Source organism: Dichotomopilus funicola (assembly GCF_033296635.1).
Source record: "Dichotomopilus funicola strain CBS 141.50 unplaced genomic scaffold C8A04scaffold_47, whole genome shotgun sequence".
NCBI classification, from domain to species: Eukaryota; Fungi; Ascomycota; class Sordariomycetes; order Sordariales; family Chaetomiaceae; genus Dichotomopilus; species Dichotomopilus funicola.
In genome coordinates this window covers 1-129,209 of record NW_026944068.1, presented here as the reverse complement: position 1 = coordinate 129,209, position 129,209 = coordinate 1, and the positions used below count along the sequence as shown (strand labels likewise).

Below are 129,209 nucleotides of genomic sequence, written 5' to 3'. Positions count from 1 at the left end.
TCGAAACTCGCTGTCCGTGCGTCGTCGTTGTGAGCTGGAGAGCCTCGGGACTCGACCTTGTCAAGCGAGTGGCTGAAGAAATCAAAGTTGTTTTGTGCTAGCACCAAGCTAGGCATCTCTTGCTTTCCTGGAAGTTCCTGCTCACATCTTGCTGTTGCGGTGTTGAAGAACCCGAGAAGTGCTCGGGTCGAAGCGTGTGTGCAATCCCGCCGGACTGGACACCGCGGCACGGCTTTTCGGTTGGTGTCAAGCGAACGGTTCGGCTGCCACCCACCCTTCTCGAGTTCCGAGTTCCGAGTTCTCTGCAGTCTTTCTGTCTTGGAAGTCTCCAAATTGCACTGAGGAGACGGATGTTCGTGATAATGGGTTTCCATCTTCTTTCTTTCTTTTTCTGTTCTTTTTTTGTCTTGCCCTTGATCAGATCATATCCACGATCCACCCAAGACCCCCAGCGTCAATCCCCTCGATCGATCAGGTCTCCAGATTCTGTCAGTGTCGATCTGTGCGCGTCACTTGGAACCTTGTCAAAGTCAGACAAGGCCTGGCACGGAGAACACTCCGGACAAACAAAGGCTCTTCCTCACGACCTTCTTCAACCTCTTCAACGATCGCTTTCCTTTTTCTTCCTCCTTTTCTTCTCTCCCCGCACTCGTTCATGGTTGATAGTCAGTCCATACGACTGCGCTTTGACAAAATGCCACAGTCAGTCGCATGAATTCCGCCGGCGCTAGCCTCAATCGACGCGCTATTCGTAAAGCGGGCCTGACCTCGGCCGCCGGTGAAGAAGGTAGACCGGCGAGGAAAAGCCCCCTCTCGGGAAAGACAATGCCGCTGGTATTCGGCTTCTCACCTTGGGCACCCCGGCTGCTTGGGAACTGTCGACACCGGCTTCCCGACCTGTGGATGGTGCGGATGGCCGAGGAGGAAGAATTCCTCGCATTGGGAAGTGATCAGCATTTTGGGTGCAACGGAAGACATCTGCTCTAGGCCTAAGGGGGATAAGTTGCGAGAGACTTCACTGGCTGAACTCTTCCGTCAACATTTCCTGAACCAGCTTCTCCACAAGGAAAAATCCTACACGCCAAGGCGCTCCCACCAAACAGGCCACCACCTCGTCTCACGGACGCTCCGTCCTGGACTCTTGGGTGAGAAAAAGCCCAATTCTTTGAGCCCGGCTTTGACTCCGACTTCCTTCTGTCAAAGCGCAATGCTCCCCTGGGGCAAATGCACGTCGGTTTCGGGGGCTTGGCCTTTCCTTTCAGGGGTTCTGGAAGGGAACTTTGCCTCTGTCATGTTGAAATATTACGAACAAGCTGGTCTCTCAATGAGACCCAAGACCATCTAGGCATGTGTTCCTGTGCTGCGTCTTGCAGATGGGCAAGGGGACAAGCAATGCAGGGTGAAGAATGGACCAGGCTCCTGGGATAGGGTTTGTACAGAGTCGTAGTTGAGATTAACTGTGGTCATCCGTGGCCGTGTAACCGGTCTCGGTGGGTTTTTAGATCAGACATCTCCCACTTCGTTGTCAGGGGATAGTTCATTGTGTTGTTGCTGTTTGTCGATCGGTTTCTCCTTTTCTTTCTTGGCCTGGCCTTGTTGTTCCACAGGCTCTCTGCCCCCTAGTTCGCGCTCACTCTCTCGTCGGCCTTCCTCGCAGCGAAGAACGACCCGAGATCTTGGTTCCGCCATGCTGTGATCTTCTCACAGCCCCTGCCTGAGGATTCTTCCTTGGCCAATGTCGATCGATCGATCTCGTGGGCCAGCCATAAAACCCAGTCAAACCCCCCAGTGTCTCAAGATCTAAGGCCCACCCAGTGCGTGTCTCAAAGGGCGGGTGGAGGTCAAACACAAGAAGGTGAACAGAGAACGACACCAACGAAAACGACAAGGAGCGGGGAGAAATGCTCAAGATGGCGATTCTTCCTCGCCGCCCGGAACACCAGAGTGTTCTCGACATTCCGACGCCGCCATTGCAGCAGGCCGCCGTCTTCGTCATTTTCTTCTTCACGGCACTTGCGTTTGTTACCTACATTCTACGGGCAATCACCCGCATCCGGACGCGAACATGGGGCATCGACGACTATCTCATTACGGGAGCCATGATCTTTTCGCTCATGATGATCGGGCCGTTTTACATGTGTAAGTTGGTGGTGTTGACGGTACTGTTGATTGGATTTGTGATATCTGACATATGGCCATGCGTCAAACAGATATCAAGCTGGAATACTTTGGCTGGCACACATGGGATGTGCCAAAGTTTGACCCGGCACCGGGGATGTGGTGGTTCTATCTAGCCCAGCTCTTCTACAACCCGATCCTCGCCCTCGTCAAAGCCTCGGTGCTTTGCTTCCTACTACGCCTCGGCGGCCAGAAACCCGGTGTGAGGAACGCCATCTACTTCCTCAACACGTTCAATGCGCTGCAGGCCATTGCCATCTTCCTCGTCGCTACCCTACAGTGTCTACCCATCGAGGCCAACTGGGACGCGGCCGTCAAGGCTGATCCAAACACTAAGTGCATCGACAACTCGTTCCACGTCACGATCTCGAGTATCACGATTTTGACCGACATCGCGGTGATTGCGTTGCCGTTCTGGATTTTCCTGGGGTTGAAGATGCCCCGGGCTGCCAAGGTGGCCGTGCTCGGTATCTTTACCATGGGTCTTGCGTACGTTTTAACATTTCCTTCACAATTCTGCTACTCTCCCTTCCCGGGCCAAGCAGCAGTCAAATCTAACTTTTCCAGCGTCACCATCATCGGCATCGTCCGTCTCCACGGCGTCATCGCCCTCTTCTACCTCAAATCCAATGCCACAGATCCCCTCTACAACATCACCGTCACCCTCTCGGTCGTCGAATCCAATCTCGCCATCGCCTCCGCCTGCGCCCCGGCCCTCCGTCCTCTCTTCCGCTCCGTCCTCCCCGGCCTCTTCGGCGGCAGCAGCGCCAACAACAAATACAACCCCAACAACAACTACCCCCATCCCAGCAGCCGCAGCACCCCCTATGCACTTTCCGGCAACCGGGGCACCAAGAACGGCACCGGCATCGAGAACACCCTGTCGTCTCACCACGGCCGCACCGAATCCGCCTCCGCCGTTACCCGCCACAGCAGTATCCGTCTTAAGAACCTGCGCGGCGGTGGGCATCCCGTTATGGGCTTGACCGAGTGTCGGAGCGTGAGCCCGAGTGGTTCGGAGGAGGAGATCATGACGTATAATGGGATTATGCGCACGACGGATGTGCAGGTGCATTATGATGATCGTCGGCTTGATCGTCACCATCACGGTGGTGGTGGTAATGGGAATAGGTCTGGGGTGAGGACGGACGAGTCGCCGTCGAGTCGGGGGTCCAGTGATTTGAAGGGGGTTGCGCGCTGATAGGAGGAGCTGAAAAAAGGAGGCATGGAGTTTCTCGAGGAAGGGGTTTGGCTTTCTGTGTATGATACCACGATACATGATACCTAGGCACGGCAAGCCTGTTTTCTTCTTTCCCTAGTGAATAACGTGTGAAAGCTCTAAGGCTCGAGGATTCTTCATGGTTCTTGCTCATGGTCCCAGTGCTGCTCACGGTTGAACACTTGTCGCAAGTGGGGACACTACATGGTTCGGGAATCAAGGATACTTGCTGGGTTAACTCGTCCTTCACCTCATGCTAATACCCGCAAAATAAATAGATCTACAACTAGGTAGCTTGTGAAACCCCAACAACAATAACCACCAACAAGCCTATGGAGACAACACAGAGATTGAACCGAGCATGGAAGGCGCGCTTCGCATGCTATTCATGCCATTACCGCCGTTTCTCAAACCCCCACTTCCCGTCGCGCTTCTTGACCCAAACTCCGTCTACATCAACAGAGAATGAGATTTCGCTCTCGGCAGGAACCGCCTCGTCTGCCTCCGGTGCGGTGGGGTCGTCTATTGTTTTCGGGAAACACTCTGGCTCCTGTTCCAAAGCTGCCATAGCTCTCTTCTTTTTATTTGACTTCTTTGTCCCATATCCAAAATCAAACGGCTCCGGTTCTGGGACCGGCATGGGCTCGTCTTGGGCCACCTTTTTCTCGGCCCCCGGTATCCTGAGCCACGTATGAAACGCCCAGGGTACTAAGCTCGGTATAAGGCCTTCTTGGGTCACTGATTGGGATTCATGAGCTGGCGGTCGGTGAACAACGGTAGCAGAAACTGAATCCGGCTCTGATCCCGCCGGCGTGTAAACCACGGTAGTGTTATCGTCGGCCCTCGTTGCTTCAGAGGTGTCTCCCGATTCGGAAGATGCTTCCTGTGGTAGACGACGTCAAAAAGTATCCTGGTAAGAATTTCATGACCTGAGCTAATCCGTATTCTGTGGGTAGAAAGTGGGTTAAACACCTACCTTCTTCCCGTCCCTAGTCAACGAGCCCAATTCACTGACAACGGTCTCAGTCAGACAGCCAACGATGAACTTCAATGCCCCAATCTCATCACTCAGATCCTGCGATCGGGCCAGTTGTACGAGCTTCTCCGGCCGTCGAAGGTCGTTCTTGATCAGCGATTTGATCCAGGGGTGAAACCACATGTCATCGCCGATAGGGACGGGGTACGTCTCTCTGACGATGTCCATCACGGTGAACATGTCGAATTTTGTCGCGTACTCCTCGATGTCCTTCTTGACAAGATCCTCTAGGCCTTTGAGGTTAACAGTTCGAGTAAGAGCGTAGGTCTCGAGACGCAACCTTAGTTCCTGTGCCTCCCGAGAGTCCAGAATAGTAAAAGACTTAGGGGGTCCTTTCCACTTTAGCGGTCGGTATTTCTTGATGTATAGATAGTTGACCAAGGCGTGGCCCGCTGTCACTGAGAATTGTGACAAATCTAGCTTCCCGGCTGCCACCCGGGCGCTCAATTCCGGCCATTTTTCCAGAATTGCTTTGTGTATGGTAAGGCTCTGGGAATTGGCGAATCGGATCCCCAGGAGAGTTCCGTTGGTGAACGGGCTAGATGTTAAGCATCATGTTAACTCCTAACCTGATACACGGACCCTGAGCGGAATCTGAAATGGCACCTACGATGCCTCCCAGCTCCCGGGGCTCACCACTGGGCCGGGACGCTGATTGTCGGTCTCACTATGGGTGATCATGGCCGCATCCGTGGGCATTATTAAAGTGAAGTTTTCTTGAGTTCAGCAGGAGAAATACACAACCCAACCGACGGCGACCTGGATACTTATCTTTGGGGTTCTCCCAGGCTGCAAAGCATTCCCCGCTCCGCGCCCGATTGAAAAGGCAGACAGGTTTCCATCCGTCCTTGAAGCAGCCAATTGTCTTTACAGAGTCCCAAGCGTTAAAGCAAACTGCAGCGGCAAGACGCAAGAAGCCGAATGTCCAGGCCTCCCACGCCAATGAAACATCAGACTCGCACTCCCTCACTCGGGCCTCAGGTATGTACTGAGGCCAACCTCGACGAATGAGGACACTAAGAAACCAATCACGAGAAACCTCACGTTTGGAAGCCCCAAGAAACGAATGCTTTCGTTTTCTTTCGCACAATGCTTGTCAGCTGCTAGGTAGCCTGGGCTGGATTCTTGATGCACTGCGCTATACTCCGTACAAGCGAAGAGAATTCTGATGGGATGAATCCTGGAATACACATAAGGGTGGTCTCGATTTCCACGTAAGGAGTTAATGGATTACCTTACGGTTTATACCGCTCAAAGCCGAAAATTCCTCTTGGTAGTCTCGCTACATCCAGCCACGCAAAATCGCCAGCAAACCCTGACAAATGATGAAGGAGAAAATACAATCAAGCGAATAACACAGGGACCGCGACACAAACCAACAAGCGACAGCTTTATAGCCATCCTGTCTACCAACCCCAAGCTCATCCACAGCGCTCAGCCCTCCTCCTCAGCCATTCCTTTCTTCCATCGGCCTCTGGCCTACTCCCGAGGCCATTATCTGGCGATTCGCACCGGTCAGATATCGTCATAGACCGGTTGAGGCTCGGGTGTAAGCGTCTGGTTAATCTGTCAAGTGATTAAACAAGTTTAGTGTTAGTAAAGTGAAACCCAACTAGCATGTGACCGTTGCTTGAGAGTACATACCTTGCTCTTTTTACCTTTTTTGACTTTTTTACTCTTTTTGTACGACGGGTCCAGCTCCATTCCCAGCTGCACACCCGCTTCCAGCTTATTGTTCTCTGCCTCAAGTTCCGGTTCCGGAGCAAAAGGCGCCTGTTGTGTGTCGTAGAACTCCCGCCTGAGGCGGTGTTCGTGATCGGACGCCGGCGGTGAATTGAGACCCAGGGACTCGGTGGGAGTGTTAACCACCTCAAAGGGTTCCGTGGTGCTTGTCTCCCGATCATCATCGGTTCGACCATCATGTGAACTGACCGGGGGCATCATGTCGAAGCCCGTGATGCCATCGGCGGGGTCCGATCCCGCATTCTCATTCTTCGCATTGGCCAGCGCCTCCATCATATCAGCATATGTCTCCAGCATGCAACCGAGAATGACCTTCGCCACACCCATGTCGTCGTCCGGGTTCTGAGGTTGTGCCAGTTCTACTAGCTTTTTCGGCTGCGCAAATGCCGTTTTGATGTGTCTCTTCACCCAATCGTGGAACCACGGGTCTTTGCGGATCGGAACGGGATAGCCCCCCTTGACGGCCTCCATGATCGCGAACATGTCGAGCTTCTCGGCAAATGCTTCGATGTCCTCCCGTACCAAAGTTTCCAGCGTATCTAGTCTCACCTTCCGTGCCAGGCCGTATGTCCGAAACTTTACCTTGAGCTGCTGGATCGAACTCTCAGCGTCGGGGGGGCCTGCCCACAGCGGCGGGTCGTATTGTCCAGTGTACAGGTAGTGGAACAACGAATGTCCAGCTATGACGGGGAATTTCTCCAGGTAATACGTTATCCCGAACAACGACTGCAGACCGTCCAGTGCTGGGCATCGTTCCAAGACCGCTTGGTGAATGTTGAGCTTTTGATCTTCCGCAAATTGGAAGGTGATTGTCGTGCTGCTGAACGGACTAAGGATTAGGATATGAGGTTAGCTGAGAGCTGAAGCGCAGCGTAAAGAATGGAAACGGTCTGAGGAATTTGGTGAAGCCATACGATACCGGCCAGAACCCACTGCTAGGACCGGGGTTCTTAGCCTGCGCACCTTTAGTACCGCCGCCAGACATGATTATGGGTGTGTTTTATCGTAGAATGAGACGAATGTTGGGGAAAGGAGGTGAGAACTACCCGAGTGTTTCAAGTGCCCTCTGCTGTGATTTTAAATCATCGCTCGACGTTGTCCTCAAGAACCAACGGGCCTTCGGGTCAAGTCCAACTGATTCGATGACTTCTGCACCAGTCCCCAACAAATGACTTTGAACTGCGAAAGCCCCCCTTCTGCCTCGGGCCAGCCAGTCGCAGTTGTTACCACAGTCACTTATCTGCAAAGGTGCAGAAAAGGTAAGGCAAACCGAAGCGATGAAGAGCAGGAAGCCGAGTCCACATACCAATGAAAGGGGCAGCACCCCCTCCATCAAAGAGATGCACGTCTGTATGTATGTAGTGAGGCCAACCCCAACCAATAACAGAGCCTTTGGCTGTTTGTTGCTGTTTGCTTCTCCCCCAGACGCGTCGATTTGCCGGGCAGCCTGGACGGGACTTTCCACTGCCTTTCATCATGGCGACCAATTAGCTAAACACCGACGGGAGGTTGAATGCAGATGGAACACCGAGGAAGGATTTCGATAGATTTGGGGTTATTATTTCCATCACTGGATTTACCGAAGGGGCGCGAGACCTAGTACTCATGCGTACATCGTATCAGTCAGAAGAAATGCCCCAGCAACAACAGCCAGATTGCGAGTGACAAGATTCAACCCACAGTCGATTTGCTCAGGAACTTTTCTCAATACCCAACTTCGCAACAGACTAGCATGATAATCACCAATGACCCGAAACTGAAACACACATCCCTCCTAAGCCTGTAATTCTCATTAATTAGCCACGGTGAACCCAACCACCACCTTCCAAACACAAAACACCCCCATCAATTCGCATCCTGGAAGACGCCACAAATTACGACAAGTCCCGCGGTGTCTAGCGGCAGTTGTCCAGCAAGCATCGCGCTTGAAATAAACGTGGAAAGTACGATTGTCAATGTCAATGTCAATGTCAATGTCAATGCCATAGACAATACAGTTCATATAAGTGGGTGTCGTGAATTGCTCCTCACCCAGCCCTTCTCGTTACCTCACTCCCCCGGACCGTCGCCATGCAAGTTCACCATACACACGCCATGGAAACACAAAAGCCAGCAGACCAACAGGCACCCAGCCGCCGTCCGCAGTATCTCCCCACTCACCGAGGCACCGGACAAACGCAAACGAACAAACCCTAACCCCCACCCTAATGACCCCAGAGAAGGAACACAAGATCTCGTGCTCCCTCTCCCACCCCTTTCCTCTCCCCGTTCACATGTCACCAACCAGATGAGGTCAGACACGTTTGTGACATACACAAACACAAACACAATGATATCGCGCTTTGTCACACCTGATATATCGATTCACGCCTCCTTAGGCCCCCCATAACCATTCAGCTCACATCTCACATACACAGGGGTATGTTCACTGTTGATGACACATCATACTGGATGGGGGGTAGATTGAAGGAATCTTCCTCAAGACAGACTTGAGACTTGAGTTGGGAAACGAGTATATTGACTTTCTGTGGTTACGAAACGGAGAAACCATGGCAGGTGTGCTGTTTGCCACCAAGTATTGTGAAGATCCCAAGGCAGTAATAATAATATGGGTATTAAAAAGTTCTAAGTCTCGATGACAACCAGTCCAATAACAAAGCAAACACAATGCACTCCGATTTTCCAAGCGATAGAAAGAGAAAAACAAACATATCGCCTCCAGAAAACTCCCCGAGCTAAAGCAAATGTCATCCAGTCATCATATGAAGATGTCCCAAAACATAAGGATATTAGAGATACAGCGTATTGAGGACTAAGTCCTCGACAAAACGAGAGGAGAAGAACACCAAGATTATTAGTAGATATGTCAGGCAGCTAATGGTCCAAATGAAGAAACGCCGATGATGACAGCGATAGTTAAGAATGATGCAGCCGTTCCCAGGGAGGAAAAAAAAGGAATAGTCAAAATGAATGAGCAAAGCAAGTAAGCCATGGGGTATACCGTGATATCCGTGTCCGATAAACAGCCGTCATGCCCTCGCACATCCCCAAACCAAAAAAGGTTGTTTTGCAGTGACCGTGATTGAAAACCGTTTGCTTCAGAGAGCAAACAAGAGAAAATAGAGAGGGAAAGAAGGTAGTGATGGCCGTGTTAGGTGCACCTTCGGCTAGGCGGTGTGGTGACCAAAGAAAGCGGGACGATGAAACCATGTTGGAGCTCTGCGGCCGTCCTGGCCTTGGCTAGGCGCGGTGGTTTGGGGCCGGGGCAAAGTCAGGTAGACAGCCAGTAGCGATGTGTGGTAGTAATGAATACAACAAGGTCGAGGCGAAGAGGAATTTGCCGCTTTGTGGAGGTCCGTTGAAATAAAGTAGGGTCGGACAGTGTCATGGTGTAGCCACAATCGGTCGGCAACATCGCTAGCGTCGAGAATGCCTAATCTTCTTGATGCTCATCTGATACCGCGCGGCATGCGGCACGAGGGGCGAGGTCGTGTCGGTTTATGCGAGGGCACCTGGGATGGCAGGCACTTGGCAGCGATGTCATGGGTAAAAGAAACTTGACGATGCTAGACGTTTAATGGAACGGCCGGGTAAAGCCGGTGATCGGTGGACATCGATCCTGAGCTTGGGAAGTGGGGGTAAGTCCGGAAGAGTTCAGTGCCACGGGAGGCCTGCGAACGGAAGGTGTGATCAACGGTAAACGACGTGTTGTGGGGGTAAGTAACTCTAATACCCGATGAAGAGGGTCATCGAGGAAGTTGGGGCGGGTGTTTGAGTATGGGCAAGTCATGACCACTCTGCAGAACGAAGAGATATGCTGAGGTGATTGCACGCTGCAACAAAATCGAAGTCGTGAAAGAGTGACCACTAGGAGAAGAGTCCGGAGGATCGCGCAGAGGACCGGGGGCGATGGGCTCCCACTCGTTCCCCAGTGCAGATGTGGATTTCCTGCAGGGAAAGGAAGGAGATGGCGTTTCCCGGTGCGCGCTGGCTGCATCGATGCTGTAATGCAACCCATGCCGATCCTGATCCTGTTAACTCCGTCGTCAACGGTCCTGAAATCCTGGGTGCCTGGGTAGGTACCGGACCATTGGCCTCCTCCGTAACGGAGTCGTTGACCAAGGAGTGGGCAGGCGGCAGGCGGGGGAAACTGAGCTCAACCGTCACGAAGAAAGATGCAGACACTCCCTTGGGGTGTGATGAAGGATTTCGACGACCTCATGCTGCAACACCAAGACGGCATTTGCACCAAGAAGGGTGACATCGGCGTCCAAGGTTTTGGTGCGCGAGCCAGTCTCGTTTGGACGATGCGATAAACAAAGCCGCGAAGATCTGCTACACGTCGCGGGTCGGAGACTTTGACATGTTGCATTGTGGTGGTGTTGAGTGGTGTTGAAGCGCTGCTGGGGCACGCTGGGGTCGTGTTGGGGTGGTCTCGGGATGTGCCTAGTGGTCGAGATGGAGGTCTCGGGTTGCCCCTGATTGGCTGGGACAACAACCAGCTGATCACTCCCTCCAACGGTCCCCACGCGGGACCACACCACCAAGGGCCGCTTGGGTTGTGAGCGGGCAACTTCTCCGTTGAAACAAAACCGAATTGTTTGTTGCACTGCCGCGAGTCGTGCGCGTTCTTGTTTCTCGGCCGGGGGTTTGGCCCTGGGGCTTGCCCACCACGCTCTGACCGTCTGAGAAATCAAGGACCCAAGCGAATAAATGTTTCGGCTGCCAAATGATCGCCACTTCTTCCCATCTCAGCGGCCCAGTCCACCTCCCAGCTGGTATCTCGCCGGCTCCTCCCGCCATATGCCGTAATAGGATGTGGTGTCGTCGTTCCTTATGAGGGTAGTTGATGAATTCCAGTTCAGGTGAGCACTAAGTGGTCAACCGCGGTCTGTCTGGCGCGACATTCCGCCACTTCCGTTAACCGCTTCACCTTCTTCACGCCCGTCCCCCCTCCCCCCCAAAAGACCGCCCCGCTTACCGTGAGTCACGGCAAAGTTATTCTGCTACCACCCTGAAACAGATGATAGATCCATGTGTTGTCGTAAATACCGTCCACCTCCGGACATACACAGCTTCCCGTCATGATTCATCCTTTCTTGCTGGAAACGGGATGTCCAACCCCCACAGAACACCCCACCACCCCCAGCGCGGTGTTACCCGTCGAGTTCATCCTTTCCCGCTGCCGCTGCCGGAAGGATGCCCCCCACACCCCCTATTTCCTCCTCCCCTCGCCCTTGTCCTAGCGATGTGGAAAGGGAGGGTCATGCGCTCAAACGCGCGATGCCCCGTCCCCGTAACCTCCACCGCCATACACCTGGCCATGGCTTGGACCGCTGCCGGCCTGCCCGGAATAACCGTCTGCGACGGAGTAGTTATCCCAGTTACGAGACTGGGGCTGCTGCGACACGGCAACACCTGACTGTTGCCCGTAAGCTCCGCTGCCCGGCTGCCCATGGTGAGCATGTGTACTTTGTGGTTGGTGTGAAGCTGGGTTAGAGAGCCCATATGGCGAGGTCAGGCTCTGGGATGATCCACGGCGATCGTAGACGACAGGGAGGGTGGTCGACAGCCGTAGATTCGACCCAGCAGCCGGTGAACTGGACTTGAGTGCCGGCGATAGTGCCTTGGCGCTGGGCCCGTAGCTACCGCCCCAGGACGAATGGCCTGCCGACAGTGTCCGAGGACTCATGAGAGAGTCAGCGTGGTGGTGTCCTGGGCCACCGACATAGCTTGTGGTACCCGCAGTCTCGGGCGCAGCGCTGGACGTGGTTGAAACCGGTGTCGGGGGCAATGCCGGGTAGCCTCCGCCAAGGCCGAGTGTCGAGGCAACATGTGGCGAAGTGGTCGGGGTCATGACGGTGGTGGTCGAAGCGCTGTACTTGGAAATAATCTTGTACAGCGCGCCCGACAGGTCTTTCCAGTGGAAAACTTTGACATCCTTCTCAATGTTGCGCGGCTTCGGGTTCCCGAACCCCATGATGACTTTGAAGAACTCCTCGCTTTCGTGTCGTGACTTGCTGACCGTCGCGGGGCGGAATCCTTCCAGGTTGCGGCGGATGCGGTTCTTCTCATCGACTCCGAACCGGCTGGGCGCGGCGAGAAGCTGCTCGAGAAGGTGGATGGTGTCGACAGACGTGACATAGCACGCCTGCTTCTCTTCCCACCAGATGCAGCTGATGCAGATACTGTGGGGTGGTCGCTCTGCGGCGCTGACCGGCTTGAAGCTGACGGTGAGGACGCTCCCCGTCTGTTGTTTCCGGAACAAGACCAGTCTTCGCTTGTTCTCCCATTCCTCATGGGTCCAGCCCTCGGCCATGGCACTAAGATCCCCAACCATCTTCAGGCTCGCCTTCTCTTGGTAAACGCCATACCCAGGGTAGCCACTGGCCGGCTGAGCAAGAGTGCTGGTCCGGATAAGTTGCGGTGCAGCAGATGCAGAGTGTGGGAGACCACTGAAGCTGGACCGGGAAACCGGTCCATGGGGCAGGGACGAAGTCGACGCCCTCAGTGGGTCAAGCGGGCTCCCAAACATCCACCCGGCGCTGTGTGGCGATCGGAGCATCGATTGTTGCCGTGGTGGGTAGTGGTCCGAGAAGGAACTGCTGCGGTAGGAGGACAACATGTTGCTGTTACCCGGGTTGTAGGCTCCCGTTGCCCCCGAAGTGAAGTCCGTATGGGTTGGAGTTTGGCTCTGCATCTGTTGGGATGGAGCACCAGCGGCCGAGACGGCGGTTGAGAATCCGTACGTATTTGTAGATGTGTCATCGCCCAGACCCTGGTGTGTGGTTGACTCGTCCGACTTTCGTCGTGGTTGGGAGGCCTGATGTGGTGGGCTGCCTCGGTGGACAGGTGATCGGGTCTTGGGAGACCCAAGGTCGGGCGGGCTACTGTCATCCGGTACTGCAACTCCCGCAGCACCACTTCCCGCGCCGCCTTGCGCATCATGGTAGGAAAACACACCAACATTTCCTATCCGGGCCAGTTCTTCTCCGTTTGCGTTTTCCACGAGCAGTGCTATGGGAACATTGCTCAGAGACGGGCAACCTGTCGTCAAAAATTGAGGAGCCGCTGCGGTAAGTGTGTACGTGTAAACACCATTTGCATCTCGAGAATCCCGAGAGACGTGAGCCGAACACCGCTGCGATCCGAAAACAAGGGACACAAATGGTGCGGGTGATGCCACGCCGTTGCCCAGGAGGTTGTACTGGCTAGTTGCTTTCACGGTAACTTTGGTGTCCGTCGATCCGTCGCTGGGATGACACGACAGAACATCGATGTTGATGCCAGACGGTACTTGTGATGTCAGATATTGTCCTGCGGCCGCGTTGTTGGCGGCAAAGGCCATCTGACTGAGCTGTGACGGGGCATTTTCTGTTTGTTGGTTTTGAAAGGATGACGACGGGTACTGTTGGTAAGTCGAATCTGCATAACCTACGGAACGATCAGATGAGCCCGTCAAAACGATACACCTCCCTTCGGGATCAAGTCAGCGCCGTTGGTTCCGTCCCATCCAACTTACCGTGCAGTTGAGCCGGCTGGGGCTTATACGCAGACATGGGGATCGGTAGGAGGCCAGGGCCACATCCCCCGTTGAGGTCTCCGCCGTTTCGGGCCGCCTCTTCCTCCAGCCGAATGGTCAGCGTCTCAGGAGACTCGATCTGCTCGTCCAAGATGATCGGCCGGTGTGAGTGATACCCAGGCTGTCGAGATATGGTTAGTTGTCCGTGTCAACTGTGACAACTCTACTGGTTCTCAGGATTACCCACCTCATACACCTTGTAAACAGGTTGTTGAATCTTGGTGGCCGACATTCAAGCGGATTTTGTGTACACCTTGCGAGGGCCGAAGCTATTTCGTCGTCCCAATAACGGGGGTTCGAACCGAGCGTGTGAAGTACGAATATGGCGTGAGGTTTCCTTTTGCGAATCTGACTGTGTTGGCTTCGGTTTCTGCGATGTGGAACTGTGTCGTCCTTACCCTTCCAACTATTGCCAGTTTCGGGATGAGGCAGTTGTACGGGTAATGATGATGAAGAAAAGATGGCTTGAAGATAAAACAGGCTTGACTGGGCCAAGGCGTGACGTCCTATCTTTCAATGTTGGAAACAGTCTTTTCTGTGGGCCTGATTAGAGAGGGGAGCTGCCGAGATTGATAATTATCCGTTAGTCCCAATTTCGGGAAGAGCCACAGAGATCGATCCCTGGTCGAAGGGAGGGCATCGCTCCTAAGTAGCCATCTCATGGCGTCTAGATCGACTGGGATCTTCCGCGATCTGGAGCGGGACCTTGAAGCCGTACCGTGATGCAAGAACAGGGGCAGAAGGTTGGACTTACTCGGCTGCTGATTGGCACAAGGGTCCGTTTGTCCCCAAGTCTCAGGAGTGCTTCTCGGAACCAGGATGGTGGGTATTAGGGTTGATTGTATGCAGCTACCCTGAACCTGTTCGCATGATGAGATGTCAGTACGTTTGCAGTCGTCCGCGGCGGGTATCCGTGAATAGTTCGTCCGGTGTGCTGGAGCCCGAGGGGTGGAGCCGTGGGAGAAAAAGTGAGAATACAGAGGCATGGAAACATGCGAACAGACGGCCAAAGAGAGGCGGGTGAATCTTGTTTAAGGTAAAGGGGGTGAAGAACGCGCTACGTCTCCAAAGGCCGGGGGGGAGGGTGTGTCGGAAGACAAATGAGTCCGAAGAGGCGATACCCAGTACAAGCGGGAGGATGGGGAACGCTTGTGTCGACTCGACCCCAGGAGCAACTTGCATATCTGGGAAGGGTTGGGGTGTCAGTCTGGCGGGTTTCCAGCAAGCCCCGTAATGCGGGCTTGGGAAAGCTTGGGATAGAGCAAAAGCGCGTCAACCGGCAACTTTCCCGCTTCGCCCCTCCAGTCCCGACAGAGCAGCCCAGCAGTGTCGTCGGATGCCCCGCGGAGCAAAGCGCCAAGTCTGATGTACACAACCCACGCTCATTCGCTCCAGGGCCCCTCGTCTGCCTTGTTAGGTCTCGCTCTCTCTTGCTCTCTCTCTCTTCTGTCAATAGTCCTGCTGGACACTCCTTGAGAACAGGTCCTGATCACGACCGCAGCAGGTGACAAGAATGATCAAACAGGACGGGCGACTCCTTGCTAGTGAGCAAGGGTGGGAAGCGACCCAGCCGTTGAATGCAGGATTTCATGGTCTCCGGGACAGAGATGTGGATCATGCAAGGGTTATTGGAGGGTGGGGAAGAAACCGGTGCTGGAGTGCGTACTTGCCATGGAGTGACCGTGTGTCTCTCTGGGAAATGTCTGTGTGTGCGTGTGTAGAAAGGCAGGCGAGGTGCAAAGGCCCCCAAACGATGATGCTAAAACAAAATCAAAAGGAGAAGGAGGACAATGTCTCCCGCAAGGCCGGAGACGAAACGATGACCGCGAAGACATGCTTAAGGAGAAGCCAGAAAGGCAGATCGAGACAAATATGGACATGGACACGACAGCGGTGGAGGCGTCGGAAAGAAGCGCAGCGCAGCCAAAGGCAAAAGCAAAGGCTGGACGGGATGACGAAGGCAGGGGGTGATGCCGGTGGGGAGAAAAGGTACCTGTACTCTCGCACTCCTGGAGAGAGACGTCGGCGATATCGCGACGCCCGGGGCGTGCCGCGTGATATGCCGGCGAAGTGGCAGGGGGTTGTGGCGTTGCTCCAAATGGGGGTTAGGGGGACGGCGGAGGAAATGGCCAGGCCCACCTGCAAGGCTGGTCAGCAGCGCTCACTCTTGGATGGGTGTGGAGCAAGACCTGGGAGGCTGCAAGCACAGGGGGAAAGAGATCGGCCTGTTTCGCGGATCTGGGACCCCAGATCAGCTGCGCGGCAATCCTCTGATCCCTGTGATCGAAAATACGACCCAGCGTCCTGCGTTGCGAGGTACCTCCACCGCGGTCGATGCAGTGTTGCGAGGAAACTTTGGGAGGAGATCGGCCAAAGACAAAGCTGGATCTTGTGCGTACACGGGCGCGCAGAACGGACCAAGTGGTTGACAGCGCCAGGAAGCTTGCGCCCGCCTCCGTCAAGCGGAAAGACCGGAGGGTTCGGACGGGACCCGAACCGCAGATCGGCGGTGCAGCCCGGTCGGCGCTCACAATGGAATCCCGTGCAGCACTGACTCCTGCAAGCCAGGAGAAGAGGTTCGGGGGCAGGCAGTTTGGCAGTGGCCTAGATGCTTATTGGTTAGCAGAGACTCTGCCGCTCCAAGCGTCGGCGGTGGATCGACGTGGGGGGAGGGGGCCTCAATCCCCAGAACGCTCGCGATCCCACTCCGCAAGGTTACATGAGAGTTCGAGGATCTGCTCGTCACGGTGACGGTCCCGTCCACGCATTTATGGTTGCGGAAACTCCGGCCCAGGCCGCCGCTCACCTAGCCGAAGGCTTCGGTAAGAAATAACAATGGCTCGCAATGGAACGGAGACGACACCGGCTGAGAATTGAAGCCCAAGCTTGCAACGGCGGCATCCAGCAGCCAATCACTGGCTACCAAGCTGATCGGCCAGCTTTCAGGCGCCGAGCTCGAGGCACAGAACGCAATGGCAGCACAAGGTGAACAACGGAAGCTGAAAAAGGGTGGTAATGGAGGGCTTGGCGCAACATACCAACAAAATCGGTCTAGGCTGCTTGAGTGCAGGTCTTCCTGGTTGAGTTATAACTCCCACCTGATTCGTGACCGGTCTATATCCAGAAGCGTGAGTTTTGAGGACTGTGTTTCTTGTTGCTGCGACACTGGGCCGAGTTGTGGGACGTTTTGGGCCCTCGGGTGGTAATAGAGGCTGTCGAGACTAGCACGAGATAATTGGGTGATGAACGCGAGCTGGGGACAAGTGTGTACCCAGCGATCGGTAGGACGAAGTCGAAGAACAGGCAGATATTGAGAAGGGGTGAGAGGTGCCTTGAGAGGGGAGAGGGTCCCACGTATATAAGCGGTGATAGTTGAGAACGGCAAATCGGGGGTTGCTCATGATACTGCAGTGGCGGATAACACGACACCGATGTTGACTTTGCAGGCAGGGCAGCTGACGTTGGTCAACAGGCCATGTTGTTGCGACCACAACAGCATTCATGGCCGCAGATAAACTGCTGCAGCAGCGACTATCCCGGCGGGTTTCTGCCGATTGCGGTTGGAGGCCGAGGCATCGCCGGTTGTGCTGCCACGCGCTGCACCGATGGCAAAGCTGTGGACTGGGCACTCTCTCTGCGTCGTCCAGGGTTGAAGCATGCGCAGGAAGACGGGTTAGCAGGATGTAAAAGCTGTCTCGACCTGCGTGGATGCGGTTGAACAGAAATATTGCCTTGTGGCGAATACGGGCGTAGTGCATAATTACCTGTCAACCTAGTGATGATGGGCAGACGTTGCAACATCGAGTGGAGTATGAAAGCAACCACCGGCGGCCGAATCTACGATGTCTGGCCGGCGCAAGCTAGGAACCGCCGAAGACATTCGCTGAAAGCGACTGTCTCTTCACACTGTGGTTCCGTGTGGAAGCTGGACGTGGCTGTGCGTCGTGAAACCCTATAAGAGGGGGGACTGCGCTAAGAGCTTAGGACGCAAGTGTCAGCCCCCAGTCCAGCTCGCCATGAACTTACCTCCAGCAAAGTTATTCGCCCATTCGTCTCCGTTAGTCCGGGGTTCCTGGGGTATCACGTCTTCCTTTACTGTGTCTTCTCCCTGAGGAAACCGATTTAGAATACCATTTGTTGACCAAGCGTTTGCCTTTACTATCCGCTTGCTGCTTGTATAGGAGGGAAAAGGGTGGAGATTGAATAATTATCATGGGTGTCCCGACTGCCCATAATTAAGTGATTAGCATCAAAATGCGAGGATATTGGCGGTAGAAAACAAGGAAAGGACTGGTGGTATCATTGTCCCCGGACAATGCAAGAAAGGCAATGGGATTTTCTGCTTTCTCCTCAAGCTGTGGGGAAATAGCGGTGGTGGGTATGGTCGTGACTGCCGTTCGACGTCCGAAAATTGAACATTTGAGGAAGGCACAAATGATGATTATCCGTCGAACACATGATAATGTGACATTCGTTCTTTCCCCAGGACTTGAGGTCCCCGCCAACATGGCCATGACTCGGAAACCGGTGAATTCCTCTTCCTTCAAACCGCCCACCGCAAATGCCAACGGTGCATTTCATTTCCTACGTGCCAGAAAATTTGATTTTTCTTCGCTCGGACTGAGGGCGCTAAACGGTTGATCTTCTTAGATATCAAGGAATGAAAGCACACACCACGAATTGACAGCATTCTGAATGGCATGCAGGGACCGCCACGACAACCTTCACCTTACACGTATGCAATATGGTTAAGTGCGCGTAGGGGCTGACTTTGATCCAGACCGTTTCATGGGCTTCATCCCGGCTGTAACTGCATAGTTAATTATTGGTCTACAGCATCAGCGCAGCCGCATCCCGCCCATGAGCACGATCTACGGCCGTACAAACGTTCTCAGATTCGACGGCCTCCCGCGCGCACCCAGTTTTCGGTGAAACGACCACACCGATCGAACCCATCGATACGGCACCGGGAAGGTGCGGGTATCCGCGCAATGGATAGGTGCTGGGCCTAGCGTGTCACAACGCGCGAATGTGCACCATCTCCTTTGATCCTCGATCCCGAGGCTCTAACATCGCACAAAGCAAGTGCGGAATCTAGATCAATTTATATTGATTGTCTCTGCACTGGCCAGGATCTCAGTAGTTTACTTGCGCTGTGGTTCAGATTGTCGCAGATTCAGGCCATGCCCAGAGTTTATCCTCTGAGTTTTGGGGGAGATCGCAGGTTAACTATTGTAGTGTACGTGTCGTGTAATCGTCATTAGACTGAAGTCATTCGGTGAAGTTAACTGGTGCTAGGATCAGGTGCGGACCCGCTCCCAGTCCGCCGGTCCCATTTGACCAAGGTGCCGAGATGGAAGGTCGTGCAGGCAAGGTAGCATCCTGGCCACAAGACATGATCTCGCGAAGCTTAGATACCTGGAAATGGGGCTATAATGGCTCAGCAAAAGTCTTGTCGAGGTGGGTATGTCACCTCCTGGAAATTTTGGTCGATGTTCCCAATGGCGTCACATCAGAAACCGACAAGAAAGTGGATGAGGCCGTCAACAATGGGGTAAATCGCTTGCGGTCTTGGCGACCGTCGAGACTGGTGTAGACGACGGAACTAAAACCGAGTCTTTCTTCAGATAATTACTGTGTACACTCCGTGGTTGCGTCATCGAGAAATTCACACGACGGTAAGCGGACGGATCTGTTTTAGTGGGCGGAAAATGCCTCAATCAGCAAGGAGCCAAGTCTGGAGATTCTTGGTCCCTCCTGACCTCCTCAGCAGGATGAAGCCGCTTTGGGGCCGTACTTGCGCCAATACGGGAGTGGCATCATGCCCCGATCTACAGGTTCAACCAGGGCCTTGCCCAGTCCCAGGGACCATGAATACTATCGCGATTTCTCGGAAACTCAACATTCCTTACCCTAAGGAAAAGGAAAAAGAACGTCGGTTCCCAAAGCCGCCGGCACCCGTCGAATCCTCAGGCGACGCATATTCATGGCCCAGGATAATTAGGCGCTCGATCCTGCAGCCGTGGAGAAACAAGAGGTGATCCAGCACTGCACAATGTGTACCGTTGCGTCCGTAACCATCATCCCCATCGACCGCTAGCCGGTTGTGCGTCGAAACATGGGGATCCTCTGGGCGCTGTTGCGACTCGGGCGAGTCAAAATAGTATTACTTGTGGTTTGCGGGTCACTGGGGCATTTGCCGGTCAGGACTGCCACCCAAGCTTTGCTCCTCAAGGGGCTGAAAGCCAGACAGGCCGGCAATTACCACCGAGCTCCAGCCTCAGACTGCCGCCTGGAACAAGGAGCAGTGAGACCTGGTGCTTACCTCGAACCGAAGCGGTGCCAGATCTCAGACAGGAGGAAGTGGGTCACAAAACAATGTGGGGGATTCAACCACATGTTCAACATCACGAACGCACAGGGACCAGGAGCTCTTGCCAAAGATCGTGGTCTCACTCACTGATGGAGCCATGAGCCACGTGCGGAATCCCGGCCACCAAGAACATGCCTCCTGCGTAGTTGGCCGCTTCAGTGCGTACAATTTCTGACTAGTTATTTGCGCTCGGCGTCCTCCTCACATCATCGAAAACAAATTCCCGCAGCCAAGTGAACCCGGCATTCTTCGTTTCCGCCAACATTGTCCTCCACAGGACGAACCTTAAACTGTGGGAATCTAGTAGGCCTGGATTTCCAACACAGTTTCCGCTCAGCAGCAAGCAACCCTTCCCAGTGGATCCCCGCGTCCTACATTACTCGTTGCCATGGGAGCTGAAGATGAACGTCGGGCCCAGTGTCTGCCATGCGGCCATGGATTGCTCCGTCGGTAACTACCAGAAATCGGGACCGCTTCACCAACGCGATCATGATGATGCGGAAGCCCGCGACACGCTGCCGATACCCGTCGTGCGACCCACCGACGACCAACAGCAAGTCCAGGCAACACGGCGAAGTACAGGGTGCCTGATGCAAACACCCACACCGTTTGGCGGTTACGTGAACAAAGAGAAGGGGATGGCCCAATCCATCGTTCCCGACCCGCCTGGCACGTCCACGGACCCGAAGAAAAGAGATATCCGGCTTTCGTGATTCAATCGCGATCACCATCTGTCCCCAGCAACTCGGACGGGGGGGCTAGAGGGTCCCGTGGGGGGCAGTCACGGAGAAGGGAGAGTGGCCCCCGAGTTGCTCAACGGCGGACTGCGGAACTATCAGCGGAATATGCCGGCGGCGTCTTCTCTTGTGACAGACAAAGCGGGTTCCTGGCCGGCGAACGACACCAAACGAGACTCGGAATTCTTGACTGCGGAGAGCAAGTTGGTTGTTCCGCACAGCCTCGCCGTTTTTTTCCCACGGCCATGGATTTTCCTCTGCAATGATGATACCACGCCATTGATACCGATCGACCTACGTTATTCCGAGTTCCGTCCATCGTCGGCTCATTGAGCGCCGGTGGATAGACGAACACTGGTTTCTACACTAACCAAGGCATTGACATTAGTGTAGTTAGCCCTCATCAAGCCATTTCGTGCAGGGGCTCATCCCGTTCACCACGAGTCTTTCTTTTTGAAGGGTTCCCTGGTCCCCGTCTCCACGATCCTCATCCTCAACCCCGGGACCAATGGTCGCTGGACATCACACGCCAGTGGTGTGGGTCTAGTATCACCCGCTTGGAGGCGGCTGCAGTGATCGCCGACGAGGATGGACGGACCAGTCCCCATGCAGACGAGCCCTTGCTGTTCCGATCCAAGCGTCTTCGATCTTTCCTAACATTTCCTCCCGCATCGCCAGGGCTCTTCCTTTTCCACACGCTTTCCCACCATTTGTCTTCCCCGAAACGTTCTCAATCCTCGCCGAACGAGCACGAAGAGGATGTTTCGCTATTTCCTGTCTCCCATCATCACACCCGGCACACGACACGTGTACCGGGTACCTGGTCTCCCAGTCTCTGCCCAGCGGAGTCCAGCGGATTATCGGGCTGGGCACAGGGTTACTTGTGCATTGGCGCGTCGACCGCTGCCGATCGCGTTTTCACAAGTGGCCTGACCGCCTGAGACGATCTCAACGGCCCGCAGTCAGACATTTTTTTCCCTCACACTTCCCATCTCGATTCCCTGACCGTCGACTGTGAATGGCGGCGGGTTAGGCGCATCACCGTCAACGCACGCACACACCCCCGAGCGCCAAGCTTTCTCCCGTCGCTTTGAAATTTCCGACGTTTAACTCTTTATTCCCAGCAAAAGTGTTATCACCGTTGTCCAGCTTGAAAATGGGATATGCGTGGTCATTATAGGCGCCTGGAGCGTTCATTGAAAATGAAGCATGTCAAGCACCAAAGGACTCGAGTGGTTTCCCAGCTAGCCGGCATCCCCCCCGACCAACCCGAACAGCTCAACATCCGCCCTGGCTTCCGTGCCCTGGCAGAGGCCGCTGTGCTGTGGCTTCCTCGCGCTAGCCGCCGCTGCTGGGCGTCGAGAGGCGCGCGGTCTACGGATACCCAGGACCCGACAGGAACCCGGAGGTCGCTTAGTAGCCGCGCTCCGTCCGATTGCATTGCGCATATTCACCCCCCTTCAACGTTACCTGCTGCAGGATGAGAGAGTTCCCTTGGCCCTTCCCCTCCCTGTCTCTCGTTCCCGCCCTCTCATCGCCCCGCTCGCTTGTCACTCAGTACCCACTCTGCACAACGGCACGACTGCACGACGACTGCACAACTGACTGCCTGTTTGCCCACGATGGCAGCAAATGGCTGGGCGCGGGGGAAAGGGCACAACCTTTAATGCAGATAGCCCAACAGGGAATGAGCAGCAGGAAAAAAAGTGTGACGGCATTTCCTGTGAAATACCAACGGCGATTCTCGCCGCCGTCCGGCCGGTGACGGACTGACAACGAAGAAAAAAGGGAATGAAAAGAAAAGAAAGTAAAAAAAAAGGGCCGGGTGCGGGCCATTCTCGGGCAGGTCGGGCTGCTGATCGCTCTTGGCAACATGTCCCAAACCGGCCCCCCGGTCAGTGATCTGCCGGAGGATTCGCGTTCCCTTTCTCTGGGACCTCCCTCTTTGGGACCCGTTGACTCTCCTACCCCCGGACGCTGGGTGGGCTCGAGGCTTGAGAGGGGCTCATCTTCCTCCATTGTTGACCACTCGGTGACATCCAGCCTTGCCAAGCTTGGGTTCGCCTCCTCACTGCTCGCGAGGGGAGGATTTGAAATACTTACTCATGACTGCGCCTGCTTGTCACATCGTCACCGGTGGTCGAGCCCTTTCGCAGGCTGCTGGTGGTGTTGATCGGTGAGACCCAATGACTTGGTTTGCCAAGCCACTCCCAGATTGTTGATTTTGACGGGGGTCGGTCAACGTTACCGTCGGTCGTCCCAGGCCCAGCGCATTCACGAGTAAAAGTTGACATTAATGTTAACGTTAGGTTCCGGAGGGCCGTCCGCGAGTGAAGTGACATTGCGACAGCCTCCTTTCCTTCCCGGTGCGTGAGTGTCCGGGGGGCTTGTTCTGTTGGCAGAGCGCAAGCGAGTCCAGGCACGTTAGCTCGTTAATCCGGACAGGATCTCCACAGAACAAGAACGGACATCGGTTCATTCAATAGCCCTTTTCGGGGCATCAATGGCCAGATGAAGACGGACCGACGGTGATGCACGACCCGCCATTTCCAAGTTGGTCGAGCCGCTCCCCCAGGTCGTCTCTTTTTGGGTGTCCCAAGAGTCGTTTGCTGCCGTCCGATTCTGACTCTGATTCTGACACTGGCTCTGACACTGGCTCAGGCTCGAACTGCGCCCTCTTACCTCGCTTCCGCCCGCATTCGCATCCGCATCTGCTGCTTGCGCTGGGATCTGATCTGTGATGACTTCCCCCCATTCCTTCTCTCACCATGTCCCTAAGCCTATCCCACGGAGTTTCCCGTTCGTTTCCACGCCCTGCCCTTGTTCTACCCTGCCCTGCCCGGCAAGTGCGTGCGTGTGTGCGTGCTTCCGCCTCGCTACCTGACAACGTCAAAGTCTGGGTTCTGGGTTCTCCCGCAAAAACAAGACGAGGGTCGAGGGGGAGAGGGGAAGGTTAGTGGGTAGTGGGGGGGAAGGGGGGCGTGTCCCGGAAACCTCCATTCTCCCCGTCGTTTCGTTCCGGGCCCAATCCGATCATGCCGGGTCAGATCTTGGTACCGGTACCTTGTGTGTGTCAAAGTCAACTTGGCTGCCCTTTTGGGAATCACGAATCACGAATCAATTAAATCACTCTTTTTTTCACCTTCTTGTCGCGGCTAGGCGGAGGCAGCAAGCCAGGCAAGGAGAATCAGAGAGGGTGAAAGGAGGTGACAAGGGAAAAGAAAGTGTGGCGTGGGCGGCGGGGGACGATCACTGCATCACTGCACTGGGGTTGGTTTGTTCGTTCGTTCCTCTTGGGAGTGAAATTACTCGGGAGTGTGAAATGATTGATGAGACTTTGAGAGCCATTGCGGGACTCTGGACTGTGCTTGATTTGGCCCGGGGAAGACCACGATTGATGCCGACGAACGAAGAAATGGAGCAAGATTCAAGAAAAACGAGACAATAGCACGTCCAGCTCGCCACAAGCTCTGCGATGGTGGAGTAGACCATGTTGGAGGACAAGACAAAGTCCGTATGTAGCCTTGAAGTGCGAGAAACCTGTTCCATCTGTTGTCATCGACATTGTATTGCAGTGTATGTACGGTGTCTTTGAGACACTAGGCCCCCCTCGACTCAGACCGGTTTGCTGGGTGGGTGTGTGATGTCTGCACAAGCGAAACGCGTGGGTTGTGGATAGGGCGGGCTCGGGGCTCGGGAAGGATGGATTGGCATGATGATAGCCCTGTGCCATGGAGTCGGATCGCTGAGCGAGGCAAGGCAAGGCCGGTGAGAAAAAAAAGTGAGCAGCGACGATCCCTCAACTCTCGGGCCGAAGAAGGGAACGAACAAAAAAGAAAAAAGACAAAGTGACCGACACGAACAAAAGTGGGCGTCAGATGGCTTGACCGACGAGTCCGAGGAACGACGACAATCCAGATTAACTAGTTCACGTTTACCAACCCAGTTGGCGTTAATGTTATGGAGTCGACACGAGGAAGAAAATCTCCGGATCTCCAGATCTACAGATCAGAGTCAGGTGGATCCAGCCGCCGAGCTCTGTGGTTCCTATCTCTTTTTTTTCTCCCTTTCTTTATCATCTCTTCTCCGTCTCACTGTATATTTGTCTTTGATGTCGTCGGAGTGTTCGAGATGGTGAGATGGTGAGTCCAAGACTCTGTTCTTCCTCGGGTTCCTGTTTCTCCTGCAAATCATGCTAGACAAAGGATCGAAATCCGTAAGCTTGACTTTTTTTTCTGCCCCCATCTCGTTTCTCTCACTCATCCTTCGTTTCTCCCCGCCTTGTCTTAGTGTTGCAAATTGCCCGACTGGAGCGCTAGTTAAGCACACGCGGCTCCCCCCAAGCCATGCCCAAGCCATTCCCCAAGCCATCCCCCACAACGCGGTGAGATTCCAAGGGGGAACAAGATGTGTCTTGGAAAGTTGATGTCCTGATTGGTTATGATGCGAGGTCCAAATGGGGGGCTTTGAGAAGTTGGGATTCCAGTTTGGGGAAGGCGAAGGACTGAGAAGATAAGCTCTGACTGTGTCTTGCTTGAGATGCTGTCTTCCCTGAATAAGCTGCATTCATCGTTCATTCAATCATATTATCATTCATAATACGGAGCTGCCAACTGAATTATCAAATCCACGGTTGATTCCAAACACATGCGAAGCGCACGTGTATTCCGGTTTATGCAGCTCGGTTTTCGGTGCCGATAATCAAAACCAGACTCCCTGATTCCGGAGAAAGCACCTTAGCACCGGCAGCCTCCAAGGGATGGAAGAAGTTGTGGAACACTAAAACAAAACCCCATCACCGATGGATAGATATCACATCTCCTCCTGCCTGTCAAGTGATGTTTGCCACGGTTACTCGGTTACAGCAACCGGTGACCGAATCCCATCTCCTGCATAAACCCACGGGGCTAGCAGCATTGTGACAAAGGAATCGCAAAAAAAGAGGATCGATGTTAGCGTGTGTGTGTGTGTGCGACGTTGTTGGTTCCAGAATCCATGCCGAAAATGTTGACATGGCGAGCCAACAAACAAGGAACTTGCCGGTTCGGCGTTTCTTTTTGTCAATGCCGCCCATTTTTGAAAATCCAGACCGGATGTCCGTCGGCGTCCCAACCAACTCGGAGAAAGGGGAGCCCACCACCTGCCAAACCGGCTTGTGTGGACACAAAGAAAAATAAAATGCGACGTCGAACCAACGGCCGACACTGTCGGGGCTGTTGCCCGAAAAGGGGAGTGCCGCGCACAAATACATTTTATTTAACAACATTCCTTCTCCCTTTTATCAATCAATCAACTACGGGTACGGGTGCGGATACGGCCCGACGCCACCACCATCGGACGAAACGCTGTGGCTGGGAGTGAATGATGATATCGAACCATGTTCTCGTGAGAGGCGTTATTTGTGGCTTGAAGTGGTAAAGCCTGTGGTATGTGACAAACAAGGAAACAAGCTCCAGCGAAGGGACCAGACCGCGAGCTGCATGAATTAGACCGTAGATTAGGTTATACCTCCGCTAGCTCGACGGCCACCACGGTGCTCTAAGGGAAAAGATCCGCTTCGGCGTCGGTAGTGCTTCCTTGAACTCCGAGGATATAGGTGCCTTGGTGTTGAAGTTCCCGGCCGGAACAGTAGCTACCCGATGATAGTTGCATCCACACCCGCTGATTATAGGGAAAATCACTGATCGAATGCCTTCATCTTGAGATCGAGTATCGGTACATGAGATACGTGAGATACACCCATCGGAAGACGTCCGGGCCTTTCGGCCGGTACTACCGGCCAGCCTCGATTCATTGGGAAGCGTACCCGAGGATGGGGTCATCTATGGAATCCCGCATCCAGCGAGCACCTTCGGCGATGAATGGGAACTCGGGTTCGGATCGGGTACGGCACCATCGCCGGATCGCCAGAGCATGACATATCCTAGAGCTGGTATTGTAATGAATGAGTAATGAATGTGGCCGACGGAACGCTTCCCATTTGTTTATCGTTGGCATCATCGTTTTCGTCTCAGCCAACGACTCGAAAATAGCAAGGTTCCCTGGTCTCAGTCGTCCGCGTGGGTTGTCTCAACACTTAGCTGTGGGAGTCCCGTTGAGGCCGAACATATCCGAGATCCTACCAAGAGGGTGTGGTGTGTTGGATTGCTACCAGCGTTCTATCCCAGTTTGTTAAGAGGAATGGCCAAAAACTCTAGTTCCCGGTAAACACAACGAGATAACCGACCATCTATCTCATCATAGTCACATGGATTCTCCGATCAGATCAGATCTTCAGCCCCTCTAACAACCCCACCAACCTCTCCCACCCTTCACTCCCTTCCCAGTTCTCCTTGGCCTTGCCCATGACACTCCGCACCGCACTCCTCGCCTTGCCCTTCCACTTCGTCCCAATCTCGGGGACCAACTCCCCATAGTTCTCCAGCATCGAAACCAGATCATCCGTCCTTTCCACCACCACGCTCCACCCCTCCTGTTCCTCCAGCCAGTTGCCCGTACCACCACCACTCTCACCAGCACCAGCAGCCGCAGAATCCCGGAGGCCTCCCCCCAACGAAGAGCCAGAACCACCCTGCACCCCGCCGACGGCCGCACGCCACGCCTTTTCCGATGCGTCCACCGCACCTGCGTAATCAGCCCTCCACACCCGCGCCCGCGTAACCAACTCCCACAGCTCCGACCGCTTCGTCACCAGCGGCGCGACGGTCTTTTCTAGGAATTCGCACACAGCTCGCTGCGGTGTTCCGCGAGGGGGCTCGTATGGGACCCCCTCTTTCGGGTTTTCTTTTTCCTTGGAGAGTACCCCCTCGTTGAGGAGGAGTCGGAGCACGTCGATATCCAGGGCGTCTTCAGTGTGACGGATTCGCACGATGTTGTGGAGGGCGAGAAGTAGGTCTGATACTGGGACTGGACGCAGACGGGCCGCGAGGGTGATGACGTTGTCCCAGATGCGCCAGTTATCGTGGGAGATGTTGGCGCCGCGTTTGTAGGCTGCGAGGGATTGCGCAAGGAGGGTGGACGGGTCGCGGTTGGCAGGAGTAGTAGACTTGTCTGTGATATCGTCGTTTTCTTCATCGTCGTCGTGGGTTGTTGTGGGGACAGGGGCTTCGTCGGTCGTGTCTGTGTCGGATTCCTTTTGTTGTTTCAATTCCTTTAGACGCTCCAAGTAAAGACTGTAGAATGCGCTGCCTAGATTGCTCCATGTGCGGGCATCCTCACCACCCCCGATGCTGTCGGACGATGTGATGGCCCGGTTGTAGGCATTGGCCGCAGCGGAAAAGTCACCAAGCCGCAGGTTGATGTCGCCGAATCGATTCCACAGCTCCGAGCTGAGCCGGTTGACAGAGACGGCCTTTTCGTAGGCATCCTTCGCCTTGATAATATCCTTTTTTTGGAGATAGTACTCGCCAAGTGATTTCTGTGCGCGCGCAAACCGGTGCTTTGAAATTTCCCACGCCCGCTCGTAATGACTCGGGTCGTCTTCAAGATCTCCAAGGATACACCACAAGCGCGGGGCATTGGGTGGCGTTGATTTGCGTTCCGGGCCATGATAATCCGCTTCTCTTAGCTCGTCCACATCGACGTTGTCATCTGGTTCATCACCCCCGACCTCATCCACGAGCGTTCCTGTCTTATTGAACAAACGCCATCGGACGATGGCTTTGGCTTTTGCCTCACCGCCACTCCCACGCCCATCTTCATCCTCTTTTGCCGCATTGCTGGCGTGGCAGAGAGCAACTTCAGCCCACAGACGAAGACGCTTGAAGATCTCGAGCGCGGACACCAGCGACCCGACGCTGGCCCACGAGTAGGCCAACTCTGATTCCAGATGCCATCTCGGCGGCGAGCTCAACGCATGGATATGCTTCAGGCGAACCTGTGCCGGGGCTGACTCGGTAGGCTTTGCAGCGGGGAAGAATGACGTTGGTTTGTTGGCGGGCTTGGAAGTTTCCTCTCTATCTGTTGTCACAGTGATCTCCGGGACACCATCATCCCGATCACTGCTAGCCGTCTCAGCCGGCTCTTCCATAGGTTGTGTTGTGTCAACGATAACTTGGTCCACGACCGCCTGCATCTGCAAAACACCTCTCTCCAGGGTCCTGCTGCGATGCAGTTCAATCCTCGACCGAACGAGGAGCGCATGCGTGTAAACCTGCCAGTTTGTTTTCTTGTCCGCGATGACCCGCACAGCAAAAGGAAGCACTTCTTCCGCAGTAAGCGTATCGGCCGGAGAGAAAGCGTCCTTCAAGGTGGCCTCGGCGAGGAGGATGATTTCATCCAGAGGGGATAATTGCGGTTGTTCGTCGGGCGAAAGGTCTCGTAACGCCGGTGGCAGGTCTGATTTCTGGTCGCTTTCCACGTTCTCTTTGGTAAACTCGAGATCCTCCAACAGCGTGTCGTCGTTGAGCGCGAGTGCCTCCGGTTTCGCCTCGTTTGTCGCTTTCGACTCTCCCCCACTCTCCCGGCTCTTTGCCAACACCACAAGCTGGCTGGTACTCTTCTCCTGAAATCTTGTCCTCTTCCCCAGCGCCCCGGACAGCGCATACATAAACCCGCTCAACTCCGTCGCCTTGGCCAGGGCTGCCTTGGCCTTGCCGTCTAGCCCAAGCAGGATGTAAACATTGGCGCTCTCCACCAGAAACTGCACCTTGTCCTCATCACTCCAACGCCCTCCTTTTCCTGCTTCATCACCTACAATCTCCCCCTCCACCTCCACCAACCCCTTCTCCACGGTATCCTGCAAACTCGGCACATCGCACCACTGCCCAGCCTTGTTGAACACCGCTCCCGGCCCCAAACTCGGCTGCATCAGCAACTTGTAATGCCATACATGTGCCCTTAACGCAAGCCACTTCGCTGACTTTGCCGCAGCTCCCCCATCCAGCAGCAGCCCATCACCCTCGGTGGTAGTCTCGCTCACGCGGCCGACCAAAATCCACCTCGCCAAAGAAAACACCTCTATCATCGGTACATGCTCATACACCGAGACACCGTCCACCTCCAAGGACTGCAGACATGCCCTTCTTAGCAGCCTTTTCTTCTCCTCTTCCTCGTCCTTCAAAGACGCATTGCCACCGGCTTCCGTCCACCCCTTAACAAACAACCCCTCTACCGCCCGCAGCTTACTCTCCTCCAGCACGGGACCTGTAACAGTCCCTTGCAAGAAGGCGTTGAGCGCCGCTAAGCCGACGAGTAACCGGTCCTGGGGTGATTCTGGTTGTTCATTACTGCTGAGTGCCGAGGGGGGTGAAGAGGAATGGAGGGAAGCGACAAATATGTTGATGAGGTTCTTCGCGGGGTCGCTGAGGAGGATGTCGAGGTACTGCCCCGCGTTGAGGAACGAGGGCAGGGTGGAGGTCATGATTTCGTTTTTTTTCGTATCTCTTGTTGGTTTCTGAAGTGACAAAGACAGAATGGAAAAGGGGGTAGAAATAATTGGTTAATTTCAAGACCAAACTCTCATCTTCCTTTTCGAGTTTTGATGTCCTCAATGCTGTGCTGCAGTGAAGGGCGATTCATGGAGGGGCAATCCAAATTTCTGCAGCACATGAAAAATAAAGTGGGCCCCATGTTGGCGGGGTTGTTCGCGATTATGTAAGGCACAGTGAAGTCACGCACGCGATCACCGCTTGCATTGCATGTATTCAGGAGAATGACCAAATATCATAGCGCTAAGAGTACAATAGAACAACAATCTGGATTTTGACTCCACATCTTCGCTTCAGTACAGTACCTACACAAGCCTGCTACAGCAACACAGCGCTAAAGGTACATGATCTCTTATCAGATGCTCGCTGGGGCAGACCTAATCATCGCCCACCACGCATAACCTCATTTTTCCCGTCTGAAGGGGTATTTTCTTTTTCTCTCCGGGTTCGGCCGGTCCGACTCTTCCGAGCTGCTCTTATTGTCATCGTTATACTCTACCCAATCATCGGGCAAATCGGACAAGTCAGTCTATTTCTTGCCCTTATTCTTCTTGCTCGGCACCATGCGGAAGCCAGGGATATCCTCCTTGGGCGCGGCGGCACCACTGCTGGTAACAACCGCACCAGCGCTGCCGCCCTTCTTGGCAACCTCACTCCAGCCGCCGTTGCCGCCCTTAGAATCGGACGCCGCGCTGGTGGGCTCCCTCTCCACGACACCCTTGTCGGCGAGCTTCTTGCGGCGAACAAACTCGTCCGCAAAGTGACGTCCATCCATGGTCGTGCTGTATCCATACACAGCCTCGGCGAGGAGCGAGGGATCCAGAGGCAGATCGAGAAGAATCACGGCGAATTGCTCAACTGGAAGTATGTTAGTGCTGCAGCTGGTAAAAAAAAGAGAGAGACGGAAAGAAAGAGCGGTAACTCACTATCAGCAACCCCAATAAGGCCGCGGGCCAACTCGCGGTTCAGCCACTTCTTGAACTCATCCATAGCAACACTCTTGGCGTCCTTGAGCGACGTCGGAGCGGGTCTGACCGCAGATTTGGTAACGGCGGGGGACGGCGTGCTCCTCACGTTTCCAATGCTAGAGGAACGACTCTGGACCGCAGGGCCAGTCGGGATCGGAGCCTTGACCTTGCCGCCTGCACCGACGGTGGCCCAGCCACCAGCACCCTGAGCCGGTTGTGCAGCCACGGCAGAAGCAGCCGGTCCGGGAGAGGCGGACGTCTTGCTTGCGAGATCGGCGTACCGTTTGCCCATCGAGGAAACGGGGGTCGTGCTGGCTTGGACTGCTGCGGCAACCTCCTTGGCCTTTTGCTTCCTGAGCTCCTCCTCACGCTGGATATCAGCGAGCGTCTTCTTAGAACCGCCGTTGCCACCAGAGCCTGCAGAAGCGACTGCAGTCTTGAGGGTGGTGGGCTGTTTCCACGGGCTCCCAGTAGAAGTGGGGACGTTCACTGGCGAACCGGTACCCCAAGTGCTGCTAGCAGGGAGGCCGGAGTTGAGAGCCGCTGCGGCAGCCTTCTCACGTTCACGAAGGGCCGCGGCTTCCTGCTCCAAAGCAGCGCGTCGAGCGGCCGCTGCAGCCTCTTCTCTCTTGGCGGCCTTCTTAGCCTCGGCCTCCTGAATTTCCTTAAGACTCGGACCCTTCTGCTGGCCGGCACCCGGTTGCGGGGCCCAGGGTGCAGCGGGAGGCGCGGCCAGAGCGGCGCCTTCGGAGGTGGTATCAGGAGAGCCAGACCCCGACCGATCGCCATAGGTAGTGGGCAAGTTAGAAGCCGGGCGCTGGGCGGTAGGGGCAGCTAGGGCCACGCCCTGTGTCGGCGGCGGGAACGGCATGGGGAGGTCCGAGATAGAGGCCGGCTGCGAAGACATGGCATGATCGGCTTGCGTCTTGCGCACCTGTTCGGTCAACGTGAGCTCGCCCTGAGGCTGGGTGACGGTGGTCGTCGTCTCTGTAGTCTGGGTGACCGAGGTAACGATCTCCTGGGTTGAATCGTCGACAATCTGCGCGACCACCTGCTCCTCCAGCTGTGTCTGCACGGCGTCATCGTCCTTCGCTTCGGCCGGAGTGCCGGATGAGCCACTAGCCGCGGCCTGCTCCGCATCGAACTGGGCACGCAGCTCGCGGAACTCTTCTAGCCTCTCGCTAAAGCCCTCGGCATCCTTCTGAAGCTGGTCGATGTTCGGGAGTTGGCTCTGCAACGCGCTCACTTCGCTCGCAGCCTGATGAGTTCCAGCAAACGCGCTAGGAGCGTTTCCCGTAGAATGCATGGCAGCAAGCATCTGGCGCTCACTGAAATTCAGGTCGGGGGAGAAGACATCGCCGCCGGGGCCGATGGGCTGCTGAGCAGGGCCTGATGTTAGGCCAGCGGCAGAGTCAAAGAAACCTCCCGTTGGGGCAATGGGACCCAGCGGGTGCTGAGGAGTCATGCCGATCGGCGAGGTAATGCTGCCGAAGCTGGGCTGGCTCTGCAGGCTGTGTGCGCTGGAGTTATGGTGAAGAGCTCCTGGCTGGATGGGGGGCAGTCGGCCAAACGGATGATGATGTTGGGCCATTTCCCGCTGGCGGGCGTGGAACATCTGCTCTTCCTGCTTGCGGCGTTCCAAATCATTCTGCTGCTGAGCAGTCAAGGTCCTACCAAAGGATGGGAATGCGCTCTGTAGGGGCGGAACAGCCTCCGAGGTAGGGCCCCCAAAGGGTCCGCCCGAAGGCGGAGGGCCATGCGCAATGCCCATTTGAGGGACAAGGAAAGGCTCCCGGGAGTTGCCGATGCGGCGAATGAGTTGGCCAAGGGGCTCAAAGTCGGCATCCTCGAGACGCTTGACGCGAAGATCCGGCGTAAAGAAGTTGGCCTTGTACCAGTCGTTCATCTCAAGACCGCTGAAGGGCCCTTGCATCACCCCCTGAGGATCCAAGTACACCCAGCGCATCCTATCCGGCATCACCATGGTCTTAACAGCAGCGGGGTCGGCGGGCTGGGTGCTTGGAAAGGAGGATCCACCAGAGGTGCTGGAAAAGGGCTGAGCTTGGGCCGTCGAAGTGAGGGCAGATTGACCTTGCTCGGCAGTTGAGAACGGCGACCGGGCCGAGTCAGAAGTCGGGAAGAGATCGTCGAACCCACCGCCACGGGCGGATCGGACTGGGCTCTCCGTGTCTCGCTGGAGACCGATGGTGCCGCGGCCAATCGCTCCAAGCGGGTTTCCCTGACGAAGATCAGGCACCGAATCACCCAACCCATCCTGGTCATGCGTGTGCATTTGGGCCTGCATGGCCGGTGGGAAGAGGGATTCAAGCTTGCCACGGCCTAATCGAGAGGTGTTGGAGGAGCCAAACACACCGCCTAGACCGCCAAGGCCAGGAGACGGGACGTCGGTGAAGGAGCTGAGAAAGCCGCCCCCGAATGCATGCGGGAATCCGGCCCGTTCACGGTCAGGGGTGCCGGAGGAAGGCCCTGAAGGCCATCCGGATAGAGGGTTGACACTAGCAAAGCCCTTGGCCCCGACACTTGAGGTCTGGCTTCGGTCGCTACCATCAAAGGCGCCAGCACCGCCAAAGGACCGAGGGAAAGAGTTGAAGTTGGATTGCTGGTCGGTACCGGGCCCTTGGTGAGTGAGCCGGTCAACGTCATGTCCAGCCTGACCCTCATCACCGCGCCCCGTCACCGGGCTGCGAAAAGGATTGGTTCCGGAGGGACTAGCTGGACCGTTCCCATCCCCTTGGCTGCCCAAGTTCAAGTCAGCCATGCCGAAGTCACCAGCGTTCCCCTTGACAGGGGTATCGAAAACACCGCCCCGATGCTGGGCGCCTGCACTCGAAGGGCTATTGTCATGACCTCCACCGAGCACGGAGCTGCTCGGAGGGCCGTCATCACCAGCGAAAGGGTCAGTGTCGGTGCGTTGTCGAGGTCGCCAGTTGGGGGCATCGCTAGGCTTCTGGCCAGCGTTGTCCGCCGAGTCCTTCGGAATCAAGTGAGCCAAACGACTGCTTCCAGCACCGAAACGTTTGTCGGCCAACCCTGGCGTGGGCATAGCAAAGTTTCCGAAGGCTCCCCCACCACCGCTCGCCGGCGCAGCCGATGGACCCCAAAGTGAACCTTGGCCACCACCGAAGGCCGCATTTCCCGTCGTGTTGCTGCGGGGTAAGCCAAAGGGCTGCGTCCTGCCCGCGGCTGCATCACGAGCACCCACGTCCTCCCCCGGTTCGTCGGATATGGCTTCCTTGAGGTCGGTGCCGCGACGGGGTAGCCACGAGTCTTCGCGAGCAGCCCTGTTCGATGTCGGGGAAGCCACCGCTCCAGTCGGGAAAGGGTTCGTATCCGTGGTTTCGCGTCGGCGGGTACCAGGTCGAGAGGCGGTAGAAGGTGAAGATGTCTGAAAGTTGGCAGGATTCCCAACACTAACGGAAGTCTTGCGCCCATTCGCACCTCCAGTCCCTGGGTGTCCCCCTTCCTTGTTCTGCTGGGGCGGCTTCAGGGTTGAATTCACGTCGTTTGCGAACATATCACGCTCCTCTGCAGACATGCTTTCAAAACCGATCGGCTTCACCGTCCCGTTGGCGTCCCAACAAACACTCGGGTCCTGCGGCACGTGAGATGACTCGGAAGACTTCCCCCAGGGACGAGTCTGGCTCCCATTCATTTGTGCCGGGTTCCAGTTAGACATGAGGAGGTTGGTGGTGTCCATCTGCGAGGGGTCGAAGCTGTTTTTGTAAATGTCGAGCAGCTCCTCTTTACTATAGCGAAGCAGGCCGGACGAAGTAAACGCGGTCGGGTGAGAACTTGCAGGATGAGGGGGTAGCTCGCTTGCAGGGTGTTGTGGGACGTCTGCCAGATTCGTGGCGGAAGAAGGGTTAAAAGGGGTGGTCGAGGCTCGGCGGAAGGTCCTAGTACCATTCGAGCGCGGCCTGTTCAAAGGGTTAGCACTGGCCAAATACAGGATGAGTTGAAGAGGTCTCTGCCCAGTCCGGCGAGTCTAGACCCGATCCCCGTGCACGGTTTGTTGACAGCCCGCGCCGAATACAGGTGGTGGTCGGTGCGTGTTTGTGCTTTGAGTCCCACCACCATTTCAAGGTCCATCGAAACAGAAGCGGTCGGCAAGTCGGTCGGCAGGAGGAAGGGGAGGATATTCATCGCCAGAAAAGGAGGACAGGCGGCGGAAGGGTGGGCTCACCATTCACCACTTCCAGCTCCACGGGAGGAATCGCTACGTCCAGCCGCTCTCGGGTCTCTGTTCTGGCCTGCAGCGGCGGAGGCGAAGCTCGATGTTAACTGAGGCATGGCGGAGGCTTGCTGAGGAAAAAGCTAAATAGTTTGCGATTGCCACGAAATAAAAACGGGCTATGTAAGTGATAAAATCCAGATGGTAAACGCTTAGGATATTGCTAGTTCGCGGTCGTAAGAGGCGAGGTTTTCGTGACGGAACGGACTGTGAAGAGATCAAGCTTCCCTATTTTGCAAAGTTTCGACGAGGCAGTGGCCGGGTCGATGCCAAGCACAATCCACCCACTTGGGGCCACAACGTGACTTTCCTCGTGACCTGCACCCGGAATTTCGTCGTGGCACAGTGTGGATCCCTGAGGTTGCGCCCTAACGCTCCTTCCACAGCACTGTGCGCGTTTGGGATCCACCCATCGCACAACACGCGGGCCTTCGACGGTGACGTTGTTTCCTTTTTTTTGCACGTTCCCCTTTCTGTTCTTGCTTCCTCGGTTCAACTTTCGTTCACATTCAACTGCTAAGATAGCAAGCTTCGGACGATTAATCTAAATCGGTACAGGCGATGACTTGTATTCCGTGACCAATTTGTAAACAGCATATCTCGACATCATCAAGTTGCAAGCAGCTGCAGCTGGTGTTTAAGTCCTGCCATCTGGCAATCGGACTGCATGTCCTCGAGAACCTTCTTGGATTACCCGTCATGGTGTTTTACTCCGAGATAGGGGACTCTCTGACAGCAAATCCAATCATTTCGTTTGAAGCCAAAGCGTTCTCATCGATCAGCTTCCTTGCCGTTTCCACGCCCGCTACCGGAACGCGATACTCGGCCCCCTTGCCCTGACCTAGCTCAACCCCCCCTGGGAGTGCATAAGGAAAGGGCAAATACTCCGGGAGCAGCCCGAGCTGGCGAAGCACCGTACCCTGATCCCAGGCAATGTGCTCGTGGAAGAGTCGGTCGCCGCGGATGTTGACAATGGCTGTGAACGGGATGCTCAACGGTTTGAAGGTTGGTGGGATTCCGGGAACCCTGTGAACAAGCCAATGCGTCAAATTTGTCAGCCCTCAACCCTCAACTTGTGTGATTACTGGGCGAATGCCATACAACCAGTCAATGACCCGATCGTGGGTGCAATTGAACAGAAACTCGTCCACGATTCGGTCGACGCCGACGGTTCGGCTGATCAGCTCCAGGCCCGTATCCTCGGGGTTACTAAAGACAAAATGATTGCGATAAAATTCCGTTAACTTTGCCCTTCCGATCCCACCTGTGAGGGTCGGTACGTGGTTGACATAAGGCTCGTCGACCATGGTAGCCATGGTCTCTTCCACGCTGCGGTCTGCAAATTCGTAGCGGGTGTGCTCCTCCCAGATTGCCTCCAAGTCGAAATACGGCCCTCCCATCAGGGGCTTCAGGAAGGTCAGCGAGCGGGTATGTGCGACACCGGCAGCGCTTCCGTGGTAGTCCTCTTGCGTTGGGATGATGAAGAACCGTGCTGCTCCAGGGTAGGTGTAAACTTTGAGTCCTTCGTTGGAACCCTTGCGTTCCACGTTGGCGGGGAGGTGGGCGAGAACGGGAATGGGGAATGTGATGTCAGGATGAGCACCATAGAACACCACGCCCACAATGTTCTGGTTAGCCCTGACACCTTCCAAGAGTGTGTGACCGGATGTGCCCCGGCCAGGGATGACTTCAATGTATAATTACCTGTCAGCAGCACTTCCTTATGGTATGCTTCAACGCTGGAAACGAAGATCTGGGACTGATTTAATTACCAACTAAACCAAACCTGTCACCCTCACGCTCCGGCAAACACTTTAACTCAGCAATCGCGGTGCCCAGTCGCTCCGTAATACTCCCCGTTTCCTCATCAACCAGTATTTGGACAACAGCAAACCCCTCCTCCGCCCATTTCTGTCGTGGCGGAGGATCGAGGATCTCGTCGTTGCGGTCCAAGTTGAGCTCTTTCGGGACCAGCAACACCAGGCCCGGGCCGGTTCCCCGCCGAGAGAGCGGGGGCTGGATCGAGATTTCCGGTGTCACCTGCACACAGGGTGCTGAGGGACGTTGCGCTGCGGGCATCCTGGTGATCACGTTTGCTGGCTTCGATTCGTGGTTTCCCAGGCTTGCGGAACGATGGATTCGAGTAGATTTGTGTTGCGTTTGAGAAGCGGTGGTTGACGAGGGATCTTGTGAGATGGGAGTGAAGCTGTAACCCGACTCCCGAGGTCACCCCACAATAGTTACCAAGTGCGGGTAGGTCAATGACATCAAATTTATTTTGGCCGTTGGGCGGTCTTGTTGCTTGCCCCTATTTATTCGTCAATTACTGGCTGTGTGTTTTTTTTTTTTTTTTTGTTGTTGTTTTTCTCTTTCATTTAGATGATATTCCCGGGCCATGTTTTCCGTTTTGTTTTCTCGTTGAGATGTTCTTTTTAATTCCGGCAATTAATAAATGTCAGAGTTAAATAATTCATTAAATTTTTGCTTAATTATTTCGTAAACTGCTGTCAACTCGCTACAAAGTAATGATTCCAAGCCCCAGTACTTTTCCATCCACAACCAAAGAAAAAGGGGTATTTATTTGTACTGCTGCCTTCTCACATCGCCAATCCCGGGGTATCAGGCGGCAGCGATTGCGGTGTTAATTCAAAGGCGCTGATATCAGACGACCCGTTGGACCCGTTTTCGATATCAACATATTCCGGCGGATAATGGTATCGGTCCCTTACCCACTCCATCTCCTTCACCTTTGCCCCCTCATTCGGGATCCTCTCAACTTCATCCGCCTTCACCAAAGTAGATTCCATCAGACTACTCCCTCCCGACATCCTCGCGGTCGGAGTAGTACGGTATGTATTGTGAGTCCCCGGCCCGGTGAAATCCGTAACCGGCTTCATTTTCCCTCTTCGCCAAAAGTTAAAGAACGACTTGAGCCACGGTGCGCAGCCGCAGATGATGCCGAGGTGGATCTCCACGGCTGTCCACATCCAGAGGTGAAACCCATACCAGGTCACGTCGTATGTTTCTTCTACGACGTAGTGAATCCAGTAGGTGCGAAGACAGGCGGCGGCCACGGCAACGAAGCCGAAGCCGAAAAGCGTGATGAGGCCGGTCTTCTTTTTCCACGGTAGCTTCGTGTGGAAAAGGGAAGGCAAGGGTAACATCCAAATGCCAAAGTCGGTAACGGCCGCGAGAACCCCCTGGGCCATCAGGGTCTGTCCTTCGTCGAGGCAGTCCCGTTCGTAGTACATGAGATTCCAGTAGCTCGAGGTGGGTCTTAGAAAGGGGAGCGTCAGTGACCTTGCTTCGTCTGGGGATTTCACTGTTCTAAATCAGGTCATGGGAGGTCTTACATGCACTGCGTAAATAGGATGATGAAGAATGAGATGGTAAAGACAATCACAAAAACAATCATGCCGTCTAGAGTCAAATTAGCATTTCCCCGTTCACTCTCGCTGTAAGATTAAAAACAAAAGCAAAAGGCAAGATAGACTAACATGTACACTTGCGAAATGTGCTATTCTTCGGTGCTATGCGAAGAAAGCCGACCAATATCGACAACCTAGTGAGGCAGCTGGACGGAACAAACGCCGCCTGGGTAGCAAATGATATTTTGCGGCCAGCGATGATGTTGTAGGGGGTGAGGTCCCAGACATGCATGTCCCAGCCGAACCGTTGGAACGCGATGACCACAGTGACGGTGAGAGCCGTGTCGCAGAGCTATGTCACCCGGAGGGGTCACAACACCTAATTAGCCTCTCCGGCCCTATACGCCATGTGCAAGCGAGCCGTGATTAGGAAGGAAGGGGTACATACAGCTCCGCCCACCATGAGCCAATCGTCTAGCCCAGTTCTTCCCGTATACCGTATCCGGCCGTAGATGCGCAAGATGAGACATATCAATGCGATGGAAAGCATCGTAAGCTCGACAATTGGTAGGACTTTTCCTCGCGTCTCAGGGTCGATGAGGTTCGGATGTGGCCAAGACGCCAGCACTTCTGGTGGTGGTAGCCGCATGATGAAAGGGGAAGTGTGGTGCTGCGATCTATCAAAGGTGTGTATTAATCGATTGTCAACGTCGAGCTTCGAAATGAAGGTTGTGATGGGCGCAAAGTCGCCATGCGGCAAATACACGGCGACCGAGCCGTAATAATCAGAGCATACCACACCGAGAATGGAGGTTATCGAAAGGAGGGACTTCCCTCACCCTTATACGACAGTAGGATTTCCGCGCGATGCCCATTATCGCCAGCGGAAGCTGTAGATCGTCCAGCTCAACGTCAGTCAAGTGGCGTCTTGACGTTGACCAACCCCCCCCCCCAAATGATGGAAACGTCCAAACAGGCTAGCCATCTTGGCTCGCTTTCCCCGGCTTTGGGAGTACCCGACTCCCGTCTGATCATAACGTTTACGCACGGGTGTACTGGCCCAGCCAGTCGGTGTTTGACCCACCCTACCATCCTAGCTTGAGGCCCTCTAGACTCTTGCCGACAAGCAGATATCTCTACTATGTAACTGGTAAGGCCTCCAAAGTGGCATGGTACAAGTCTACGACAGGCTCAGGGGGCATGCCCTCACGCTTGGCACCTTCCCCCGCCTCTAGTTTGACTCGTGTTGACCGATCGACCGGTCCGTTTCTTTCGTGGGGATGACCATCGCGTTCTCCATCGACCACGTTCCCTCCTCGGGCAGGGATCAAACGTACCAGAACTACGGTGCCATGGCCGTGGCTTGCGTGAGTTGAGGGGTTGTGCCAGTTGTGGCTATCGTGATACAGATAATGTGGCATTGTGGCTGGGATTCGACATTATGCTTGACTCGGCCGGAGAAGGATCCGGAGATATCACGGCCATTGTATCCCAGAATTCCTCTTTTCTTGCGTGGGATCTTGCCTGCGGATGTTGCTTTGACCCTTTGGTGGTGTGTGTCCGGAGCTGGGCTCCGGGAGATCCCAGTCTGCCACTCTCGAACAAACTGACCGGCAGGCAATTCACAAGAGGGCACGGGCAGCAAACAGCTACATAAGTTGCACAGTATCCAGTTACTCGCGGGGTTGATCCATGGCCTAAGAAGTCCATAAGCTTCTAGCTCGAAATAATCTGGGGACGGTGGGGTTCTTTGAGCGGGAAGTTCCAGAGAAGTCAGCTGTCAAGAACAAGACTTCACTTGATCGACACTTGTTTATGGCAAAACGGAAAACCCCGTGAAGGTTAGTTTCACATGAGTCGGGTTAGCTGGCTGATAAACCTCGAATTCTCGTTATCTATCACCAGACTCCATTGATGACTCGAAACAATCGAAGCAAGAATGGGAAGCTTGGCCTCGAACGCGGGGGAAAAAGCCCGCTCTATCAAACCTATCATGGTCTTGCAAATGGATAATTATGCTAGTCATCTGTGAGGAGACACGGGTTTCTCCGCGGTCTTCTAACCAAAACTCACATGCCATATCAACCGATCGAAGTGATCGAGATGATATAGACTTGTCCCGACGCATGTGCAAGTCCCCTGACTCGAACGAGCCGTTATCCGCTCTCACCCGCGGTCACCATCCGAATCCTCCCTTCCACACGAGGCGCAATAGCCCTTGTCCACGACGCCCCGCCCAAGTCGCCCTCGACCACGTCGTCCGTGCCCCCCGCAGCATCTCCGCGAACTCCAGCCACTCGGCACCACTTGCGGAATACACGGCGCATGATAGCCAACTCGCGGTCGACGCTGCGGACGCTTTCGCGTGCGTGCTCTACGTCCTCGCCGGACTCGGTGTCGCTGTCGTCTTCGTTGGGGGGCGGGACGTGGGAGCGGGTCTGTCGAAGACGGGCTGGGGTCCATTGTGCCCAACCATTCTTCTTGGGAGTGGCGCTTTCATCGCTGTTGGTCTTGCTTTCCGGGCTGTCTGATGTGGCGGAGGTGGGTGATTTCCCGACGATGGGATGGCTCTTCTCCACGCTGTCTGCTACTTTGGACCTAATTATTCGATCCGTCAGTTCTGTGCCGTGATTGTTTTCCCGGACTGAGCCGAAAGAAAGCGAAGGAGCAAAAGGGGGGTACGTACCAATGACTATCCATCGACGGACACCAACCACTCCACTTGGCCAACACAGTCAAGGACATGAAGTACTGCCGCAAAATCGCCGAGATGAGCATCCCGTTCTCCTCGGAGACCACTTCCTCGCACTCGCCACCTTCCGGCTCTACCAGCAGGCTGCGGTACCCATCTTTGCCGCGTCCCATGTACCCACGCGTGGCGAGGACGTAAACGCGCTCATTGTCGAGCGTCTTCCCATCAACTTCGGCCGCGAGGATCCGCGATCCGACGGGTCGAGAGGGGTCAAAGCTGAAGCGGATGTTGGAAACCTGAGGGAAGCGCCCTGTTCCGGCCGGCAAACAGTATTGGTTAGTTGATAACGTTGGTTTCGCAGCGCGAGTCAGACAGGTTGAAACACACCTTCTAGCGCGGGATAAAGCGAAACACCGTTCTCTAGCGCATCCCAGAGCGCCTTTCCTTTCACCTTGATCACAACCACGGGATCTTCAAATGGAAAACAGTCCGTTATCTCCTTGACACGTATCGGCCCCGGCGCATATACCTGATCACCTCTGATCGTGCCGGCCGCCATCAGTGCGCAATCAGCGCCATAATGGTGCCGCATGATATCGCACACAAAGTTGCCCAGGTTGCTCTCCTTTAACCTCACCGTGGTGAACCTCGAGTCTAGAGGTGTGGCAGTCCACCCGATCGGCTTCTCAAGGCTCTTTTTTAGCTTGGCCGTGAGACTGTCCACTAAAGTCGCGGCCTCTTTGTCCTCCGCAATGGACCGGACGATGTCTCGCCGCCAGATATCGACGTCCCATCGCCGGCCGCTGGCACTGGGATCGGTGACCCGGCGGATCTCGATGTAGCTGAGCTGCTTGAAGTCGGAGCCGGACCGCAGGACGTGAGTTCCGTTGATGAGACTGTGGGCGTAAAAGTGGTCGTGTCCGCCGAGGATCAGGTCAATATTCTCGCCGCCGAGCTGCGTGGCAAGCTTGTTGTCGTTGGGTTCGCGCTGGTGTGTGACGGCTATGATGATCTCTGCGCCCTCAGCACGCAGCTGGGGCACCAATTCCCGGGCGACCTCGCTGGCCGAGCGGTAGATGATGTTTGGTGGGAGGGCATTGATCGTCTCGAGCCACTCTCGCTCGCCGAGACCAAGCAGGCCGATTTTGATGCCATTGGAAGCCGTGATCATGTGCGTCTTTTTGGCATTGCCAAGGGGAACCCCATCCCCGAGGGCCGGGTCCAGGACGTTGGCTAGCAGCCAGGGAAAGTTGCACTTGGAGGCGAGGTTGCGGAACTGCCGGTCCCCGAAATCGAGATCGTGGTTCTATCAAAGTGTTAGTTGGCCACAAAATACAAGACTAGACCAGCAGCACGGTGCTGAGTCCGGGCTTCGCGGCAACATACCCCGACACAAGCGCAGTCAGTACCGATGAGGTTGAGCAGGGGGACCATGTGGCGGCCTGTTGTGTGTGTGTCAGCCGACTGAAATCTGAAACGGGGGTGGGGCTGATATGGGAAGGAATTGGCTGACCTTTTGTGATGGAGCTCTCAAGACTCGGGTTGAAGACATCGCCGGAGAAAAGAGTGACCAAGTTGGGCTGCCCTTTGAACCGATCTGCTTCCCGGTACTCCTTACAGACCGTTATGAACCTGGCAACACCACCGGCCGGTTCAGACGAGGAGGGGTCGAGGTGGTAGACATCGTTGTAATGGAGCAGCCGGATATCTGGAGGGGAGTTGTTGACATCTCGGCCAGAGCTGAAAGTGACGGTTGGCTCGGCGGATGTAGGAATGGAAGGCGCCCCCATTGTGTCTCGTTGGAGTAGAGGATACCAATATGTCAACGATAGCGCGGGGGAACAGGTGAAGCTTGACGATGAGAGGGGCAGAAACAACTGGTTATCCTGGGAGTCGGAAGGGGAAAGATGTGCTTTGAAGCTTGAACCGGGTTCCTGGAAATCACGGGACGCACCGGTTGATCAGGGGCGGGCCAGGTGGAAGTCTTTAAAAAGAAACTTCGAAGTTATGTGCCACTTGCGTTGTGGCTGGCGGTCCCTTTCCCGGAAGTGCTGGAGATTGGTGGGGTTGTTTTCCGATCGGCAGTGCTACCCAACTCCAGGTCCCAAACTATCAACCACTGTGCCGTTGCAGGCGCCGAGGGGCCCAACTTTCTGCATCTTGCCGTGCCGGTGTCGTGCCAGCCTGCCTAATTTGTAAAAGCGGGCCTCTGATTCGGTCCCCATCGTAGCTGAACCCCTACCGTTTTCTTGTTGTCGTATCAGTGGGTTTTGAATTCGTTTTTTTAACTGCCGAGGAACGCGACAAATAGATACGAAAAGTATTTGGGGCTACGGACCCATGGATGGAACTAAGTGGGGGATAGCCCAGGACTTCCATGATCTTGAAGCTTCCTTGCCTCGGAAACTTCTCGTTCCAGGTTCCTGAGATCCAGGTCCACTGGACCCTTTTTACGCCCTTCTCAGCCCCACCATCTGTCAGTGGATGCGGGGCAAAAAACTGTCCCATCTCGTGTTGTAAAGGATAAAAGCCGACTGAGGACGTTGAGTTTGAACATTTGTTGAGAGCGGAACAAACACACTTGTTGTAGTAAGCAGTATTCGGCCTGTATTTTCGAGATTATTCCTCAGTACTCATGGCTTCCAACGCCCCTACGGTCCGGCACGCCCGGCGAGAAGGTCAGGCCCCTTTCATGATGTGTACAATTGTCTTGGTCTCTATTTACACAATCTCAAACCCGCAGATGTGCCCGCAATTCTGGAGCTGATCCGCGAGTTGGCGGATTACGAAAAGGAGCTTGACAGTGTTGAGGCGACCGAGGCCAAGCTCCTCGAGACCATTGCATTTGCGCCCTCTCAGCCGAGCGCCTCAACGTCAAGCGACAGCACCGCTCTTCCGCAGACGGAACCAACCTCTCCTTCCAAACCCGCCCGCTGTCTTGTTTTAACTACCCCCGGTGGTATTGTGGCAGGCATGGCGCTGTACTTTTACAACTACAGCACATGGCGGGCGCGGCCGGGTATCTACCTCGAGGATCTGTACGTCAAGCAGAGCGAACGCAAGAACGGCTACGGCAAGCGCCTGCTGGTGGAGCTGGCTAAGGAGGTCGTTGCCATGCGCGGTGGTCGGTTGGAGTGGGTGGTACTCAAGTGGAACGAGCCGTCTATCCAGTTCTACGAGAGCATTGGTGCTAAGCAGATGAGTGAGTGGGTGGGCATGCGGGTGGACGGGGAAGCGCTCACGAAATTGGCGACGCTGCTGGATTGAGCTTGAAGGCGATTGGTGCTACTCAAGGAACCTCGCGCTTGCTCCATTGTTCCCTGTTTTTGGAGGGGGAGAAGTACTCGTAGCGCAGATCGATTCAACTTCGTTTCGCAGCTCCTCGATGTTTTCCTCGTCTTGGCGGCTGTTTCCTGTTCTTGTTACCCCCTTCGGGGTCTGGGTAATCTTTGAAAAACTCCAGACTCCTCCCCATTGGGGACGCCGGAAGCATAGTTTCCCTTCCCCATGTGATGTCCCAACCCTTGCCAGTGGGCTTTTGTTTCATGGTCGCACTCAGACGCCAGACCTCCGCCAGCATGCGCCGGAAACTCCGCGGCTTGTACTTATGGCATCCGGTCGGTTGAGGATCGGACGGCGAGTTGTCATCCAAGGCTCCGGAGAGCAGCTTGTTGCGCCGGTTAGCCTGCCGGTCCACGGCGGCCACGGGTTTGACGGCATACGCCTTCCAGTCCCAGTTCCTGGCGGGTGGCACGACCTCCAATATTCCCTTTGCCAAGGCACGGCGAGGTGGGGGAAGCCACTGTGCTTGAACCGTCCCTTGAATGATGTTCCTCAGTCTTTTCCACTCCGATACGGGCAGCGGTGGCATGATCTTCTCTGCTAGCTTCCTCCATAGAGCGAGGAGCTTGCTCCGGGCGAGTTTGAGAGGAAGCGGCCGGCCCCACGAATTTTCAGCCGGGATGCGCTTTTCGGGCGACGTTTGGTGCGCCATTATGCTCGCCCGGGGAGAGTTGATGCCCGCATTGGCCTGCGAGCGGGCAAATACGCGCAGTTTCTCGACGTCCCACGTATCCAGCCAGTCGAGTTTCCTGTCCTTTTCATCGACGGCATGGGCCTTGGAGATGAACCTCTCCAAATCGGCTGTGCTGGAGGGCTTGTCGAAGCTGACGAGACGGGCAACCAACTCGCGCCGGCGTGGTCCTCGGCGGCCGATGGCAAAATACATAATCCGGCGCATGCGATCCATGTCACCGGCGTTGGCGGCACGTATGAGGCGAAGGCCATGGTGGGCGTGACGAATGCGCCTGGCAATGAGCTCATCATCCGCCCAAGAATCTATACCCGCTCGAAACCTCGCCTTGATGCGCTCATCGATGACCCATCGTGCGGGGCGCGGAAGGTATGACGACTCCCGTAAAATATGGCGGTACAGATGTATTGGGGTTTCGGGTCTTGGAAGACGGAGGGGCCGGGACATGATGACGGCCCGGGGTGGTTGTTTCGCGCAAACCGAAACTTTTGCGCCGGAAATGGAACGCCAAGATTGGAGACGTTTCTTTCCATGTTGACTTGTGGGGCCTCAGCCGAGAGTGCGAGCTCCTTGTCGGCATCGCATCGCTTTGGGTAATTTACGGTCCGTGCGTCGTGCCCCGCGTCCGCCGGAGTCAAGATGGCGCGTCTCTCTCGGCTCCACTGGCTCAGACACGCCTAAGAACACGAAAATCGCACGTCGGCCACCCGTGTCTTAATTGAACTCTCATCGCCCGATTCCCAGATTGCGTTGCTCCTAGCATTTCGCAAGACCCGCGACCTTTTCTCATCAACACCTGGACGGAGTCAAGGCTCGCGAACCTCCAATGCATTCTTAGTACAGATATTTTTTGGATTTGCCCACATGCGCCCAGGCATACGCATCCACTAATCAGGCCGTTTCCCTCCCCGTATTAACTTAAACTGAGCCCGACTTTTGAATCCCTTTTCGCGCTCCGCTGCAACGCATACTGCCTGAGGATTTGTGCGCCTTCGCCCCTTCCACTCGCTCACGAACCCTCACACCTCACGCCGCATCCAAACCAACACCATTGTCGCCCAATTTAGTATTTCGCCTACGCTTCTTTTCCAACACTGGTAGATCAGAAAGCCGAGTTTAGCAACATCTTGTTTTTCCACCCGCACCGTCAGTTTTGTCGCATTTGTATGCGCACCCGAGAGCGACTCAACGGTATCCAGTCACCGCTTCGGCATTCCCCGCGTCGCGCCGACTCCATTCCGGGCATCTTGACGCCCCTCCTCGAAATCGTAGCAGCGACAGTTGCACAATCTTCCGCCGTGCCCGGGCGCGCTTTCAAAGATGCAACCACCACACATTCCTGCTGGCTCGCAGCAGCCTCAGCAACAATCCCAACCTTCTTCCCAGCAGTCCTTCTCCATGAGCCAACCTTCGTCACAAACTACGGGGTATCGCCAATACGCCGAGAAGGCTCAGAAGCCACAAAATGAACAGGATATGGGGATTTACTCGGTATGCTTGCAATTTTGTTACGCCTTCCTACTTATGCTTCCCGTTATGGGATCGTATTCCCCCTGCCGCACGCATTTGTCGCTAATTGACCATCCGTAGGCGGTTTATTCGGGCGTCAATGTTTACGAAATGGAGGTCAACAACATTGCGGTAATGCGACGCCAAACCGATGGGTGGCTGAACGCGACACAAATTCTCAAGGTCGCAGGGGTGGAGAAAGGCCGCCGGACTAAGATTCTCGAGAAAGAAATTCAGACGGGGGAACACGAAAAAGTACAGGGAGGGTACGGCAAATACCAGGGCACCTGGATTCCGTTTGAGCGCGGGTATGAGGTCTGCCGCCAGTATGCCGTAGAGGAGCTTTTGATGCGCCTTCTCACGCACAAACGAGGCCAAGAAGGCACAACGACCGATGTGGACACTCCGACAAAGGAACAGGCCATGGCGGCGCAACGGAAACGCATGTACAATGCCGGGTCGCAGGAGAACCGTACCAATGGGTTGTCGGGGACGTTTTTCAAAAACATTTCCTCGACCGCGTCTCACGCTATTAGCGCGATTAGCAAAGCCCGTTTCGATTCTCCCGGTCCGCGCAACCGCAGCGGCCCGAGCCGCGCTCCAAGTTTTCACCGTCAATCGTCAATGCAGGATGCAAACGATTTCCCCGCCAATTCACAGCAGAGCTTTGTCTCGGATTATGGTCACCCGGATGCCGCGTTTGGATCACAGACTTCACAGCCCCCGAACGGCGATAACAACGAGCAGCCACCGAGGAAACGCCAACGAGTTCTTACGCCTGCTAACAGTTTTGGCGGACTGACCCCGACTTACCCCCACCTAGATGGGTATGCGGCCAACTACCCGGGCTCGCCCACGGAGCCGAACGAGTCGTTTATCTACTCTCAAGCTGGTATTCACGTCGACCAAGAACCCAACTACCCTCCAGGGCCGCTTCGCCCTCTCCCACACGATATGTCCCCCGAGGCCGATGCTAGAAGGAGCATGCTCATGGGCCTGTTCATGGACCCCAGCGGGCCGGACGAAAGCAAACGGAACACATTGCGGAATATGATTCCCCAGGAGCTCGATGTCCCCATTGACTCGCAGAGCCATACCGCCCTGCATTGGGCCGCGACATTGACGCGCATGCCACTCCTGCGGTCGCTGATCGAAGCTGGTGCGAGTCCCTTTCGGGTCAACGCTGCCGGCGAAACGGCCTTGATGAGGGCATGCATTGTCACAAATTCGATGGACCACAATTCCTTCCCAGAGCTGCTCGATGTTCTCGGGGCGACCATCGATGTGAGGGACGACAAGGGCCGCACGGTACTGCACCACATAGCGGTAACGAGTGCTGTTAAGGGGAGGAACTCTGCTAGCCGGTATTACCTTGAAAGTCTGCTCGAGTGGGTTGTACGACAGGGCAGCGCCCCAAGCAGCCAAAATGTTCCCGGCAGTCTCCCTGGGCCGGCTAAGATGGGTATAGGGCGCTTCATGAGCGAAATTGTCAATGCGCAGGACAGCAGCGGCGACACCGCTCTCAATATTGCGGCGCGAATCGGCAACCGCAGTATTGTGTCCCAGCTTCTGGAAGTTGGCGCGGATCCCAACATCGCCAACCGCGCGGGGTTGCGACCTGTTGATTTTGGAATTGGCACAGATGCCGAGGATCACCGCAACGGAGATACGTCGGACAGGAACGGTGGCACTCAGGGGTCAAGCCAGAAGACCAAGGAAAACAGTGACGAGGTGGTTAATTGTAAGATTCTTTGCCCTCTTCTAATCCCTGTCTTGCGCTTCAGACTAACATTTCTGGTTTCTTTTCTTTTTTTTTTTTTAGCCATAACCCACCTCATCACCGAGTCTTCATCGTTGTTCCAGAACGAGCTCAAGAAGAAGCAAGAGTCCATTGACACACTGCACACTTCACTTCGGACAACATCCGCGCAAGTTGGCGAAACGCGCCGGAATCTCGAGGCTCTACAGGACAAACTAAAAGCGCAACAACTCGCGAGACAAAAAGTCGTCAACTTCAAGCGCGCCTGCGACGAAGAAGAGCAGCAGCTCATCCAGCTCGAGCAGCGTCACGGCCGCTTGGACGTGGACGCGGCTAACGCGTGGGAAATGGAGCTGGAACAGGTCTTGGATGATGTCAATGCGTTACAGAACCAACACCCAAATACCGCAACAGAAAGCGTAATTGGGCCCCAACTTGCCAAGCTCCCCAGCGCCACGGTTCTCCGTGCGCGCCTTCACGCCCTGCGCACGCAGTCGACACAAACGCGCCGGGCAGTGGAAACACTGCAGGCACGCAGCAAGGACCGGGAGCTCAAGTACCGGCGGCTGGTGGCGTTATGCACGCGGAGACCAGAGACGGAGGTTGATGCGCTGCTGGATACGCTGACGAGGGCGGTTGAGTCGGAGAAGGGGGAGTTAGAGATTGCTCGAGTTAGGCGGTTTTTGGGCGGGGTGGAAGGTGTCGCGTGAAGTTGCTTTGCGGGCTTGATTTGCGACGGGGGGGGGGGGGGGGGTTTGTTGATCTGCATCTTGAGGATTGTCCCGCGGTGGTGCGCTTGCACCTAGTGTTTCGCAGTTTGCGCTTAGGCGCACTTGTCACGGTGTCATGGTTGATACGGCGTAGCTGGCTGGTGGGTTTGCAGCTTCATTATGGCGTTCAGGGCCGGGAAAGCGCCCTTGGGTTGGGTTGTATCATTTGATGGTTATATTCTTCATATTCTTGTGCTTGAACTTACCCGCAGTACTGCGGTTTTTGCACCGTTTCGACAGTATGGTCCAGGAAGTCCTTTCGTGAATCCACATGTGTACACATTAATATGCTCGGGCGACTCCGCAGTCTCCTTCCTCATGAGCCCACACTGAATCCAAATGATCCGTCAAATTCCCCTCTTTTTCCCTCTGCATCGGCGCGCATGTCCTTAAGGGTATCCAAAGAGGGGACTTTGTTCGAAGGGTAAAACCGGAGTAGGTTTCCAATGTCCTCATCCGTCAACCCGCACATTTCGTCCCACGGATATGCATCGCTAACTTTCATCATCCACGCCATTCTTTTCGGCCCTTCCTCCGGCCGCGGTGCCATCTCCCTCAGCCTCACCCTCAACTGCCCGACTGTATCGATCGCCCTCCCAGCATTTGACGGCAAATGCTTCGCGATGAACTTGCGGATGATGCTCGCCAACCTCGGGCCTTTCCCATTCGTGCTCACCATGATCTGCAACGGTCCGTCTCGGTGCACACTGCCAAAGTAGAAATCGCACTCGGGCGGGACATCGGCAATGTTGGCCGGGATGCGGCGCGCCTTGCACAGCTTCCAGATGGCGGTTGACGCGGCAGGGTCGTCGACCGCCACGAGGACCATGTCAGCGCCTTCGAGGTCGGAGGTTTCGAATTTGCGGTCGATGTGCGAGACTTGCCGCTGCGCTACGCGGTAGGCGACTTCGGGGTTCAGGCGCGCTGCGGGGGAGACGACGGTTACGTTGGCGTCGGCATTGAGGCAGTGGAGGATTCGGCCAGCTGCTACCTATGAGGGGGAGGAATAATAGTGTTAGGTCGTGTGGAAGAAGGGCGTCTTTGGACTGTACGCTGCGTTTCGAGCTGCGATACGCACCTCCCCGCCACCAACGACAAGCACCGTTTTGCCTTTGACCTGCCATGCAATGATCAGGCTGCCGCCACCCTGTACTTCGGGAAACTGTTGTTGCGATGGCTCAGCCATTGTAATTCTTTGTCTCACGTTCCTCGAAAAAACCGGGTATGTAGCCGGGGAATTGGCGGTGCAAATGATGTATTCATTGCGGACTGGATCGCTGCAGCTTTGCGATTCCAGATGGTGATCCAAGGTTTAGAGGTTGACAGCGCCATGGAAAGGCATGCGGGGCCAGCTCCTGCGGAAAGGATTGGCTTTGATTGGACAATTTCCCGCTCAGGCTCCACTTTAAGCCCCAGACACCTGTCCCGCCAAGCCAACAGCCGCTGCAATCCATGATCCAAAGGCGAATCCTTGCAGCCTCGACAAGCCGCATCATTGCTTCATCCCGGCGACTGCCGCCTTGCTTTCTTCTTCCTTATCCGCGCGTCTCCTTTCTTTGTCGAACCCACGGCATTTTTTGGCGGCGACACCCACGATGCCGAACCGATGAGCCTGTCCCCTCGAGGATCAGTAGAACACCGTACAATCGTCATAGACGTCGCAAAACACATCCACACTTGACCGGCTCGCTCTCGCCGCGGCCATGTCCGCCCCGCGACGGCTTGGGGGCGGCCGGGTCCTCGGCAGCGGCAAGGGGCTCGCCCCTCCACCGTCGACACGCACACCACGATCCCCGAGCCCGTTTGGCGCGCGGTCCGATGCCAGCACAATCTCACTCCGTTCTCGAAACTCGACACCAACTTCCCTCTCGCCGTCCTCCTCGAGCCCGCTCCCTGATTCTTCCCAGGACCTTGCCTCCAATGTCACCTTGGCCGGTCCCTCCAACGGCACGTCACCGGGGAACAGGTTACAGTGTCCTATTTGTGAGGAGGAGATGGTGTGTTATATGATACCGTGCAACTTAAGGTCCAGAGGGGTTCGTCGTTGCTGACATGGGTGGCAGCTCACACTTCTCCAACTAAACCGCCATCTTGACGACGTCCACCAAGAACTGCCCGAGGCAGAACAAGACGAAGTCAAATCCTGGTTTGACAAGCAGGTCCTGAAAGCGAAGCGGTTCCAACCACTGTCCCTCATCAACCAGAAACTCCGCGGCCTCGAGGTCTTCGAATCGAACGAAACCCAGCCACTATCGGTCGGTCCGGGTCCGGGGAGGCCCGTTGACACGGTGATTGACCCCGAGGAACTTATCACGAGGAAACACTGGGAGCGCCCAACAGGAAACGATGTGTGCACAGATACCCTATGTGATCGGAGATTGGGCCCTCTCGGCGGGAGCGTCAACTGCCGGAAATGCGGTCGTCTTTTCTGCGAGGAGCACACGATGTACCAGATGAAGCTGTCTCGTTCAGCTTCCCACGAGCCCGTAAGGGGTGTATGGGCCCGGGTTTGCGAGACATGTTACAAGTCTAGGGAAGGGTACAACGATCATACGGGGCTGGCACGCGATCACACCTCCCATTTCGCTGCAGTGCGGACTAAGAAGGTGGAGCGGCAGCGCCTGGAAGTCCAAAGGCTGGAAAAGCGCCTTACAAAACTCACGCGCCTGTTGGTAGAGGCACCGCCAGAAACGGCCGGGAACTCGGGTCTTTTGTCGCCGCTCTCGAATCAGTGGAACCAGAGAAAGGTTATTGAACAATCTGTTGTGACCTGGGAGGACGATGCTACAGTGGCCAAGTGCCCCTTTTGCAAACAGGAGTTTGGATCGTGGACCTTTCGTCGACATCACTGCAGGATATGTGGCCGTGTTGTTTGCGCTGACCCGCAGACTAACTGTTCAAGCGAGGTTGGCTTGAACGTCGCGAATCGTACGTCCCCGTTCACGGCTATATGAACGAGATTTACCAGCTAACTTGACCTAGCGAACGTCATCCCATCAACAGAAAAGCCCATAGAAGGGCAAATCAGTATCGACGTGCGGATGTGCTGCGAGTGTAAGGGCTCGATATTTTCGCACCGAGACTTTCTTGAATCCGTCAGTCACCGGCCTCCAGATCAACGTGCATACGAAACGTTGCGGCAGTTTGAACGAGGGATACAAATGCTGCTGCCATCGTTTCACCGATCACTACAGGCACTCCAGCCACCTGACGAACGCAGCAACGGACCCGAGAAACCACCACCAACTCACGCTCAAATACAAGATGCGGCCAAGATCCGAAAACGCTTAACGGACTCGTTTGCGAAATATGATCTCGCCGCAAAACGAATTCGCAACCTCAAGACCGACAGCCCCACACAACTACGCCTGCAAAAAGCTGTCTACGCGTCCGCGTCGTCTTTCCTGCATGCCAACCTTATACCCCTGAAGAGCGTGCCTGCTATGCTGAAGAACCAGAAGTCAAACCATCGAAGGCTGCTTTCAGGCGGCAATAATGGGTCCTCACACTCAATATCGTCACCGCTGCGTAATGCGGAATCATCCGGTCTCGATCCAGAGACAGCCAGCATAGGAGGAGCGAGTGAAGTCAGCACCGCAGTCTCGACAGCTTTAGAAACAGAAGAAAAGGAAGCTCGGGAAAAGCTGGTGATATTGGAGGAGCAGCGGTTCATGGTGCAGGAGATGCTAAGTCAGGCCAGGGGTAGCCGGCGGTTTGAAGAAGCCGGCGCACTGACCAAGAACTTGGAAGAGTTGGACAAGGAGATTGAGGCGTCCAAAAAGCTGGTAGCGGGCGTTGAAGAAAGATGGGAGGGACTCTATTCTGGGCCGTCGGGGTTCTCTTGACCTGGGCTTGTTATCGGTATTGGGACGGGGCTAGTCATTGTCCAGATTCAGCCGGATGAGCATCGCATGGAGTTTGGAGTGCATCTTTTTGAAGCCGGTATGGCTTGGCGCTTTCAAAGGCATGGGTTTTACTTGGGTACTGGGATATCATAGTCTATTTCTATAACGATTGATACGGCGGAGGCCCCATTTTACAGCCTCAGAAATACGCGGTCAACTCCACAATGTATTTAAACTCCCGAGTGCGTGTCAACATGTCACAGTGATTTGAACAAAGAGAGAGAGCCTTGTCAAAAAATAAAAAGCTCACAGCCAAGACCTATCTCCATCCGGAGAGATAGACGTTGGCAGCTACGAAAAACCGGTGTTTTTCTTCGCTGGCCGTGGGAATCGAACCCACGGCCACTTCGATTTACGACGGAATTGGCGGGGCCAGCGCTCCTCCCAATACCGTTGGGCCAAACCGGTGTTTGGATTCAATTGAGAGGAGATGGTGACCGGAGCAGCGCGGAAGGGGTTTATATAGGCATGGCGTGGGAGGTTGTAGGAAGGCGCATTGTGAGCCATGATGATGGACGACACAGGGTTAGGGTTTGATACATGGCCTCCATCAACCCCACCATTGCCGTCACCGCAACGCCAAATGACGTCGCACATCCTCAACTTCCATTGAGTAGTTTCCTCGATTAAGCTGTCCAACGCTGCGCACTAGCTGTCTTACGACGCGTCACAGTGGTAAAGCAGTCAATTTGACTCCATATCGAAACGACCAACTCAAAATTCGGCATATCGTGACGCGTCAAACTTTCGCATCAGCGGTCCCTCAATTCCACCATCTAAAGGCTCCAACAAAACACCATCCCCTATGCCTCCGAAACGCCGACAACCACCCCCCCGAGACCCCGATTCAGAACCCGAGCCCCCTCCCCGCGAGAATGACAACGACCCCTCCGACGAAGAAGCAGAAGAAGGCGACTCGGCCTTCGAACAAACTCCCCTCCCGTTCTACAACACCACCTTCTCCGCGCACCGCGTTTCGCCCCTCTACCTCGGCGCCGAGTCGCTTTCGCCCAACCGACTGCAGCTACTTGCGCAGCGATTACGCGACCGGTTGGTTGGTGATGTGGTGAGGGGCGTGGAGATTGGGGATGGGGGGGATTCTGTTGTTGCACGTGCCGGGGCGCTGGAGAGGGTGGATATCTCGTGGGTTAAGGTGGCGGATGTGTTGCGATTTTCGGAGCAGGATGTAGAGGGGATTGTGCAGCGGGCAGGGGGAGATGAAGGTGATGAGTCAAGCTGGGGAAAGGCAGCGGGAGAGTTGCAGGACAAGAAGGCGCTGCACGTTGCGCTGCAGTATGAGCTGGTGTCGTGCACCGCATTTCTACTTCCCCGACTGCGCGGCGATGCGAAGATGCAGGGCACAGACCCGCCGACGCGGTTTATGGTTGGAAGCGGGGGAGATGCGATGGATTGGGAACAGTCGGTCGACCCAGCGCATTTCATGTCTTTGCCGCTTCTGCTTCTGCGCATGCCGCCGCCGCTCAAAACGATCATGGCCGATTTCCTGGCCGCCATGTTCGACTGCCGGGTTAGTCCCATGCGGTTGGGCACCCAGAGTTTGATCCGGAACTGGGAAGCCTGGGTTCGAACAGTCAGTGGCCCAACACGGGGAACAGCCATCAAGGACGCCGTTCTTACGCTCGGCTTCCACGTTCAACCTCCGGCTGTTCCGGTACCAACGCTGGAGGACGATGCGGATGACAGTGTTGTGACGGAGCAGAAGCAGACCCTAGGGCTCAAGTCGGTTGATGTCATAATTCCTGCAGCAGAACTCCGGAAATTTGTGGCCGCAGGAAAGCGTGTGGCTAGCGCAAAAAGCGACAAAACGACCTCGTCCACCGGCTGGGCCTGGGAAAACGATGTGCAGGAACGGAGGAAACTGGCAGGACGGCTTCAAGAAGAAGGCTGGGAATGGCTTAAGTCAACTTCTCCACCTGGTGGACGCGAATCGCATCCGTTCACAGAGGCACTGGCATGTTATCTGCAGGAGCATCTCGGTCTGAATCTGCTGCATCCAAGCGTCCGCGTTATCAAGATTGCATGTGGTGGGTTCGCCATGTCTGAGTCACGGCTGAAGGTATTCGTGCCATCAGATGCGGGACAGCGTGACGTTGCGTTGGAGGTACTCGGAAGATTGACCGAGAAAACTTGATGCAATTCGACGCAATCGACTACACAACAAGCCCGGAGATGCAGTCGCCTGTGCGTATCAGTTAAAACCCCGAAACCCACAATGGTTAGGTTCAGCCGGATGCCCCGCCTCTTGTGTCAGATAACAAAGAGGCACTCCCACCGGAGGAAAGGGCTTGGTCTTTGTTGTGGGAAGCGACAAAGCAACCCTGTCACCTCCTTGCCGGATTCTTAGGCTCGAGGATAAAGAAAATGAACGGCCTTTGCGATGGAGTTGCATTGAACCCTTTTGAGGCGGAGACGACGATGCAAAACCCTCCCACGATGTGCGATTGCGATGGAGGGTGGTTCGCACCCCCTTCCACCGTTCGGCCCGCTGACCTACACGTAATCCCTCACCATACCCCTTCAACTTGCCCGGGGCGCAGAGCAGCACGAATGGACGGGCTCTACAATCTTGAACCAGCAGCATTGGCCGAGGTGCCGTCACTTTGGCGCGGCTATGACTTCTGGTCAGACTCAATGCAGACCCCTGAGTCACCCGAGTGGCCGGAATCCTTGGAAATACAGCCACCATTTCCCATTGCAAGAGAACCGTCATTCGAAGTGCCCTGGGAGCAAGACCGTCTGGGCCATTATCCAAGCTCAACCCGCCCCAGCCAGAGATATGAATACGAGATAACACCGCCTCCTCAGCAATGGTTCGCGCCCACGAACTCGAGCCCGCCGCCTCATCTGTGGCCGAACATAAACAACGAAACCCAATACAACACCCGTCGTGAATACCCCAAATCAGGCCGCGGATCTCTGGCTCCCACCAGCAAAGAGCCCACACGAGATCCAAAAACAAGAGTGTCCGCCCAGCGAACACTCCCCGCCAGCTACAGAGTGAGCAAACCACTCGCTGCCCCCACGGGGCGGGCTTCGTTAGCACATCGACTCAAGCAAGGCACCTTCAAGCTTCGAGATTTGCTATGGACCAAAAAGGCCCCTGAATCGCCCGAGATTGACGCTCTTAGCGTCGGCGGTGGCCCGGCGGACGCCAGCCCAGGAGGGGAAGGGGACAGAGGACGTGGTCTGCCGTGGTCTATTTTGTCCAGCAGCAGGAGAGAAAAGAAAGCGGCCGCCCGGCGGGCGAAGGAAAATGGAAGTGAGGAGCCGGCCGCCACCGAGAATTGGGGGGAATCATCGACGTCGACCTACGGGAATCAGTCACTAGCTACGTCTGGGTCTGGGTCCCAGCAGACTCAGCCGCCGACTGATGTGGAGAGTTTGAGGACCGATGATATGGACATCGACATTGCGGTTAAGGCGTTGCAGCCCGCACAGGCGAAACGGGAAAGCGTCGAGTTCACGCTGGAGCTGGATTGTGGGCATGTGGTGGGAAGTGATAGTTTTAGCAAGATGGTGGATGACGCGAAGGTTTTTGGATTGGAGGCGAGGTGTCCGTGTTGCTTCAACTTGCCTACCACGGCGACGGTATGACGCGTTATGGGAAGGAGTGGGATGTCGGATGGTAAAGGGGTTGATTAAGTTGCATTGATACCATGGACAATCCAAGAACTCTTCCCGCAACCTTTCTTCGCTACCTAGCAGCTTGCCGTCGCCCGTCCCACTGCTCTGCTAGCGGGGCCAGCCTGCGCGTCTGCCTAGCAGGTCCTCTGCGCGAGCGATTTGCAATGCATGCCGATTGTGACTAGTTACAAGAATTCTATAGGTATTGACTACGCCTAATGTAGAAATGTCTTAAGGTTTCCTCTTGCTTAGTGCGTTGGGGATATCTCCGTCTGTAGGTTAGAGAATCTCGAACCCGGGCGGAATGTCGGCGTAGTTACAGTATAACACGGCGGTTACGAAAACCTCACAGTGACAGGAGTGTACTTAAGATCAATCTTCTCTCTCTGATGTCTAAACTGCTAAGATGTTGCGGGCGCGCGGCCCTTTTATTGGATACCCTTGTTTAATAATTAATTACTGACTCACTGCCTGGATACCTCCACTGTCCCTTGACCCGTTTGACACAAAATGAGGGTAATTACCTGTGAGTATCCTAATCGGAGTCGGAGTCGGAGTCCGGCTCGGGCCTGAAATCGCACTCAACTGCACGATTTCTCTCCAGAACGCCTTTCGCCGCAAGCATATCATCCTCGTCCCAGTCGTCATAGCCCAGCCGGGCTGCCAGATCCAACTCGAACCTCTGTATCTTCGGACTATGTTCCAGAACCATCGCCACCGCTTCACGAGGATTGAACTGGTCGACTTCATACAACGGCCCGCAGACGTACGTTAGCCGCTGAACGTTAGGGCATAGGCGGAGGATGTGGGCAAGGTCGTCGCCCGCCATGCAGCTGATCAGCAGCTCGAGATCCGTCACGTTCTCGAGCCCCAGGCCCTCCTCCAACGGCTGAGAACAGATGACCTGAAGGAGCCGGAGCAGCCTGATATTAGGAGCGGCACGGAAAAACCGCGTATAGACCGACAGGTCGAATGTAAATTCCGGGTCCAAGTGCAATATTTGGACATCTCTCAAAGATGCCAACGACCCCGGAGGGGAAAGGCCAAGAGCAACAGGAAGGCCCGGATCCATCGGTGAGGCGAACTTGGCCGTCAAGAGGTTGGGACAGAGGCTGGTCAAGAGGGCGGCGGCGGGCTCGCTGGCGGTGTCCGCCAGCTCGCTCCTGGTGAGACTGTCCGCCTTCAGGCCGACGCCCGGGGTCAGCGCGACCTGTTCGGCAAAATAAGAGTTGACCTCTGGGGGGAGAAAAGAATGGTAGCTGCGTTTTTCCTGAAATTCCACAAAGAGATGCCTGACGAGAGCAGCGAGATCTTTGCGCCGGATGAGTGTCCGCGCAAGCCGCGCCCACCCCAGATTGGTCTTCTGCTCGATAAGGCTGTGGTAGAGTCGCCATGTCGTGAGCTGGTTGAGGTATTTCGATGCCCGGCAAAGGCTGGCAAGTCCGGTGAAGCTGGCCCTCACGTCATCGTGCTGATGGCTGGGCGACTTGTATGGCTCGAAAGACCTCTCTCCGACGTAAACCTGGAGGTCATGGACGTGGTGAAGACAAAGCCAGTCAAGGATCAGGTCCAAGATTTCCGGAGGGAGCTTGGAAAGCTGTCCCAACCCTCCCATGGCCGCGATTTAATTTTAAACAAAAATGGAAGCATAACACACTGTCACAATAATCCGTAACAGAGGGGAGCAAGGGATTCGTGAACTAATGCTGGCTGTGAGAGTCAAGAACGGCGCCTCGAGGGCTAAGGATCCTGGCTTTAGGGTGTTGGAAACAGAGTTTGTCACAGCAAAAGACAATCGTCGATTGCTGCAGCAAGCGGACCCTTTTTATACTGACAGAGTTGCAGGTGCCAGTTTTATCATCCTCAGCAACTTTGTCCCGGGCAGGCGGGCGCGAGCGGGCGCCCCGTGCCTGCAGCGCAAGGGCCCTGCAGCAGGGCCAGCAGGTATGGAGGCCAAAAAAAGCGGCAGACTAAAACCGATACCTTAGGTAGGCAGGTAAGTCCAATCCATTAACATTCGATCAATCTTGACAGATTTTGAGTGATTTACTCGTTTTCGTCTTCTTTCACTTTTTTGATGTATTCTTTTTCTCACTTTTGTCGAAAAGTAAGCTCTCCAAGGACTCGATTAGGACACCCGTACACTGTACACAGTACATGGTAATAATTACTTCATGGGGACACTGCGCCGGCGCCGCCCCTCACGGGCTGTCTAGGCCGTCGAAAACGGCCACACAGCCCAGCCAAATTACAGCGGCCAGACTTAATCTGCAATTACTGCTTCTTTCATGATGCAATTTCTCATTGTCTTCACAGGGTCTCCTGAAATCAGGTCTTTGACACTAGACCGACGTATGGATAAACAACAATATTATCTCAGGGCGCGGTCGATGTAATTTTTTCATAAGTACCTAATTCCATAGCCAATAGCCTGTTCAAATGGCCTGTTCAACGCATCACGGGCATCTAAATTTCCAAAGACCCAGTTATCCCGTTCAGCGCCCCATCTTCTGAGCGAATATCGTCTCGATTAACAAGACTCCGTACCGTCACTACTATTCCACAATCTAATTCCGAGGGTCAAAGTTAAAGGGCTTGTTAATGCATGGGTTACGGGTATGAAATCTACCGTTGCGGGGGTTTTCCGTTTGGGAAATGTTTTCCCGGTTATTATTGCCCGCCCAAAATGGGGGGTTGATGCTGCTTAATTAATTATGTTACAACTTACGGACTCACGGAGCCGGGACAAGTTTTTTTCAAACGATACGATTTCTTCAACTGGATCTTCATTACCTGAAATGCCATTGTAACAAAAGAGAGCAACGGGAATCCTCAAAATGCTGAGCCTTATTATTCCCCTGACGCTAGGGTTGGCCGTCATTATATCCTATCTAGTCCTGGAATATCCCCGTGTAAGCTAGCATCGCCAGCACTCGATTCTTAAACTTGGAAGCCAGGCTGTCCAGACTGACCAAACCACATCAGCTCCGCCAAACCTACCGCCTATGGTCTCACCGATCCCAACTCCCCCCGGGCCCGCCGACCCTCAAAACCGGCCTCCGCAAACCCTGGCTCTGGTTCCTCGAACTCACCCAGCAATACGGCGACGTAGTCTACCTCCAAATGGGCCCAACGCCCACCATCATCCTCGGCTCGGCCCAAGCAGCATGGGATCTCCTCGAAAAGCGCGGCGCGATTTACTCTTCGCGTCCGCGGTTCATTATGGGCGGGGAGTTGTTGTCGAATAACCTCCGTGGGTTGATGGCGCCGTATTCGGCGTTTTGGCGGCGCTGGCGGAAATTGTTGCATAGTGGGTTTATGCAGAGGCAGAGTGAGGGATATAGGCCGGTGCAGAGTTTGGAGAGTAAGGTGTTGATGCATGAGCTTTTGGTTGAGCCTGAGGGGTATAGGAGGCATTTGGAGAGGTATGCGGCGTCGGTGGTGGTGACGGTTACCTATGGGAGGAGGGTGGAGGATGTGAGGAGTGATGTTGTGGTGAAGATGAATGCTGAGGCGATGGGGAGGTTGACTTCGGTGAAGTAGGTTCTTAGTATCTTTCAACAGGCCCATGTCGGCAATCTTTTCTTGACTAACAGGCTTTGATAGTATTCCCGGAAAGTACGCGGTAGAGCGGTATCCGGCACTGAAATATGTGCCTGCAGTCTTTGCACCGTGGAAAGCAGAGGTGCTAGAGCAGAGAAAGAAGGATATCCAGATGTACACCGGTCTGATGGACGATGCAAGGAAGCGCCGGGCCGCTGGCACACTACCGGACTGTTTCGCGAAGTACTTGCTCAACGAGCAGTCCAGCCTGGGCATGACTGACTTGGAGCTCGCTTACGCTGCTGGTACCCCTTTTGGCGCAGGTGTTGAAACGGTACTGTTCCCCTCCCCTAACATTAACATTCCTTTGGTCCGTAGCATCGCTAACACCATAAAATAGTCCGCTGGATCACTCGCCAGCTTCATCCTAGCCTGTGTCAAGTTCGGGGACACATTCATTCCCCAAGCCCAAGCCGAGTTAGACAGGGTTGTAGGCCCAGATAGACTACCCACGTTCGACGACCTGCCATCTCTCGAATACGTGCAAGCTGTGGTTTCAGAAACTCTCCGTTGGCGGCCCGTGGCCGTCTTGGGAGGCACACCACACGCAACCACGGCTGATGATGTTTACAAGGGCATGTTTATTCCCAAGGGGAGCACCATCATCGCGCCGTTGTGGAGTAGTAAGCTTCAGGCCCCCATATCAGTTCTCTCTCACCGTCACTAGTAATTCATTACTGATAACCTGGAATAGTCCATCTCAACGAAGCCGATTTCCCCGACCCTCACAAGTTTGACCCAGAACGCTTCCTGAAAGATCGCGAGTATCCCGGCACGCTCGGCCACAGTGCCTTTGGTTGGGGACGCCGAATTTGTCCGGGGTTGCATCTTGGGTCAGCGTCGGTGGCCATCAACATTGCTCGGATATTGTGGGCGTTTAACGTCACGCCGGCACGGGACGAAAAGGGCCAGGAGATCGATGTTGATATGTATGTGTTCGAGAGGTGTTCATGTGCTCGATGCACTCGCTAATAGTTTGCAGTTTTGCATATTCGGATGGGTTTAACTCTAGCCCGCTGCCGTTTCGGTGCTCTATCACGCCGAGGTCCTCGAAGCATGCTAAGGTTGTTGTTAAGGAGTTTGCGGGGGCCTGCGAAGAACTACAGCGGTATACGGCGGCGGCTGGGTCGTTGTGAAATAATTCCAGGCTGCATCAAGATAGCACAATATGGACATGGCTGTAGAGTACGCATGTTGCGAACATATAAAGGTTTTTTTACTGCGCTAATATATACGATCCAAAGTTTCAAAGATTCATCTTCTTTTCCAAAATGCACTCCGCTTACGCAGCGTCGAGGAGACCCTTGATGAAGGCGAGGGCCTGGGAGCCGTAGATGCTGACGTACTGCTGGTGGTGGTTGGCGTCGTTGCCGTTGCAGCAGTAGGGGTCCTGGGAATCGCAGTAGGACTTGATGATGGAAGTCGACGCCGGCGAGCACTGGAAGCCGCTGGGGCGGGCGGCGAACTGGGAGTTGTGTTAGTATTCTGCGAGCGATCTTGAAGCTACGACTGGGGCATAAAGGGGGGCAAAACTTACACCACCCGCTTGGCATGTGCCAACGTTGTAGGGGAGACCGACGTTGTTGTGCGGGTCACCCACTGGACATGTTGTCAGCTTTCAATCATTTTGCACGAGAGTTACGGGGACTACTCACTGAAAACAGCGGCCTTGACGGCATCGAGAGCCGCGCCGGTGAGGGTCGAGCCAGAGCCGCCGCAGAGGGCGTTGTCAACGATCTGGCCACCTGTAATTACCAATGTTAGTCTCTAACTTCGAGCGTGTTCAACAAGGGAAAAACACCATACCCTGCGAGTAACCAATCAACACAATCTTAGTATCCGGGCACTGCTGGTTCAGCGCCGTAACCGCCGACACCACAGCCGTCGTGCCCTGGCTAGCCGACTGGTCATAGCTGATACCGCCGCACTGCGATTGGCCGCCGCAGGCCGGGTAGTCGATGGCCTCGCTGGTCGCGCCAGGGTACGCCTGTTTGACCATGTTGACGAGGCCTTCCGAGGTGCCGTAGCCCGCGGGGGCGGTCGTCTCACGCGCGCCGAAGATGTGGATGTCGGCGCAGCTTTGGCGCGGCTCGACGGGCGAGGCGCTGGCCAGGCTGGCGAGGACGGGGACGGCGATGGTTGAGGCCTTCATGGTGATGGATGATGGTGATGATGGGCTGGTGTCTTGATGATGGGTTGGTGATGTTGTGATTTTTCGAACTTCAAACTTCATCAGATTCCCGACGGCTCTTATACATCTTATGACCCTATAGCTTCCACTAACCCAGCCGCTCCATGGCCCGGGTTCGGGCGTACGGGTGGTTCCAAAAGGGAAGAACGGAGACGGGCCCGGGCGGAGGGGCAATTGCCGAATACCACTCCCCGGCCGAGCGCCGACCCTTCATGGCCATTCAACCCATCGCGGTGATACGTCGCCTTGCCCTGGGCCCTGGCTATACCCCCCTTGGGCCCATTACGTGCCGCATGATGTGGACACAGCGTCAGGGGGGAAGGTCAAGGGTTTCTTGTCCCCGGACGAACCAGACTTGGCGACCGTTCGGGACTCAACACCACGTTTCGGACATCTCGAGAGGGTGATGTGCTGTGACGGTAAAGTGTAACATAAAACTTTCCGAAGAGGGCTGGAGTCGGAAATGATCAACACATGACAACACCCCGTCAGAGGCCCCACAACCCTAAAACAGCACGGAGAAAAGGTCCAACGTGGGGTAATACGGATGCGTACGATACAGGCAACTCTCTTGCCTCTCCTCTTCAACTCTTCTTGAGGTGCTGCGAGCAAACAGTCGGTATATTTCCGTAAAGCCCTTTCGCCGACGAGGTCGGAATCCCGGGGCCCTGGCGATCAAGGTCTGGGGAGGACACCAATCAAGAACCTTGTTTCACTTATGTCGAAGCTTGGCAGACCCTATCCGTACTACACATGAGCCGGCCGGGATATATTCCAACACTCAGCAGGTTGCTTCCCTTCTACTCGAGATCCGACTGGACCAAAAGTCAGGTGGGTGCGGGTGAAATCCCGAGTGGACGTCACGCCTGGCGATGATCGACATCTCAGCCTACCATCCATCCGGGGTACATGGTTTTGGCTAAATGCTTTGCCCATGGGGAAAGCAAGGTGTATTCATGCTAAACCAAGCATCAATCTATGGACAGTGGACACAGCAACACGCAGGACTCAGCGCTGAGATGGGCTGGTTTCTTGGCCTTTTCGTTAATGCGTGGGTTGTTATGAGGGCTTGGCCTTGGTTGTGTCGAGAGTTGGGAGAGTGGGGCTTATTGTGGAAGAATCGAAGCTCACAATCCCAGGTTTGATGCAAGGAAGAAACCAGGACCCCGTCTCAACTCTCGGAAATCTAAAAAAGGAAACGCCGTGTTCGTCGATCTGATCTCCTTCAAGGTTCGACTTCAAAAATCGCCCGAGCCTTAGTAAGGGATCTACCCTGTCTTGCTCGTCAAGAACAATCTGGTAATATATTGTGAACGCATGCAGCAATCAGAGGATCCGGGTTATGAGGGACGAAGGGGTTGCAACTTTCACGCATCCGATGGCAACAGAGACACCAACAGAGCCGGGCATCAAGTCAATTCCGGCTGTCCGAATGGCACGCACTGCCATGTGGCCGCGGCCTGCAAAATGAAATACCCCCTGCCCTCCTTTCCATCATCCCCTGATTCCCCTCATTCAAGTCGCCGCCGACATTCATCCACAACATCCAGCTCGAACATATTCCCTTTCTCAACCCCTTAACGAACCATTCCCCCTCAAAACACAGCCCTAGACTTCCCTCCTTTCCCCCGGATGATACCCCAATCTTGCCTCCGACTCCGAGAGAGCACCTTCAAGGACCCCCGGTGTTCATCCATAACACCGTTCATACCGTCATACCTTAGCAGGTCCGCCAGTTCGTGGTGAAAATGACGTGCAGGCTTCCGTCGAAGGCGTCCACCTAAATGCGTGGCCGCGATTGACCCTCACATTAGCCCATACGTTTAACCCTTGACTTTGGAAAAAGGTTTTGAAACATGACCTGATCCCCTTGTATCCAACTTTTGTAGTGACCGAAACTCCTTTGCCCAGGCCCGTCTAGGCGCCTTTTTTAAACCCGATACAAAGAATAAACAACGTGATGATAATAAAAGAATGACAAGGAAGTGAACAATAATGGGGTGGGAAGAAACAAAAGTATCACGAAATGTCAAGCTCGCTCGCTCGCTAAGAAGAAGAACCAGGAAGAGAAGAATCAAAGCAAAACTAGCAACGCCGCCAAACCAACGTCACCTTATAGGGGTTTCTCACCGTCATGGTGCCCCGGTAAGGGGTCGAGATGGGCGTAATCCGGATCTCCGAGTTAACATTAAGAATCGCCGTCGTGCCGCCGCAGCGCGAGTACGACTCGATCCCGACGCCTGCAATCATGTTGTAGTTGTCCTCATAGGGAGCCGCGATGTTCTTCTGGAAGACGACTTCCTGAGTGCTGTCGCCCGAGAAGGTGTACCCGGCGCGGCAGGTCCCGGTTTGCCCTTCGGAGAGACTGGCGTAGCCTGTGAAGCGGGTTTCAATGACGGAGAATCTGTCACGCTGGGTTAGTACTTGCTCCTTTCAAGAGATCTTCTCTCCCCTCCGTCTCTTTTTTCGATGGGACAACGGTAACTCAGGGATGGGTTAGACGTACTGGTATCCCGAAGGGAACTGCAAATTGATCGAAATCCGGCAGTTCTTGCGGCTATCCGAGACACTGCTGCCAGGGCCGGCGCTGACGATGTACTCGTCAAAGGCAACGTCAAAGATGGTGCCGGTAGCATCGACATTCACAAAGGCGTGGCCGGCCGGGCAGCCGGAGCCGATGGCCGTCACGTTGAGGATCTTGATGTCTCCCGGGGCCGGGGCCACAAAGCCGAGGGTGTCCCGCGGAGAGGGGATCACCACTGCGCTGGCGGCGCCGATGAAGAGGAGACTGCGGAGGAGGTTCATGGTGAGAGTTTGGGTTGGTCAACGATGGGGGATGATGGGGTTTCTGGTGGGGTTGTTAAGATGGGTTCTTATTCCTGTGGATGTGAGGGCTGTCAGGGTGTGCTCCTACAGCTCCCTTTATAGCCATCATAGCTCGCCATCGTGGAGGAAAAACAAGTAAGTCCATCCTACATCTTGCTCGTTCTCAGCTCAGGAAGCTCTAACCCGACTCACGATCTAGGCCCTACCGACTCCTAACCAAGACCATCTTCATGCCGCCTCACGTTCCATCTGAACAGAAGTGTGCAAGACACCAACCCCAAAGTTGCTCTTTTGTCGTCGCCAGCATCCAATTACACCCATTGCTGCCAACCCCGCGCATTGTGGCGCTGGACGGGGCATCTCCGACTTCCATCACCGTCCTAGCGCTGCAAGTATCACCGAGTGGTGTGTCTCAAGGAGTCAAGATAAGGTTGCCTGGCGAGGAGGATGAAAATCTAATTCGACCTTACTGCTGCTATTCTTAGCTTTCCTTGTCTGTCAACAGATTTCGTTCCCCGGTTCTCCCCATGTCTATTTTTGTGGTCAATCTAGATGTAAAGAGACCCTTCATTTGAACTATGAGGCCATCATCGCATGAACCGGGTTCCCGGCGTCCAGTGACGCGCTTCTACGACTTCATGTGATCGAAATATGTCGTCGATTAGGGTTGACTGACACCCCTCCATGCAGGGCAATTTAAATAGAAGATGGAAAGAAGGTGTAGTTTCCGAGCGTTTGGCCGGCCGTCTTGCGAAGATAGCGTCTGGCATCTTCTAATTCAAGAAACCAAAATGCAACGGTCATTTACAACTCGCTGTTGACATGAAGTTTTGGAGCAGTTCTGAAGTCTGACCTTCTTAACGCAGTTAGCGTTTTTCTCAGCATCGTGAAGCGGCCGGCACCCGCGGGCACGGCAAGAGAAAATGCACCTTCCACTCAAGCAGACGAAAGCACAGAAAACATTTATTGACCCAACAACACAACGCCACCATGCAGTTGTAAATTGCTTCGTAGATTGCGGGGGGTTGTCTAACCCGGAATCTCAAAGTGCCAAGAATCGCAGGCGGGAGAGCATCCAAGTCTAGACCAGATCCTACCGGTGACATGGTCTTGAATCAATTGCTGATCACGGGGCTGCGAAGGGTAGGGAAGGTTAGGATCCTTTGCGCACGGTTTTGTGGTTGCTATATCTCAGATATCACAGTCATTCAAAACAGGTTGATTTGAACCTCGACACTTGGACATTGGTGTACACCCCCCCTCAGGATCAAAACACGGGAAATACCAAGCCCGGGCTGACACGAGCCAAATGAATGGCGTTGAGGGGAAACGCATCGCGATATTACTGTCGGGCGAGGAAGTTCATATAGAATAAAGTGATTGATGGCTTGGCAAAGCGCCGATTTGCTGCAAACCCACGAATGGGCAGACTGGGCTGGGCCGTAAGCGATGTTGGGCCGGCTTGGGAATTAGTAACAAATCCGAACACTTGACACCGAGTGTTCGGGATTCCTCTTGTGGGTTGGGTTTTCAATGGCGCGGGTCTAGATTATGCTCGGGTAGTAGAAGATGTAGGGGGCTGAACGTGGACAACAACAAACAGTCAAACACGGCAGGTAGGAGTAGCAGACACGGGACATTTTACACTAGTAAACGTCGTACCGACGTACCCACCTCCCTAAGTCGGTCACTATGACATGTGTGAAATGGGTAGGAGAAACGTGAATTCACACCTTCCTTGTCACAGATACTTGAGAGATCAGATCTTGACATTCACCGCAGTAGGCCAAACTAATCCCCTCTCTCCTTTTCCCGTACCGACAAAAGATATTCCGCAACCTCCGTAAACTCAGTCCCAAACTGCAATACCTCCCTCCACCGCAACGGGATCGCATCTACACCATCACGCGCCCCCAACATCCCCCCAGCAATAGCCCCATTGGTATCCGTATCCCCGCCAAACCGCACCACATCCACTAGCACCTCCTCCAGCGACCGCGGGTCAAACAGCGCGGCCACCGCCAAAACCAACGACTCCAAAACATACCCCGTTGCCCCAAACGGTATCGCCTTGGTCGCATTCGTCGCCTTCTTCGGCCCCTTCTCAGCCAGGTCCTGCACACGCACCATATACCTCCCCGCATCAAGCGCCTCGTCTACTTTGCGTCCTGCACTTTCCACCATCGCCTGCCTTGCAACAGGACCAGGACCCTTCCCTTGCCCCCCTTTCCCTCCTACTCCTCCTCCTCTCTGTAGAATGAAAGCAACAACCTCCTCAACAGCCCCCTTCCCCGCCCGCCAAGCCCCCTCCACCGCGGCCGTCCCCCTCTCTTCGTGAACCAACACCCCCACCATAACATTATACACAGCACACGCCACCACACAACACAAATCATCGTGCGTAACCCCCGATATCTCCACCGATTCCCTGATGAGTTTCGCTCTATCCCTCTGGAACAGCGCAGTAGGAATACACCGCATCAGACTCCCATTTCCTGCACTGCCCTGCCCTGCACCAGAGGAGCGTGGATCACCGGTGCGTTGGAACCGGGTTAGACCCGTGGCTGTGGCCCCACCGACGTCGACGGGTCGTTCGTTGGGGTTGCGGTCGGGCCAGTTGTGGCCTATGTACCAGGATAGCATATGTACAGCTGCGAGCAGTGTTATGTCTGGAGTCGCTTCTTCACCCTGCTTAGACGAGTCGGAGGTGCTGCTGGTTGATGGTGAATTGGATTGGGAGTGCTTAGCGACATCACGGTAAGCGAGCAGAACAGCACGAGTGAGATCAGTATCGTCTGTGGCGTGGCCGGCGGGCCAGTTGAAGGGTCCGCCGCCGACGATGTCGCGCACGCCTGTGGGGTAGTCGGTGCGGATGTCTTCCCAGGAGGCGAACTCGACTGTTGCGCCGAGGGAGTCGCCTGCGTGCACGCCGAGGAGGGCGCCGAGGATGCGGTCGCGGCGGGTGGGGGTGGACATGGTGATACGTTTGGGGGTTTGTTTAGGTTAGGTATTGGAAAGCAATGAATTGCGGGAAGTGTGAGGTTGTCAAGTACTCAAGGCAGCAATCAATCAGCCACAGCACTGTAAGCTAACCACTAATTGACAAGAACGAACGGGTTAGGGTTGGTTATGTACGCAGCACTCGCACTGCATCACCGAGTGCGAGCACCGGTTGACTGAGAAGCTGCTGACCGTGTGATTTCTGTCTAAATAATTCATGCCATATCTATTTTGTCGCTGTAACATTGATCATCACACCAGCCCCTCTTTCGTCTAACATCGTACCGCATGACACTATCCTGCAAGCTCATTTTGCTCCTCAGCCTCCGTGAGCTTCAACGCCTCATGAACATCATCAACAAAGTGCTGCTCTCCGCCCGCCAAACTAATAATCCCGCTGCTTCGCAACAACTGCCCAACCTTGGAGTCGTGCGCAGGGCCGCGACTGAAAAAGATACGGACGCCCCGCTGGCGGTAATCCCGCACAATCTCCTCCAACACCTGCGCCCCGCTGCCATCGAGCGACGTCACGCCATGGATGTCAAAGATGATGTTGCGGTTCCAATTCTCTCTCGTCAGACGCGGCAGCGCCGGATGCGCCATGCTAGACCCATACAGCTCCATGCGTCGGAGCCGGGTCTTGAGCTCGCCCGTGTTGGCAAAAGTCAACGGCTCGGGGATCTTGACGATCAGGCAGCCTTCGATGAACTCGAGACGGTCCAGGTTGGCCTCGGCGTTTTCGAACCGGTTCGTGCCGGGGATGCGGCCGAGAATTTGGATGCGTGGGCGGGTGGCGTGACGGATGACTTGTAGGAGGGAGAGACCGACTCCGATCGCCATGCCGAAGGACAAGGAGAAGAAGATGGTGGATATTACGATTATGGCCATGAGCGCGAGCTCTTGCCAGGCGCGGATCTTGAGGAAGAAGGACACGTCGTGGGGGCATTCTTCGATTAGTGACCAGCCCACAACGCTGATCAGAGAACAGAGGACGGGTTTCTGGAGTATCCAATTAGCCCTGACACAAGAATCACAGAAAATGGGGGACAAACCGGAAGATAGTAGAGGTACGGCAACAGAAAGAAGATGCAGAGCAACGTGAGCAAACTCAGAATGATAGACGCCACAGGGGTCCGTCCACCAGTCGACTTATTGACTTTGCTCCTGCCATACCCACCAAATGAAGGCAACCCGGAAAAGCAGGCACCGACAAGATTGGCGGCTCCCAGAGCAACGAGTTCCCGGTTGGGGCTAAGTTGGATCCCGGCGAAGCCATCACTGCCGAGACTTTTGGCTGCAACAGAAGACTCGAAGAATCCCAGGAGCGCAATCAAGAATGACGTGCTCATCGCGTCGCGCATGTAGACGAGGTTCCCGGGGTGCAGCGGCCAGCGGAACGTGAACAGGCGGCCACTTGCTGCCTCCACCTTCCCAAGAACTGCCACACCGGCTTTATCCCATTCGTACTGGTAGGCCAAAAAGGCGGACAGAACAACGACGAGGAAACGGTCCGGGATATAAGCGACGCCGGGATACCGCGGCTGCAGCCGACGCTTGACCTCGCGGCAGACCATGATGATCACAAAACTCGTGGCCGCGATCGCAAACGTCAGCTTGTGGGTTTGGTCAAGGTTACGGAAAATGAAGGCGATCTTGTCGACGCTGCTGGCATGGCCGATATGGGCCTCTTCAGCCAATCGGTTCAGTCCAAGCTCTGGGATGAGTTGGTCGACGGCGACAACAACTCCGATCGCACTGATGAAACCACGCAGAAACGGGCGCGAAAGCACACTGTCCATAAACCCCAACCGGCCGATGCCAGCAATCAACACCATCGCGCCCGACATGCCCGCGATGATACCGCAAAGCTTAGCATGGAGCTCTATATCATCGTCACCATCCGGCCGGCGATCCACAATCGTTTTAATGACGGTTCCGACGAGGAGCGAGCCGGCCGCCTCAGGCCCGACGACCATCGCGGGGCAACTTCCCAGCAGGGCGTAAATGAGCGGGTTGAAGACGAATGCGTACAGGCCGTTGATCGGCGGCACGTGTGCCAGGTTGTCGGCCAGCGACAGGACCATCGGCACGTACATCCCGGCTACTGTGAGAGCTCCGATGAAATCGCCCTTGAAGTAGGACCAGCTGTACTCTTTCGCCCAGACCATGACGGGTAGATAATACGACAGGTACCTGAAACAGATATGGTTAGTAAACAAGTCCCTCTTCGTGGAACGATGGGATCGGTTCGCCCGGTATAGACTCACATCAGCGCAGAATCCTTCACACCATGTTGTTCAGCCAACGCACTCGACGTAGCCATCGTCTTGCTCTTCATCTTAGAAGTCCATTTCCGCTTCCAATCCGACCTCTTCGTAACTCCAGAACGCACCCCATCCACACTAGACACTTCCGACTCCGACTCCGAGGGACTATTCAAATCACCACCGGGAATACTCCCCGTGGGACTCGTCGGGCGGGGTGAAAACGTGCCATGATTGCAGGGTCCCTCGTGGGGCAGTTCCCGCAACCCTTCCAGCGCGCGTCCGAGCAACGATGTGGTTTCCGTCGCGCGGTGTGTGCTGGGGCCCGCGCCCGCGCCATGGTGGTGGTGGTGCGCGGCAGCCGCAGCAGAATCGTGGGCTGTGGAAGTGGACGCTGCGGCGCTAGGCCCTTCCTCGACGGAGCTGGACGAGGATGCGGTGTAGGTTTGGCGAAGACCGCTGGGGTGAGAAGGAGCGTGGTCCTGCTGTGTGGGGCGGGGAGAGGTAGGCTGCGGTGCCATGGTGCTCGGCTGAGGATTGGTGTCGATGGAAGATCACCTCACGGGTTGAGGAGCGGAAGGCATCGATGACGGTTGGGGATTTGCGTTGGGGGCACTTAGAGGGGTTGGTTGGAGTTGTCGAAGTCAAGTAGTGTGTCGGCTGAACGTAGAGTAATCGGTATTGAGGATTAAGTTGTGAGGTTCAAGCGCACAATTGTAAGCGCCTTTGTCCGTTTACACTCCAATCCATTTGGTGTTAAGTCTTTTGTGATGAAGAAAATAACAAGCATCGGCAAGTCGGCGAGTCGGCGTCATCCAGCGGCGGGACGAGGGTGTTGGGGCGGGACTCCCCGAAGCGTGAACTAACTTAAACAGGCCTTCGAGACAGGGGTCAACTTCATGGAACCGTCCAGCCGGCCGCCCCGCAAAACACGTGATTAATCACAAGCTAGGCCAATCACACAAGTTTCGGATGCATAATGAACTCCTAATGCCAAGGTCATGACGGTCTCGACTTTCATGTCTCGGCTTGGCTTCGAAATCCTCTAGGAACTCTCCACTAGATGATGGGAAATGGCGGCGAAACTGATTTCGGGGACACAGGGTTGTTTCAAACTGTTATCGTCACCTATACGATTCGGTGTTTGAGGCACGTGGTTGATGGCCATACAATGTTCCATGTGGTAGGTCACCATGATCAATGTCAAAGGCCTGCATCCCACGGTTTGGTGGTCTATGGGTTCGCTTGTCCATAATGGGTACCTACGATGGGTTTGCCATCTCCATGATATCAATTTCCTCAAACGCCCTAGCCGGTCCTCCTCAATAAAACACCTCGCTGATTTCCTCCCCCTCGTCCGGCGTCACGGCCAATTCAAGAAGCTCATGGGCGAGTTCCACCGTATCTACATCAATGCCAGCCTCCAATACCAGATCCTCCTCCGCAAAGTTGAGCCTCGCCAAGGTGAGGAAGTAACGCTGAGATCCGCCGTACGACGCCGCCAGCTTTGCAGACGTGTTGGCCACGTCCGCGGTTTCGGGACTGGTGACAATCAGGTGCAGTAACCAGGTCGCCTGTGACACGAGGCGGGCGAGAAGGCTCGAGGTATCGGATACAACATCCAGGTTTGAGTCGGCCGTAGCCGGCGGATCGCTTGCCATGTCTTGTGTCTTTGGTCCCTTCTGTGCCATCGTCTCCGGGTTGTCTATATCCATCTTGTCTCCCAGCCCGGGAGCATCCATGTTATCAACCCTTTTCGCAGTCAAAGGCGAGTCGGCGTCATACAAACGGTCCACTGCCCAGCACAATACAGTGACAAGCCGTGGGATGGCAACGTCGCTCATCGCGATTTGTAATAGGCCGAACTGGCTGGTCGCGAATGCCGTCAGAGTTCCAAGAGCGGCGGACCGAGCCGCGATATCCTTGACAAGCCCACTGGTGGCCCATAGTGGGGGCTCGTAAAGAAACGTCGAAACGCAGTCCAGCAGGGTGGCGGTCGAAGAACCTATTCTAGGGTCTCGTCTGTCAGCCCCCGAGCCGGCGGGCGATGAAACAGCTGGTCCAATACTGCTCCGGGAAACCGACGTCCTCAGCAGGGTCATCATTGCCATCCAATCTGTTTCCGGTTGTTTAGGAGAGAGCATTGTCAAAATAAAATCTAGCTCCATGGCTCGCCAAAAGTCTCCCTGCGGGTCAGAGATTCCAAACTCGGCTGATTCTGCCTCATGCCGAGGCTGTGGAAGGCAAGCCAAAGCCGCAAGGTAGAGAAGCGAGAGGCACTGGGCGACGTTAATACTGAGACACAGCTGGCGTACAGTGACGTCAGGGTGGTCGGATATATTCCCGTCGGCGGTGTTCAGGCGTGGGAGCACAACAAGCCGGCAGGTCGTTGCACACACCGGTACCAGTGACGCGATAAGATGAGGAACAACTTCAACTGCATGTAGGCTCAAGGTGTGTAGGAGCAGGGAAATAAGATCTGATATGGGCGCGTGATACCTCTCAGAAAGACAACGATGCCACATTTCGATGACGGTATCGGCGAACTCGACCAGGAGACTCAATGGTTCCCCAATGTTTCCCATCTGTGGCAGCTTCTGAAGGAGCATAGATGCCAGTGAGTGTTGTCTATCCGATGGGAAGTGATAATGTGAGAGAAGCTCGAACGTCGGTGATTGACCATGGGTGGTGGTTTGGTCTAGTAATAGCCTTAGAAACTACTGGCGCATTAGTATACCATGGGTCAAGGTAAGCAACGAACATCAACCGGGATCTTACATCGAAAGGGTGTTGTTTCGCGACCAAGGGCGGGGGAACACGCACAGCGGACGATACATGGCCGCCGTCAACGCCAGCGTCGTCTCCATCGATCTCCAACGTGAAGGTAGGGCTGCTAACGGCAGGGCGCTTCCGTTTCCCTTTCGTGGGTGTTCGCTCGAACACGGGAGCAGCAGGTGAACCGGGATCTTTCCGCTTGAAAAGCTGTGACTTCGTCGGACTGGAAAGAACCTCCGCGCCATCAAATCCATCGCCCATCCCCCATTTCCGATCCTTTCTTGGAGTCGCAGGAGCATCTTTCCGTCTCGACTTCACTCGTCCGAGTTCCTCTCTAAGGTCCTGGCGGGCGAATTGGAGTTCGGTAGCGGTGGTGCGCTCTGCCGTCCGCGCCTGATCCGCGATGCGCTCATGCTTAGCCAATTGCTCAGCGTTCTCCTTTTTGAGGCGCGCGACATCAGCCTCATGGGTAGCGAGGGCCTTGTCGTACTTGGATCGTAAAATGGACGCTTCGCCTTTGGCAGCCGTCAAGTCGGACTCGAGCAAGGATAACTGCGCCCGAAGCGTTGCCACAATTCCATCTTGGTTCGCTGTACCGTCCGGGCCGCGCGGCTGCGGGAGGGCCGTATAAGGGTGGACCGGGGGAGCGGGGCGAGCAAACTGGGACGGTTGGGGAGGTTGTTTCGGCTGGTGATGTGAAGGTAGCGAATACTGCTGTGATGGCCGTGGAGGATACCGTTGAGAGGCAACCGACTGGGGAGGCACCCGGTGCTGCGCTGGCGGATATTGCGGGCGCGCGGGAACGCTCGGCCGCGACGGCGGAAGATGTTGATTCCACCGTTGTGTGTTGTCACCGTGTCGGGCGGTGCCATAGCGGGGTTGTTGATTTGGCAGTGCTTGTGGTAGCGGAGGCCGGGGCGGGGGTTGGGCGAGCTCGTCAATTACGACGGTATCGTCAAGGTCATCATCATCGAATTCGTAGTCAAAGGCATCCTCCTGTTGTGGTCTTGGTGCGGCTTGCGACTGGGCGAGTACTTGGGCTTGGGTAAACTGAATCGCGTTGTTCTCGAGCTGTTGCAGCACCGAGTCGTTCAGGTCGTCGAATCCGGCGTCGGAAAACTCATCATCCATAGCCGCAGATTTTTGCGTCCGGTACTGGGTGCGCCCATGCCGTGGGAGACCTGCTGGCTCGGCAGGTGTAGTTGGAATTGTTGAAAAATGCAAATCGGACGAGGGGCAACCAAAAGTCACTGCTCAATCCCATCTTTGACGCGTTCGCGACCGACAGGGCGAAAGTGGGGCACGGTTCCATTAGCGCGAGCTTGGCATCGGACACATGGCAGCGACGCAACAGATGCCTGATGTAAGACCAAAGTAATTGATACGGTAAACGGTATTATTTGTATGGTACCGCGGACAAAAAGAAGACTGAATTGGCAAGCCGGACTCTCGGTGACTTTACAGTCCCGATCCGTGTAACAACTCCCAACATGTGATTTGCGACCACTGCCCCACCTCTGGGCCATGGTTTTGTCCGTTGTTTCAACAAAAAAAGCTCTCCGGAACCCCGTCATTGGTAAAGGTTCTTGTTGGCAGCGATTTGCTGGCGTCAAGGCTCAAGATTCAGCCCCACCCCCTGCCCTGGCTGGGACAGGATTGACGTAGGACCCGGAAGCTCGAAATTTCGGACACCCATCTGCTTCTCCTTTGCAGCCGATCCATCAGACTTGCACACTTTCCAGTTTTATCATTCTCGACGGCCGCAGCATTCCGGCGCAGCATCTTACGGCAGTCGCGCGCTCGATACGCCCGCGAATAACATAGCCCCCGTTCGATTGGCCCTGTGCCAGCGACTCGCTGCAGCTCCAACTCCCATAACGTTAACGCCTCCGACTGAGCCGAGCCTAAGGTTCAAGTTGAGCTGACGCCACCACCTGCGATCGCATCCGATTTCCCCTTCGTTCCCGTCCGTCCCCTTCGACTTCACCTCCACGACAGCACTTGCTGTGATCGAATTATCCTACATCAAACGAAACACGTACTCTTTTCGCTATGACGGGCAGATCACGCCGGGGGGTTAAGTTCCCCCATAACAAAAACAACGGCCATTCCGAGGGTGGTCGCCGCCCAAGCTTCAGCGAGGCCAGTGAGGATGGGTCGCCAGTCAAAGGAAGGGCCGCCGCAGCCCTCGAGAACATCGACGAGGTATGCCAGCTTCGCATGTCGCCCGCTTTCCGCGGGTCATGATGCCCGGGCTGGATTCGGCTAACCACAGCGAACCTAGAAACCCCCAACCCCTGAACAGCAGCAGGCCGAGTACGAGAAGAAGAAAGCCAATTTCATTACACGGACATTCTGGACCTTTGTCATGATCGGTGGCTTCTTTGCTGCCCTATTCATGGGCCATGTCTACATCCTAGTCATCATCACGGCCATCCAGATTGTCTCGTTCAAGGAGGTTATTGCCATTGCTAGCGTGCCGAGTCGCGCGAGGGATCTTCAGTCCACTAAGAGCCTGAACTGGTACTGGCTCGCCACGACCATGTACTTTTTGTACGGCGAGAGCGTGGTATACTACCTCAAACACATCGTGCTGGTCGACAAAGTGCTGCTGCCCCTCGCGACGCATCACCGGTTCATCAGCTTTATTCTCTACGTCTTCGGTATGTTTACTGCTCCCTCCAGTCCGCATGGCTTGTTCCCGCTCGCGGCCTCAAACGCAGACCCGGATGCTGACACAACAATGGTCTAGGCTTCGTTTTCTTTGTCGGCTCCCTCAAGACTGGCCACCTGAAGTTCCAGTTCTCCCAGTTCGCGTGGACCCACATGGCGCTGTTTCTCATCGTCGTGCAGGCTCACTTCATCATGAACAACGTCCTTGAGGGCATGATTTGGTTCTTCCTCCCGGCCGCCCTCGTCATCACCAACGACATCTTTGCCTACATCTGTGGAATTACGTTCGGCCGCACGCAGCTCATCAAGCTGTCCCCCAAGAAGACGGTCGAAGGCTTTGTTGGGGCTTGGATCATGACAGTTCTCTTCGGGATCTTCCTCACCAACATTCTCCTACGATCCAAGTACTTTATCTGCCCAGCAACAGATCTCGGGGCCAACATCTTTACCGGGCTGGACTGCGACCCGAACCCGATCTTCATTCCCCGCACTTACTCCACGCCCCACCTCTTTTTCCTGCCACCTGGGTACACTCTCAGCATCACCACCTCCCCCATGCAGATTCACACCTTCTTCTGGGCCAGCTTCGCCTCCCTGATTGCGCCCTTTGGCGGTTTCTTCGCGTCCGGGCTCAAGCGTACCTTCAAGATTAAGGATTTCGGCGACTCGATTCCTGGACACGGCGGCATGACAGACCGCATGGATTGCCAGTTCATCATGGGCCTGTTCGCCTTCATCTACTACCACACCTTCATCGCCTTCAAGCGCTCGTCCGTGACACATGTTTTGGAGCTGGCCATTATGGAGCTGACGACGGATGAGCAAGTTGAGGTTATCAAGGGGGTGTTGAAGTACCTCACTAACCAAGGCGTCGTAAAAGACGAGGTACGTAATTATCTCGTTTCCCCCACAGCAAAGCGAACGCGTCCTTCTAACGTATGTAACAGACGCCTGCGTCCTTTGAAAAGCTGCTGTCAGCCAGTCTCCAAATATGATCCGGGTATTAAACGCTCGCTAGGTTGCGGGTCGTAAGGGGTGGATGGTGCATTTCCCCGGCGTTCGGTTTTACTCAGCGGACTTGTTAGGATCCTGCTCGTTAGCTGTGCTACGAGACGCTTTTTCGCGTCCTTGATACCAAGGCCTTGATCGCTGGGTAGCAAAATGTAGCACTAATTGGTCATGGTTGAACCATAATTCTTTTCATTTCAACTGATTCCCTCGTCGTAGTCTTCAACTATTACTCCAAGGAGCAAAATGTTACGCTAAACGTGGTAATGTTTTCCATGATGCGAGTCCATCTAAGCAACCAAAATATATACATGTCCTAAAACTCCCTTCGTCATACACATCCCCTCTAGCACCCTCATTGCTCATTCACAAACAACCCCGCCATACCCATTCCCGTACCAACGCACATGCTCGTCAATAGAAGCTTCTTCCCCGTCCGCCGGCACTCGCTCAAACCTGTGACAATCTGCCTCGCACCAGTGGCGCCCAGGGGGTGGCCCAACGCAATAGCGCCGCCACGGGGGTTCATCTTGGCCCAGTCCAACCCGAGCGTGTCGCGGCAGTAGACGGCCATGCTGGCAAAGGCCTCGTTGACCTCGATGACGTCGATGTCGGCCAACGAAATGTTGTGCTGGGCGAGCAGCTTCGGGATGGCAAGGGTCGGGCCGATGCCCATGATGCGCGGGGCGAGGCCCGCTGTCGTCGAGCCGACGTACTTGGCGAGGATGGGCTGGCCTAGCTTGATGGCTGTTGACCGCTTCATCAACAGAACAGCGGCGGCTAGAAGGATCTTACGTTAGTATCTAGATATTCCGGCTTTCTCGATCATGGCAACTCACCTCCGTCAGTGACCTGGCTGGCGTTGCCACCGGTCGTGGTTGGCCCCCATTGCGGGAACGCAGCCCGGATCTTGCCCAGGCCCTCGGCGGTGGTGCCGGGCCGGATGCCCTCGTCCTTGGTGAGCGTGACCTCCTTCCACGTCTTGTCGGGGTTCTCAATGCTCGTCTTGATCGGTACAATCTCGTCGTCGAACAACCCGTCCTTTTGCGCCTGCTCAGCGCGCCGGAAGCTCTCGGCCGCATACTTGTCCATCTCTTCGCGCGTGATGTTGAAGTCGCGGCTGACATTTTCGCTGGTCCAGCCCATCGGCTGCATGCAGTCGGCCGACTCTTGCGACTGGCTGGTCACCTTCTCGTCGAATGGTTTCTCCAGCGCGTCTCCTCCAATCGTCATCTGCTCGGCGCCCATCGCGATGCCGATCTCGATCGACCCGCTGCTGATGGCGTGGGAAATGTCGGCGACTGCCTTGAGGCCGGACGAACAGAAACGGTTGAGGCTGGAGCAGCTCGCGGTGTTGGGGAAGCCGGCGGCGAGGGCGGCAGCGCGGAGTTTGTAGGCAGCTTTGCTATCCGAGACCTGTTTGTTTTCACAATACCACATCAGCATCAGCCGTTCGCTTGAACAAGTGGGAGTTGTAAGGGACCGGCATTCGCACATTCCCGAGGCAGATATCTTCGACGAGACCCGGTTCCAGCTTGCTGCGCTCGCGGACCTCTTTGAGCAGCGCATAAGTCATGTACTCGAGGCTCGTGTCCTTGAATCCGCCCTTCCTCGCCTTTGCCAGGGGCGTGCGGATGGCGAGGGTGATGACGATATCATCCTGGTTTTTGGAGGTTCTGCCGCGAAACTCAACGGTTAGACATGGCCCCCTTAGCGTCGAACGAGACGATCACCGCTTACATCTGGGAGAGCGAGCTACCTGGGGACAGGTGCTTGAGGATCGAGCCGAGACGTTCCACCGCCATTGTAGGGTGTAATGTGGTTTACGAGGATTCGAGATGGGCAGGGATGGTGGTGCTACGAGGGTATGACGGAAAACACAAGGAATTGGCAAGTGAAGGGACGAAGCACAAATATATCCAGATGCGAGGCGCCGCCGGAATTGGCGAGAGGAAATGTCCGGTCGAGGTCTCATGGTGCAGGAACTGTGGGGCTCGGCTTGCCGAGGCAACCTTCGGGTTCTGCTTGATTTGTCGCGGCCCCGGCAATGGCCCAGGGGGTAAAATGACCCGGCACGCCCGGAGCTGCGGGGGAACTGGCCCTGCAACCCCGACCCCAGCCGTCAAATATGAGACCTCGCAGTTCGCGGGACGGCTCCACGATCGGCAGTTGTCGAAATACAATACTCCCAGCTCGGAGTTTTGAACCCCAAACCAACCAACAGTCTCAACATACATATCTGGTCTTCTCAACACGTGGGGAGGTCTTTTTCTTAGCAACTTGTTCGAGTTACTTCCTCTCACGATACAAAGTTGCAGTATGACGAATGATTTAAGCTTGTTGCTAAAGAATAGCTAGCAGCAGACAAATGGATATTCTCTACAAATTAATAACGAGTCTGATATGTAACCCGAGGATGTCTTCAACCCAGTCGGAAACTGTGCGTCTTTCCACACCGTGAACGTGAACACTGTGGCTATTGTTTTGAGGGATTCTGGGCATCTTGGGATAGGCAATCATTAATAGAAGATACGCGGCGGCAAAACCGCACGGTTCCATTTTCCCGAAGACTAATAATTACATTCTCGTTTGATCCAAAGTTGACAGCTCACAGAGTTTGGTAAAGCCACCTAACGATGTTGCAATCCGGTCTCAACAACCTATTATTTTCCCCAGCGCTTTGTCCAATAACCGTGAGAGCATTCCGGGGTATGTCATTTATTTCGGATATCTTAGCTGTCAACATATAAAGGCAACATGCTATTCTTCGATTATTCTTCGATAATTGTCATCCCCACCACCCAGGTACCAGCACATCAATCCAACGACCTTCTCTCAAAGGGGACGCCTCCGGATTTCCGGTTTCTAAGGGACCATATCAATCAACAATGACAAAGTACGTTTTCAAATTAACAAAACACCAACGATAAAAAAGCTCACTGCCCACTTCCTCCGGTGGGGTTTTATATACCCAACTTGATTCAATGTGAATGTGTATTTTGACAACGTGCGGCCATTCGAGCGGTTTTCTTCTTGGCCGTCTTTACATTCTTTTACTAGTTCCAGTATGTCCCGGTGATCTTAAGGGGTGTGGGTATCCGTCCCTCCGACACAAATCGAGAAGTTGTGATAATAAACTAGAAGATAATTATAAATTTATAATTAGGAGATCTTGGCCATAATTGTCTGGATCACTGACCTACCAATGTAATGGGGGACCGTGTCCACAGATTTGTGCTCGAAGAAAGATCGGCCCATGGAGTTCGTGCCAACCCGATATATCTGTTATGTTGATTCCGGTACGTCGATTGCCAGCTCGTTGCTGGGCGTGAACTGGGAATCTCGAAACTCGACCCCAAGAAGCCGATAAGCTGTATGTTTCTTACGTTGTAATTACCGTATTTTACATCGAGGTTCCCACACGTGGCAGCAACGCAGTCCCGATTCTAGGCAGGGCCGCGCTGTGGTGGCGCCAAGACCGTCAATTGGCAGCTGGCCCAAAAAATGACATCTGCAGCTGTGCGATTGCTCGTCATCCGTTTCTGGACATTTTCGATCCATCTCCCCCTTTTCTTTTGCTTTTCGGTTTTTCCTTCTCATCAACACTGGTTTGCATCGACCCGGGCCGGCTCAGTTTCACTTTCGATGAGGCCACGGTAGACACGCATTTCCTTGTCTTCTTTTCAAATCGACCGGCCATGGCGCGGCTCGTCGACAGCGCGCAGATCGAGGGCGCCGAGCTCCTGCGCCCGTTGCCCTTGTACCAACACGCCTACGTATGGCCTTTCGTCATCGTCTGGCCCGTATTCTTACGCTACTACCTGACCCCCGAACTTTACGAGAAGCATATTCAGGCGCCCGAGTGGACGTTTGTCTGGGTTGGAACCATCATCACTGTCCAGACGCTGGTCTGGCTCTGCACCCACTGGAGCGTCAACCTCAACGCCACGTTTACCGCGAAGAAGGCCCGGACTATCGAGGATGCCAAGCTGATCAAGGTGATCCCCGCCGCCAATGCGGGCTCGGCTGACATTTGCAAGCTCGTCCGCGATAACGTGAGTGCCCCTCGTTGCTTCCGAATCTTCCCAACTCTTCACCTAACTTGCTGACGAAATCCCTGCAGGTCGGTGGGAAGACAAACACTTCGTTCCTCTTCCAGAAGCGCCGGTTCCTCTACAACCCCGAGAACAAGACCTTTGGTACTCTCGCCTACGATATCGACGCCGAACCGCGCCCACTGCTTGAAAAGTTCCAAAAATCTCGTGGCATTGACCGCGCCGCCGACCTCGAGCGTCTCGAACAGCACTATGGCACCAATACGTTTGATATCCCCGTTCCCACGTTCACCGAGCTGTTCAAGGAACATGCCGTCGCGCCGTTTTTCGTTTTTCAAATTTTCTGCGTTGGCCTCTGGCTGCTGGACGAATACTGGTACTACTCGCTCTTCACTCTCTTCATGCTTGTCATGTTCGAGAGCACCGTCGTGTGGCAACGCCAGCGTACCTTGACCGAATTCCGGAGCATGAGCATCAAGCCGTACGATATCTACGTGTACCGTCTCGGAAAGTGGATCGAGATCCAAAGCGACAAGCTGCTGCCAGGCGACCTGGCGTCTGTTACCCGTACAAAGGAGGACGGCGGTGTGGCTTGCGATATGCTCCTGGTGGAGGGTACCGCGATTGTCAACGAAGCCATGCTGTCTGGAGAGAGCACACCGCTTTTGAAGGAGTCTATTCTGCTCCGACCGGGTGAGGCCCCCATCGATTCCGAAGGGTTGGACAAGAACTCGTTTCTTTGGGGTGGCACCAAGGTTTTGCAAATCACCCACGGTAGCGCTGAGGAAGATCGGCCCAAGCTTGCGTCTGGCGTCCCCCCTCCCCCGGATAACGGCGCTATGGCAATTGTGACCAAGACCGGTTTCGAGACGTCCCAGGGCAGCTTGGTCCGGACCATGATCTACTCGACGGAGCGTGTGTCGGCCAACAACGTCGAGGCGTTGCTCTTCATTCTCTTCCTCCTCATCTTCGCCCTCGCTGCGTCGTGGTACGTCTGGGATGAGGGCGTTCGCAAGGACCGCAAGCGCTCTAAGCTCCTGCTCGACTGCATCCTGATCGTCACGAGCGTCGTCCCCCCGGAACTGCCTATGGAACTCAGCTTGGCTGTCAACACCAGCTTGTCCGCCTTGGCCAAGTTTGCCATCTTCTGCACCGAACCTTTCCGGATTCCGTTTGCGGGCCGGATCGATGTGGCGTGTTTCGACAAGACTGGTACTCTCACTGGGGAGGACCTCGTGGTCGAGGGTATTGCTGGGCTTGGACTTGGTCACTCTGGCACAGACACCCCCCAGGAATCGGATGGCGCTCACAGCTACATGACTGCGGTCCACGATGCGGGTCTCGAGACGACACTGGTTCTTGCTTCCGCCCATGCTCTGGTCAAGCTCGATGAAGGTGATGTCGTGGGAGACCCCATGGAGAAAGCCACGCTTACTGCCCTGGGGTGGACCCTTGGGAAGAATGATACTCTCTCAAGCAAGCCGGGCGCTGCGGCTGCTGGTGGAGCTGCCGGCACTGTCCAGGTCAAGCGCCGCTTCCAGTTTTCGTCCGCCCTCAAGCGCCAGAGCTCTGTCGTTACTATCAACGCTACCGAGGCCAAGGCCGGGAAGAAGCTGCGGGGTACTTTTGTGGCCGTCAAAGGTGCGCCTGAGACGATCATGAAGATGCTGATCACCATCCCCAAGGACTACGAGGAAACGTACAAGTACTTTACGCGTCGCGGTTCGCGTGTTCTAGCTCTGGCGTACAAGCACCTGACTACCGAAGGCGAACTGGGCGCAAGCCGAATCAACGACCTGAAGCGAGAGAAGGTTGAAGCCGAGCTCCACTTTGCTGGCTTCCTCGTCCTCCAGTGCCCCCTCAAGGATGACGCCAAGCAAGCTGTCCAGATGCTCAACGAGAGCAGCCACCGCGTGGTCATGATCACTGGTGACAACCCGCTCACGGCTGTTCATGTTGCCAAGGAAGTGGAGATTGTGGACCGGGACGTTCTCATTCTTGATGCCCCCGAGCACAGCGAGCATGGCGAGGAATCTCTTGTTTGGCGTAGTGTCGACGACAAGGTTCAGATTGATGTTGATCCCACCAAGCCGATTGATCCCGAGATTCTGAAGACCAAGGACCTTTGCGTGACAGGATACGCTCTCAAGCAGTTCAAGGGCCAGGTTGGCTGGAAGTCTCTTCTCCGGTACACTTGGGTTTACGCTCGCGTCTCTCCCAAGCAGAAGGAAGACATCCTGTTGGGTCTCAAGGATATGGGCTACTACACCCTGATGGCCGGTGATGGAACCAACGATGTTGGCGCTCTCAAGCAAGCTCACATTGGTGTGGCTTTGCTCAACGGCACGCAGGAAGACCTAACTCGGATTGCCGAACACGCACGTAACACCAAGATGAAGGATCTCTACCAGAAGCAAGTTGACCTGATGAAGAGGTGGAACCAGCCCGCCCCCCCAGTCCCCGTTATGATTGCCCACCTGTACCCTCCTGGACCGTCCAACCCTCACTACGAGAAGGCAATGGAGCGTGAGGCCCAGAAGAAGGGTGTTACCGTCGAACAGCTCGCCAAGGCCAACGGCACCAACATCGAGACCGTCACTTCCCCCGCTGCCCAGCAGCTCCTTAAGGCCGACCCGCAAAAGGCCAAGCAAGCCGAGGCGTCGAAGAAGGCAGCTGGTCTTGCGGACAAGCTCACCCAGTCCATGATGGACGCCGAGATGGACGACGAACCCCCCTCGCTTAAACTCGGCGACGCCTCTGTCGCGGCCCCCTTCACGTCCAAGCTGCGCAACGTTATTGCCATCCCTAACATTATCCGTCAAGGCCGGTGCACGCTGGTCGCCACGATCCAGATGTACAAGATCCTTGCGCTCAACTGTCTGATCAGCGCGTACAGTCTTTCCGTGTTGTACTTGGAAGGCATCAAGTTCGGCGACGGACAGATCACCATCAGCGGGATGCTCATGAGCGTGTGCTTCCTGTCGATCTCTCGTGCCAAGTCGGTTGAGGGCCTGTCCAAGGAGCGGCCGCAGCCGAATATCTTCAATTTCTACATCATCGGCTCCATCCTTGGACAGTTTGCTGTTCATTGTGCCACGCTGATCTACATTGCCCGGTTCTGCGAAGAATTGGATCCGTATGTGACCCCCCTCCCTCCAATCCAAGTACGCTCATTTTTCCCGGGTTCCCTGACCAACAACCTCCCAGCCGCTCCGAAGCTCCTGACCTCGAGGCCGAGTTCAAGCCCTCCCTCCTCAACTCCGCCGTCTACCTCCTCCAACTAATCCAACAAATCTCCACCTTCGCCGTCAACTACCAAGGCCGTCCCTTCCGCGAATCCCTCTCTGAAAACAAGGGCATGTTCTACGGCATCGTCGGCGTAACCGGCATCGCCTTCGCCTGCTCAACCGAACTCATCCCCGAACTCAACGAGGCCATGAAACTGGTCCCCTTCACCGATACCTTCAAGACGACCATGACGATGGTGATGGTGTTGGATTATGTCGCGTGCTATGTCATTGAGGTCGTGCTCAAGTACCTGTTTAGTGATTTGAAGGCTAGGGATATTGCGGAGCGGAGGCCGGAGCAGTTGGAGAGGGAGCGGGCGCGGAAAGCGGTGGAGGCGAAGAAGAAGGAGGAGGAAGAGGAAGCGAAGCGGTTGGAGAAGGTGGCGGAGTTTGAGAGGAAGGTGAAGGAGAGGGAGGAGGCTATTCGTGCGCGGTTTGGGGGGCAGAGACCCGTCGCGGCGTAAGCTGAGGGGTTTGGTTATAATGTATAGAGATTACCATGGGGTAGAGTAGATGGGATTAGATGTGATGATATGTGTTGACTTTGGTCCGTCTTCTTTTGTGACTCTTGTACGGAAACGAAACCGCGTTTATGGTGATGTGGAATACAGGGGTGGCTAGGCCTGAGCTAAGGTACTGCCTCGGCCCTTTGCTGGACACATAATACATGACACATGATTAATCACAGGCGATGGGGATTCGAAATTTCAGTCATCAAGGGTACATGGGAAATTTCATTGCTAGTGTACATCACCAAGCATCCACCCCTTGCTTGCGCGCATCATAAGTTTTCCGTGTTGTTAGTTGCGGACTGGTAACGAAGACCACCACGCTATCCTTGAATAGGCTAGCTAATGAGTTTTGTCTTGGCTATCCGCGGGGGTCAACTTTTTCCGTTTGATGGCGGGGTAAAAATTTAGTTGCCCGGGTTCTCGGCGACAAAGGCCTTGCCCTTCTCAATGTTCTTCTTGAGGTCGGTGAAGCAAGCGTCGAGGAGCTTCTCCTCAGCGGCGTCGACCTTGCCGACGGGGAGGATCTTCTCAACACCGTTGGGGCCGAGCTCGACCTGGGAGCTGAAGAACTCGATGCCCTGGTCCTTGTAGAGCGGGCTGTCGACGAAGGTGGGCTCGATCACGCCCTTCTCGCCCTGCGAGGCGCGGAGGAGCGACTCGGCCATCCGGGCACCGGCCATGGCCATGGACAGGGTGGCGGAGCCGGCGCCGTCCTTGGCCTTGACAACCTCGTCACCACCGAACTGGACGCGGTTGACGAGCTCGGCGTTGGAGGAAAGATCGGGGTGGTTGCTCTGGCTGAAGAGAGGCACAATGGTGACACCGCTGTGGCCGCCGACGACGGTGATGTTCTCGTTGGCCGGGTCGGTCTTCTTGATCTCGCTGACGAAGCGCGAGGCGCGGACGACGTCGAGGGTGGTCACACCGAAGAGGCGCTTGGGGTTGTAGACGCCCTTGGCCTTGAAGACCTCGGCGCAGATGGGCACGGTCGAGTTGACGGGGTTGCTGATGACCAAGATGTTGGCGTTGGGGGCCGAGTCGGCAACAGCCTTGGCCAGGTCGCGCACGATCGAGGCGTTGGTGTTGAACAGGTCGTCACGGGTCATGCCGGGCTTGCGGGGAACACCGGCGGGGATCAGGACCACCTCGGCGTCCTTAAGAGCGGAGGCCAGGCCGCTGGGGGTCGGCTCGTAGCCCTTGACGTTTGACTTGGTGTTGACGTGAGACACATCGGCAGCAACGCCTAGTAGGGGCTGTAAGTTAGTGACTGCCCACTCGGCAGAGTGCAGTCCGGTCCTGGAAGTACGACGTACCAGGGGCACCACGGATATCGTAGAGGGCGAGCTCGGTGACTCTCGGGTTGAGCTTCAGGAGGAGGGAGAGCGGCTGGCCGATGCCGCCAGCGGCACCAAGGACGGTAACTTTGGAGAGCTAGAGGAGCGTACCGTGTTAGTTGGAGCGCCTCGACAAACACCAATTGCTGCGCCTTGTGCCCGGCGCTGTGTCAAGTCCGTCGACCGCACATGCGCTTAGGGGCTCGCGTGGACCCAGCTTCTCGGACCGTCTCCGAGGTTTGACCGTTGTTGGGGAAGCCTCTGTCTGGTGGACTGCAGCAATGGCCCCAACGACGGCCCGGGTGCGGATCGCGGGGTACTTACGTTTCTCGCCGACGCCGAGAAGGCGCGGGTCTGGATGCGGGAGGCCATGAACATTTTGAGACCGTGGTGAGTTTCGAATGGAGGGAATAAATACAGAGGATCAAACAAAACGTGGAGAGAAAACCAAGCAGAGGTAAAGTATCCGTCGAGTACCTGGTGGAATTGGTTCGTGGCAGCTGCGCCCCGGTCCGTTGAGGTAAAAAAAAGTCGTTTCGTCCCAAATGGGACTAGCAGGATTGCCAAGGCCTGTGGGGGGCCGCCGCTCTCGGCAGGGTCGGTCTTCGGAAAATCCCGGCCGTGCTCCCGGAGCATGGGGACGTCGTCCTTGCCATTTGAGATGAGTTCAAACCAAACCCATTTTCGAGCCATGCAAGCTCGGTGGGGACCGAGGATAGGTGAGTTGGAACAACTTGCGCACCGGTTTTGAGTGCAGTGTTGACGGAGATGCCTAGAGCCCACTCACAAATGGTCTGACAACGAGTAATCAATTGACTATGTTTTGAGGCTGAGGGGGTGTGCTGAAAATTCGCAAACATAGCTTTAACAACAGATTGGGCGTATTTAACTATGACGGCTTTTTGCTCCATCCCCGACCGTCACATTCCGGGAGGCACGTATGCGGTATCAATATGAGGGCCGGCTCCGTATCTCCTTCTCTGTCTGTCTCGGAATGCCGCCAACTCTGCCGTGTAACCAAGCGTTGTGCGAGGAACTCTTCTCACCAATGGCGTTTTGCCTGTGAACCAATAAGGTGGGTTACAATACCTACATGAACTGAAAGCCTCGTTGTTCAGTGAGTTTGCCTAACCGCCCCGGGTCGCCGCCGATAATGCAGCAGTGCAGAAATAGTGCATGATGCGATTTCCAACCGGGGCAACTGGCTTTCCGGTACTGCGTCGGTTGGGCGGCCTCGAGCTCTGCTAAATACTAGGGGAGGTACCCCGCGACCTCGAATCTGAGGTCCTTTCATTAGATTAGATCGGCATTCGGCGCTTTGGTCGAGAATTCCCAAAATTGCATTACTTCATCTGACATTCACGATGCGTCTTCTTGACGTCCGGACTTTTGAACTCTGCGAGTTTGTCGGTAAACCACCGCCGTACGCCATCCTTTCTCACACCTGGGAGGATGATGAGGTCACGTTCCAGGACATCGCCAATCTGGACCTGGCGAGAAAGAAGAAGGGATTTACGAAAATTCAACTATGCTGCGAGCAAGCCCTCCATGATGATTATGACTGGGCCTGACATAACCGAATTGGCTGAACCACCCAGATAGTTACCCTCGTTTTATGAAGTCCCGTTGGTGGACTCGGGGCTGGACACTCCAGGAGTTGATCGCCCCTCCAGCGGTCGAATTTTACGACCGCGACTGGCAACACATAACCTGCAAGGACACCTGCAAGGAACTCATCAGTGCGGCAACTGGGATTGACAGAGCAATTTTGTCCAACGCGGACTATCTTTCCGTGTTCCCCGTCGCCGAAAGAATATCATGGGTAGCAGAGCGCAACACGACGCGAGAAGAAGACATGGCTTACTGCCTCCTTGGCCTTCTCAACGTCAACATGCCGTTACTCTACGGAGAAGGGGCGAGAAAGGCGTTCCGCCGTCTCCAGGAACATGTTATTTCGTCCAGAGAAGACTCTACCCTTTTTCTTTGGGATGCGGCATCTCACCCTCCACTGTTCACGAACGGCACTATTTTGGCCCCCTCGCCTCGCCATTTCAGCGGCAGGAAGGTCTGGGAGAAGTGGTACATGGGTTCATATTATGTTGGAGAACCCCCCCAAATGACGAGTCGGGGCCTGCGTGTTTCCCTATTCATCAAACAGCTGACGGAAGAGGACAAGGGCACCTACGAACGACTGGTTCCACATCATCGGGCAACTTTTCAACGCATGAAAACCTCTCCAGTTTGGAGCACACTTGCGTTCGGGGCGATCCCGTGTAGAACTTTACGCTCATTGCCACCTGCACTGCCGTTTATTCTTTTGACGGTGCATTTCAAAGATCACTTACAGGGCCGGTCTCCAATAAGTAGCGCTACAATCAAAGGGACCTGTTGTTTACAAAAGGGAGTGGGCGGGTATTGGGGAAGTTCCGATGGAGGAGGTCCTGGACGGATCGAAATGGACTTTTTAGACCTGTTATGTCCTAGTATGATGAGGGCTGCTTAGAGCATGACTACTGTTGGCCGTCCCATCTTATTGCAACAGCTTTTACGGCGTCGTTTCGTTGGCCTGAGGGTTGTTTGCGTGTGCGCGAGGGTTTGTGAGCCCAAGTAGAGGGTCGCCATTACCCGGTCATACTATTGTCAAGTCTGTGGGTTGGGTCATGAATTCGGACATCTGTGGCTTGAGCGCGTTGGGATATTATTTGATTCTGGGAATGACTGATTCATCTTCTCTAGAAGGTGCAAAATCGTGTCGCTGACGACTCTTGTTGAGATTGTTAAACCTGCCCTTTCCCCTGACCCAATGACACAATAATTACTGCCGAACTTCATTTACACAAACAGGCTAAACAAAACGTTGCTATCGCGATGCCTCCTTGGAATTGGTTCGCTCGACGGGAAGTGATTTCGAGCCTCTTGGCGTCCTGAACTGCCGGTATTTGGCATGCCGTGACCAGCCTTTCGGCGAACGAGGTTATAACTACCCCATGCAAGCTCTCGAGAACGCTAGCTATCGACAACAACTACCTAGCTGCTCTCTCCTACCCGCTTTGTTCGCACGTGACCATAAACATATTAAGATGAAGCTTCTCCCACCGGTGCTGTTCCTCGCAGCCACGGCTCATGCTCACTGCAAGTACCCCCCTTTACCTTTCCGACCCCCCAATTCGCCGCATCAATCTAGGACTAATAGCACACAAACTAGACCGCTTCCCCAAGCTCATCGTCAACGGCGTGGCCGAAGCCCAAGAATGGGTCTCAGTCCGCCAGACCAAGAACTTCCAGAGCAACCAAGGCGTGACCGACGTCAACTCGCCCGACATCCGATGTTTCCAAAACAGGGCTGGCACATCCGTGGCCAAGGTCGCAGCGGGCGATCCGCTCGGGTTTGTGGCCATGGCAGAGATTAGCCACTTCGGCCCTGTGTCCTTCTACATGGCGCGTGTGCCCGAGGGCCAGGATATCAACTCGTGGGCGGCCGACGGGAAGGTATGGTTCAAGGTGGGGGAGATATCCGCTGTCGAGAACGGCGGTGGCCCGTTGACGTCGGATGAGAAAACTTGGCCCGCGTACAGTACGTTGAGAGCTCATATCATTATTGCTCCCATGACCATCGTTAGATATGCATGAACTAACACCCCCCCCAATAGAACAAACCTCAGTGGAATTCACCATCCCCACCGCCCTGCCTAGCGGTCAATACCTCGCCCGCGTCGAGAGCATCGCGTTGCACCAAGCCTCTAGCATCGGCGGCGCACAGATCTATTTGTCCTGCGCGCAGGTTGAGGTCACAGGCGGCGGCAGCGGCACGCCGGGCCCGTTGGTGTCGTTCCCCGGCGCGTACCAGGCGAGTGACCCGGGTCTGCTGTGGTCGTATTACCCGCTTGCGACGAGCTATAAGGCGCCGGGTCCGGCGGTTTGGCTGGGGTGAGTGGCTGGCTCTAGTGGAGGGGACTTTGCCCCTGGTTTCGGGAATCGGAAGATAAAGATCATGGCGAACCGTAGCAACATCTATTCGGCATCTTGGCTGCTTTTACCAGTTTTGCGTGACGCGTTGTCCTTCAAGGAGATTCTTCCGGGTTACGACACGACAGAAAAGGGGCAGCAATATATTCCCATTAAAGCAGACCTAAACTGTGAAGAAATAATTTCTACATCATGTTGTTCTGAAAATAGCTTTATTCCGTGGTGATACCCCCAAAACATGTCAGAAAACCTTGGGAACTGGCTCCTTTGGGCTCACCCTGATCAAATTCTATGCAGACAAAAACCCATGACGCCTCTGTAAACCAACATGTCTCCGGAGCCAACGATGCTAACATGCTAATGGATAAATGACAATGTTTTGCACTACTATGACCCATTTTATAAACTTGATACTCCCGACGATTCGCTCCGATAGCACAGCCACCCACCGAGAATGAGGCAAAACCACCCTCAACCGGTTCATCAAAACGGCGGACGTGTCTAGTCTTACAAGCCTATTCCTAGAACACGACCAGAGCAGGCCTTGGAAGGAAGAATAGGTGAGAATGGACACTGACAACAGCATTGTCATCATCAATTTCCTTGAATCGGCCTTCTTATCTGCCAAAGTCATTGTAAATATAGCACCCCCGACGATCAATCAGACAAGCGTGTGGATCTCTTTATCCTGAATCCACCATTGGACATCGTCGGGCTGTATCCCCGGGTTTCGGCGCGCTGCTTTCTCCTTTTGTGGTTCCCAGTCCATGGCGTCAACCTGCCAAAGCTCTGGCAACTCTAGCGATCTCCAGAAACGGCCTTCACCGTTTGTAACCACGATGCGGAGGATATCTCGGTGGGAGACTCGCCCGTTCGTCCCCCGGAGCGGATGCGGGATGTTTATCTGGAACTTGAATTGCTCGTGATCCTCAATCTTCACCAACTTTTGTGACCCTCCCAATGGGAAGAGTTGTTGTACGCCAAATCCGGGGACGAGGGCTAGCACAGTCAGGTAGAGATCCATGTCGCTAGCATTCTCAAAAATGAATGACCACAACCGTGTTTCGGGATCGCCGACAGGGTCTAAACTCCAATTAAATGGACCGTGGTGCTGCGAAGCTAGCTTGGGGAGATCGAAGAGAATCTGCCCGAAGCGCGTCAAATGAGCAAGAGCAGCGGCGCATCTTGCAGCAGATTGGACGTGGTCGCTGTTTTGGAGGTGCAAACCTCGCAAAGAGTCTGTGTAGCCGATCAAGGCCAGGGGCCCAAAGATGTCGATTGTATTCTGAGCTTGACGGAGCACCACTCTGAACTCATCCTTGTCGCTGGTGTGCTGCTCGTCAATCTCGACCACTTTGACACTTCCCACAAGTACGTTCTGGAGACTCTTGTCCAGAGCCCCCCGAAAGTCGGCGCTTAGACCTTTATCCACGGAAACACGCAAGACATGACGCCCTAAGCCCCATCTGGAGGGCACAACTTCAGCATTGCGACCAAAGTCGGGTGGTAAGAGGCCATTAGGGGGGCTCGCGCGGCATTCCCATTCGTCGATCTTGTCGACTCTGACAACAACGTCATGCCCGGGGCCATGGAGTCTGAACTCAGAGCCAGGGTAGATAGCGTGGGCCTTTCCCATGGGGATGATAAGTTCATTACCTTTAACCGCCGACACGATCGGGGCAGCAACGAACGGTTCGTAGTTTTCTAAAAAGGCGAGCCTGTCTTGGCCGTATACCTCTGGATTCTGGCCGTGTTCCTCCCTCAGAAACGGGGTGATCTTGTCGCAAAGCACTCGGCAAGACGGATGAATGGCACTCGGCGGGTAATGCGTTAAGGCTTTCACGAGGGAGGAGGTAAATGCACCATACGATTTGCCGTTGTCCGTCATCTCCTTGGCCAGCTGGTCGGGTCTGCAAGCTGCCAGGAGCGTGAAGCCATTTGGATTGATCGACCAAGACCTCTCGAGCTCTGAGTTCCGACTCACGGGACCGGTGGTGTCAGGTTCTGCGGGGACGGTCATCGCATCAGTGTCTTCATCGTAGTTCAAGAAAGTCCGGCCTTGTGGCCCTTGTCCACCATCTCGCCATGAGCCACCGGAATAGCAGCTGTCGAGAGCGACAAAAACCTGGACCTTGTTTCTGTTGAGGGCTTCCAGCCACTTGTTGAGCTCCCATCCCCGGATGGCGGAACCGTCGAGGCAGTAGTCACAGGTCAGGAGGGATGGGTCCTTGGCCCGTCCGGGTGGTGACTGGGGAGTGCGGCGGAGGAGTCCGCCATGGCCGGCGAAATAGAAAAAGAACAAGTCCCCAGGTTTGGCTTTAGCGGAGATGTCGTTGAACTCGTCCTTGACATTGGAATATGTGGGCTGCCGAGAGGGGTTTGTTGAGGTGAGGATTCGGATATCGCTGAGGAGGAATCTGTCTTCGAGGACGCCCTTGATCAGATTGACATCGTTGACACAGCCACCGAGGTCACAGAGCGATTTGTTCCGCCTGGCTTGCCCTGGATCGGGGTTTCTGGCTTTTTGGTACACATTGATCCCGACGAGGAGAGCAAAGCGCTGCTGCTGCTGGATTAAGCCGTCCATGCGGATACAATTGCGAAGAAGATTTGGACTTGATGGTGGGAAGCTCGAAAGAGCCTGTGTGGTTCACGCCTCTACAGGGCTGTTCCGCATATAAGACCCAAAAAAACAAACATCCGTCCTCGAGCCTTGCGCGGTTCGATGGCCATGTTGTGGTTCAGCGCCCCCTGCAGGCTGAGCTTCAGAATGGCCTCAGAACGGAGCTGGCGGTTGTTTTGAAGATCTTTGATTGGCCAAATCCCGAGGGAGTGGGGCGGGAGGAAGGAATTAGGGGGCTTGGGCACACTTCTCGCACATGCAGCATGCTGACTTCCATTATTAGACGTTTCAAATGCCGCCAGAAAGCCACAGTTGCCCAGCTATCGTCGAAGCAAGTCGACTGGGCGGCTAGGGAATCTAATTATATATAAATATTGGGAGTAGCGGCGCAATCATGACAGTCTCGCTGGATGATTGACGTCTCTCGCAGCCCTTGCGAGGGCAAAGGCTCGAATTCTTGCTTCATTAATCCCCCAAAGGTCACAAACCGGGAAACATGCGTCAACCTCTGGGGTCAATCGAGAGTGGCCTCAACTCGAGGGCACCTGGCACCAGGCCTGGCTTGGGCTCAGGCCTGTTCGATCGAAGTAATTCAGGTAATAGCAGACGACCCAGCCCGGCGAGCGCGCCGCAAATCTTCCAAAGACGACCTGCTTCCCAACCGAGACCCTTCGGGAATCGCCTTCCGTTTCTACGCGTGCGGGAAGTAGAGGGCATGTTGGATGCGATGAACGCCGTTTATGGGCCTGACGAGTTTTGTCTGAGTCCCCTTGGTGAGGTCCCCACAACTCTGTATCCCGAAGTCGTTGAAGGGGAGTTCTTCGAGCGGCGCCCTGAGCATGACCACCAATACGACCTCAGAGCCCCAGGCGACAAACCCCCGCTCGGATTCGACCTAGACTTGGGCATTCATATCGCCTCGAATGCCCTAATTCACCGAAGGCTTGACCTGGCTCGCCGCTGTTACTGGTCAGACGTGGCTGGCATCTTACTCAACGAGATGTATTTGCGGACCGGAGCCATCCAGGACCTTGACATGGCCATCAGGTACGCCAGGTCGGCAATGCCGGACCGCGTCCTCCCTCCGTCTCAGCGTGCATCAAGTGCCACAACATTCCCACAGAATGGACAGTACCGCGACGAGAACGCGGAGAACGTGATGGAGAGGGGGGTGGCGGGATGTGGGCTGGTGGACATGTGCGGTCAGCAAAATAACCTCGCATGCTATCTCGGCCACAGATACCTACGTCTCGGGGCCCGGGACGATATTGACGAGGCGATATCCCTTGCGCATCAAGCCGTCAAGAACACGCCACAAGATTCGGAGTTCCTGGCAGGACGGATGAACAACTTGGCGACTTTACTAGGCGATCGGTATTCGGCAATGGGTAATGCGGAGGACTCGGATCACGCAGTGCGGTGGGCAAGGGAATCAGTCGAAGCGTCCTCGAGCAACGACGGCGACGCTCTGCCGGTGCGTCTGAACAACCTGTCAGCGCTACTTGGAGAGGAGAGACGCGGCAACTCGCATCGAGTACTCTCACGGACCGATGAGGCCATATCTTGCTTGGTGCGGGCGCTCGAGACGGCCCCAGAATCAAACTGCCACACAGGAACCCTGCTTTACAATCTCGCGCGTCTTCACCAGGTCAAATTCCGGGATTTCCACGATGAGAAGAACCTTGAACGAGCGAGACAGTGCTTCTTTGCCGCATTGACCCAGAAGTGGGCGTTCATGAACACTCGCATCTTGGCTGGCAGGGTGTTTCTCTCACTCCCCGGCATCATCCACGAGGCGGACCGCGCAATGGTTGCAGTGCGGACCTGTGCTAGACTCGTATCAGCGTCCATGAAATATTCGCTGAAGACCAAGGACAAACAGCGTGTCCTGTCTCAGGCCCTCGGCATCGGTTCAGATTCGGCAGCCGTCGCTCTCCATGTCGGCATGGGCGCATTCTATGCCATGGCATTGCTCGAGACTGGGCGAGCAGTGCTGTCGAACTCACTCCTGAACCTCCGCATCGATATCTCAAGTTTGAGTGAGTCGGACCCTCAGCTGACAAAGGACTTCAGTCGTACCAGAGGCCTGCTCGATGGATCAAGAGATCCGCTGGGGTCTTCTAGAATTCTGGAGAATCTGCAATATCCAGTGGACTCGCAATTGTCTCGACGAGCGTATGAGAGGACCCTCATCTCGTCAATTGAGGAGCTACGCGGCCACCCCATGTTCCATAGGATTCTAGGCCATCCGACCGAGGCGGAAATGCTGGATGTGGCGAAACATGGGCCGGTTGTTGCAGTCAATGCCACCGCTCACCGCTGCGATGCCTTGATCATTCAACCCGACGGGATTTCGAGCTTGGAATTGCCCAGCCTGACTCTACACTCCATTCGCGCCCACAGGCGGGACACGCAATCCGTCGAGACCCTCGGGTGGCTCTGGGAAACCATAGTCTCGCCCGTGCTGGACCGTCTGGGCTACGATGCACCACCCGCTGGCGGTCAAGCCCTGCCACACACCTGGTGGATTCCCACCGGACCACTCGTAGGCTTCCCGCTCCACGCAGCAGGGTATCATTTGCGCCGAAACTCCGAGACGGCGATGGATAGAGTCATCTCCTCGTACACCCTTTCCGTCAACGCACTTATACGCATCAGACAACAACGCCAACACCACGGATCCGCCGTAGGGAAGCCAGAAAAAGCCATCATCGTTTCTGCGCCCAGCCCTCCGGGTCATCAGTTCCTGCGCCACGCCAGAGACGAAACCGTAGCAGTCGGCCAGGCCTGCGAGTCGATTGGTGTCTCTCAAGTCCAGTCCGCATTTAATCCGTTCGACACTCTCGACGCACTCAAATCGTGCAGTATCTTCCACTTCGCAGGCCATGGAAGAACCGACAAGCAGGACCCTCTAGGCGGCTCGCTCATCTTTGACGACGGCGATGAGCTGTCCGTCGACCAGTTACTCGAGACCACGCTCAACTCGAACCCCCCGTTCCTAGCATATCTCTCAGCGTGCGGAACAGGGCGGATCGAGAATGAGGGGGCAACTGACGAAATCCATCTTGCTTCTGCTTTTCAGCTTTCTGGGTTTCGACACATCATTGCTACGCTTTGGGAGGTCGACGATGAGTTGTGTGTCACTATGGCGAAGCGGTTCTATGAGGCTCTGGGGAGAGAGCCGCTGACGGATGTATCGGTTCGAGTTGCACTTCACGAAGCCGTCAAGGCGCTGAGAGATCAATGGGTTCAGGCAGAGGTGGACGCTGGCGGCGGGCAAATCCGGGGTGATCGGAATCCTATGCTGGTCCAGGAATCATCGCGGAGCAAGGCACTGTGGGTTCCCTATGTCCATTTTGGCGCCTAAACGTACGTAGATATCGTAGATATTGCGGTCGAAGAGCAAAGGTCAACCGTCAGAACGACTCAGTGCCATATTAATGATTTGATGAACATTCGCCGATAAATTGGAAGAGATGACCTCACGGACCTCCACACGTTCAGTTTCTCGCCAGCCCCTGTGAGACAGCCCAAGTGAGTCATGAAGTCTAAGAGACTTCACTGATAGGCAAGGTAGCTATTCGTATGTACCTCCTTGAAAGCACAAGGGTATCTGGTGGAGAGTTGACGTTGTGTCCTGGAAATGCCCTTGCAGGAGTGCTGTGTACCATTGGACCCGACCCTGACGAATCGCAGAGTGGCCGGAACCGCCCCAGCCACGACTTTAGTTGCCGAGGCTGTGTTACCCCACATCGGGCGCTTACCTCGAGGGACGAAGATTAAAAGGATACAGTATTATTATCCCCTCACAGATCTCGCCTACATACGCGAGCCTTCCAGGGTCAGCGTAGTACAAGACTTAGCCCCTGCTAATAACTTTTGCTATAGCTATCAACTTCCCGTGTCTGTACATATTCACGCACAAAGTTAACTCCCGTCTTCCAGCGTTCCCCCATCCGCCACATAGGGATGCCAAACAACGCACGCCTCGACCGGGTTTACGCCCGACTTCTCCAAGACCACCCCTACGGATGGGCCCTGTACAAGAAGGTGACAGCACAGGAACTGTATCCGGGCTGCTGTGGCTATTTCGATTCTGACGGTGATTGGCGTCTCCTCCTCGATCTCACGATCGACCAAGACAGCCTCACCAAGGAGGGATGGATCGCGCCCGGCCCCGGCGATCAAATCAAGACTGGAGATGAGAAGCCCATGAGATTGACATGGGGGCCGAAGAAGTCCAAATCAGTCGTCTCACGACAGATAGGGGGCGAGCTCGCGGTCAAGTAAGAACGACCCAGTTATCCGCAACCGCCTAGTTAGCCTTCTACTCTGACAGCCCCTCTTCTAAAACAGCGTGGCGTCCCCGATATCGCCCTCAGTCACCCTGTCTTTCACCTGTGAAAGCGATGAAGGCGCCGTTCTCACAACACAGAACCCCGTCCTGAGGCACCGTGTCGGCAATGAGTCGGCTGTGGTGAGATGGATGAAGGCCAATCGGGCCGAGATGTTGAGACGGCACAAGGAGATCGCAGAGAGACATGGGATCTGGGTTGTGAGCAAAACGTACACAACCACCCGAAGCGGCGTCGCGGTCATGTCGTCCAAGTCCTCCGCCGTTGAGATCGGTATAGGGGCTACTGTACCGGGCGTGGTGACGCTGACGCCATCAAGCTCCTGGTCATCCAGCAAAGGCGACCTCGCCGCCGAAATACATGACCACAGTGAGGGGGTCGTGGTGTTTATGAGTGGGGTTTACTTTTGCAAGAAGCTGTTTAAGTCGGAACTTAAACTGGTCGTGGAAAGAGATGACCAAAAAAGCAAAATATTTAGGGGAGGCTATGTCGAGTCAGATGACGAGGAGCAGGATGAGGGGGGCGAGGATGATGGCGATGGGTTTGAGATACGGATAATATGAAGGAACCACGCCTCTTGGTATGATTAAGTGTCAGGGTCGAATCCTAGCAACTGAAAGTTTCTTGATATTGAACCCATTACGCGTATCAAGGGAGATGGGGCTTTGATGTTTTCGAAGAGAATCGACAACTTCATTTCTTCTCTCGCTTGTAATAAGGAAATGCACGACCGCCTTACGGTTTCGTCCCTCTTGATACTTGCATGGTCGAACCTTAGCTCGGGCTGGGAGAGTGGATCGCCGAGATGCGTATTATTTGAAGTACCTGAGGTAGCAACGAAGGCTACCGTCACCCTCTTTCTTTGTTAGACTTTCTCGCGCCTCAAGAACATCTGCGTAACGCAAAGTATTGATCCGTAATTTCCATGAATTTACGCGCCGTGTATCATCATGAAATCAGTGCGAAGTTCTGGGTAATCAATTAATTAGTAAGGACGTCGGTGTCTCCTGCGCGTTAACATCAGGAGGGATGTATTCTCTTGTTTATATGTTTTCATACTGCACACTTCCAATATTTTCCCCGTGTTTTGCAATACGGTGATTTCCAATTGATCATGGCTCCAAGAACCGATTGGAAACGATGATCTCGATGCCTTGAATTACTGCTCATGCGAGCACCTCAGCCCCGCTTCAGCCACCAAATCACGGTTGCAGGACGACCATGTCCATTCCCATTCGGCCAGAGTTGCAGTGCTGCGCCATTGCGCCCATTCCCAACCGCGAACAGCTAGTTAGCCTGGGCTTTCTGCTGCTGACAACAAACTTCATCACTTCTGCGGTGCCCAACCGACAACTGACGCCCAAGCGTAGCGCTCGGCGCCGTCGACGCCGTCGAGATGGACCCCCTGACTATCTTGTCAATAGCGGCATCAACCGTCCAATTTTTGGATTTTGGGTCGCGGCTGCTTACCGTAGCTTTGGACTCGCGCCATGGGGGACCATCCGCGGCGCGGGTCGAGGTGAACGAGCTATTCGAAGAATCTCAGGGGTTAGCAGCACGCGGCAAAGCGATCGAAGAAAAGGCCCAACTTTTGACGGGCTTAAATCGACCACTCTCAATCACAGAAGCCGCACTTCTTAAAGAATCCCGCCGTTGTGTGGCAGCCAGTCAGGAGATTTCAGCTGCGCTTGGGAAACATGTCCAAGACCAAACGACACAGTCAGTCCTGGACGCCATCGGTGATGCTTTCAAGCTGGTGTGGAATGAAAAGTCCATCAAGGATAGCCAGAAGAGGCTGTCTGATGCCAGGGAGAAACTGATGTTTGCAATGGTTTCCGACCTCTGGTATGAGTTCCTCCCTCCGATCGGACCGATCCGGTGTCGAGACTCCGGAGAAGAAATCCGCCGCGACTAACACGTATGACAGGGAGCGGTCAGCCGCAGGCGAAGTGCCAGCAACCGGAGTAGCAACCGAGACCACAAAACACCAAGCCCTTATTCGGCAACTACAATCTCGGGACCAGGCAGAAGTCGAACCCTCGGCGGAAGCCCAGTCATTATTCATCTACCACCAAAAGAATAGCCGTGTGAACCTCAACCAAACCACATCTGTCAGCGTGGACCCCGACGCTCATGATCCCTTGTACCTGGACGGTCTCCTTAGTACGCTTCACTTTGCTGCTTTAGACAGGCGACTCCAGGCGATCCCGGAAGCATACAGAAACACCTTCCAGTGGGTGCTACAAAAGGAACCTCGGCAATCCGAGGGTGCTGACCCTCAACCTCTGTGGAGCAGCTTTCCAGACTGGCTTAGAGGAGATTCGGAGAACATTTATTGGATCACGGGCAAACCCGGGTCGGGCAAGTCGACTTTGATCAAGCACCTCGTCAACCAGCCCGCCACTTTGTCGCATCTCGCAGAATGGGGAGGTGGTAAGAAGGTGCTCACGGCTATGTTCTACTCGTGGGATGCTGGGAGCGAGCTCCAAAAGTCCCAGGTTGGGCTTTTGCGAACCCTCTTGTACCAAGTCGTCCAACAAGCCCCTGAAATCGCGCCGCGGTTATTCCCAGGACGATGGGCCATGCAAAAGATCTTTGGCGCCGCTTCGTTGCAACATCTCCCACCATGGACTTGGGAGGAACTTTTTGAGAGTGTCGGTGCCCTGGCCACACTGCCCGAACGAAACTTTAACCTTGCCATTTTTGTCGACGGGCTGGACGAGTTCGCCGGTGACCACTCGAGGCTCATCGACCTCATCAGGCAGTTTCACAGTCAACCCGGATTCAAGGTATGCGCGAGCAGCCGTCCATGGAACGACTTCCGGGATGCCTTTGTGTCCTGCCCACAGCTCAGGATGGAGGTCCTCACCGAAACCGATCTAAAAACCTTTGTCCAGGGCGTGGCACACGAAAACGTCGCCTTCATGGAACTCAAAGACGCCTACCCAACCGAAGCCGACGAACTCCTCTCGAAAGTCGTAGAACGAGCCTGCGGCGTCTTCCTCTGGGTTTCCCTGGTCATGAAAGCCGTGCTCAACTCCCTCACCGACGGCACCACGCTCATCCACCTCGAGCACCTAGTCGACAGCCTTCCCGAAGACCTCTCCAAGCTCTACGAAAACCTCTGGCGCCGCGTCAAACCCAGCTACCAACGCGCCGGTTCCCGCCTCCTCCTCCTCTTCCGCGCCTACACCAACTCACCCCAACTCAACCTCAAAACCAACAAAATCGCCCTCCCCTCCGGCATGGAACCGTACATCCTCTGGCTCGCCGACCGCCATAACCCCCCTGAAGACAACCCCCGACGCATCCTCCAAGTCCTCCGGCGCAAACTCGCCAGTCGCACCATGGGCCTCCTCGAACTCACCCACCACGCCCACCACGTCAACTATCTGCACCGCACCACCAAAGAATGGCTCGACACTTTCTGGACGGACATGGAAGCCCACGCGGGCCACGACTTCGATCCCCACCTCGGCCTGCTACGCGCCATCTCCCGCAGCGCGACCACCGACCCAGCCGCGCAGCGGAATCGGTTGGAGGGAGCCCAGCCCGGGTCGTGGGAATCGTACGCGAATACGTGGGGTTGGATGCTGGAGGCGTTTTATCATGCCGGGCGGGTGGTGCGTGATCCGCATGATCGGTTGGTGGAGGCGCTGGATAGGATTGAGGGTGTGTTTAAGGGGTTGAGGTTTGTGACAACCACGATGGTGCCGCATGTTGCGCACTGGGCGAAAGTCAGAAGGGGGTCGGCGGCGGATCAGTTTGGGTTTGTTGGGCTGGCGGCGGAGTTTGGGGTGTTTCGGTATGTGCAAGCTAAAATGAAGGAGGCGCCGTCGGATTATGCGAGCATAAAAGGGGGCGAGGAGGACTTGGTGTCGTGTTTGTTGCTGGGGCCGGGGGCAAGGGGGTTACCGAAGCGGGAGTATAAAGCGCTGGGGGATACGGGGTTGAGGCATCGTTTTGAGTGTATTTATAAGTTTGTGTTTGAGCATATGGCGTTCAATCACGAGGAGCGGTATCGTGTGGCGAAGGAACTGCTTGATGCGTGTTGTGATAGGAAGGGTAAGCTCCCTGCTGTGCTTCGGATGAGACTGGCACCGCTGGCGGACCGGATTGCGGTGCGGAACGATCGGGGTTGGCCTCAAAGAGAATCAGCGCAGGTTCTTGTCAAGGTGACAGGGAGTGATGAGGCTGCATATTACGGTTACGCGGCCATGGAACTGCTGGAGGATTATGGCGTTGGAGAAAGGAGAGGCGGCGTGAGGGAGTCTTTTAAGGCGTGGCTACAATGGAAACTGGACGATTTGGGGGGGCCTTGAGCGAGGACAGTAATATGGTGGTAGAAACGAAACCAACTACTATGTAATTACTTTCGGTGGCTGCTCTAGTACCTTCTGTATTCGAAAGTCCCCGCCCATAAGAGTCAAAACCAAGACTGTGGGCAACCCGCTGGCCAGCTAGTGCAGTTTAATATTACCACATGGGCAACCAAACACTTAAATATCACCATGATTTCCCACACTTCCTACTACATACGACCATAGACAGTAGAAAATACGGGATCCCGTCCGCTCTCCCCGAGTCAACCTACTGATCGCCGGACTAGTACTCAGGTCGGTGACGATTGGGGAATCCCCGGTGTTGTATGTTTTTGCCCTCTTTCATTTTTTAGACTAAAGGTCGTGCCTTCTTGGCATCCCGGGTGCCGAGCGCTTCTGCGCTCCAACGCACCTGCCTTATGGTGGCCGGTGGTGTGCTGTACGTGGGCGGCCCTTTAGGAGGCAGTTACGACGCACGGCGTATCGATCCTGCTCAGGGTCTTTCAACCAGCTGATATGACCAACATGGGAACGACCACAACGGACCTTTTCCGGCCCTTGGCATTTCTGACCAAATAAAGTTCTCAAACATGTATGAAGTATGAACGATTGATGTGCAGCGTGAGAATTTTCAAGCCTTTGCCTGGGAGTAGGCGCCACGGACAGCGGCGCGAACACCGCCAATCCCGAAAGCGAAGAGTAAAAAGGCACATACAATGCGTGGATAGGTACCTACCGAATCAGGTATGCTTGTTCCCTGGTTGCAGGTGGTCGTTGTATTCGCAGACCGCGGTGTGTGGGATCTAACTGCATTCTCAAGCTCCGGCTCCCGATGCTTGATTAATTAACTGCGCGAAATGCAGCTGCCGACTTCAACATTGCATTGCTCTTGCAGTAAAATCATTCCGTCGACAAAAGTCCTCGTTAGAATTATATCTGCGGGAATGGAAATTAGGCGCCGGAGTCACGACACATGAACCTAAGTGGTCGTGAAGGACTTTTTCAGGTGCGTGTCGTGGTACCGCCTCACCGAGTCCGACTCCCCTTATTACGCTCAACTGGTGTATCGAGACTCTGCTTAGCATCGCAAAACCGATCGTAGCTTACATTCTCTAGCAGACGTCTGGATATTCAATCCGACCGTTTCCGGGATTAACTTCGGTCGCGACCGTGTTGCCGTTATTCTCGCATCCTCGAACTCGTCTTTACCGTATCTCGCCGCGTGTTCACAGTTCGTTCCGTTGCTGTAAGGTCTCTTGAGAGGGAGATGTCGAGGTGGCTTAGATCTTGCCGTTTTGGCGAGGGAGACGATGCGAGCCTATCGCAGGTGCAGTTGCGCCATGAGCTCAATCGCGACCGGGCTCTGCCCCTCACTCGGCTGTATCTTGACAATGGCTTAACTGCACGTCTGTATCTGCCTGACGGGTTTTCGCCACTATTTTCCTCAAGCTGGGCATCAATGCAATCTTTGCATCTTTCAGCTTCTTTGCATGGGGCGAGAAACATCTTGTGCATTCTGTTCGCCAAGGGAACCAGCTCTTTTGTCTTCGTTTCTCTGTATATCTTTGAGCAACCTTGGAAAGGCAGATCGGTATACTCGGCATGGACCAGGCCGTGGGGCGTCTCCAGGCCGCTCTAGCGTCGGTTACGAATGAGGTCACCGTTGCGGCCGCGAACATTAAGTTTGACTTCAGCATCGTCAAGTATGAAGCACCCAGGGAATTTCAACCGGTTGGACAGCTACTCTCCGACCGGAGAAAGCGCGATGCGGAGGATGGCAAGAGCCACACAACGGCGCGCCGTTTAGCCGCGCTCTTCGCGGGTGTGTGTCCCAAAACTCCTGCCCTCGTCGCAGCGTATGGGAAACGAGCCTCGGAGATCGCCACGCAGGCCACGAGCAAAGTATCCAAGGCCCATTTCGCCTCCGTGTTTTCACAGTACACAGGCGTTGATGCCACATCAATGTGGGCAGCCGCGACATCATCTCCCAATGGCGCGGATGGCGACGCCATCCAGGTTCACCTCCTGGCGTGCATGCTCGCCTCGGTTTGGGATGCACCCGAGGCGACCTCGATATGGGTCGAAATTGTGGACGGGAGGCGCCACGACATTGCGCTTCAAGTTGAAGGCGGCGGAGCGGTGCCATTTGCAACAGCCGCTGCTGCTGCCCAAGCGGAGATACCACGCCAGCAATTGGCCGAGTGGGATGCCAGCGCTCGTGCGTGGTTGGAAGTCGCCAACTCCGCCAAGTCAAAGGAGCAGACGCAGTTTCGATTAATACTCCATAACATCGAATTGTCGGTTGGGGGGCCCGAGCAATGCCTCACGACAACAGCAAATGTTGTCGGGGCTTGGGTGGGAGCTGTCACCGTCATGGACAACCTCCTCTCTGGTATACCCCAAGAAGTTAGCGATGGCTCAGCAATCGTTGGACTAATGGCGTGGCACTTGTACCCCGAAATTCATGTATTTGGCCCGCGTAATGCCGAACTGAAGATGAATGACGACCTGGTTCCGCCCGGCGGTATCCTGACCCTCGGCTGCTCACCATCTGCCACAACACCCAAGTCAGGGGTTACCTGGTCGCTTTCCCTCTCGAAGCTTCGATACTACGGCAATTCTGTGCCAGCCACGGCCACGTTGCAGGGTGATTCGTCACGGCTGACGGCCGGCGAGTTCAGATTCGTCTTGGTCGGGTGTCTTCTCCGGGAGTGGAACACGCCGCCCGCCAAGGATGAAATGGCCATCCGGGTCCTGGGAGGCATCGCGCGCGCCGTGATACAGGGCCTTCTGGACAGGAGCGCTGTCAATGGGTTTCCAGGACCGGGGGATGACTACCTGTGGATACGCACCTTGGTTGCTGCGATGCTTCTTCTCAACAAAGCTTCCGAGGACTACACTGGTAACGAGCACAAATTTCAACCTTTTGTTACACTCGGGAGAAACAGGCCACAGTACGGACCTCAGCCACCTGCTGATTGGGAGGGAAGGATAGTCGCCCAGCACTTCTTCGGTATGCTCGACCCGGGCATGTTCCTATCTGCCCTGCGGGGCCCGGAAGAGAGGATTGCTGCGCTCAGGCGAATTGCGCACCGGATCCCGGGCCTACAGGACCTCCCCGCCATAATCCGGTACAAAACTACAGATCACCAGACCGACTTTGTCTCACTCTTTCCGTCGCCAGGCGTAGAGGAAGCCGAGTTGCTGTTAGCCGAGATCAGGGAGGCTGGACCGTTCGCCACCGAACCAGATATAGTAGACTGTTTTCCTTCTAGCGCCGATTGGGAAATGTACGACAATGGGAACCCAGACCCGTTTTTCACTCCAGATGCGAGGCAAGCCAATTCGGAAACCTATAGCGGTGGCAACATATTAGACTCGTTTGTTACTACCTCGGGGAGGCGATTCGACCGCCGTTTTGGGGATTGGGAGTCGGCCATCTTCATTCCAACTGGCTCCCCCGGGCACTTCTACGGAGAGAATTTTTCTCTAGAAGACCTCGCCTGGGCACTGCAGCGTGGCACGATCAGGCCGAACATAGACACCATAGCTGCTGACCCCATGACACCTTGGCTTGCACGGTTCCACTATGCACTGTCTTGTCTTCAATCTTTTCCGGAGCCTGTCATCAGCATCAGGACTCTACAAAGGAATCCACAGAAAGCGAAGTGGGCCAGGGCTTGGGACCAGGGAACTGTTCTAGCCCCACGGCGCCAGAGCTTCGGAAGCTTCGAGTCGTTTTCCAAGCTGGTTTCGAACCCTTGGGTAGTACCCGTCAAGGAAACCTTTTCAATTTTGGCATATTTTATCAGTGGTTGCGATATTGGGCACGATGAGCTGCATAAAAATATAGCTGGTATCTCCTTTGGGAGTTCCCTCTACGTGCCAGACGAGGTGAGTCGGCAGCCGTGCTTGAGGTGATGATGGTAGCCGTGCACCAGTCTAATCAACGCTTTACTGTTAGCTACTTCGCGATCCCTTCCTGACGAGGACAGAAGGGCCTCGAAGAGTCACACGCATACTGGGCAACATAGGAAAGCCAGGGCTGGTGATCTTTTCGTCCGTGACTAATCCTATGACGGCTCCCCTAGACCACACAGCTTGGAGAATAGTCGAGGACATGGGCGCCTTTGACGGCCAGCCGGCCGACTTGTTTGCCTCGACTTCGATGCACCTCAGCTTTACGCAGTGGGGGCGGTCGATGGACATGGCCGACTCACACGGCACGCAGGATGTGCAGTTCACCAAGATGGAGTCGGTTGTTTCCATTCGGGACGCGGGTCGCTGGATCGGTGACGTCGATGTTGTAGCCACGCTGAAGAGTTCGTACATCCTTTCGTGGTCACCAACACATTCACCATGCGGCCATCCTACTACCTCAGAGCCGCCGAAATCGGTCTCGCTGAAGTCGATCAATAACTGGGACGAGCTCCGCGAGTGCCAGTCCGGCTTGGCTGTGGTACGAGTCCACGGAAACTGGCTGGCCAGGCTTGCGGTGACGGCCTACCTGGCGCAGCGCGCGGAGAAAGCCGCCGGCGGGGGTGCTAGAATTACGTTGCTGCCTTCGTCGGTGTGCTGGACTTGCTTGATGAATGACAATGAGTTTCATTCTGTCGTTTACATTTACTAGCGCGCATGAGACTCACGCACGGGACAGGGGATGAATTTATTTCAATGATGACAGACTTGATACCTGGTGGAAAATGTAGGGTTTATTTATCACAGGATTTCACTACTGAGCTTTCACAAGAGTAGTTGCTAGTGCTGTCGGAGGGCGAGGGTCAGGAGTCGTTTTCCTAGTTATTACACAGTTTGATGATTTCGATCAAGTTTCATCCGCAGACCAGTGAGATAGTCTATTAAATACTTCAAAATAAACCTCAGATACTCGTACGTCCTACCAACCCCGGTCTCATGGCAAGACACCTCAACATCGGGTGGTTATTTCTCTCCTCACACTAGACGCCCCTTGTACGGAAACCGGGTGTGTAGACAATGGGCTGGGTGCTTTGGGCTATGCGCTTTGGGCCCTGCCGATTTCTCCCATGGCCACAGACTCCCTAGTTGTATGTTTTTGTAGTTTTCTTTTCTTTTTAGAAGTATCTTTGGCTAGTTGCTGTCTCGCCGTTCAGGTTTCACGGTCGGTCATCAAGCAGCTGGCAGCCCGATACGGGCCGTATCAGACCGTTAACGAACCACCGACGACGGCCGGTTAAATCGACCGGACCGCGGCCCCCGACCGGAGAAGCACACCCCTTTTGACGGCTAGCGTGGTATTCGCCCACTGGAAATGATGTTTAAAGAGCGGGGGATTCCAGCCCGGGGTTTCCAAAGTTATATTATTCCCCTAGAATACCCCCGGAAACAGCCAATTTGTCCACCAATGGGTCTGGTGAGTGGTACCCCTCCGGCGTGTCGTTTGGCATCTATGGGAAGATGAGAACCGGGGATTTGGAGGAGAGAGAAAGGGGAAAGGATGGGAGGGGGGTGAAATATATGATCGGCGACAGCCCAGGTACTGACTGTACCCACCGGGTTCTCGTTGAATCGATATTATTTGTGTGTCTGCGCAGTGATCAAGCACGATGCGCTTTCTGCGGTTCGCCCTCGCGGGGCTGTTGTCGCGTGTTGCGATGGCGTCGTTGCAGGTTGTGCCAGGCGGGACGTGGACGACTGTGAGTTTTACTCTTTTTCTTCGCACTAGAAACAAAGAAAACCTCTAGGAAAAAAAGAACAAAATCCGAAATAGGTTCCGAATTAAATCGGTAATTAATCAACGCGTAATCCCCAGCCCGATGGCCAACATCTCCAAGCGCACGGCGCCGGCCTAATCGAAGTCAACGGCACCTACTACCTCATCGGCGAGGACAAAGCGGGCGGCAGCGCCTTCACCAACGTCAACTGCTACTCCTCCACCGACCTCGTGCAATGGACCTACGTCGGCGCGCTGCTGACGCGCCAGGCGTCGGGCGACCTGGGGCCTAATCGGGTCGTGGAGAGGCCGAAGGTGTTGTTTAATGATAAGACGGGGAAGTACGTGCTGTGGATGCATATGGATAGTAGTAGTTATGGAGAGGCGAGGGTCGCGGTGGCGACGGGGGATAGTGTTTGTGGGGCGTATCAGTATTTGAGAAGTTTTCAGCCGTGAGTTCGATCCCAGGTTTCGTTTGTTTGTTCAGAGAGGGAAGGGAGAGCATTGATGTGAAATGGGGATGCTGATTGACTGTGCAGATTGGGTCGGGAAAGCCGGGATATGAACCTCTTCAAGGACGATGATGGCAAGGGATACCTGCTTACCGAGGACGTGCGTTCTCTCTACCCCTTCTCGTAGTACTCACCGGCCGAGTAAGCAACTAACAAGGACAGCGCAACTACGGCCTCCGAATCGTGGCACTCTCCGACGACTTCACCGAGCCAACGACCGATGTCTTCTCGTGGCAACTCTCGGGCGGCAACCGCGTGGAAGCACCGGCGATGGTCAAGCTGGGGAGCACTTATTATCTCTTTGCCAGCATGATGACGGGGTGGGACGCCAATGACAACCAGTACACGACCTCGACAAGCTTGAGCAGCGGCTGGGCGAGCTGGAAGAAGTTTGCTGATAGCGGGACCAACGTTTGTTCTTTTCTCTAGATTTAACCCCTGAATGACTCTCTGAACGACTGAAATGATTGACTGACTGAGAACAGACCTACAACTCCCAAACAACCTACATCCTCAAAACCAGCGACTCCACAGCCCTCTACTTCGGCGACCGCTGGATCTCCTCCAACCTCCCGGCCTCCACCTACATCTGGCTACCCCTCACCATCTCCGGCACCTCAGTAACCATGAAAAACTTTGTCTCCTGGGTCCCGACAACCAACTTCGCAGCCTGGCAATCCCCGCCCGCAGAAAACTCCTACGAAGCCGAAAAAGCCGTCTACGGTGGCCAGGCCAAATCCGTCTCCTGCGGGAAATGCTCAGGGGGCACAGCGGCTGGGTATATCGGCGGGCCGAGTAACCCGGGGAGCGTGAAGTTTAGCGGGGTGCATAGTGATATTGACGGGTTGACGACGATAAGGATCAAGTTTTTGAATGGGGATACGGGGGCGAGGTATGCGAATGTGAGGGTGAATGGGGATGCGGGGAGGAAGGTGGCGTTTTTGCAGGCGACGGGGGATCCGGCGAGTAGTACGCTACATGCGCAGTTGAAGAAGGGGGATGCGAATGAGATTGTTATTGAGGGGATTGATGGGGGGTGGGGGCCGGATGTGGATCGGTTGATGGTGCCTGTGAAATAGCCTTGGGCGCAATGATACTATCGACTAGATGGAGAAAGAAAGGGTCGCGTGGATGTGAGCTGTGGTGTTTGTTTACTTTGTGCCTGCATCCGGTAATCTGTTTACATCTCTCTCCCACATCAATCCTCCATCAACGCCTCCAAGAAAACCCCAAAATCCCCCACCACCCCCAACCCCGTAACCAAATCAAACCCCTCCCCAGCCTTCCACCCCTCCGACAACGCCACCTGCCCCGGAAACCGACACCCCGCACTCTCCCCCTCCACCACATCCCTCAACCCAAGTTCCCCCTTACCCGCCAGCTCATACAACCTCGGATTCAACCACCCCAAACTCCCCCTTCCCTCCCTCATCCTCGCATCATTCACCAACGCCACCATCGCCGACATCACCGGCGTGCTCGCACTCGTCCCCAACACCTGCGCCGGTCCACCGCCCATCACTATCTGAAACCCTGCTCCAATCGCACTAATATCCGGCACCGCTCGCCCGGTGTAATTAAACAATTCCGTCGCAGGCACCGTCACGTTTCCCGTCCCAGCGAGATACCCCCCCACGGCTTGATCTTGCCACTCCGGTCGGGAAAAATACTCACTAAAACCCCCTGCGCTGAAAACAGCCCCCTTCAACGGCGGCGCTTCATTCTCTGTTGCCCCGACAGCAGTTACATAGGGGCACCCCGCAGGGAAAGTAGGCACCAACCGTCTCTGCTGTGTCTCCCGATCAAAACATTGAGATCTCCCCGTTCCCGCTGCCCCGCCATCACCCGTGGCAGCGAGGATAGTAGTCCCCCGCGCGGTAAGCGCCGCGAAGAGATCGCATACGCGCTCGGCGTATGCGCGAGGCACGGAGGGTTCGTCGTCGGCGTAGCTGATGCTAAGGACGTGAGGGATGGACGAGTCCGGGAGAGCGAGTAAGTCGGTGAGGAGTTCGAGGAAGGGTTCGTTATCGGTTTGGGAGATGGGGAGGACGGTTCCCGTGGCTGGGTCGAGTTGTGTGGACCGGCCGCCGGTGAGGTAGTAGATTACGTTGGTTGGGTAGCCGAGGGCGAGGGCGTATTGGATGTCGAGGGAGGCTTCGAGGCCCGCGTGGTGGGGGGAGTCTTGGGGGTTGGTGGCGTTGTGGTGGAGGGAGATGGTGAAGTTGTAGGTTGGGGGGAGGGTCGGGGCGAGGGTGGTTAGGAAGGAGGAGACGTCCGAGTGGAGGATGTATTGCTCGAGGAAGCCGGCTACGCCGAGGCGGACGGGGGAGGGAGCGGAGGTGTTGGTCGGGGTGTAGCTGATGTTGTAGAGTTGTTTGATGCAGTCGGGGACGGTGGCGACTAGGCAGGGTTCGTTAGGGAAGGGGTTTGAGGGGTCGGGGTCGCTGGGGAACCAGAGGGTGGGTTGTGAGGTGGTGGCTTTAGTCTGGGTTGAGGTCGTGAGGGTGGTGGATGTGCAGACCTCGTCTGTTGATGTTTCCTCAGGCTCATCGCCAGATGTGGCCGCTTTCAGTGCCGCTGCATTTCCTTGCTGCTGCGTGGTGGCCGTGCTCTTTCGAGATTCCCTCTCGCTTTTACCAACCCTGGGTGGCATGAAACTCGATAGCGGATGCACAAAGCTGATCGACTCCCGTAATGACGCCGGCACACGATACGACCGCGCCCTTAACACCGGCGCACGCTCGCTATCCTCATGCCGATAGTACCCCAAATCAGCCTGAAACAGCGTCTTAACCGTCCCAGCTGACGCCTCAAAACTGAGCAGACTCCCCTGGTCCTGAATCTCCTGAACACCCCCCGACTTCAACCATGTTGATACCGCACGGTGGACATCCTCCGACGGTTCGCGGTGCTCATTGACTTCCTCGCGGCTGAGGTGTTTCCCGAATGAAGGATGACCGGGCTGTTGGCGGGCGTGGAGTTTACTCTTGAGCGCGTCAATACCGGGTTCATGGAGCGCGACGAAGAGAGTGAGTGTGTCTGAGGCGTTGGCGTTCCCGAGAAATGTCCATCCAGATGGGATGCTTTTCGCTTCTTCGAGGATAACTGAGGACGCGGCCTGCGCCAGGGGCGCTAGCAGGAGTGTGAAAATTGAGGTCCGCATGGTGTCCTGGAGTTTGACCCAAGTCGCTCGCTATCGCGGCTCATCACAAAGCCAGATCAACGAGGCTCCAATTCCAGTTTTATACGAGCCCGCTATCCTGGCGCCCCTCTCATCCCTTCGTAGAACCTCACTCATTTTGAGCATCCCCTTTTAGAACACTTTCTCAAGCACAATATAAACCCACCCCGGAAACAACCCCAGGTCAGCCTCGGCAATATATACTCATCCTTCCCTCCCACACTCCAACCACGGCTGCGGGTGGGGGGGCGCGCCCTTTTTCACTTATTTGCTATTCAGCCGCCACCCCGGACCCGACTCACCCGAGTTCTCGCCCGTTAGGGCCCGTCAGGAGACAATCTCGTCCGCTTTGCGATTGGTCCGCCTCAGAAATCAGCCGCGGTCTGGTTCCTGCTTCGATATTATCGATCGCGCTAGAAGCTCCGTGTTCCGTGTTGTAATTAATAGCAGAATCTCGTATCTTGCGGATGGAATCGAGATGCGCCGTTGTTGCCACGTTGTATCATTGTATGGCCTGGTCTTGGCATCTTGGTCGGAGTCGGCCATCGTGCTCCGCTCGATGAGATTCACTGTTATCGTGGTAGTCGGCTTACCCCGGAAATGGAAATGCCCTTCATTCGTCCCTTTGCAGTCTAGGCCCGGCCGGTATCTATTTTTGTCGTTGTTATACAGTCCCTTCCCGGTGCGAGTCAACCCCAGGACCGATCGCATGGTCGCATGACTTGCTTAGCTCTGCACACTCGGGCCTAGGTTTGAGCAAGATTAATTATTCCAAACAATGTAACTCAGTGCTGACAAGGTGGGGTATCTCTCGAACCCGGATGTTTCTCGAATTTAGCACGGTGTTTTCGTGTTTACGTGGTTCATCAACTCGCCATGTTTCAAATTCCAGCACCGCAGCGAAGTCCACTTGGCATTTCGGACACCGTAAACCCTAACCCTGAATTTGCCAATGACAACAAAACCAACACCGAAACCAACATCAAGACAAAACACCAACCAAAACGTGTCTGCTACCGTAACCCACCCTCCAACCCATCTATTAATCCCTCCCCGCCCTCTCCCTAGTCCTCCTCTCCATAGCCTCACTAACCCTCACCAACCCCGCCACCAAACTCGCCCGTAAATACCGCCCGACACTATGCACCGCGACCGCCGCTGCAGCACGGAGCGAACTATGCGGGCTTCTTGCCCCTGCTCTTACGCTACCCGTAAACGTATGACGGTGTCGCCTTGTAGCGAGCGTTGTGAGGGCTTGAACTGTTTGGGTTGTGTGAGCTCTCGAGGTACGGGGGTTCGTGCGAGCTACGGCGCGGGTTAGAGTTTGTGGTGGGCTTCGACGTGCTCTTCTTGACGGTGGGGAAGCTCTTGCTCGTGAAGGGGAATATCGGTGTCGATTTCGGTGTTGAGGACTGCGTCGGCGTTGTTGAGGGCTGCGCTGATTAAGGGATATCCTGGATGGTCGAGGGGAGACACGATGTGGGCGTGGATGAGGACGGCCTGGTCGGTAGGGAAGATACCGACGCTCCCCGTTCTGCTGGGGTGGTTGTTCTGGTCCTTCCAGGGGAGAAGTTTCGGCCTGGCCGTCTGTGCCTGTTGGCTGGGCTGAGTCCCTCAGAGCGATGGGTTGAAGAGGCGCGGAGATGAGCTGCTGCGTTGATGGCGGGGCAGGTGGGTTGAAAATGGAGAAGGGCGGCCCCAAGGGCGGATGACGGGACAAGGCCACTGAACGGGGCGGCGAACGGACTGAGCTGGATCGTTGGATACAGACGAACCTCCCGCTCCCGCCGGGGTCTCTTCTCCAGAGATGCCCGTTGGCGCAAATGTAAAATCTTGCGTTGCTTGGGGAACGGCCGACTTGGGATCTCCGTGTATCGTGATGTGTGGCATTGGATTGGGTTGGACTCTGAGGACCAGCCGCGACTCCGAAGTGAAGTGTATCTCTTGCTGGCTCTCGTGAGGGGGTGTTATTTGATACTGGACTTTCATTTGGAATCTGTTGCTGGCGTGGCTGACCTTGCTCAGTACGTGATCGCGAGATCCATTTAACTACGAGGATTAGGAGCAGGCATATGAGAACCGCCAGCAGCCCCATGCTGTGTATTTGGAGGTTTCGATATTGATTTGCAGTATTTTGCAGGAGAGAAACAGTCTGCAAGCTTAGATATTCCGTCCCGGGTGATGCATACATCCCAACCATGCCTTTGTCCTAGAACCCATGAGAGGGTTTCATTATGTGTAAGGAGAGAAGTGGAATGGTTCGACACCCCGGACGATCCTTTGTGACGGAGATTCTAGAACTCACCACTTCTCAGCTTCATCAAAGAGGAGGATGTCGACGCGGAAATTACCCGTGGGCACCCGTGTGGGTATGACCCAAATGCAACCCACAACCCATTTGAGTACCCACATGATTTTGGGTTCATACGGGTTGGGTCTAGAGATACCCAGAAATATGGGTAATTAAGGGTCGGGTTGTATAATAACCGAACTGTAACCATCATTGTACCCATCTCATAGGCTCTCTGGGCACATTCGTTCGACCAATGCTGCGGGATTAGCGCTGCGTGTGTAATCATCGAGAGGAAATCACATCGGCCAGAGTAATTACCTCCGAGCATCCATGCTATCAGGAATACGCGAAGTTACGGCACGGAGAACTTGAGGATAATTAACCAACAGAAACTACATTTCTCAAATGAACACCGGGGTATTATCTAGCTGCTTAATTAAATCCAAATTACCCATCACTCATTACCAAAATCCATCCTCGTGGTGCCATATCATACTATGGCCTACACCCAGAGAGCTAAGAGAGCCGCAGCAAGGCCCAGACCGTTAACAGTCAGACCACTGGCCCCAGCCGTCGCGATCGAGCTTGTCGACGTGCCGTTTGCCTGTTTCTGGGTTAGTAAAATGGATCAAAGGATTTGTGGAATTCGTCGGACATACCGGTGGCCAGGAGGAGTAGGTCGCAGACGAGACAGGCGGGCCCGTGATCGTGGTTGGGTCCCAGCTGCTGTATGAAGTCCCGGAAGCTGCTGTGCTATGGGACGAGTGAGGCCCAGTCGAACATCCGCTGCCCGCCTCCGTAACCGTCACCGTGGTAGCTGCGACCAGAACGGTGGATACGACAGTCTTCGTCACGGTTTCAGCCGGGCAGTGGGAGTCGGTTGTTGGGAAACCGCCCGTGCCGGTGGTTGATCCGGTGGGTTTTGCGCTTGAGGATGGGCCGCCTTCTTGTGAAGTGGATGGGCCACCTTCATGTGAAGTGGATGGGCCACCTTCATGTGAAGTGGATGGGGTGCCAGCCGTGGATGTTGGCTGCTTTGATGTAATAGCATCCTGCGGTAACCCGCAGTCCTCTAGACTTTGGCCCTTCGAAATGGTCAGTCGGGGAGTTTAGAGGGACATCAGTTGACTGAACTTACATCCTCACAGCACCAAACCCTCCCTCCGAATTCTTGCCAAGCACAGTAGAAGCCCTTGTCACACGCTCCTGTAAACATGTCAGTCGACTCTTCTCGATGGTATTGCACCACAATTACTTACGGCCGGATCCGTTTTCGCAGCACGACTGTCCCAAATCCACCTTGTTGTAGCAAAACAAGGAAAGACCGGTGGATGCCTGGCAAGACTCCCAATTCGCACCGCATGCGTTTTCGCAGGTTGTGCCACTCCCACAGGAGCCAAACTCGGGATGGTATCCTGGTGGTGTTGACTGACGACGGTAAACACCGTTCGCAGCGAAATTGGCTTCTAGGGCATTCCATCTTGAGAATTTGACGTCGTGGGCTGACCCCAGGGCCAGAAGGTGGAGTGCCACTCCCACAATTCCGGATCTTTGCATTTTGGCGTTGATGCTTCCGGCCCTCACTCAAAATGATGAACCAAAAGTTGAATTAAAAGCCGATTACAGAGGTCTGAGCCGGGAATTGGCTTTCAAGAACAGGAAGGAACCTTCTTTCCCGACCGGGTGTCCTCCATACTTTGAGGGAACCCCAGGCCACGGCCGCGTTGCCCCGTTCCTGGCCCAAGCCATCGTTCCTGCCGTTTCCGGCCGGCGCAAGCCCGTGGCGCGATGTGATGGGCTGGAACAGAAAAAAATCGACAATCTCGAACCTGGTAGCAGCCAGCCCCGAATTTTGCAACCCCGCTAGAACCCGAGCCAACCACATTCCCGCAGCTCCAATTGTGGTGAGCTATGAGCTGTCGCTCCCCCCGCCCCCTCGTTGAGCGGTGAGTTGTCCATCCACCCAAGGCTGGCGCATCGGGCCCCGCCTACCCGGCCCTGCAGGAAAAGTTAACCTCGTTGGGCACGCAGCCGTCGGGCTACCAGCCACTCAATGCGGAACTGCGACTGGATTTTATCGTCGATGCCCAATCACGACGCTGGCGCATGCGACTCATTGACAGCCGTCACCACTTCGAACCCTCTCATCAGCGTTCGTCATTGCGCATTGCGGACTGGGCGTTGCATCGAGGCCGCATTGGGCCGCAGATGTCACACTTGCGCGTTGTCAATACCGGAAGACAAGAAAAGTTTGACTCAGTTGGAGCCCGCTGGTTGGAGAATTGGTGATGGCCTTTAGGCATGGCGTCGGCAATTGTCGTCGCTTTGCAGACAGCCCTGTCTGCACTTGTTGACCCTTACCCCCATGCCATTCTGAATATCTCCAAACCCATGTCGAGTCCGGCGGCCCTCATGCAAACGCTGGCTTTTCCTGTCCGGCATCTCTTCTTCTACGACTTCACTTGACCTTCAAACCTCTCCAGTACTTCTTTCCCTTTGATTGTGAAAAGAGTCGTCAAGTCTCGAATACAATACTCTGAATAACAACAATCGAGAAACCCCCCTGAGAGGGACACCGCCACGATGGGGTACTTCGTGGGTGTTACGAGCACCGGCTTCGTCGGCAGCGGTGAGATGAGCGCGGTGACCTCGTTCCAACCATGCCACATCTTCGGTGACCAGATGCTCATCGGCGCGGGCATCCGAATCGGATTCTACCTGCTCTACGCCGCTGCTATTCTTGCTGTCTTGTTCGGCGTCGACAAGCAGTTCCGATTCTGGCACGGCGCATGGGGCATTTTGACTCTATCTCTCTTCACGGCCATGTTCCTGAACGTGGTGGACTACAACCTCATTATCATCGACTACGCCGTCCTGATTCAGCTCGTTCTCTGGTACCCGGTATACTTCGTGCTGACCGTCTTGTTCCGCCAAGCGCTCGTTGTGGACGGTAAAGACCAGCCAAAGGCCGATGCCGAGTACCAAGAACGACTGCAGCGTTATCGGCGGGCAATTGTAACGGATCTCGACGTTGCGCGCGCCCGCGCCTATGCGGATGTTCTCAAAGCATTTGCTCTCCATGCCGCAGCGGAAGAGGCAGAGCGGGACCACGATTCCGCACAGGCCGCTCTCAGCCATGCTGTTCAACACTATGTCTCACACTGGCATGAGCAAGTCGAGCTCGACGACGGCCGGCACAGCGAGGATGTTCAGATCGACGGCGGCGCCGTTACCACAGTCTACAACACCGAGCTGATCGAAGAAATCGCCGCTGCCCCGACCCGCGCCGACATTGACAAACTCCGCGATCTCTACGTCGCCGCCCTAGTCCACTCGCAGCAATCCATCTCCGAGGCCCGGGCCACCGAACAAGAAGTGGCTCTCATCGCCTCTGAAGAACTGCGCATCAAACGCCGCGCCAGAGCTCCGAAGCAATCACTTCGCCATTTCCTCCTCACCACGAGCTACAAAGACCAGCTGACCGCGGCCATCGGCCTGCTGATCTGGTCCGCCTTCATGTTCGGCACGGCCGCGCTCAACTGGCCCCTCCTACACAACGGCAACAAGTCCTCGGGCGCCTGCGACAACGTACCCACCGTGTACTTCGTCTTCGCCCCGAAAAAGCCCTTCGCAGACGCCGGCTTCACCACCTTCTTGCGCGTCTGGACAGTCGGCGTCTGCCTCGTAGCCGTGGTCACCACCGCCCTGGGCCTCTTCATCCTGGTCGTCAGCGTCATCGGCCCCGCCGCCGTCGGTCTCCGGCCGTGGACCAAGCGAAAGCCCCACAACAACGACAGCACGGCTGAAGCAGAGGAAGGCCCCGCGACAGCGTACGCACAAGATCCACGCGCTTCGAGGGGGTTTTCCCAAAAGGCGCGCGGCCGGCATACACAGGAGATCCTCGCGTGTCTGCACCACAGCGAGACACGTTCATTTCAGCACCGGTACCGTAGCCGGACGACGGCGCCTGCGCGGTTTAGTCTATGGAATTTCCCCTGGGCTGTGCTGCTCGCGGTGTTGTTGGTGATCACGATTGTGTGTGCTGAATTGACCGTCTCACGGCAAGGCCCGAATAACAACACGCCGCTGGACTTTGCGCGGCCGCCACTTCATGAGACGTCGGAGATTCTGGCGTTTTTAGTGGGGTTGTATTCGCTGATTTTGACGCTGTTGAGTGTTATTGGGGCGTTTGGCGCGGCCTTCTTGCGGAACCGACGTCGCAAGAACCGGACGGAGGGTGGGGCTCAGCAGGGAGAGAAGGGGAAGGGACAGCAGCCTGGGGTTGCGTACTAGATAATTAAGATTTGGGAAATAATGATGTGGTTTTGGTGTTGGGTTTGGTTTATTGGGGGTGTTCATGATGATGAAGATTATGACGGATTGCGCTTGTAGTTTCTTGGAGATTTGAACGAGGGGAATGGGCATGACTTACGATTGAACTTTCTTGGATATGCGACATATTATTAGATACCACTTGAATTAACTACATTCGCTTAAGTACTATGTACATGATTGACGCTCCGTTGGACTTCCGTTTCATTTAGTAACTCGGTACTAATTACGCGCTCAGTTTCGTAACTACTTCAGCCTCTAGAAACAGCTCGTGTTCTCACGACGCGTTCGACGTTCAACAAACTTAGTAGCTACGGTTGAGAGAGGTCAAAATAAACACCCAGCACGTTTTTGCGGCTTCAACCTATTTTGACTGATCCAATGTTTGACCTGCATGGAAACTCTGAGTGCAGTTTGACAATCCTTACAGAGAATTACAATAATTATGAGCTGTTTCCCCCTAAAAACGTGTCATTCAGCCCCATCGTCTGGCAATTATTTAGTCCCAGCTAGTATCGGATAATACACAACTGAGCAATAAACACGCTACGAGTAGAGTTAACAATACAGCTGTTCATCGGTCTGAATAGCGTGTTTCGGACCCTATAAAAGTCTTTGCAAAGTGATAATTTCTCTTGGCCTCGACAACGCGTTGTTACCTGGCGCTCCTTCCCATTCATGTGCTCTTGTCCCTCTCGGAAACGCGTCCCTGAATTCTTTTGGGAAGGAAGGCATGACTGAGGCAACAAACCTACCCGGCCGCAATAGTACTGATACTTTTCTTTTCGCTCGCGGTCGCTGCTTCCGATTTCCTCTTCAACCACAAACCAAGCAGCCAAGGTACGTACAAGCTCACAACCCTCAATGGCGCCCTCCCCCGCGCGCGATGTGTTTCATATGGGTTCTAGATTCTCCTTGATGCCCTTAATATCACCAAGTGCCTTTGGACTTCCTTTCCGCCGCGAAGGGTGCCACGGGGCGAAATAGGCGAAGTCGCCGTACCCCGCGAGTGACCGGTTTCGAAAATCGAGACGCGATGGGCACCGGGAACTTTGTGTCTTTTTGGCTCAGCCCAGCATTTGAAAACATCTCGCCAGTGGCCGGATTTGCTGCCCTTGGGCATACACTTCCATTGTTTCAGAATGGAGTGTAAATTTACTAACACCATTTCTTCACATATTCAACAGCGACCGTCATTTTAAAACGACAAAAAAAAACCACCCAACCCCGACCAACAGCTTCGGCTGTTTTTACGACCCCATGGCTCCTGCTGTGTCTCGCCTTCTCGCCTTCGCGGGCGTTGAAGAGTTTGCCCGTCGCCACCGCGGTGGCACGGAAGCTGAATTCCTCGGAAATCAGAAGTTGGTTGAGGAGACCAACAAGCGGAACCTCCAGTTCCAATCCTGGTTCGTTTCGACGACCAGGAAGACAAGCAAGCGCGTCGAGTACCTCGTCGTGGTCCGTCCTGGCCAGGGCGGCGAGGGCTCGATACCGCAACTGGGGGAGCCCGCGAAGCTCCGAGTCGCCTTGGGCGACGATAACTTCACCCGTTTCTGGGACGCTCGTCGTCTCGAGACCCCGGCCACCGCTCTCCGAGCTGCCGCCAACCCCTCCGAGAAACTCACCTATTTCAAGGTGACTTCGCCGATCGCCGACGCCCACCAGGGTGTTCGGACCCTCCTCGACTTTCCGGCCGCCGAGGCCGATGACAACACCGACGACACCGCCGACACCACCTCTTGCGACCGCGAGGTCGCCCTCACCAATGAGAACTCGGTTCTCGTCAACTTCCTCCTCGTCGCCTCCGAGGCGACCAAGAACTCCGAACTCGGCGCGCTCGACCATTTGTGGGGCCGCTTCGCCAACGCCAGCGAGCAGCAGACGCTCGCTTTCAAGTATTTCGTCACGTTGCGTGACCCGGAGTTCTTTGTCGACCTCCACCAGCAGATCCCGCACCTGAAAGGTGCCATGGATGATCCGACCTGGCCCGGATCTCCATTGGAAAAGAAGTTTGCGCGGCTCAACCCGCAGCAGAAGGCCGCCTACCTAGAGGGGTTTCGCCGCCTCGAGTGTGGCATTTGCATTCTCCCTGGTGGCCCCGGAGCGGGTAAAACCCACTTCAACATTTTCACGATCGCCATGGCGCAGTCTCAACCACTGCCCAGACCGGTCATGATCAAGGGGAAGCCCACCAGGCGCTATGCCAAGGTTCTCTTCATCGTCGACATGAACGCCCCAGTCGACGACGTGGCCAACCGCATGGTTGCCACCTACAAGGAGCTCGGCATGAACAAGGTTTGCATCCGCATGAAGGGGTGGGGTTCCGAGATTTCTTCCAGCGACAGGCTGAACTCAGTGGAGGACGCGGGTTCCGGTGACGTGGTGCCGGTCGACTTCAGCAAGGGCTTTCTCGAGACGGCCAAGCTCATGGGGACTGACGACCCCCGACGCACCTGCCAAGCGCTCACTCTCGACGAGGCGGCGTGGGAGCACTACGACAAGTTCAAGAGCACTCAGTACGAGGGCTTGACTGAATACCTCAACACCGACCTCTGGGAAGAGGCTGAGATTGTCCCCTTCCGTTTCCGGTGCCTGCTCTATCACCTTTACCGCGACACGCTCGAAAATGCCGACTTCATCGCCACCACTCCGGTTGCTGCCAGCAACCACTTCAAGGGCATGTTCAAGCCCGACCTGGTGTACTTTGACGAAGCGCCTCACGCTCGCGAACTCACCAACCTTATCGCGATCGCCAACTTTGAGCCCATCGCGTACATTTTCTGCGGCGATCATCGCCAAACTATCCCTTTCGTCGGATCTGCTGGGGATGATGATGAGAACCCGTTCAAGCAGCAGATGCAGACCTCGATGATGGAGCGCGCCGCTGCTGCCGGCGTCATTCATTACGAACTTCTCATGAACCATCGCGCCTTTGGCGGCTTGGAGCAACTCGCTTCCGTCATGTGGTACGACGGCAAGATGATCAGTGGCAACGAGAGCACCCCGGCCTCCGTCACGCACATGCTGAGCTATCTCGGCCAGTTCAAGGACGGAAAACCCTGCACCACCCCGCGCCTTCTCGTCCACTTGAAGAACTGTGGTCCCGAGAGCCGCGACGGCACTTCCGCCTGGAACCCTAGTCACATGACTTGGGTCATGGAGCGCATCAACGAGTTGCTCCTCGACCACGAGTTTAAGCATGCAGAGCGCGACCAACCAGGCACCATCCTCGTCATCTCTCCGTACAAGAAAGCCTTCCATGAGTACAAGAAGGAAATCAAGAAGCTTCCCGCTTGGGCCCAGAAGCGCGTCGAGACGCGTACCGTCGACGTCGTCCAAGGCCATGAAGCCGATTTCGTGTTCCTCGACTTGGTCAAAGACAGATCGACCAAGTTCCTCGACAATCCTAACCGGCTTTGCGTTGCTCTGACCCGCGCCCGAATTGGCGAAATTGTCATGATGCACCCCAACATGGTTCATTCTGCCACGTTCAAGCGGAACTCTGAGAACCTGCGCCCGATCCATGAGCTGTGCAGCAAGGCCGGCCAAGTCGTTCATGTCGACCCTGCTACTTCTTCTCGCGTCGCGCTTCCACTAGTGACGCCCGAGACCATTCAAGTCTGCCTTGTTGCTGAGTCCAACAGCAACAACCCCACACCCGTTCGCTCGAACCGATCTTCTTCCATTCATTCCAAGGTCACTTCATCGGCCCGTTCTATTGTTGCCGTTTCCCAGAAAGCCCCTTCGAACAGCGCTGCTGCCTCCGGTTCAACCAAAATGATTGGCTGCGAACTTCATCTGTCGAGGCACGCACCTAGCAACACGGGCAAGTCTACTTCCGAGGTTGGCGATCAGGTGGAGGTTGACAAAACTTCCACACTTTCTCGCGCATCGGCTCTCAGCAAGATCACTCTCAACCATGAAATCGAGGACCACAACAATTTCGAGCAAGTCGATGACTCCACCGACTACAATGACGCCAACAGCAACAACTCGGGTGTCGCCAACATCGATGACGGTGCTGCTTGGTGGGCCGCCGTGATGGGCACACCTGCGGTCCCGAACACCACACCCCCTCCTTCCTTTTCGGAAGTTCCTATCGCGGCCGAAATTTCTACCGCCCCCGACGAGGATCATGCTTCCATCGCTTGTGGCGCGTCCATCGTTTCCGACGCGTCCTTTGGTTCTGGCGCTTCTGGCCTGTCTTTCAGGACCGACACTGCCAACTCAGGTATCGCTAGCATCGACGACACCAATAGCTGGTGGGCTGCTCTTATGGGAATGACCGCAGCGACCGACCCCCCCAACGTTACTGCGGTCTCCCCCGAGCTGCAGATTGCCGCGGAAATGTCGGAAGAGCTCGAGAGCCTTGGCAACCCCGAGGACGTTGAACAAATTTAGGGACTCGAGACCATTGAGGAGGTCGACGAGATTGAGGAGAATGAAGCTGTTCAGAAAATCGAGAACGACCATACCTGCGAAACCGCCACGATCGCCAACCCTCCTGTCACCAAAAGTACTGATATCCCGACTGGCTCTCCCAAGATCACAGCCGCTGAGCCAAAGATGGCTAACATTGACGATACTGAGGCCTGGTGGGCTGCTGCTGTCAGCACTTCTACCATCACGAAAACTTCCAACATCTCAGAAGTATCTCCCGATGTTCACATTACCACCGAATTGTCTGAAAACATTGAGAACAAGTCAGAGACCATCGAGAGCGGCGAAGCCTGCGACAATGCAGCAAATGTGGCTTCCACTGTCGCTTCCACTGTCGCTTCCACTGTCGCCAACACTGTCGACGTCCAGACCTTTGACCCAGAGGTCAAGTCCGCCGAAAATGGAGTCGCTGACATTGACAATGCCAATGGCTGGTGGGCTTCCATGATGAATCGTTCTACCGCCTTGAATAACACCACCACGGCCTCTGTTACGTCTCCAAAGAACGATGTCATCACCAACTCCACGAAGATCAACGACAACACTTCTCAAAGCGGTACTTCCATAGCCGCTTCTCCTGTAGAAAAGAGCACCGACGCTCCCAGTCAGATGTGCCATTCCACCGGCATTGATGTCGCTGACATTTCCCCTGTTTCCAAGAATGTCGGCATTACCAATGTTTACTCTACCAAACTCGAGAACAGCGCCGCTGAAACTGCCGCAGCCATCAACGGGTCTCCTTCGGCTGAGGACACCAATAATATTCACGCTGTTTCCGACGACATGTAGACTACTCCCAGCCCCAAGCTGGAGCGCATTGACGCGAACAACACTCATATTACTGCATCGGATGATGCCCAATGTGTAAGTATTTTCGCTGACCGCACTAGCACCCGGTTGCTTCTTGCGATGGAATTAATCGATGCTAACCCATGTGGAACAGGCAAACATCACTAAGAACCACCCTGAATATGCCGCGATCACCTGCTCCTCTCTTGCGGCCAAGGTCGCCGACGATTCTATCACTTCCATAGACCTCCAAACTCCCCGAGCAGCCCCAACAGGGCCGGAGCTCAAGAACCAGCTGCAATCGAGAAAGTTGATTTCAGCACAGCCTGGTGGAACAAGGTGATGGGTGCTTCCACTTCCAAGGCGGCTTCTTCGCCTACTTCCTCCGTTCATGATATACAGATGACCAAAGAGCCCATCTCAGACAGCACAAACAACAACGTTGAGGAGATCACCGGGCAAGAGATGACCGCGGGACCTGGCCCATTCGAAGAACCCGGCATCATCGATGAGATAAGACCTGACATTGCCAGCCAGGCAGGTGTCACCGAAGAGCCCGAGATTCAGGGGACGAAGGCCAACATTCGCAGCATCGATGACGGTGATGGTTGGTGGAACGCCATGATAAATTCCGCTCCTGCCTTCCAAGCCACTTACAAACCCCGACCCCCCAACATTACCGTTCTTTGTGCTCACAACATTACCACTCCTTCCCCTAACAACAGAAACGCGCAGAACGCGACCCGCCCAGAAGCAAACACTGCTCCAGGCAAAACAATTCACATCGACGAAATTGTCGCCGCTTCCCGCAAAATCATCACCGCGCAAAACTCGAGCATCGAGCACAGTTCTGCCACTGAAAACGACATCATGCTCGAGCAGAAATTTGCCGGCAACAACAACTCCGTCATCGTCGAGAAATTTACAACCGAGCAAAATACCACCACCGGAAACGCGACCATGTCTGACTTCAAGCTTACGGCGGACAACAATACCGCCACTGTGGAGCGCAACATGATTGACACTGTCATCATCGCGGAGAACAAGATCATTACCACCGAGACTCCTTCCGTTGATGAGATTATTAAGGCTGCAGAGACTGAAACCCCCAACAACAGCGGAATTGACGACTGCGACGGCTGGTGGAACGCCATGCTCCGTTCTTCGGCCACTAAGACTTCATCCACATCAAAGATCTACTCCACCACCAAACCCTCTTCTATCGCTGGGGTTTCCGACAGCGCGAAAGCTTCTTCCGTCACCGCTGTGGCCATTGATCATGAGCACGAAGACGAGGTTGCGACCCCGAAGTCGCCGACCAAGGATGCTGACAACATTGAGAATGTCGACATCAAGAATGTGATCAACAATCTTGTCAAGCACACCCCAACTGAGACCACTAGCCACGAGAAGAACAAGTCCTTGCACCACGAGAACAAGTCTTCGCATGACGAGAAAATGTACAAGATGAAGTCAGAGATTTTGGAGTGCTTGAAGGAGGACATGATGCAGAAAAAGGACGAGATCTGGAACGAGCTCCGCAATCAAATCGTCCAGGAGCTGCATCAGCAAATTGTCAACGAGATGGAGGAGGAGATGATGAGCAAGCTTGTGAGCCTCGTCAAGCAGATGTATTCCAGCCGCGCGGCCATGGAGAGCATCATTCGCAAGGACGTGGAGAGCAAGGTGTACGGCACAATTAAGGACGAGATGAGCAAGGCGATGCCGGCTGAGACGACGCTCGCCAAATTGAGCGCCATGTTTGCGCCCAAGGACTAAACAACCAGTTGCGCGACCCGAACGTGCTGTTATTTGGAAGGTCATGATGGATTGGAGGACTTTCGAATTGTGGCAACACACTGTATTGTATTTGGTATTGTGATAATTCTTTGATTGCTGGTTTTGCTCTTATTTTGTTGTTCGGTCACCTCGAGGACAGTTTGTGGGATGGATGCCCGTCGGTCTTGATGGGTTCAGGAGAGGAAACTAGGTTCAGTTCCTCATAGTGAACGGGTGAACTCTTGACATTTGACGGAATGGTATTCGTGGATTTTACATCATGTGGTTTTATTCCTTGTTAAGAGGCCACTCTTGCGCAGCTGGCTCCGCCCCGGGCCCAGCACAGAGGGTTAGGTTAAATATACATGGTTTCACCAGTGTATTCCACAGAAGCCGCTTTCGTAAGGATTGATTCCTCTGGCCGGCGGACTCGCCGCGAGCCCGTTGACATTGATCAGCAGGATCGACTACGTGTTTTCCCGGGAGGATCGGGATGAGAACAAACTAGGAGGCAACTGGCTCCTATTGTATGTATCATGCTGGGTTATTGCGATCCATCTTAACGGGTATATGTTCAGCCAAGTGCGTGTAACGAAGGCGGTAGATTGACGACATTAGTTTGTTGGTGAACACAGAACATTTCAATGCTGTGATCTGAACGTTTCCTTACATTCCCTAGCCCGAAGCTGGCTCTTTGGGCTGGCATTACAAGTTTTTACAACAATTAAACCGTGACCTCCCTCCTCACTACTAATTATCGCAGCCCGGAAGTAGTCATACCCCCGAGATGTCGCCTTTCTCAAGTTTGGCGTAGAGTTCCTCATGCGACCGGGCAATAGCCTCCCCAAAATATATTCTTTCCGCTTGGATGGTCAACTGCAACAGCTTGAGAGCTTCCTTGAGATCGGACCTAACCCGCCTAAGCTTATACTTGGCGATGGCAACTTCGAACGCTCCTAGGTACCTGACAATGGTTAGTATATTGGGAAGCTCAAACCAAACTGGTGCTGACTACATACACCTCGCGAGTAAATGACCGTAGCGAATGATGCTGGGTGAGCAGCTCAGTCCGTCTCCTGAAACTGTCTGTAACTCGCTCGAGCGCCGCGTATGACCATGTCCCGGGCCTCTTCAATCGGCCATCATCGCCCAAATAGCACACGGAGTTCATGTAGATTCGAAGAAGAGCTTTCAGGCGCTGTTTGTGAGGGCGACTGAATGGGTGACCAAGGTCACATGCTGGACACTGGCAGGCGAAACCCCAGCGTCCAGAGAGCTCGCGCTGCCGGATCTCGCGAGGTGCAGCACGCATAATGTAAGAAGTCGTGATCTCTTCGCCAGCATTGATATCCCGGTTAGCACGCATTACTAGGTCACCGGTGCCTTCGTTGTCTACCTGGTCGACGTTCGGAATACACGAGTGGTTGATTCGGCAGCCATTCAGAAACAGCTCAGCAGTCAAGCGATTACAATGGGCGATGGTGAAGGCATTTGTATCGATGATATCCTCCAGCTTGAAGATCTCGAGGATAGATTCCCTCTCGTACTTGTTATTCCTCGGGTACCTGGCGTAGACGATCGGACGATAATCTAAGACGGATTTACCCTCCGAGAGCTTCAGGATGTTCTGTCGTGTCTTAAGTGGAAGCATAATGAACCTCCGGTGTCGCTCTACCAGGTCTTCGCCATTCCAGGTTTGGAAAGCGGGAGGATCACGCATGATGTCGGCATTGCGAGGTATGTCCTTGGTCGCAAATACCCCCAGGCCCTTGCCCGGCGAGGTGCGAATTTCAAAAACAGACGAAGACTCTGAGGAAGCACAAATCGTTAGAGTAAGGGTGTCCAGTGGGGGGAGTGTGAGAATATACCGCAGAAACCGCCTAGGCGTTCCCAGGTGTCGCGTTTCCCTTTTCAGGAGTTGAGTAATTAATTACCTTTTCCCAAGCATTGCGTACTCTTACCCAAGTGTTGGCCAGCGCTCCGTGCAAACCTACCCAGCGCTTGGGAAGTTGATTGGAGCTTCAATATTCGCCTCAACCAAGCCATGGCTTCAGAGTGTAGAGTAATCGTCTTGGATAATCGCAACTCTTGTTCTGGTAAATGGAGACAAAAGCTGGTAAGGTTCAATTTTTGCCACATCAACAATGGTTGGGAAGTCGCCCAATTCAGCAACCTTTGTGGCCGCTTTTAATCCACTACCTAGTTACGGCCAACCAGAATTGGAAAATAGATCAGGTCGCTACACAGTACAGTTGTGAGCACAAGTAACTTCCTCTGTGGAAACTCTTTTCCAAGCTAAGATATGGACCCACACAGTATCATTCATTGAACTCCAAACAGTATACTCTTTTTACACTATCCCGGTACGAAATCTCTGCCGGAATATAGTTCTATCGCGATCCGCAACAATGGTACCAGGAAGTGTCATGAGGGGGTTCCAGTGTCCATGACTCATCGCAAACCTCCACATTTCAACCACTCAAAATGGCTCCCAAGTTATCGAAGATCCAGCGAACCGAGCTCGAAAATGTCATCATCAACAAGTTACAGGGCGTTGAAATCTTGACCGACAAGGAAATAGCAAATACGGTTGTTCCGTGTACCACCCGAGCCATCCGGGCCGCACGAGCAAAGATCCTCAAAGACGGTAGAATCGACGGTAACCGAAAGACCGGGCGCCCCAGGGAAGTAACTGAACATATGTGGCTGGCACTCCAGAGCCAACTAGAGCAGAATCCTTGCATGAGTCAACAAGACATGGTAAATTCCCTCCGCAAGAAAGATGCCAGCATCACCGTATCACGATGTACGATCGGTCGGGAACTGAAGCGGCGCAACTGGACGAAGAAGGTGGTGCAAAACATTGCGAAAGAACAAAATCAGGACTTACGTGACGATTACCTTGAGCGACGATCCCATTATAAGCCGGAGCAAATGATATTCATTGATGAAAGCGGCTGCGACCGTAGTCTCGCGATCTTAGGAAGGGGTTATGCTCCGAAGGGAGTAACCCCACTATAGAGGAAGCGATTCCATCGAGGCAAGAGAGTCCAGATGCTTCCAGCTTACACCATGGACGGAGTCATGTATTCTGAGGTGTACGAAGAAAACACCGATGTTCAGGTGGTTGAGGGCTTTCTGGAACGGCTCCTGCCATTCTGTGGCGGATTTCCAGAGCCAAGATCCATCATGTTCATGGACAATGCTTCGTTCCACTTCTTCTCCGCACGGAGCAAGGAGATACTCGTTGAAGTAGGCGTGTTGATAGAGTACCAACCACCGTACTGTCCGGACTTGAACCCGATCGAGTCACTTTTCGGCTCCATCAAGAACCGCATAAGGAAAGGGGCTTACCAAGATGGCGATCTGATTCAGGCCGACTTCAAGTCGTACCTCAGGATGCAGATCCGAATTGTTGGTCGGGACAGAAAGCTAGCAAGGGGTCACTTTAGAGTGGCACAGATACTCATTGATGAACTAGTAGAATGAAGGCTACAGTAACATCGCTATTTGTTTCTCGACTACAGGGTCTCCTTGGGAACATAGAATCTTGCCTTCTAAGGGTGGAATGATGTAGTTAAAAAAATAAGTCATCCGAGGTATCCACTAATGGAACGTACTCGAACTTTACGGGGTCCCAATAAATCTACCTATCCTCCCAGACCCTTCTGGTGGCACGCTAGTAAAAATGAAATAGAGGGAAGGTGAAGAGAGACCTAGAATAAATCACACATCTCGTGAGAAGCCGATAGAAAGAACCCTTCCCGATGCACATCCGATGGATATCATCTGTCCTTGGAGGGCGAAACACACCGGTCGGGCTTCTGATGGCAGCCGGAGCACATGCCGGCCATTGCAAGTAATCCAGGACCTATCCCGTCCCAGACCATAACCATGCCGGTCTAGGTTCCCCGGCTTAATTGAGTATTCGGTAGTCGCTGTTGACATTTTGATACGTCCAATACCGGTAAGTAAGTAGCGGTGGTCGGTTTGGTCAAACGATATACGATATATTTGGGCACCGTCTTCCAATGTCTCGAGGCAGCGCCCCGACGCGGCGTCCCAGATCTTGATGGTGTTATCGACCGAACCGGACACGAGCCGCTGGCCGTTAGGCGAGAACGCGACCGACCAAACCGAGCTGCGATGGCCTTGCAACGTCTGTAGGTAGCTGCCCGATGCGGCGTCCCAGATCTTGAT

At 54.9% G+C, this 129,209-nt stretch overlaps 40 protein-coding genes across 40 annotated transcripts; 20 read left to right on the top strand and 20 right to left on the bottom strand.

Annotated features, from left to right (window-relative positions):
• Positions 1-1,901: 1,901 nt before the first annotated feature.
• Positions 1,902-3,379, top strand: C8A04DRAFT_13406 (uncharacterized protein; the record flags this gene model as incomplete). Its single annotated transcript, XM_062777697.1, has 3 exons — positions 1,902-2,139; positions 2,211-2,667; positions 2,746-3,379. 3 exons carry the CDS (start codon positions 1,902-1,904, stop codon positions 3,377-3,379), a joined length of 1,329 nt encoding a protein of 442 aa, XP_062635588.1.
• A 412-nt stretch (positions 3,380-3,791) lies between these two features.
• Positions 3,792-5,132, bottom strand: C8A04DRAFT_30175 (uncharacterized protein; the record flags this gene model as incomplete). Its single annotated transcript, XM_062781275.1, has 3 exons — positions 3,792-4,280; positions 4,374-4,971; positions 5,044-5,132. 3 exons carry the CDS (start codon positions 5,130-5,132, stop codon positions 3,792-3,794), a joined length of 1,176 nt encoding a protein of 391 aa, XP_062635587.1.
• An 816-nt stretch (positions 5,133-5,948) lies between these two features.
• On the bottom strand, positions 5,949-7,161 carry C8A04DRAFT_30174 (uncharacterized protein; the record flags this gene model as incomplete). Its single annotated transcript, XM_062781274.1, has 3 exons — positions 5,949-5,999; positions 6,078-7,005; positions 7,091-7,161. 3 exons carry the CDS (start codon positions 7,159-7,161, stop codon positions 5,949-5,951), a joined length of 1,050 nt encoding a protein of 349 aa, XP_062635586.1.
• Positions 7,162-11,448: 4,287 nt separating this feature from the next.
• Positions 11,449-13,990, bottom strand: C8A04DRAFT_13413 (uncharacterized protein; the record flags this gene model as incomplete). Its single annotated transcript, XM_062777700.1, has 3 exons — positions 11,449-13,610; positions 13,699-13,879; positions 13,946-13,990. The coding sequence occupies 3 exons, from the start codon at positions 13,988-13,990 to the stop codon at positions 11,449-11,451; spliced, it is 2,388 nt and encodes a 795-aa protein (XP_062635585.1).
• A 13,143-nt stretch (positions 13,991-27,133) lies between these two features.
• C8A04DRAFT_38464 (gyf domain-containing protein) lies at positions 27,134-35,575 on the bottom strand (the record flags this gene model as incomplete). Its single annotated transcript, XM_062784249.1, has 10 exons — positions 27,134-29,826; positions 29,995-30,262; positions 30,859-31,154; positions 31,223-34,315; positions 34,355-34,451; positions 34,488-34,670; positions 34,701-34,754; positions 34,785-34,926; positions 34,960-35,202; positions 35,469-35,575. 10 exons carry the CDS (start codon positions 35,573-35,575, stop codon positions 27,134-27,136), a joined length of 7,176 nt encoding a protein of 2,391 aa, XP_062635584.1.
• A 648-nt stretch (positions 35,576-36,223) lies between these two features.
• C8A04DRAFT_38463 (uncharacterized protein) lies at positions 36,224-37,595 on the bottom strand (the record flags this gene model as incomplete). The annotated part of the gene is made up of 3 exons (XM_062784248.1): positions 36,224-36,542; positions 36,618-37,203; positions 37,289-37,595. The coding sequence occupies 3 exons, from the start codon at positions 37,593-37,595 to the stop codon at positions 36,224-36,226; spliced, it is 1,212 nt and encodes a 403-aa protein (XP_062635583.1).
• Positions 37,596-38,113: 518 nt separating this feature from the next.
• Positions 38,114-39,533, bottom strand: C8A04DRAFT_13415 (uncharacterized protein; the record flags this gene model as incomplete). The annotated part of the gene is made up of 4 exons (XM_062777702.1): positions 38,114-38,792; positions 38,870-38,936; positions 39,014-39,236; positions 39,333-39,533. 4 exons carry the CDS (start codon positions 39,531-39,533, stop codon positions 38,114-38,116), a joined length of 1,170 nt encoding a protein of 389 aa, XP_062635582.1.
• Positions 39,534-41,040: 1,507 nt separating this feature from the next.
• Positions 41,041-43,366, bottom strand: C8A04DRAFT_13384 (Metallo-dependent phosphatase-like protein; the record flags this gene model as incomplete). The annotated part of the gene is made up of 5 exons (XM_062777688.1): positions 41,041-41,482; positions 41,571-41,886; positions 41,964-42,882; positions 42,963-43,018; positions 43,090-43,366. The coding sequence occupies 5 exons, from the start codon at positions 43,364-43,366 to the stop codon at positions 41,041-41,043; spliced, it is 2,010 nt and encodes a 669-aa protein (XP_062635581.1).
• An 845-nt stretch (positions 43,367-44,211) lies between these two features.
• On the top strand, positions 44,212-44,843 carry C8A04DRAFT_38461 (acyl-CoA N-acyltransferase; the record flags this gene model as incomplete). The annotated part of the gene is made up of 2 exons (XM_062784247.1): positions 44,212-44,254; positions 44,320-44,843. 2 exons carry the CDS (start codon positions 44,212-44,214, stop codon positions 44,841-44,843), a joined length of 567 nt encoding a protein of 188 aa, XP_062635580.1.
• A 94-nt stretch (positions 44,844-44,937) lies between these two features.
• On the bottom strand, positions 44,938-46,056 carry C8A04DRAFT_13449 (uncharacterized protein; the record flags this gene model as incomplete). Its single annotated transcript, XM_062777718.1, has 1 exon — positions 44,938-46,056. The coding sequence occupies one exon, from the start codon at positions 46,054-46,056 to the stop codon at positions 44,938-44,940; it is 1,119 nt and encodes a 372-aa protein (XP_062635579.1).
• An 873-nt stretch (positions 46,057-46,929) lies between these two features.
• C8A04DRAFT_13443 (uncharacterized protein) lies at positions 46,930-49,587 on the top strand (the record flags this gene model as incomplete). The annotated part of the gene is made up of 3 exons (XM_062777715.1): positions 46,930-47,100; positions 47,200-48,859; positions 48,941-49,587. The coding sequence occupies 3 exons, from the start codon at positions 46,930-46,932 to the stop codon at positions 49,585-49,587; spliced, it is 2,478 nt and encodes an 825-aa protein (XP_062635578.1).
• Positions 49,588-49,963: 376 nt separating this feature from the next.
• Positions 49,964-50,833, bottom strand: C8A04DRAFT_38458 (putative NAD(P)-binding-domain-containing protein; the record flags this gene model as incomplete). Its single annotated transcript, XM_062784246.1, has 2 exons — positions 49,964-50,638; positions 50,726-50,833. The coding sequence occupies 2 exons, from the start codon at positions 50,831-50,833 to the stop codon at positions 49,964-49,966; spliced, it is 783 nt and encodes a 260-aa protein (XP_062635577.1).
• A 517-nt stretch (positions 50,834-51,350) lies between these two features.
• On the top strand, positions 51,351-53,492 carry C8A04DRAFT_13388 (uncharacterized protein; the record flags this gene model as incomplete). The annotated part of the gene is made up of 3 exons (XM_062777690.1): positions 51,351-51,644; positions 51,711-52,575; positions 52,630-53,492. The coding sequence occupies 3 exons, from the start codon at positions 51,351-51,353 to the stop codon at positions 53,490-53,492; spliced, it is 2,022 nt and encodes a 673-aa protein (XP_062635576.1).
• An 865-nt stretch (positions 53,493-54,357) lies between these two features.
• C8A04DRAFT_38456 (kinetochore complex Sim4 subunit Fta1-domain-containing protein) lies at positions 54,358-55,704 on the top strand (the record flags this gene model as incomplete). Its single annotated transcript, XM_062784245.1, has 1 exon — positions 54,358-55,704. One exon carries the CDS (start codon positions 54,358-54,360, stop codon positions 55,702-55,704), a length of 1,347 nt encoding a protein of 448 aa, XP_062635575.1.
• A 416-nt stretch (positions 55,705-56,120) lies between these two features.
• Positions 56,121-57,167, top strand: C8A04DRAFT_30160 (uncharacterized protein; the record flags this gene model as incomplete). Its single annotated transcript, XM_062781273.1, has 1 exon — positions 56,121-57,167. One exon carries the CDS (start codon positions 56,121-56,123, stop codon positions 57,165-57,167), a length of 1,047 nt encoding a protein of 348 aa, XP_062635574.1.
• Positions 57,168-57,732: 565 nt separating this feature from the next.
• C8A04DRAFT_30159 (uncharacterized protein) lies at positions 57,733-58,812 on the bottom strand (the record flags this gene model as incomplete). The annotated part of the gene is made up of 1 exon (XM_062781272.1): positions 57,733-58,812. One exon carries the CDS (start codon positions 58,810-58,812, stop codon positions 57,733-57,735), a length of 1,080 nt encoding a protein of 359 aa, XP_062635573.1.
• A 1,222-nt stretch (positions 58,813-60,034) lies between these two features.
• Positions 60,035-61,936, top strand: C8A04DRAFT_30158 (cytochrome P450; the record flags this gene model as incomplete). The annotated part of the gene is made up of 6 exons (XM_062781271.1): positions 60,035-60,109; positions 60,183-60,736; positions 60,804-61,074; positions 61,141-61,423; positions 61,495-61,729; positions 61,783-61,936. 6 exons carry the CDS (start codon positions 60,035-60,037, stop codon positions 61,934-61,936), a joined length of 1,572 nt encoding a protein of 523 aa, XP_062635572.1.
• A 146-nt stretch (positions 61,937-62,082) lies between these two features.
• On the bottom strand, positions 62,083-62,952 carry C8A04DRAFT_30157 (Acetylxylan esterase; the record flags this gene model as incomplete). Its single annotated transcript, XM_062781270.1, has 4 exons — positions 62,083-62,265; positions 62,338-62,399; positions 62,456-62,545; positions 62,607-62,952. 4 exons carry the CDS (start codon positions 62,950-62,952, stop codon positions 62,083-62,085), a joined length of 681 nt encoding a protein of 226 aa, XP_062635571.1.
• A 2,124-nt stretch (positions 62,953-65,076) lies between these two features.
• Positions 65,077-65,796, bottom strand: C8A04DRAFT_38453 (uncharacterized protein; the record flags this gene model as incomplete). The annotated part of the gene is made up of 2 exons (XM_062784244.1): positions 65,077-65,395; positions 65,498-65,796. The coding sequence occupies 2 exons, from the start codon at positions 65,794-65,796 to the stop codon at positions 65,077-65,079; spliced, it is 618 nt and encodes a 205-aa protein (XP_062635570.1).
• A 1,812-nt stretch (positions 65,797-67,608) lies between these two features.
• On the bottom strand, positions 67,609-68,793 carry C8A04DRAFT_38452 (ADP-ribosylation/Crystallin J1; the record flags this gene model as incomplete). The annotated part of the gene is made up of 2 exons (XM_062784243.1): positions 67,609-68,004; positions 68,089-68,793. 2 exons carry the CDS (start codon positions 68,791-68,793, stop codon positions 67,609-67,611), a joined length of 1,101 nt encoding a protein of 366 aa, XP_062635569.1.
• A 318-nt stretch (positions 68,794-69,111) lies between these two features.
• Positions 69,112-71,602, bottom strand: C8A04DRAFT_13435 (sulfate transporter family-domain-containing protein; the record flags this gene model as incomplete). Its single annotated transcript, XM_062777710.1, has 3 exons — positions 69,112-69,816; positions 69,945-71,010; positions 71,085-71,602. 3 exons carry the CDS (start codon positions 71,600-71,602, stop codon positions 69,112-69,114), a joined length of 2,289 nt encoding a protein of 762 aa, XP_062635568.1.
• Positions 71,603-72,403: 801 nt separating this feature from the next.
• On the bottom strand, positions 72,404-74,987 carry C8A04DRAFT_13411 (uncharacterized protein; the record flags this gene model as incomplete). The annotated part of the gene is made up of 2 exons (XM_062777699.1): positions 72,404-73,798; positions 73,860-74,987. The coding sequence occupies 2 exons, from the start codon at positions 74,985-74,987 to the stop codon at positions 72,404-72,406; spliced, it is 2,523 nt and encodes an 840-aa protein (XP_062635567.1).
• Positions 74,988-75,908: 921 nt separating this feature from the next.
• Positions 75,909-77,524, top strand: C8A04DRAFT_13421 (cytidylyltransferase family-domain-containing protein; the record flags this gene model as incomplete). Its single annotated transcript, XM_062777704.1, has 4 exons — positions 75,909-76,061; positions 76,141-76,519; positions 76,609-77,414; positions 77,477-77,524. 4 exons carry the CDS (start codon positions 75,909-75,911, stop codon positions 77,522-77,524), a joined length of 1,386 nt encoding a protein of 461 aa, XP_062635566.1.
• Positions 77,525-77,892: 368 nt separating this feature from the next.
• Positions 77,893-79,342, bottom strand: C8A04DRAFT_13419 (3-ketoacyl-CoA thiolase; the record flags this gene model as incomplete). The annotated part of the gene is made up of 4 exons (XM_062777703.1): positions 77,893-78,317; positions 78,377-78,953; positions 79,033-79,213; positions 79,278-79,342. The coding sequence occupies 4 exons, from the start codon at positions 79,340-79,342 to the stop codon at positions 77,893-77,895; spliced, it is 1,248 nt and encodes a 415-aa protein (XP_062635565.1).
• A 1,893-nt stretch (positions 79,343-81,235) lies between these two features.
• On the top strand, positions 81,236-85,343 carry C8A04DRAFT_13438 (uncharacterized protein; the record flags this gene model as incomplete). Its single annotated transcript, XM_062777713.1, has 3 exons — positions 81,236-81,592; positions 81,661-84,728; positions 84,800-85,343. The coding sequence occupies 3 exons, from the start codon at positions 81,236-81,238 to the stop codon at positions 85,341-85,343; spliced, it is 3,969 nt and encodes a 1,322-aa protein (XP_062635564.1).
• Positions 85,344-85,795: 452 nt separating this feature from the next.
• C8A04DRAFT_38446 (malate dehydrogenase) lies at positions 85,796-87,103 on the bottom strand (the record flags this gene model as incomplete). Its single annotated transcript, XM_062784242.1, has 3 exons — positions 85,796-86,634; positions 86,705-86,822; positions 87,050-87,103. 3 exons carry the CDS (start codon positions 87,101-87,103, stop codon positions 85,796-85,798), a joined length of 1,011 nt encoding a protein of 336 aa, XP_062635563.1.
• A 986-nt stretch (positions 87,104-88,089) lies between these two features.
• C8A04DRAFT_30148 (uncharacterized protein) lies at positions 88,090-88,296 on the top strand (the record flags this gene model as incomplete). Its single annotated transcript, XM_062781269.1, has 1 exon — positions 88,090-88,296. One exon carries the CDS (start codon positions 88,090-88,092, stop codon positions 88,294-88,296), a length of 207 nt encoding a protein of 68 aa, XP_062635562.1.
• A 1,509-nt stretch (positions 88,297-89,805) lies between these two features.
• Positions 89,806-90,656, top strand: C8A04DRAFT_30147 (glycoside hydrolase family 61 protein-like protein; the record flags this gene model as incomplete). The annotated part of the gene is made up of 3 exons (XM_062781268.1): positions 89,806-89,857; positions 89,931-90,299; positions 90,376-90,656. The coding sequence occupies 3 exons, from the start codon at positions 89,806-89,808 to the stop codon at positions 90,654-90,656; spliced, it is 702 nt and encodes a 233-aa protein (XP_062635561.1).
• Positions 90,657-92,966: 2,310 nt separating this feature from the next.
• Positions 92,967-96,681, top strand: C8A04DRAFT_38444 (CHAT domain-containing protein; the record flags this gene model as incomplete). Its single annotated transcript, XM_062784241.1, has 4 exons — positions 92,967-93,051; positions 93,745-93,793; positions 94,257-94,470; positions 94,522-96,681. The coding sequence occupies 4 exons, from the start codon at positions 92,967-92,969 to the stop codon at positions 96,679-96,681; spliced, it is 2,508 nt and encodes an 835-aa protein (XP_062635560.1).
• Positions 96,682-97,283: 602 nt separating this feature from the next.
• Positions 97,284-98,232, top strand: C8A04DRAFT_30144 (uncharacterized protein; the record flags this gene model as incomplete). Its single annotated transcript, XM_062781267.1, has 2 exons — positions 97,284-97,600; positions 97,671-98,232. 2 exons carry the CDS (start codon positions 97,284-97,286, stop codon positions 98,230-98,232), a joined length of 879 nt encoding a protein of 292 aa, XP_062635559.1.
• Positions 98,233-99,065: 833 nt separating this feature from the next.
• On the top strand, positions 99,066-101,991 carry C8A04DRAFT_38443 (uncharacterized protein; the record flags this gene model as incomplete). Its single annotated transcript, XM_062784240.1, has 3 exons — positions 99,066-99,514; positions 99,597-100,458; positions 100,519-101,991. The coding sequence occupies 3 exons, from the start codon at positions 99,066-99,068 to the stop codon at positions 101,989-101,991; spliced, it is 2,784 nt and encodes a 927-aa protein (XP_062635558.1).
• Positions 101,992-103,593: 1,602 nt separating this feature from the next.
• C8A04DRAFT_13447 (uncharacterized protein) lies at positions 103,594-106,621 on the top strand (the record flags this gene model as incomplete). The annotated part of the gene is made up of 3 exons (XM_062777716.1): positions 103,594-105,687; positions 105,739-105,885; positions 105,956-106,621. The coding sequence occupies 3 exons, from the start codon at positions 103,594-103,596 to the stop codon at positions 106,619-106,621; spliced, it is 2,907 nt and encodes a 968-aa protein (XP_062635557.1).
• A 955-nt stretch (positions 106,622-107,576) lies between these two features.
• On the top strand, positions 107,577-109,274 carry C8A04DRAFT_38441 (glycosyl hydrolase; the record flags this gene model as incomplete). The annotated part of the gene is made up of 5 exons (XM_062784239.1): positions 107,577-107,666; positions 107,783-108,135; positions 108,223-108,295; positions 108,358-108,606; positions 108,681-109,274. The coding sequence occupies 5 exons, from the start codon at positions 107,577-107,579 to the stop codon at positions 109,272-109,274; spliced, it is 1,359 nt and encodes a 452-aa protein (XP_062635556.1).
• A 119-nt stretch (positions 109,275-109,393) lies between these two features.
• Positions 109,394-111,358, bottom strand: C8A04DRAFT_13410 (tripeptidyl-peptidase; the record flags this gene model as incomplete). Its single annotated transcript, XM_062777698.1, has 1 exon — positions 109,394-111,358. One exon carries the CDS (start codon positions 111,356-111,358, stop codon positions 109,394-109,396), a length of 1,965 nt encoding a protein of 654 aa, XP_062635555.1.
• Positions 111,359-114,171: 2,813 nt separating this feature from the next.
• C8A04DRAFT_13401 (uncharacterized protein) lies at positions 114,172-115,226 on the bottom strand (the record flags this gene model as incomplete). Its single annotated transcript, XM_062777695.1, has 5 exons — positions 114,172-114,273; positions 114,329-114,612; positions 114,661-114,754; positions 114,808-114,875; positions 114,929-115,226. 5 exons carry the CDS (start codon positions 115,224-115,226, stop codon positions 114,172-114,174), a joined length of 846 nt encoding a protein of 281 aa, XP_062635554.1.
• A 1,026-nt stretch (positions 115,227-116,252) lies between these two features.
• Positions 116,253-117,962, top strand: C8A04DRAFT_13383 (uncharacterized protein; the record flags this gene model as incomplete). The annotated part of the gene is made up of 1 exon (XM_062777687.1): positions 116,253-117,962. The coding sequence occupies one exon, from the start codon at positions 116,253-116,255 to the stop codon at positions 117,960-117,962; it is 1,710 nt and encodes a 569-aa protein (XP_062635553.1).
• Positions 117,963-119,261: 1,299 nt separating this feature from the next.
• On the top strand, positions 119,262-121,607 carry C8A04DRAFT_13434 (P-loop containing nucleoside triphosphate hydrolase protein; the record flags this gene model as incomplete). The annotated part of the gene is made up of 1 exon (XM_062777709.1): positions 119,262-121,607. A coding segment is annotated over one exon (2,346 nt), but the record flags the coding sequence as incomplete, so codon positions are not given.
• A 960-nt stretch (positions 121,608-122,567) lies between these two features.
• Positions 122,568-123,230, top strand: C8A04DRAFT_30136 (uncharacterized protein; the record flags this gene model as incomplete). Its single annotated transcript, XM_062781266.1, has 1 exon — positions 122,568-123,230. One exon carries the CDS (start codon positions 122,568-122,570, stop codon positions 123,228-123,230), a length of 663 nt encoding a protein of 220 aa, XP_062635551.1.
• Positions 123,231-123,632: 402 nt separating this feature from the next.
• C8A04DRAFT_30135 (uncharacterized protein) lies at positions 123,633-125,009 on the top strand (the record flags this gene model as incomplete). Its single annotated transcript, XM_062781265.1, has 1 exon — positions 123,633-125,009. One exon carries the CDS (start codon positions 123,633-123,635, stop codon positions 125,007-125,009), a length of 1,377 nt encoding a protein of 458 aa, XP_062635550.1.
• Positions 125,010-125,783: 774 nt separating this feature from the next.
• On the bottom strand, positions 125,784-127,055 carry C8A04DRAFT_13389 (uncharacterized protein; the record flags this gene model as incomplete). The annotated part of the gene is made up of 3 exons (XM_062777691.1): positions 125,784-125,973; positions 126,029-126,818; positions 126,965-127,055. 3 exons carry the CDS (start codon positions 127,053-127,055, stop codon positions 125,784-125,786), a joined length of 1,071 nt encoding a protein of 356 aa, XP_062635549.1.
• Positions 127,056-129,209: the final 2,154 nt, after the last annotated feature.